At 46.5% G+C, this 121,896-nt stretch overlaps 3 protein-coding genes across 15 annotated transcripts; 2 read left to right on the top strand and 1 right to left on the bottom strand.

The window, feature by feature from the left end:
* Positions 1-50,524: 50,524 nt before the first annotated feature.
* On the top strand, positions 50,525-77,257 carry NFE2L3 (NFE2 like bZIP transcription factor 3). Its single transcript, XM_074268599.1, has 3 exons — positions 50,525-51,232; positions 68,776-68,859; positions 75,880-77,257. Exons 1-3 carry the CDS (start codon positions 50,657-50,659, stop codon positions 77,119-77,121), a joined length of 1,902 nt encoding a protein of 633 aa, XP_074124700.1. The 5' UTR covers positions 50,525-50,656; the 3' UTR covers positions 77,122-77,257.
* A 4,405-nt stretch (positions 77,258-81,662) lies between these two features.
* Positions 81,663-91,924, bottom strand: HNRNPA2B1 (heterogeneous nuclear ribonucleoprotein A2/B1). 8 transcript variants are annotated; one of them, XR_012482446.1, is made up of 12 exons: positions 91,423-91,924; positions 88,367-88,477; positions 88,101-88,247; positions 87,550-87,760; positions 87,284-87,385; positions 87,116-87,196; positions 86,468-86,530; positions 85,136-85,255; positions 84,783-84,905; positions 84,040-84,124; positions 82,558-82,638; positions 81,663-81,978 (listed from the first exon to the last, which is right to left on the bottom strand). XR_012482446.1 is itself a non-coding variant. In XM_074268604.1 (11 exons), exons 1-10 carry the CDS (start codon positions 91,426-91,428, stop codon positions 84,063-84,065), a joined length of 1,026 nt encoding a protein of 341 aa, XP_074124705.1. In that variant the 5' UTR covers positions 91,429-91,917; the 3' UTR covers positions 81,663-81,978; positions 84,040-84,062. The 8 variants fall into 8 exon arrangements, 6 of the variants coding, with proteins under 6 accessions (XP_074124705.1, XP_074124702.1, XP_074124704.1 ...); XR_012482445.1 differs by lacking the exon at positions 91,423-91,924 and adding an exon at positions 90,825-91,108; XM_074268604.1 differs by lacking the exon at positions 82,558-82,638 and having other exon boundaries at positions 91,423-91,917.
* A 5-nt stretch (positions 91,925-91,929) lies between these two features.
* Positions 91,930-104,232, top strand: CBX3 (chromobox 3). 6 transcript variants are annotated; one of them, XM_074268611.1, is made up of 6 exons: positions 91,930-92,388; positions 93,587-93,638; positions 96,738-96,880; positions 101,084-101,246; positions 102,216-102,310; positions 102,733-104,232. In XM_074268611.1, exons 2-6 carry the CDS (start codon positions 93,615-93,617, stop codon positions 102,857-102,859), a joined length of 552 nt encoding a protein of 183 aa, XP_074124712.1. In that variant the 5' UTR covers positions 91,930-92,388; positions 93,587-93,614; the 3' UTR covers positions 102,860-104,232. The 6 variants fall into 6 exon arrangements, with proteins under 6 accessions (XP_074124712.1, XP_074124709.1, XP_074124713.1 ...); XM_074268608.1 differs by having other exon boundaries at positions 91,932-92,388; positions 102,153-102,310; XM_074268610.1 differs by lacking the exon at positions 91,930-92,388 and adding an exon at positions 92,611-92,837.
* Positions 104,233-121,896: the final 17,664 nt, after the last annotated feature.

Genomic DNA, 121,896 nt, shown 5'->3' on the forward strand with positions numbered 1-121,896 from the left:
GAATTCACAGACAGATAGCGATAGATAGGTAAGTTAAATTTCTGTTAGATTGGATTGTATTATTTTCATATACTCAGACCCCCCACTGTACAAATAAGGAAACTGAGGCCAGGAACGTGAGATGTCTTGCCCAAGCAAGCCATTTAACTCTCCCCTCCCCCTTATTTCCTCATCTCTAAAATGGAGATGATAATTGCCTCTGCCTCCCAGAGTCATTGCAAGGATCGAATGAGATGATGTTTGTGAAATGCTTTAAACACTTTGTGCACTTTAGAAGGCTTTGTACACACTAGGTATCAGGATGAGCCACCTGGAGACGCCAGCTCTGTCATCATCATTCTCTTCTCATTTGGGGGAGAACATGATGGCTTTTCCAAGTGAGAACTTTCCTCCTTTGCTCTCAGACATCACCAGAGGGCCGCCGTTTATCCAGAAACAGATGGGAGCGACAGGATATGAAGCATGTTCCTTTCCCTACGACAGGACCTGGGGCCTTCGCAACAACAGCCAACTGTTGCCAGCTCCCTTTACTTTTTCTGGCAGGGAGTAAGCCCCGATATATAGGCTCATTTTCTCTTGGCAATGGAACTGGCGGCCCTGCCAGATTTGCCCTTAAAGGAAGCGGGCACGAGACAATGAGGTCTTTCACATGCCCTCCCGACTTCTTCCAGGAGGGCTTTTTCAATTTTCTGAACTGAGACACATTTGAACAACGGTTCATTTTTAGTGGGGCCCAATTAATTTTCCGAAAGAAGACGCTATAGGAAAATAGAGACTTGTATTCACCGATGGCTTTCTGGCCCAGCCCCTCCCCAACTGGACCTCAAGCCAAGGTGTCTTTTAAAAGGAGGAGGGAAGAGGGACCTGGGCCAAGGAGCCATTTCATCCTCAAGGGGAGGTACTCCCCCATCACCGGGATTGTTTGCCATCGGCCAATCAGCTCTTTGTTTTATTAGGCACTTAACAGAAGCTTACCTCACTGCCATTTACCTTTCTTCCGCAGTTTAGGGATGATTTCTTCCACACAAGGTAGCTTTGTCTTGAGAATGAAGGAATAGTTTCCAGATCTTGCCCCTCCCCTGGAAAAAACCCTCCCCAAAACATGAGGAGGACCCCCAGAAAGTGCCACTGATGTTCTAGTGCAAGACTCAATATTTACCCATCTCTCTATTAGATGGGGAAGGGAGGAAGAGAACATGTTCTGTTGGATGAGGGCCTCTCAGGGGAGCTGGAGACAGTGTGCTAGAACTGAGACAGACACACAGACAGAGACAGAGAGACAGAAACACAGAGACAGAAAACAGAGACACAGAGAAAGATAAACAGAGATTAGGGAGACAGAGGGAGAGACAGACACACAGACACACAGAGATAGAATCAGAGAGAAACAGAAACAGAGAGACAGACACAGAGAAACAGAGACAGAGACAAAGAGAGACAGAGACTGAAACAGAGAGACAGAGAAAAGGAAGTCAGATAGAGACAGAGAGACACACAGAGAAAGATAAAGAGAGAGATGAGACAGACAGAGAAAGCACCTCCTGCTGGCTAAAATCACACTACTCTTGTGTGACCCAGCGGCTCCCATTACTCCCCCTCTTTGCCCCAGTTCGATGGGAGAGATCTTTAGGGGAATGAGACACAATTACAGAGAATGGGAAATGCCTGACATGTTACAATCAGGGAAATAAGGAGAGAGATTATCTGCGTTTGCATGAAGGTGTACCCGTTGAGGACGATCACCAACATGGTGGAGAGGATCCTGGCAGGACCAGGAGACACGAGCTCAATTCCTACTCCTGCAGGCTCTCACTGCCTCTCACAAGACCTTGGGAAAGCCAACCAGCGTCTCAGCTTTGATTCCCTTAATTGTCCAATGGAAAGGCTCCTAATGTGCCCACAGTGTAGTAGATGGCAGAAAAGGTTAGATTTGGAACGAGACCACTTGGGGTCACCCCCTTCTCCTTATCATCTCTGCAGCCCTGAGTAAGTTACTCCTACCTGGGCTTGTTTCCCCAAGTATAACGAGAGGGTTGGACCCCCCAGGGGCCATAACAAAACCAAAAATTTCCATTCTTCTAGAGAGAAGGGAATCCATTTGTCATGGCTAAGTTAAAATTTAGTTGGCTGAACTAATTTCAAGAGGTGAAAATCACCAAAAAACTAGAGAGATCCAGAAAGGCCCCTGAGCAGCGTCTTCGGACTGTGAGAGGGATTCTGACCAGAGGAGAGTTTCCGGCACCGGCACACAAGAGCCCGAGGGAAATGGGCTGTTGTACTGCCAACAGCAAGGCAGACATTTTGCTGCAAGATAGTGTAAGGCAATGTGGGCAGCTAAGGGCGCCATGGTGTATGGAGTGTCAGCCCAGGAAGCCAGAGCTCAAATCCCGCCTCCGGCACTCACTAGCTGTGTGACTCTGGGCAAGTCCCTTCACCCTGTCTGCCTCAGTTTCCTCATCTGTAAAATGAGCTAAGAAGGAAATGGCAAACACTTCAGTATCTCTGCCAAGAACAGCCCAAATGGGGTCATGAAATCAGCCACAACTGAAAATGACTGAACAGCAACAACAAAAAGTGTGTGAGACAGGGAATAATGTTGGGTCAATCTGGAAAGTCGGGTCCATTTTCCATTTAAAGATGAGGAAGTCAGTAGAAACTAAGTGGTTTGTCCAGGGTCACCCTGCGGTGAGGAAAGACTCCAACAAAGAAGTCAGGGCTTCAGACTAGAGTCCTTTCGCCCATCCCAGCCGCTTCAGGAAAAGAGCATTGAATGCAAGCCCAAAGACTTGGACTTTATCCCATCCACAGTAGGGAGCCATGGAAAGTTTGCATGAGCAGGAGAGGGAAATAAAAGTGCACTGTTAGGAAGGTTAACAGAAGTTCCAAGTACATCAATGCTCAACTGACATCACAATTTCAAAATATTTGTTATCAATTTACTATAATTTCTCTGACCTGTGGAAATATACTTTAAATACTAACAATTGCAACAAGCCAATATTACAATATTTGAAACAAAAATTGTCAGCCTATTTCTAATATGTACAAATGTACTGTGCCCATTGCCACCGCCAGATCCTTTTGGTATAATCCAGGGAAGCACAAACAATAAACTGAAAAGGAGGCAGCCGGTGGCGCAGGGGAGAGAGCATCAGCCTTGAAGTCTGGAGGACCTGGATTCAAATTCTGCCTCAGTCATGTAGCGGCTATTTGACCCCAGGCAGGTAACCTCCCCCCTTCTCCTTATCCATAAAAGGGGGAGATCACAGAGTCGACCTCAAAGGCCATAATGAGCATCGGATTAAATCACACAATTCCTGCCATCCATAAATATGCTCTTGCCCTCTCGCCCCATCCAGAGCCCACAAAACAAACAGAACCTTCATCCTTCTTCCTCCTGCCAAAGTTCAGGGTCCTAGAAGCAGAGCTGGAAGATGCTCCCTGATCCAACTCCTCTCCCTCTCCATTTTACAGATGGGGAAACTGAGACCCACCCGATGATGACCTTCCTTTAAATGCACCAAAATCAGGGACTACTGATTTGTGTTAATGACCCCCTAAGTTTTCCGGGCCCTTTAAGTCTCAGGAAGAGATTAGCAAAGACCCCCCCCCCCAGCCAATCAGCTTCCCAAGGCCGGAGAGAAGATGGCACCATTTGCTCTGCTGACAATTCATAGTGCTCGATTTCGTAAACCAATTGAGGCGGCTGCCATCCATATGACCTGACAGTATCTTTTCCTCTCCCCAGTCTTGTCACTTTGAAGCTATCGGGAAGAAGATTAATTTAATTCGCCCTCCGGGGAGATTAATGCATCCAATTGGATTTCAGAGTTCACAAGGAGGATGCTATCTATCAGCCAACATCCAGGGTCAGCATCTGCCGGGAGGCTTTGCCACCTTTCATCCGAAGGCAGTGGGATGTCAGTGGCCTTACAAAGTCATCCCCACCTCCTGCCAAGGGGAGATGGGGGGGGGAAGGGTCAGGCTTGGGAGAGCCCCTCCCAAAAAAGTGTTAAGGGAGGGGGAGGGTCATTTCTCCCAAGATGCTCCTTCCTGGTATTTTGTCCTTCCCAGCCCCATGGACAGAAAGGGCTTTTCTCAAGCAAAACCACTGAAGAGTTTCCTGGCAACTGGTAATGGCAGAAAAGATATTTTAACACCTCTTCTCTAGCTCATGATGACCCTGAATGCTTTCTCCCACAGGGAAGAGACCCCAGAAAGGCCACAGTGATATTCTGGGAGCTCTGACCAGTCCTGAGCTAGTATCCACCTCCACCGTGTGACCTGGGGCCACTGAGTGCCTTCAATCCACTGGGCTCCTTGGCAGCCATCTACAGAAGTGGAGGGGAGGATCGGACTGTACAATCTCCTGGGTCCCTTTGCCCCTCCACACTCTCTAATTGTGATTATGCAAACATTTTAGAGAAGACCTACACCAAAAAAATAAAAAATAAAAAATAACGGAGGCCGATACAGAAGGATGGATTTTAAATAATAAAAGCAATAGCTAATATTTATAAAGCATCTCCAGGATTCATGTGGCAGGCATTCACAATCATTATCTCATTGGATCCACATAACAATCTTGCTAAATAGGTGCTGATATGAACCCATTTTACAGATGAGGAAACTGAGATAAATGGAAATTTAAATGACTTGTCCAGGATCACACAGCTAAGTGTCTGAGGCTAAATTTTAATTCAGGTCTTCCCAACTCCAGACCTATGTGCTATCTAAAGGAATAAAAATGAAAAGCAAGTAGGGATCCCCATCACAATGACCTGTGACCATCCTGAAACCTTTTGAATTGAAGACGTAAAAAAGTCAACATTAGCAGGATATTTCTGCTCGGTGTTTGCATCTTTTAGACATGTGAAGTACTTAAGAAACGCCAACACAGGGCAATGGATGAGTGGGTGGGTGTATATGGTGTAGGGAAGGAGGCATTCCCATCCTAGAAAAATGTAATATTTGTTGAAGAAATAAGAGACTGAGAAATGACACAATATTCCTTGTTTAGAGCACTCCAAACTACATGTGTCTCATTATGACCCTGGGTCTTTAGTGAATGTTAAAAATAAATAATTTTTAAGAGTTTAAAAAAAAAAAAAAGGCCTTGGGCCTTAGAGCTCACCATACTGACTAGGATGAATGGGCTTTGATTATCATTCCCTGAAACCCTGAACTTTTTCTTCGCTGGAACCAAACTTATCCTATTATCCTCCTCCCGACTGGGCTGTAAGTTGGTTGTCGAGATCCATACGCTTTCCATGAAAGAATATGTTGATAAGGTAGAAAAAAATCCAGTGTTCAAATGAATGATTTTTTCTTCACATGTCATGAATTTTAATTAAACAGTGGCCACTCAAGTCATTGTAGCATGGCTGGATAACAGATGTAAAGCTGGAAGGAGGAACCATAAGGCCTTTGGTCTGTTTCCCTTGAAGGCCAGAGAGAGCAGGTATCCCCCACCGGCTGAGGTCAAAGGTAGAATCCACGCTCAAGTCCTTGGAGGCCATAGTCATTGGTCTATCCACTGGGCCTTCTCTTTTTCCATAGGATTCAGTGACATACTGAATTTGTAGTCATCGAAAACCATGGACAACAGTGGGATTTGGGAGAGAGGCGTGCAATGGGACTAACTTCCCTGCTGCCATGGCTCCAGGTTCTTTCTCTGTCACTCCCAGAATCAATGATGTCATCGTCCCCCTGCCAAGCCATCATTACAAATGTCTACTGCCAGGATTGCATTACAGGTAGCTATCGCTGAATTTCCACCTCAAACAATAATGGGATTATTTATTTTGGGGTGGGGTTCAGAAGCTCTACCATAGATGCCTTTCTGGAAGGGAAGAAAGAGTGTGCACTTAAGAAGGCAGAACAAAAGTGATTTACATGCAGAATAACTCCTTAGCCTGTCAAAAGCCTGTCAGAAGCTTCCTTGGAGAACAGACTGAAGCCAGCTCCTTCACCTTTTCAGGGGTGAGTTATCCGGGCCCCTGGCAGCCGTCAGAGAATGTCAGGCTCGAGACAAGAAATAACCAGCAAAGGAACAAATGGAAAACTGGAGCAGCGGATGTGGTTTCAGGGAAGGGAGTAACTGTTCTGTAGCAGTGAAAGATGTGCCCATTAGCGCCCCTTTGAGAAGTTGGAGCACATCTCCTGGGCCTTGCTAACAAGTCTCAGGGCCTAGGAAACAAAAAAGGGCCTTTCTCAGGCCAACAGCACTAGTGCCCGTGTAGGGAACCAGCCGGAAAGGCTGGACAACCTTGGACACTTGTCAGTCACGTGTTTCTGGGAAGATCTCTTGGCTTCTCAACAGTGTCAGGTCGGAAGCAAACGGAGGCCTCCAAACTCATGCATGAGGAGTCCTACAGGCCCATATTGACTTAAAAAGCCTCATATTACCATTATCTATGTTCTACTGAATTTTTGTTTATTTTGTTCACTATCCCCCATTACATTTTAATCCGATTCTGTCAGCACTTAGTACTGGGGACAAAATACTGCCACAAGTTATGGATTTGACACCTCTGTCCTAGAAAAATGGGGCACGCTGAGGCTACATTTCGGAGAGAAGGGGCTGACCTACAGTGGCAGGGAGAATTTCTTTACCCAAGAATTTCCTACACTAATTTAAGCGGACCCTATCACTATCCTTAAAATATGCAGTAGCTCATTGAGATGTAAATATTCCATTTCTTTCATAAAGCTCCTCCCTCTTTTAATCATTGAAAATACTCTCTCAACTTTGGTAAAAGAGGTAATCCCGGGGCAGCTGGGTAGTGGTACAATAGATAGAGCACCAGAGCTGAAGTTCAAATCTGACTTAACACGTCCTAGCTGTGTGATCCTGGGCAAGTCACTTAACCCCAACTGCCTCTGTAAAAAAAAAAAAAATGTACCCATAAGACTTTTTATTATTATAAAGCATAAATGCAGGCCTATGAGATTATCAGATGACATACATGGTGGTAAAAAGATACTTATAAAGGGTATCGATTTTCTCAGGAGGGTTTCAAGGAATAGTGTATCTACCCATAGCACTGGCTTGAAAAAAGGTAAGTAAAAGAAGAATGGAAGCTCCTTGAGGGCAGGGAATCTTGCATTTTTGTCTTCATATTTCCAGTCTAGAATAGTGCCTGGTATATAATGGGAGTTTAATAAATGCTTATTGCTTGGTTGATTTTTTGAAAGGTTTCATATTTGGAAGATACCTCAAAGACCATCTAGCTCAGTTTTCAAGATTATGGAGAAGAGCCTCAAGGGGAAGTGACTTGCCTATAATTATGCAATTAAAGGAAAAAAAAAAAGGAGGGGGGAGAATTCAAACTCAGGACCCCATTCCAAATCAAATACTCTGTCCATGGTGCTACACTGCCTCCTCAGGCGGAGAAAAGCAAGACACCTCAATGTTGCTCCTACATTGTCCCAACAGTCGGCCTAAAAGTGGGATTTCCAATCCAAACCCACCCAGAATCCTGTGTACTCAGGTCTCCACTGCAGTCTGTGAATCTAAGCCTGGAGCCACATGGCTTGTCTGGTCCATTAGCCCCTGGCCATGAGAACAAGTCCAGCATCTCCCCTTTCAGGAGCTCTGCTGAAAGCCTCAGTTTCCCTGACTCAGCAGCTCCAGCTTGACTAATGCAATCCCATTCTTCCACATTTCTCCTAATGTTGTTTGAGTACTTTAATATAATTTGGTAAGCTATTAGAATTGTTACAGCTGCTTGTTTTGCCCTCACTGCTGATTTCACTTATGACCTCAGTCAGAATAAGATTTAAAAGTTTGAGATGATGTAAGTGAATAAGGATTATTAGATTTATTCATACCGCAATTTAAATAAGAAACTGCCTGGCCTAGAATAAGTGGTAAATGAAAAATGCCTGTGATTTATAGACCTGTCCATTCCAAAGATTTATACGCTGTGTAGGATGATTAAGTAAGAGACAGACCTGATTATATGAAATATGTAATTTTTGTAATGCGACTTTGGAAGCAAGCTGCTAAGCAGCCCTGGCATACCAAAACAACGGGAAAATCATCCCAGTGACCCTGGCCTTGGACCAGTCTTTGCAGTGGACTCGGGCTGGAAGGGGTGCAGAGTTTTCTCCCCATTTCCCATTGATTGAGATCAGTGCTAGTACATCTCCGGGCAATTATTTGAACCGGATTCATAGTAAATCAGTCGCCAGGATATGGGGGCAGACTTACAGTTGCAAAGGCAAATTGGGAGCCACACAGCCTCCATTCAATCCTTTTCCCAGAAACGATTTGAGTCCCCTCCCTTTGGGTCTCAATAGAGAAGGGTATCCATCCTTCTTTAATAGCACTATTTGAGGGGAGAAGGTCATCGGAAAGAAAAACGGGGAGATATGTGGACCAACTCACCTTCCCCAGTTTCTTCTCCATCCATGTCTCTGGAGACCCAGGAAGGCCTTGGCGATTTCTCATTTTCCCTTTATTTTTATAGGAACCCCAGAATTCTGTCAGCCATCCAAGCACTGGAGATTGAGTCCCCAGACTTTTACAAGGCTCTGACATCAGCTGAAAAGGTGGCTGTTTAGGGAAGAGGGATTTCAACTTAAGCATTTATTAAGTGCCCACTATGCACCAGGGATAGAGATGCAAAGACAAAATCCTGAAAATGGTCCCTGCCCCAGTTTCTTAATTTGTGAAAGAGAAATAAGAACCCTCACCAGCTTGTCTTCCAAGGCTGTGGGAGCAAATGTGCTCATCCAGTCCACTGACCAGAACCTGGGCCCATCTTTTCACCCCTGCTTTGCCCCAAAGCTGAGGAGCCTCTAAAAGCTCTGAGGAGCTTAGTGTTCTAGTAACCTAGACATGTTCTCTTAATAAGAAAATGACAGCAGCAGGGACAAAGATGAGAATGGTGATTTTAAAAAAAGGAATAAAATGCCTTTATTTAAATAAAAGGAAATACTCCCCCCAAACTTACACAACTGATCATTTTGTCAATTATTTGTGATAAGCTTTTATTGAAGTCTTTTGGGTTTTTCTTTACATCACCAAAATTTTTCCCAGTGTCCTTTTTGCTTTCCTCCCAGCTAGCCATTCCATAAAGAGAAAAAGCCAGTAAAACAGACCAGCACGTACAAAAAGTACATGAAATGTACCTTACTCATAGCCCTCCCATCTCTGCAAAGCAGCGGGGCTTTGAGGAGGGCATCCAGTTCATCCTTTGTAATTATTCAAAGAGAACACAACTGCTGTACTTTTCATTTTTGTGCGTATGGTTGTTCTTTCTGTTTATATAATTGAAGACAATTTGCTTACTCTTCCCTGGGCTCTGCTAAGTTCCTCTTGCATCCGTTGATCCAGGTCTTTTCCTGTTTCCCTGTTTTCATCATATTCATTGTTTCCTGAGGCACAGACTTAATCCATTCCACTCAGGTAAGTAGAATTTGTTTAACCATTCCCCAGTCCATGGACGTCTACTTTGGGCAATCCTTTTCCCAGTATCTGTCTGCATTTTTGTTCTTCCTTTCAAAGAGAGCTCACTTAGGGGTTTATCCTATATTTGACCCAATACAACATGTACTTTGAAAATTGTAGACTATTATATAATGATATAAATTATATATATATATATATATGAATATATAAATTATTATATTATATATTATTGTATAAATTATTGTTATTATTATATAAGATAATCATCAGAAAGAAAATAAGGAAAGAAATCCTAGATCTAGACCAATTAAGAGTAGGGATGAAACAGATGACTCTCTACGCCATGGAGGAGGAGGAAGGGGAAGTACAAATATTTATTATGTCCTTACTATGTCCTAGACTCGGAGCTAAGTACTTGACAAATATTCTCTCTCATCTGAGCCCACAACTGCACTAGAAGGGAGATGCTATTATGATGCCCATTTTACATTGAGGAAATCAAGGCAGCTAAAGGTAAAATGTCTTACCCAAAGTCACAAAGCTAATTAGATTTGAACCTTGACCTTCCTGACTCCAGATCCAGCGCTCTATCCATGGTGCAACTAGTTGCCTCCTGGGGCAGAGGAAGATGGCCTGCTGTCTAAGATACACAATCAGTCACTCGCTTTCTCATAGGACGAATATAAACTCAAAACTGACAAACTGGATCGGAATGGGGCTGTGATCGCAGACTAGACATAACACTGAACAGTGTTTACGAACACAAGGCCATCCCAGTGCCCGTAATCTCATAGCTGTGGGGGACAAAATCCTCTCAGATTAGAGAGATTATAGATATAATAATATATATATTATGATTATATATACATATAATTATTATATTACATATACTCTCTTCTAGAAGGGGATCAACAGAAGCTTGCATCCTCCCCATTCTCCTGTCTGCTGCAGGATGCCCGCAGTCAGCCTACAGAGGGAGAAGGGGCTCACATACCAGTTTTTATTCAGTTAGCAAAACCTCCTGGGCAACAGTCTGAAGAATAATATTTATATAAAGGGATGATAGAATGGGGGTCAGCTGCTTCAGGACCACTTCTGTATGATCTTCCCTGCACAAGATGAGAAAGATGCTTTCCAGTAATAATGATGGAAGAAATCAACACCTTCTGGAGCCAGGACAAGCTATTATGAGAATTATGAGAATTAAATTAAAATGTGTACAAAGGAAATACTACATAACTTGGAGGAGGGGAAAAGAGAGCCCTAAAAACCAAGGAGATGAGGAAAGGCTGAGAAGAGGAGATGACATGAGAGCTAAACCTTGGAAAAGGGAGAGACTGCAAGAAAAAGCTGCGAGGAGAAAAAAACACCAAGGTGGCTATGTAGTGCAGTGAGTGGAGTACCAGGCCTAGAGTAATGAAGACTCATCTTCATGAGGTGGAATCTGGCCCTAGACACTTACTAGCTGTATGGTCCTGGGCAAGTCATTTAACCCCATTTGCCTCAGTTTCCTCATCTGTAAAATGGAGATAATAATAGCACTATATCCCGGAGGTAGTATGAGGATCAAATGAGGTAATAATTGTAAAGCACCTGGCACGTAGTAAGCATGATATACATGTGTTGTTTAGTCATTTCAATGATAACCAATTCTCCATGACCCCATTTGGGATCTCCTTGGAAGAGAGACTGAAGCGGTTCGCCATTTCCTTTTCCAGCTCATTTTACAGATGAGGAAACAGTCAAAGAGGATGAAGTGACTTGCCCAGGGTCGTACAGCTAGTAAGGGTCTGAGGCTGGATTTGAACTCAGGCTTGGCACTCTCTCCACTGCAGTGCCACCTACCTGTGGATAACACATAACACATAACATATAAATGTTAACTATTATCATTGGCTATTTTTCCAAGCATGGAGAACATTCGTCTACAAAAGCATGGAAGGTGTGACATGTATAGGGAGATTAGTAACGAAGCCTGTTTGGCCAGAGTGGGAAGAAAGAGAATAATGTGAAGTCGTTCTGTAAGAACAGATCGGTGCTAGATTGGGACAGGTTTCGAACGCTGAAACAGCGATTCACCGGCGATCATGTCATTATCCTCTTCGAGGATGGACCGTGAGAGAGTTGGAAAAGGAGGGAGGGCTGTGCAAGGTCGCCACTTCCTTATTCTCTCCAAAGCCAGCTGAGTTCAGTGGCAAGACCCAGATCAGGACGGGAGTACGACAGAAGGACTCGAACCCACATCTCCCTGCCTCTGGGGTCGGGCTTCCACGTACAGTGTCTCGTTGCTCTTCAGGATCATGTGCTTTTGGAACTCCATCAATATTCTCACAAGCAGGATTTAATAAACTTGGTGCTTTTTTTTTCTTGTTCAGATATTAAATTCTCTCACTATCCTAGAGTCCTGGTTTACCGATCGTGGTTTCTATAACAATCTTATTGCCCATCTTGATTAATCTGACAGTTTAGAGTAATCCTGACAGACTCCCCCAACTTGTGATAAATGAGTAATATTTTTGGTAATGCTTAATCCTGGTTCCTTTTAATCACTTCCCAGCCCTGCCAAGAACAAAGACAGACCCGTGCCAGGATGGCCAGCGAGTTGTGGCTCTTTGCAGTCAGGGGATCTGCTTGCCACGGTGCTAAATGGCTGTTCAAGAGACAGAAGAGTAAATTAAATAACGTGATGAGCTCCCTGGCCAGAACGGGAACGCCTGCTGATATTTAAAACATGGACCCATCTGAGCAGGATTCCAATCCGCTGGCTAATTACCGCATTGTCAGCCACTGTAATTGGGTCAACATCCATTTTATGAATCGATTGACAAATGCATCAAGGCCCAGGGCAGCTTTTAGAAGCCATTTGATATTGATGCCTTCCATAAAAAGCTCTCTTGAGTGGACACCCGAAATCCTGTAATGAAAGCTCCAGAAATTGCCAGCTGAGAATCCTAATGGGATGACCATAACCTCCAGTACTTTGAGGCAAATGGCAACTGTCAACTCGTGCCAGCTCCGTTTGACCTCCTACCATAGGTGGCAGAGATCCCCTTGAAAGAGCCCCTCTCTCAAGCTCGGTTACTGATAATAAGGCGTGACAGAGAAATCATCCACCTGGATGTCACGTGGCCGGAAAGCCAGGATAGTTAATGACCTAGAAATAAGTTACATGGATTGGGAGGAAAGAATCAGACGGCAGCAAATTCTGGTTACCTCCTTATGATATAACACTTTTTCAGGCTGAGACTCAGAAAGGGCCATGGAAGCCAGCAAGCTTCACCTTCTTACTTCACAGATGAGGAAACTGAGGCAGACGTTAAGCGATTTCTATACTTCAGGGGCTCAGGATTGGGAAGCTGGGCTCTGGGAAGTGCTACTGCCAGAAACGCATGACTGGCTCAGGGCCACCAGGAGATGCAGGGAAGCGGGTCCGCCAACAAGGAGAGACAGCCCACCACGGACTGATTCCATGTCGGCAGGAAAGGGGACGGGCAGGGCTTCAGCCATGGACTGTCCCACGGGAAGCCGGGCTCACCTCTGTGCCTTGCTAAGGTTTGGGAGGAAGGAGATGTCGCTGGACAGGCCTGACTGGGACAGGGTAAAACAGCTGAGTCTAAAGTGATGTTGTGGAGATGTTGGTTTTATTTCAAAAATTACAAATAAAAATTTAAAAGCTATCCAAGCAAAAGAAATGCTCGTCTTACACACACACACACACACACACACACACACACACACACACACACACATACACACACACACACACTAATTCCAGAGCCTACATTTCAGTTTCCAAGGGCAGCAAGCAACTATTTCCCAGTTTCACAATAAGGATTGTGGAAAGGAGGCATCCTCTAATAATGAATGGAATTGATGTTAAAGACCTCTTAGTCCGGGCTGGAAAGAAGCTTGCCTGCCTCTCTGACTGGGAGAAGCCAGCAGGCTTGGATCTAGACACAGAATATCCAAACCCAAGGGACTGGAGGTTACAGTGTTTTGGAAACCTGTCCTAACTTTATTTCTTTATTAAAGCTTTTTATTTTTCAAAATTTTTATTGTCCAAAAATGGACAATTCTTTAACATTAGCCCTAATTTTCCCCTCCTTCCCCCACCCCTTCCCTTCAGTGGCAAGTTCTCCAATATAAACATGGTAGAAACATGTTAAATCCAATATATGCATACATATTTATAGAATTATCATGCCTCACAAAGAAAAATAAAATGAAAAAGGAAAAAAAAGAGAAGCAAAATGAAATGCAAGCAAACAACAAAAAGAGTGAGAATACTATGTTGTGATCCACACTCAGTCCCCATAATCCTCTCTCTGGGTGTAGACGGCTCTGTTTATCACAAGTCTACCGGAAATGGTCAGAATCACCTCACTGTTGAAGAGAGCCACGTCCCTCAGAATTGATCATCATATAGTCTTGTTCTTACCACGTACAACGATCTCCTGGTTCTGCTCATTTCTCTCAGCATCAGTTCATGCAAGGCTCTCCAGCCGGTCCTAGCTGAGACAAATTGGGTAGAGTTCTGGGCCTGAACTCAGGAAGATCTGAATTCAAATGCTGCTTGCTACTGGGCAAATCACTCAATCTCTGTCTGCCTCAGTTTCCTCTTCTGTAAAAATGAGGATAAAAACAGCACCTACTGCCCAGGATTGATCTTAGGATCCAATGAGATCAGTTTATAAAGTGTTTAGCACAGTTCTTGGCACATGACAAGTGGGTGATACATACTTGCTCTCTTCCCTTCCCCCTTCAGCAAGAAGCAGTTTAGGAAAAAGGAATCCCGAGTGTTTCCAAAGGCTGCCAAAATCTCAGGGTCCTTTAATTAAAGCTCCCTGCCGGGCTGGGGTAGCTGTGACTCGGACAAGAAGGATAATATTTTACTGATGTGAGGAAGTACTTCAGTATCTGAATTCACTCACTCAGAGCGCTTCCTCTGTCTGAAAGCATTTCTCCAGAGCCACAAGTAAGGCAGGGCTGCTGAACCATTCCGAAATGCAGAGGGGGCTGGCAGCTCTTGCCATCCTTCTGTAGGGTAGAAACAATGGAGCTTACTACTTAGCAAGAATAATTAATTAAAATAGGAAGCTCCCAGGTTGCTTTCTCCCCAATTGTCTCATCTCTAAATTTATGATCTTACAATTATGATGAAGCTTTAAAAAAAAAAAACCAGATCCTCTCTTCTTACCCAGAACTCCCTCTGAAAATCACTTCAAACCCACTAGGGATTTATGTGTAACTAAGACTATGAAAAGCAGTCTATAAACCCTGCACTTTCTCTAACCCCTGAACTACTCCGACATCATTTCCAACTCCCAGGATATACGACAGCTGAGATTTCAAAGTGCGTGTTTACCTACTTGGTGGTTTTAAAATTCCAATTATAATCAATTGTGTTCAACAGAAAATAACGTCTCAAAGGAAATGCCCTCAAAGTGATTACACTCTGCCGATAGAGACAGCATGTACACATGTAATAAGTACCAAGAAACACATACAAGGGAATCTTTTATAGGCTCTTAAAGAAAAGCTTTGTGGAGCAGATAATATGGCTTGATGAAACAGAGATTCTAAGAGGCAGCGAAGAGAAAGGGCACACAGGGAGTGTGTGCAAAGGCTCGGTGGTGGGAAATGAACTCTTGTGTGAAAGAAGTGCATGATGGGAACTTAGTGTGTTAAGTCTGGAAAGGCAGATCTTTGGCCCATCATGATACCTCCATTGCGTTCTCCTCCTCCTCTGCATAAGCAATTACAAGACTCTTTTTCCCAGTGCAGACATCTTGAATCGCATTGTGTCCTCCCTCCTGCTCTGAATCCCCTCCCTTCTCTCATTTGCGGGAGCCAGAAGATTTTAGAAGCAAATTCACCAAAGCCAAATTTCAGCTGCTGAGCCGATAGAACTGTAACCTCTCCTGAACTCATTGATCCAGCTTGCACATGGTGCCTCCTGCCAACCTTAACAGGCAGCTGGGGTCGGGAGAACATAAATAATGCAACAGATGGAAAGACCAGATAGTGGTGGCTCCAGACAGCCAGACCACAAGGTATGTCAGGCAGAGGACCGTGGGGAAGAATTCTCATCCTTGTTACGTGACTACTGCCACTGCACTCAACACCCACAACCACAACCAGCCCATCTGGCACCTGGCGGGGATGCAGCAAATCAGGACCAACTCAGCTGGGCAGAGGGTAAGGGAGAGACACCCTGGGAAACCACCAAGTCCCCTCTAAGGCTGCTGGGAGGAGGAGGAAAGGAGGACATAGCCAAATGGGGGATGCAGCCCTGCTGGACTTGGGGAAGGAGAGAAAAAACTTTCCATCTGGAAGAAATTAAAACATCTCTAGTCATATAAAAACTTGCTCTAAATCATTATTGATTAGAAAAATGGAAATTAAAACAATTTGGAGGTACCACTTCACACCTGTCAGATCAGCTCAGATGACAGGAAAAGATGATGACAAATGTTGGAGGGGATGTGGGAAAACTGAGACACTGATACATTGTTGGTGGAGTTGTGAATGGATCCATCCATTCTGGAGAGCTATTTGGAACTATGCCCAAAGAGCTGTCAAACTGTGCATACCTTTTGATCCAGTCTGTATCCCAAGGAAATCATAAAGAAGAGGAAAGGACCCAATCGTGCAAAAATGTTTGTAGCAGCTCTTTTTGTGGTAACAAGGAACTGGAAAGTGAGTGGCTGCCCATCAGTTGGGAAATGGCTGAATAAATTATGGAATATAAAAGTAATGGAATATTATTATTCTATAAAAAATGAGGAATAAGCTGATTTTAGAAAGGCCTGGAAAGATTTACAGGAACTGATGCTGAGAGAAACAAGCAGCACCAGTAGACACTATACATAGTAACAGCTAGATTATGTGATGATCAGTTATGAGTCTTGGTTCTTCTCAGTGTTTCAGTGATCCAAAGCAGTCCCATAAACTTTGGAAGGAAAATGCTATCTGTTCACGCAGAGAGAGAACTATGTGTTCACTTTTTTTTCTTTTCCTTCTGTTATTTTTTTCCCTCTCGTGGTTTTTCCATTTTGTTCTGATTTTTCTCTCCCAACGTGATTCATAAGGAAATGTGTTTTTTTTTTTTTAATGAATGTACTTATATAATCAGGAAAAAAAATGTTGTTTTTATGTGTAACTGAGGAAGAGGGAGGAAAAAGAAAACCTTCCATCTGCTTGTCTCCTTTTCAAGATTTCAGTGGTTGGTGATCCATCAATAATTGGCATTTGTACCCACAGTCTATGTTGCTTTCATCAGTAATAGAGAGGTCACTCAGATTACTGAGGGTCTTTTTGGAAAGAGAGGCAAGAGAAGCTCAGATCCACCATTTTAGACACTCTACATATATTAATTTAGTTGTGGGCGACTTCCTATTTTAACTCATTTTCTTATTCACTAAACTCAATTTTTAAACACTGTTTAAGGATCTCAGAGTCACAGATTAAGACCTGGAAGTGCACTAAGCGATCATTTAGTCCAATATCTCCCCCTCCTTTTACAGAAGAGGAAACTGAGACCCAAAAAGATTGGGGAAGTTCAAGTGCTATCAGCACCCGCTAACTATGAGTGCTCAGGGGCAAAGTGCCAGAAACCTTGGCTTAGTTATAGTTCTTAGCCAAAACTAGCCACCACCCTAAGTTAGGACTCTCAGACCCCTTGGAGAACACTAACTCCATTATCCAGAAAGCCAGTAGAGTTAAGTAGAAAATACTCCAAGTCAGCTGGGATTTAGATTCCAGGGACCTGATTCTAATCCTTCCCGTCATTACTACTTGTGTGTCGTTAGGTGAGTACTTTCTGTCTATAATTTATAATTCTGTGATCTAAAAACTGAATTTGACATCATGGAGGGAGAGGGGTTACTAATTAGAGCTAAAAGTACATAACGAAGACAACATAGATTCTCTTTCTAAGATTAAAGAAAAACCAGAAACATCCCAGCTTCACTGAATGTTCTTTTCTTATTTGAAGCCAATTTTATTTTTTCACATTAAAATATGCCATTTCTCCCTCCTACTTTCCCCCATCTTCACTGAAAAAGAAGAAAAAAATCCCTGTTATAAACCACATAACACAATATGCTTTAATTAAATGCCTTCCCTGCATCAGGTGCTGCTCCAGTATCTTTGCCAAGAAAGCCCCAAATGGGATCACAAACAGTCAGACACGGCTAAAAGCAACAGAACAACCACCTCAAAAATGTGCCAGATACATGCTAAACCCTGAGGATACAAATAAGAAAAAGAAAGCCAGTCCCTGCTTTCAAGGATCTTCCTATCTACTGGGAGGAAACAATATACAGAAGTTGAAAAGGTGGGAAGGAGAGGAGGGATCTTCCCCTTTTCCCAGAAAACAGATTCCAATATTAGTCATGTCCAAAACGTGTCTCAACCTGCACTCTGAATCCATCAGCTCTGTGCCAGGAGATGGAGCCTGTTTCACCAGGGATCCTCCGGAATTGTGGCTGTTTATCGAGTTGCTCAATGTTCCTAAGTCTTTCAAAACAGTTTGCCTTTTAATATTCTTGTTACTATGTAGGTTGCTAACCTCATTCTGCTCACTTCACATTGCATCAGTTCATACAAGTCTTTTCAGGTGACTCTGAAATCATCCCCTTCATCATATTCCATCACCTTTATATACCATAACTTGTTTAGCTAGTTCCCAATAGATAGGCATCTGCAACTCCTCAGTTTCCAATTTTTTGCAACCATAAAAAGAGCTATCACAAAAAAAAAAAAAAACCACCAATATTTGTATAAATAGGGTACTCCACTTCTTTTAAAAAATCGCTTTTGTCCAAAAGATATTGGTATCGATAGCAATATCAATATCTAATAGTGGAATTGTCCCATCAAAAATCTTTGCACATATGCACATGCACAGTTTAATAGCTTTTTGGAACAGTTCCAAATTGTTTTCCAGAAGGGCCGGATCGGTTCATGGTTCTCCTATCACTGTGCCTCCTTTCCCGTACCCCTCCATTCTTCATTTTCCTTTTTTTCGTCAGTTTTATCAATCTAGTGGGTATGAGGAGTTATTTCTCTAATCATAAATAATTTGGAGCATTTTTCATGTGTCTAAAATCCTTTGATCATTTATCAAGGAATTTATATTTATATATTATTACATTTAAATCTGTTTCATATAAACACATATACATTTATTTTGTCTAAGTCATATTCCCATTTGGAGTTTGTGTTGTACAGTGTGAGATACTAGTCAACGTCTAGTTTCTGCCAGACCACTTTCCCTTTTTTAAAATTGAATAACAAGTTCTTACCCCAACATCTGGGATCTTTGGACTTATCAAACACCAAGATGCTGGCAAAACCAAAAATTGTGTACCTAATCCATTCCGATGTTCAACCTCCCAATTTCTTAACCAATACCAGATTGTTCTGATGATCATTGTTGGTAGTATGGTTTCAGATCTGGTTCTGGTAGGCCCTCTCTCTGCCCTTTTAGCTAGCTTTTATTTTTATAGCTTAAAAAAAAAGGTCAAGGACTACAAGACCATAGCTATAGACTGGCCTGATTGGAAACAAGCCCAATATCTCCAAGAAAATAAAAAATATCCCAGTTCCTCAGTGCTGCATGATTCTCCCAAGATCACACACACAACCCACCCATTTATCTGTCCAAAAATAAGCCTATTGACTTCAGAAAGAATTTTCTCTGGGAAAATTCCAGAGAGCACCCGTGAATATGATTTGCCAGAATTCCAAACGTCTCTTGTTCATTTTAGTTCATTATTTCTTAAATGAACACCTGCCTAAGTTCTACCTCAGAAAACCACAGATGATGAAGCTTCCTTTTTGTGCCAAAAGATTTATAACTTTTTCTTTTGTTTTTTCCTCTGTAGTATTTTCAAAAAATATATTTCATTTATGCTTTTTTTTTATATTTTCCTAGTCCTTTTTTAAGAAATTTATTGAATTTTAAAGCAATTGCTATTTTTCTCATTGTTTCCTTAGCCAATTAAAGAAAAAGAAAAAAGAAAATGCTCATAGCAAAATTTCAGAGTACAGCAAAACCAATTTCTCATTAACCATACAACCATAGAAAGGTATATCTGACACATTTTAAGTCCCTCACCTCCCAGATGCTTCGCCTCAGTCTCATGGTTGATCATCACAGTCATTAGACTTCTAAAGTTTTCCAGAGTTCTTTTCCACTTATAAAAATCATTTTCTTGCTTTTTTCTGCTCACTTGTTCTCGCTCTGTATTAATTCATATGAGTCTTTGCAGTTTCCTCTGAAACTGTCCATTTCCTCATTTCTTCTGGCCCAGGGATCTTCCATGGCATTCGCCCACCATAATTTGCTTAGCCGTTCCCCACTTAGGTTTTGAGCTACCATGAAAAGAACTGCAATTTATATTTTGCTTAAAGGAGTCCTTTTCCCTTTCTTTAATCATTTTGGAAGAGGAGATTCTAGGCTCTTTTATTTGTAATCCCAAGTAATTTCTGCATAACTTCCTCCTTCAACTGTGAATTTAGGAATTCTTGGTCATTTTCTGTTTTTGTCAACCTCCCCAATCTGATAGTATGGGCTCAGATTCAAGGCCTTAGAATAAGTATAACAAATGAATAAAAACTATGACTATAACAAATAGAATATACAACCTATTGCCCCGTGGTCCCCCGCCTCTCTGCTAAGAGGCTGGAATGATATTTCATTATGTGGTCTCAGACCAAGACTGGCCATTATAATAATTTAATGGTTTGGCTGTCTTAGATGAGTCCTTGAGACCTGAAGTTAAGGAAAGAATTTAATATGATATGATTCTAAAAAGCAAAACAATGAAGAAAAGATAAAAAAAGAACAGTTCACAGGAGATCATCGTACACGGCAACAACAATATTAGAAGATGATCAGTCCTCGTGGATGTGGCTCTTTCCAACAATGAGATGATTCAGGCCAGTTTCAATGATCTTGTGATGGAGAGAGCCCTCTGCACCCAGAGAGAGGACTGGGGGAACTGAGTGTGGACCCCAACATGGCATTCTCACTCTTTTTGTTATTGTTCGCTTGCATTTTCTTTTCTTTCTCATTTACTTTTCTTTATGATCTGATTTTTCTTGTGCAGCAAGATAATTGTATAAATATGTTTACACATATTGGATTTAACATATATTTTAACATGTATAATGTATGTTGGATTGCTTGTCATCTAGGGGAAGGGGTGGGGGAAGGAGGGGAGAATCTGAAACACAAGGCTATGCAAGGGTCGATGTGGAAAAATTATCTGTGAGTATGTTTTGGAAATAAAAAGCTTTTAAAAAAAATTTAATGGCTGTTATCCAAAAAAAAAAAAAAAAGAATAGTTCAACAAATGAGGTGCAATGTGTTTAACCTATATTGGGTTACTTGGTGTCTGGGGGAAGGAGGTTGGGGGGAAGGGAGAGAGAAAAATTTGGAACACAAGCTCTTTCAAGAGAAAATGTTGAAAACGATCTCTGTGTGTATTAGCAAAATAAAAACAAAAGAAAAAACAAATGAGGAAGAAGTGACCCAGAGGAATTAGCTGGGGAGGAGGGCTGGCAGCTCTGGAACCCAACTCTCCCAGGAAACAGGTCAAAGAGGAAACAATACAAATCTCTCTAGAACAGCAAAGTCTTTTAAATTAAAAAAAAAAAAAAAAAAGGCCAAAGGGAAGGAAGAGGGGAGAAGATAAGGGAGGGATTCACATCTGATCTGGATTAAAGAGAAAGCAACATTTAGATTTAAAAGGGAATAAAAGTCTTCTAAATTTATAAAGGAACAACAGGGTGAGGAGGGAGCTATAGAAGGGTATGTAAATTAACAGGAATGAGATAAAAAGGGAACACACATACACACTCACACACACTCACACACACACATACACACAAAACACACACACATACACACAAAACACACACACATACACACTCACACACACTCACACACACAAAACATACACACACATACACACAAAACACACACACTCACACACACAAAATACACACTCACACACAACACACACAATACACACACAACACACACAAAACACACACACACATACACACTCACACACAAAATATACATGCACACACATCACTTATACACACACACAAAACACACTCACACACACACAAAATACACATACACACAATCACACACAAAATACACATGCACACACATCACTTATACACACACACAACACACACACTCACAAAATACACATACACACAATCACACACAAAATACACATACACACATCACTTACACACACTCACACTCACACACGTTTGAAAGGCTGCAAAAGACGGAGAGTCAGAGAAAACCCAGAGGGCAGGGGGAGTGATGGGGGAGAGAATAAGGGAGGGATCCTGGGGGAAGGAGGGGGGATGTTGAGTGGCAGAGGGCAGGGTGACGCAGAGGAGTCAGCAAGGACAAGTAAGATACAGACATAAAATACAGGTCAGAAAAAATTCAGACTAAAAAAAGCAGGGCGCCCCTTCTCGAATTAAAAGTAAAATAACAGCGGGGGAGCTACAGTCTGTCAGAGTCATCAGGAAACAGCCAAGACGGAGTCTCCCCTGAGGCTGGCCGTGTGACTCTGGTAAGTTTTTGCCTCAGTTTCCTCCTCCGCAGAACGGGCTGGAGAAGGAAACGGCGGCCGTCGCAGCATCTCTGTGAAGAAAACCCCATATTGGGGCGGAAGCTCCCGGCACTGCGCACACGTATTATTTCCCCTTCCCGGCAGAAGCGGAGCCCAGGCCGCCCCCCTTCTGCTCTCCGGGGGGCTTCCCTCCCCGGCCTTCCCCTCCACGCCGTGAGAGGCCCAAAAGGAGCGCCCGAAAGGGGCCCTGAGACCAGGCAGCCCCGCGCCCTCTATAAAGGGGGGGGGGGGCAGCCCGGGCCTTCCAAGCCCAGCAGCGTAAGCGCCCCGATCGGCCAGCAGGTGTCGCTGCCTCGTCCCAAATGCGCCGGCCTCGGGGCTCCGGATCTCGCTCCTCCCCGCCAGAAGCCTCGGGGAAACCCCGCAGTGCTCCCCCCCCCACGGGCCCCGCCATCTGCGCGGGCTGCCCCCCCCCCTTGGGGCTCTCCCGGGTCTGGGTGTAAAACAAGCGCCCTTTTGAAAGCGGCGCGGGGCGTTCTGGGCCGGGGCGCCCGGGGAATGGGTCTGAAGGTGAGCCCTTCCGGAGGGGCCTTTGTGAATGGCCAAGGCCGGATTCGCCGCCTGGGCCGAGCCCGCTAGTGCGGGGCGCTCGCGCGGCGTTCAGGGCTCTGCTCATCTGGGGCCAGAAGTCCCCCACCTGCCTCCTGGGGCCTCCTCATCTGCAGAGTCCCGGGTCTCCCTCCCGCCCAGAGCCGGAGTCCGAGCCCGCGCCGGAGGCCTCCCAGCTAGGCTAGAATCCCCGCCCAGGGAAGGGCCGCGGGCTCCGAGCCCCCCTGCCCCCCACCCCACCCCCCGCACGGGGCCCTCCCTGCTCAAAGCTGGGGCTGTTGTCAGGGAGGGAAATCTACTGTGCTGGGAGAACTGGGGGGGGGGGAGGGGCTCGGTGAAGACCCTCGTGCGCTCTGGGAAGCGTCCTTCTCACGGGTCAGGGGCGCCCTCCTGCCCTGCCTCCCCCTTCCAGGGCTCGGGGCCTGGCGTCCGAGCCCCTTCTCCAGGCGGGAGATGCGGAAAGTCCCAAACTGGGCCTTCCCTCAGCCGCGGGCCGCCGGCGTTTGTGCGGGGGCCGGTGTTCCGGGACAAGAAGTGGCCATTTTCCCACCCTCGGCCAAGGCAGTTCTTAGAAATTAAGTGCCGGGCGGCCGGGTGGTGCAGTGGGTAGAGCACCGGCCCTGAAGTCCGGAGGACCCGGGTTCAAATCCTGCCTCAGACACTTCACACAGCCCGGCTGTGACCCTGACCAAGTCATTTACCTCAGCAACCACAAGTTACATGCCTGCTCCGCGCCAGGCCCGGCGCTCAAATTAGAGACACAGCGAAGGACAAAACCCAGTCCGCACCCAGACACCAGACGGAGAGTAGTCTGAGAGGGCCCGGACACCCGGGCCAGGTGGGCAGAGCCTGAGGCCTGGAGCCCCCCTCCAGCTTCTCAGGGAGCCCCGAAACTGGCTCCCCTCCCCCAAAACCGTGGTCCAGACTCTCTCAGCCGGCGTTTCACTTAACCCTTTTGCCTCAGTTTCCTCATCTGTAAAAGGGCCGGCGCCCCGGCTGCGCCGGAGCAAGTGCTCATGGAGGCCTCTGCCCGCCCTCCCCCTTGGGCTGCGCTTTGGGAGAAGCCGCGGGTGGGAAGAGGGAGATGGGACTGATGACGCGTCACATCTGAAGGGGTTTCCCCCTGGGGAGGGTCATGCTCTACAAAGGGACACAGTGTTGAGGGAAAATGTATTTCTTACTTTGTATTTTTTCCGATTTCATGTAATTTAACATTCGTTTAGAACGTTTCCCCCTCCCGAGAAGTGGAGCAGTTTGACTTCGCCCACACGAGAGCCCTCCTGCTCCTTTCAGCCAGGGGTCAGACTCCCCCAGGACGGGCAGGGCGCCATCTTTGGAGCCCCCGCTGTGGGCGGACGGCAGACCCCTCCCGGCGGGGAGCAGCTGCCGGCCCCTCCCAGCCGCCCCGGGAGTGGTCCAGCCCAGCCAGGGCCTGTCAATCAGCCAGCAGCTTGCCCCCGAGGGGATCTTGCTCCATTCCTCCCTTCTTTATTTCTAGCTGGGGCGGGTGACGGGGGATAGCAGCCTCTCCTCAGACTCCCTTGTGTGAGCTTCGTGCGGACAAAGGGCATCCGAGTGGGGAGAGCCGCATCCTCCCCCCCCCCCAGAACTGCGGGAGCCGCCCCGGCCTCCACGCCCCGCGGGCTCTGCCAGGCCGACAAGGTCCGAGGGGGCCTTTGTCCGGCCCAGAGGGAAGGGGAGAAATGGAGCTTCAGGTACCAGGCCAAAAAGGAGTCGTTTTAACGACTCACCGGGGCGCCTGCGCACAGATAAATGAGGACGGATTGTCAGGGCCTAAGCAGAGCCGCCCGGTGCAGGGCCTTCCCTCAGCAGTGGGCACACAAGGCAGGCCCTGCCCGGGCGCTCCACCCGCCGAGCCTGTGGGAACGTCCGAGGGCAAAGCTGCGGGCAAGGGGAGCGGGCCTTGTTGTCAAAAGCCTAAGGCTCGGTGATTTATTTAATGGCTAAAAAGCGGGACCGGGTTAGGGCTGGGCCTGAACGGCCCTTCGGCCGAGCTGCCTCTCCCTTTGTTCTTGTGGGGGGGGAAGGCCCGTGAGGCAGAGAGTGTGACTGCAAAGCGAGGGATCCAAGTGCAGCGGTTATGTCTGAAAGGAAAGGAAGGGAGGGAAGGAAAGAGGGAAGGGGAGATGGGGGAAAGGAGGGGGGGGAAGAGAAAGAAGGAGATGGGGAAGGGAAAAAGAGCAGAAGAGGAGAGAGGGAAGGGAAGAAAGGAGGAGGGGGGAAGAGAAAGAAGGAGATGGGGAAGGGAAAAAGAGAAGAGAGGGAAGGGAAGAAAGGAGGAGGGGGAAGAGAAAGAAGGAGATGGGGAAGGGAAAAAGAGCAGAAGAGGAGAGAGGGAAGGGAAGAAAGGAGGAGGGGGGAGAGAAAGAAGGAGATGGGGAAGGGAAAAAGAGAAGAGGAGAGAGGGAAGGGAAGAAAGGAGGAGAGGAGGGGAAGAGAAAGAAGGAGATGGGGAAGGGAAAAAGAGAAGAGAGAGGGAAGGGAAGAAAGGAGGAGAGGGGGGAAGAGAAAGAAGGAGATGGGGAAGGGAAAAAGAGAAGAGAGAGGGAAGGGAAGAAAGGAGGATGGGGGGAAGAGAAAGAAGGAGATGGGGAAGGGAAAAAGAGAAGAGGAGAGAGGGAAGGGAAGAAAGGAGGAGAGGAGGGGAAGAGAAAGAAGGAGATGGGGAAGGGAAAAAGAGAAGAGAGAGGGAAGGGAAGAAAGGAGGAGAGGGGGAAGGGAAAAAGAGAAGAGAGAGGGAAGGGAAGAAAGGAGGAGGGGGGAAGAGAAAGAAGGAGATGGGGAAGGGAAAAAGAGAAGAGGAGAGAGGGAAGGGAAGAAAGGAGGAGAGGAGGGGAAGAGAAAGAAGGAGATGGGGAAGGAAAAAAGAGAAGAGAGAGGGAAGGGAAGAAAGGAGGAGAGGGGGAAGGGAAAAAGAGAAGAGAGAGGGAAGGGAAGAAAGGAGGAGGGGGGAAGAGAAAGAAGGAGATGGGGAAGGGAAAAAGAGCAGGAGAGAGTGGGAAGGGAAGAAAGGAGGAGGGGGGAAGAGAAAGAAGGAGATGGGGAAGGGAAAAAGAACAGGAGAGAGAGGGAAGGGAAGAAAGGAGGAGGGGGGGAGAGAAAGAAGGAGATGGGGAAGGAAAAAAGAGAGGAGAGAGGGAAGGGAAGAAAGGAGGAGAGGGGGGAAGAGAAAGAAGGAGATGGGGAAGGGAAAAAGAGAAGAGGAGAGAGGGAAGGGAAGAAAGGAGGAGGGGGGAAGAGAAAGAAGGAGATGGGGAAGGGAAAAAGAGAAGAGGAGAGAGGGAAGGGAAGAAAGGAGGAGGGGGGAAGAGAAAGAAGGAGATGGGGAAGGGAAAAAGAGCAGAAGAGAGAGGGAAGGGAAGAAAGGAGGAGAGGGGGAAGGGGAAAGGGGGAAAAGAGGAGGGGGGAAAGGAGGAGGAGGTAAAGGAAGATGGGGACAGGAGGAGAGGGGGAGGAAGACTCGGGCAGCAGATGGGCAGAAAGCAACCTTGTGGCAGGAGAGCCGCTCCGCAGGTCACTGCAGGGCCGGGCTCTTTATGCCTGCCTACACTTACTCTCCCTAATGGAGCAATTAAGTTCAACTGAGCTCATCTTACCACTGCCCCCAGCCCCAATTACCCCTGAGCCTCTGGCCCAAGATGCTGCTAAGCCGCCCTCCTGGGACCCGGGCTGGGCTCAGCTGCTGCTCCCGGCTCAATTAAAGAGAGAAATCAGAAACCCCAGAAAGGAGGGGGGAGGGGAGGGAATGGATAAATGTGTTTTGTTCTCCCCAAATCCGGGAAGTGGGAGGGAAGGCTGAGTAGCTGCTGTTTGTGCAGTGCTGGAAATAAGGTTTGTAAAGCTGTTTGTGTCTTGTTTTACTTGATTCTCTTGCCACCGCCCTGTGAGCTAGCTGCTACTTTTGTCCCCATTCTGCAAACGTGGAAACTGAGGCACAGAGCAGAAGTGATTCCCTATTTTTCCCTGTTCATCAGTCACGATGTTGTCGCGGTTCCATGGGTCCAGTCGTGTCCACTCTGGGATCCACTTGGAGCTTTCTTGGCAAAGACTGGAATTTGCGTTTCCTTCTCCAGCTCATTTTACAGATGGGGAAACCGAGGCCAGCAAGATCAGGGCACTTGCCCAGAGGGAACATAAATGAATCTGGGCCAAACATAGAGTCTTAGTCACCCCTCAAGTCATTATTAGGCACCTACTACATGCCCGGTCCGTGCTTGGTACTGGATTTTCAAATTCAAAACCAAAACAGCCCCAGCCCTGCAGGAGTTTGGCTAATGTCTGTTAGCTCTATTAAGTCCCCACCCTTTCCCCTCGCCCTTGCCCCCATCTCACAGCCGACTATTCGGCTCCCCTCTCCCCGAGCCAGCCAGGCCAGAGCCAGCTCCCTCTTTGGGGTCCAGGGAGTCACTTTTACCCAACACCCGGGCTCGAGCCCCCATTGGCTGGGTCTTCCCGTTGTTCCGAGCCAGTGCCTGACCAGCGCACAGGTTCACCTGTTTAACATCCGTTTACAAAGAGCCAACTACTTCCAAGGAACAGGAGCAATGAGAGGACCTCCTTTCCCCCAGCGTCTCGGGACATTCTGCCCATCCCCCCCAGTCTCTGGGAGAGGGGGCCCAGTCCCTCCCTCACGGCGTTCCCACCACGTTCACAGGGCCCGGAACGCCGGCTTCCCCGGCTGGGCCCTGCCTGTCCGAGTCTCAGCCATGTCAGTCACTCCTGATGATGACCCTCGATCTTCTGGCACTAACATGCAACTGGCTGTAAGATCTGGACTCTGGGAAGCCCACATCCCCCTCCTGACCCTTCAAAACTCACCAGAACAGACGCTCTAGTCCTTTCCCCTGCAATGGAAAAGCTCGAACCCAGGGCCACAGACTGAGAAGGGCCCAAGTCCTCTCCCCTCCCACCCTGGTTCCTTAAGGAAGTCAAACTAAAGGCAGAAGACGCCCTTCACTGGCCCAATTCTGTCGATACAGAAACCAGGAGCTTCTCCTGCCCACACCTGGGGTACTTCATGCTCCAAGGCCCTGCCCATCATCAGGGCTCGCCTGGAGGCCAGCTGCCCCTCCTCTGCACCCTCTGCACACCCCAGTAACATCATCCGTCAACAAACTGCCCTTTGGAGTCTGCCCCTAAAAGTCACAGCTTCTCTCCTTATCCCGCTCTGCTCCCATCTTCCCTCCTGCAATGCTGTTGCCTAGAAATCACAGGACCTTAAACATCCCCATGGCCCATCTAATGAATAATTGGGAATAACAAAATTAGAGCTCAAAAACCAATGTGGGGGACAGTGTGGAAAGGGCCCTCACATCTCCCTGAGCCTGGGCAGGGTGGCCTTGTGGAAAGAGCACTGCAGTGGGAGTCATAAAGGCTGGAATTCCTTCCTGAAGTCACTGGGCCTCAGGTTCCTAACCTGTAAAATTAGGAGGCTAAACAAGATTTCCCCAAGATCACCCCCCCTTTCTAAATCTATGAGCTTTTCTAGCTTCTCCGATAAAGTATCAGCCAATCTGGTCAAATATAAGTACTTACAGTCTGTGTCCCCCACGGCCCCCAACTCAAACCCCACATCCTTTCCTTTTCTCCATCCCTTCCAAATAAAATAACGGACTAGAGTGCCTATCCCATGCTGCCTTGGGAGGGAGAATGCTGGGCAGAGAAGACCAGAACCTCTGAGGATCAGGGGCCTGCCTGAAGGATCCAGCGATCAACCAGCAATCAGGGTATCTGTCAGACACCTGAACTGCCCAGCTGCCAGAAAGGAAGAGGGGGCGTGCACGTCCCTCCAGTTAGCCCCAGAGTGCCCCTCCCTGTGGGAACTTCCAACAAGCCATTTAAGCTCATTCTGCCTCCATTTCCTCCTCTGCTCAATGGAGTCAAGGAGGGGATTGTGAATAATAATTACTGTTTTCGGTGATCTCAGATGAAAGGCTTTGGAGCTTTGCTGAGTGAAGTTCACATCGTGATTAGTGGGTCCTGGAGAAGAAAAACTCGTCCTGAGCCACAGAGGAGTCCTGGTTCCCCCTCACATGGCAGCCTTCAAGGCCCTCCTTCACCTGCTTCCTTTCTGGTTTTGAGGTTAGAGGAAACACCTACACTGAAAAAAAATCTTTTGTCTCCAGCATGACCCCCATCCTTATTAAGGCATGAAGCCAGACCAGAGACAGTGGGCCACAGAACAAAGGGAAAGAAGGAAGAGATGATAGATAGATAAAGCAAGAGATGGGAGATATGTAGAATATAGGAAGGAAGGAAGAAAATAGAGGGAAAGAAAGATAAATAGAAAAGAGGAAAAGAAAGGAGGAAAGGAAAGAATTTGGAAAGATAGAAAATTAAATAGAAAATAAATAGAAAGATAAATAGAAATGATATAAAGTAGGTAGATAGATGGAAAGAAAAAATATGATACAAAGATGAGAGATAAAAATATAGATAGAAAGGTGGAAAGATAATAGAAATGTAGATATAGATGGACGGATAGATATAGAGATAAATATGTAATTAGATGAGAGATATAGGCAGATGAGAGACAAAGACAGAGTCAGAGGGAGAATTTCAAATAATTGGTGACCAGAACATTTCACTAGGGATTTTCCCTCCATCAAAGAACAGGAATCCAGAAGTAGACTTGCCTGCTGCTTGGATGTCTCTATATAACACTTGCTTCTTTGACATTCTCACAGACTCGGGTATTTTCACCAAGAACCAAAGGAAAAAAAACTGGCCTCAATCATGTGTATTACTAAGTGCTATTTGTATAGAAGTTACAACTATTGTTGAGGTAACAGTCTTTAAACAGCCAAAGGCAAAAGAGTAAGCCCCCAAATATTCCTCAAACAGTTTCCAGGATCACAGCAGCACAGAAAGCCAGGGTGAGTCGCTGGAAAGTCTTTCTGTGGACATCTAAGAGCCAAAATTTGGGAGGAGAGCCAAGCATATGAAAACTGGAAAGATAGGAAAGATCCAGGTCACAAAGAACTTTAAACTGATTTTGTATTGGATCCTGGAAGCAAAAGGGAGCCAGAGAATGTCCTTTTTCTCTTAGGTGGAGTACAGGTGTTCTTGGTGGGTCTGCAAGCTCCATTCAAGTCATAAGAAGCTGCTTGGATTCATTATTTCCTTGCAGCTCATCACTTCAGACCCTCCAGAGCAGCCAGTATTAATTGCATTGTAGTAGAGTAAGGCCAAAAAAAGATTAAGTCAGGACATAAGGTGAGTATTAAGAAACCTGGACAAGCGGCACGTACTGATCCTCCATTTTGAAAAGCTAGCTTTGTCTGCCCCACCTGCCAGGGACTAAAGGGATCCTGTGCACCTCCCATCCAAAGCTTTGAAACCTGGAGAATGGCCGTCCCCTCTCAGCGCGGGGCTGGGGTACCCCCAGATCTGAAAAGTCCCTCACTGTCCCAGAATGGTTTTGATGTCACTGCTGGATCAGCTGCCTGTTCTGGCTGCGGATCCCCACGGGCTGCATCACCCACACTTACATATGCCACAATTCATCCATAGCCAGTATCCAACAATAATTGAGTGAATACATGAAGAATAAGATCAAATGGACACGACCCTGCCAAGAGTCTGGTCCTCAGCAATCATTTCCTTGAAACTGCTAAAGAAAAGGAAGAGAAATATAATTTTCTGAATTGCAGTTTTAGAATAACAGGGTATGCAAAGCCATCAGGAATCACAATCAGGCAGCCCTTTTGTTCTCTTCCTCGGGAGAAAAATAAAAGTTTTGCGCATCTGCTTTGAATCAGTCCCTCAGACCCAAGTTTTGGAATATCGAAATAGAAATGTTATAGCCTTTTAAAATGGATTCCTTCCAAGCACATGACGCCACTTATCTGGGCAAAGAATGAAAATGAAAGCGGCGATATTTATAGCTCCTTTTCTTTAAGAAAGAGAAAGATGAAGAGTCTTTGACAAAGGACAAGGAACAATCAGAATAGAAAATTGAGTGCTTTGTGACCAGACCAAAGTATCGGCATGTATAATTCCAGTTCAATCTAACCCAACAAAGATGGCGGCTCTCTTGGGCCTGGAATATGTTTACTCCTTACTTTCCAAATCAATTCAAGCTCTTTCTTCCCCAGGAGCCGTTCCTGCTCCCCTGGGTAACTGGTGGCCCCTCCCCCTACCCCCAATCATTTTGATTTTCTGTACCTTCCTGTGACCACAATGTCTAGGATCCTCTGGATAGCTTTTCTCCTCTGCTGGAATGGGAGACAAGCATTCACAAAGTGCCTACTATGTGCCAGTCATGGCGCTAGGTTCTGGGGAGACAAAGACAAAAGTCCCACAGTGCCTGCCTTTACTCCCTTTTCGTTTGTTCCCATTCCCAAATGTCTGCTAGGAAATTTGGGGTATTCTCATCTATTTCATTAAGTTATTTTTTTTTAATTCAAATGAGTCTGGGAGTGGATAGGAAATGTTTTATGGGAAACCCACAAAGAGACAAGCCCAGAGAACAGAGAACATGAACTACAAAATGGCACCTTTCTCAGTCACGCTCACAAGCAGCCCCCTAAAGACCTGGTGAATGAGCCCAGAGGAACAGCTGGAGGGATGGTCAAGGGGATCAGACCTGGAGTCTCAGAGCCTGGGCTCAAATGTACACTGTGATCTTGGAGAAGTGTCACTAGACCTCAGTTTCCCCCTCTGTAAAATGGTCCAGGAGGCCTCTGAGGTCCTGTGGGTAGTTGGAACGATGTTTCCCTGCTCCTATGACGAGTTCAAGCTCCCAACCCCGCTGCACTGAGGACCCAGGTGCCTGGGGGTCTAGGAGCAGCTCTGAGGGGCTAGTGAGTCTTTTTCTAAGGCTACAGGGCCCAAGTCCTCACTGATGTGCTGGGGGGGGGGACAGGGTTCATGGGGATACCAATTTCTCCCACTTGTCTCTTGTGCTCTGGAGGGGAGATCTGGCTAACCAGCGCACTGCGGTCCCCATTGTGGGTTAGAGCAGGAGTCTCCATAATGACCCTCGGACACCACGGACAGCGCTACCAGGCAAGAGAGCTCCCCGTCTTCTTGGCTAGGTTTGGGAGAGGAGGGCAAAAGACTGCCAGGCCTTCATCTGCCCCCAGGGCCCGGCTCCTGAGTACATGGCCCTACTACAGGAGACGGCTCTGGCCTTGGGAGCTTCAAAGGGTCAGCAGAAACTATACCAAACAGAAGCCGAGTCCACCCAGGAGCAGGAAGGAAGAAAGCTCGAGTTATTTAAGGCCTTCTAAGTGCCAGGAACCACATTAATGTGAACACCTTCAAATAACAGACCCCCACGACGGCTCTCGTGGGGTGGGCACTATTGTTAGGATGGGAGGACCTGAAACAACCTGAGGGAGGGGACCTGCTCAGAGCCACAGAGCTAGTAAGCATCTGAGTCTCCAGGGACTGACCTAACTCCCTCCAGGTAGCCAAGCCCCCCCGGGGGGGGTGGGGGGAAGCAGGCAGTCAACCCATACCGGGAGCACCTTGTCTAGGGTCACACTGAATTTCAAAGCACATTTGGAAGGCCTGGGTCCCTTGTCCCAGAGACTAAGGCAGCATAGGGGAAGGCTGCCCTGCTTTATTCACATTGATTCAATTCTGGAGAAAGTACATCAGAATGAAGGCCCCCACCCCAGACCCTCCGGGATAGCCCTAGAATCCTGAGGGGAGACACAGCTGGGGCCTGCTGGGAACCTGCACTGCTGGTGGGGGCAGGAGCCTGGAGAAGGATTCCTGGCATCTCTCTGGGTTTCCTATCCAAGGGGGTTTGAGGCAGTGAGCCTTAGCAGAGGGAACCATAGGAAAGGCTTCAAATAGAATTGGTATCTGAGCTTAGATTTGAAGGGATTTTTTATTATTTAAATAATAGTAATTATTCATTATAATTCTATTTTCTGTAATTATAATAGTATCATTGATAATTATTAATGTATTTGTTGTTAATAATGATATATAATAAATAATATGATTATTAAATAAAAAGTATTTAGAACTTGAAGGAAAACAGACATTCTGAGAGGCAGAAGTGAGGAGGAAGACCACTGAGGATGGCTGTGGGGGCACTCACTTATACCAAGGCCCAGAGACCGAAGATTAAATGGTGGGTGTGAAAAATAGCACATGGATGCGCCTAGCTGGACCCTGTGGTGCATGGAGGAGACATATGCCCCTCGAAGGGGAGAAAGGCATCTTGGGAACTGGGAGCTGAGTCACTTCTTTGCCGTGGGAGCACCAGATTCTGTGTGCCCTGATGGGAGAAGGAGCCATAGACTTTTGGGGGGGATGTTTGGACCAACTGCTCTGACTGTTAACTACCTTTCCAGAAGCAGGCTAATTAAGGGTGTATAGCCAGCTCAATGATAGCACACATCATTTTATCGTGTTTACCTCAGTTTCCTCACCTGTAAAATGAGTTGGAGAAGAAAATGGCACACAGGATCTCTGCCAAAAAAAACAAAAAATGGGTCATAATCACACATTCCTAAAATGTAACAAGCAATGGGGGAAGTAGTTGAGGTTAGCTCATCAGCTCCCTGCAGTCCCCCCTCAGGGGCCCCGCATCCTCCAGGGGAGCAGCATCTGGCACTTGGGAACCCAACTCTGCCACCACAAGTGGGGAGTCCAGAGAGCAGCCGCAGAACGGGGCTCCAAAGAGACAGCCTTATCTGGGGGGGGGGGGGGAGTTCCAGCCCAAGCGAGGCAGTCATGGGTTAAGATGAGAGGAAGAGGGGAGACAGAGGCAGCGGGTGCAGGACGTGCCGAGGAGTCTGGCTGAGAAAGCAGGAGAGAGAGAGGACGGTCGCTGGGGGCCACGGCCACGATCCCAGGAGGGCCTGTAAAGGCAGCAAGAAGAAGGCCACCATAGAGAAAGGGGAAACAAATTGGGGGAGATCCAGGGGAGGGAATGGGTGAAAGAGGCTTGGTGAAAGGCAGTTGAAGGAAATAGCTGGGGGAGATACCACAAGGAAAAGGGGCGAAGAAGGAATTCTCAGTGATTTCTTTTTTTTATCAGCTCCAAATTGAGAGCCTCACCCGGTGGGAGGAACAGGTGCTCCTGGGAAGGAGTTTCACACAGCTAGAGGGCACAATGGGCAGGAGGACCTGACTTCAAATTCAGCTTCAGACTCTCACTGGCTGGCAAGCCACTTAACCCTGATTTTTTCCAAAAAGAAAAAGACAGTTTGGAGCGGCCGCCATAGTCAGAGGGACAGAGAATCACACAGTTAGGAAGGAGTAAAGCGCCCTTAGGACCCAGTGGAGACGGGTAAGATTCTTGCTACTCAGCGGTTTTAAAACAGGTGGATGGGAGTAGAAATGGAGAAAGGGGGCGTCTCTTAGGGGTGGGGGCTGGCAAGGTATGAGCCTTCTAAAGGTCACATTATAAAATTCAGTGTATCCTGCTTGTGGTTCCCCTACACAATGTGGCTTCCTATGGCCCCAAGGATGAACAAGAACGAGCTCTGTCTGACATTTCAAGCTCTTCCTTCTGGCATTTCATCTTCTGAGCTGTTCCTCCCATGGGATTGGATCCAGTTTCACTAGTGTTCTTGCTGTTCCTCCCATGTAATGCTCCATCTCCAGACTCTGCACCTTTATACTGGCAGTACCCCCTGCCAGAACACCTTCCTTCCTCCCCTCTGTCTCCTGGCTTCCATCAAGACCCCATTCCAAGCTCAGTTTCTGCCCAAACCTTCCCCGTGTCCTGCTTCTCCTACCCCTCCTGCTGGTCCTCCAAGATGGCCTTCCTTTTACTGTGTAAATACCTTGTACTTCCCTAGTCTACCCCATCAGACTGTGAGCACCTTAAAAACAGGGGCTGGTTTTGACTCTGTATCCCCAGAGCTCACGCATTGCCTGTTATTCAGTAGGCGCCTAATAAAAGCTTGTGGCCCGAAAGGGTGGTTTAATCTCTTAGTTATCAGTTTCCTCATTTATTAAATGAAGAGCCTAAAATAAAACTTTTTCCCAACCCCAAATCTACACCCCCAGAACAGACATCATCCTCCGACATCGTCCTCTTCAAGAACAGGGGACCGTCAACAATAGGACGCGGGATATTCTTCTCTCTCCCAAAACAAGAAAGAAAAGCATTAACAGCCCCAAATGGGCGATTAGCGGGAGGATGGAACCTGTGGGGCCTGCTCAGACGTATTCCATGATGGGGAACCTCCAGAGACAGTCACACATCACTGGGGTTTCCTCCTCCATAACTCCTCGGGACCCAGTGGAGAATTTGCAGGGACAGGTTCATTGTGTAGTTAAGAGTTTATTGGGAAAAACTCGTCCTTGTAGATCCGGTCACGTCTGAGTTTCTTGCACAGGGCCGGACTTTTCAAACATCTCCTTCCCTTCCTCCGTCTTTTCCCTGAGCCCGGCCAAAGGGAAATGGGGCTTGGGCTCCGGGTTCTGCCTGTGGGCCTTGGATGAGAGCCCTCCCATGACCCCTGGCCTGAGGGCAGCCAAGTCAACGTTGAGGATCAGTCATCAGTCCTGGGGGCCATGGCCCAGTCACTGGACGAAGGGTCGTCTTATGTAACAGGTGTAACAGGTGTAAAAGAGGGAGAGGGGACACGGGAGAGCCATGGTTTGTAGATATCGATTTTGTTCTGTCCGGCGGGACCGAGGCAGGCCCAGATTTGTACTTGGCAGGACTGTGAACATCGGGCTCCCGAACCCGGGCCTTCACTAGGGGACAGTAGGTCAAGATTATGAGCGAGCTGGGGAATAAGAGAAAGCAGGCGGGGAGGAGTCACCTGCGGCCTGTTTGGGCCTGGTCCGGAGGAGTCACCTTCCTCATGACACATCCCTTAAGCGGAAGATTGGATCTTTGTAGGTCAAGAGCACTTTGACCCTGCCCGGTTCTTCCACAAGTCACAGGAAGAGGTTTTGGCTTGCCCAACTCGAGAGGGAAAGGCAGGCTTTTTCCAGAAGGAAATGGAGAGCCACGGAAAGGCTTCTCTGCTGGAGAGCGGCTCTACTGGAACTTTAGTTAGCAATCACCTGGGCCACCTGGGGTGACTGGGGAGAGAGGCAGGTGTAGACAGCTTATCTCAGGGCCTGGGGTCAGGAACACTGCCTGGGACTCTGTGTGACCCTGTCTGCCTCCGTTAACTCATCCGAAAAATGAAGGGTTTGGACCAATGACCTCTGAAGTCCCCTCCAGACCAAAATCCATGATCCTGGGGTCCCACATGGCAAGGAGAGTCATCTTATACCTATCATGGTATCACTCTTAGGCACATACATGTGCTCATACATGGATGTATACATGTATATATAAAGTTTACAAATGCTTTACCTATACCAACTTTGAGGTGAGTGCTATATTATTTTTAAATATTGATTTGAAATAATCACTTTAATAATGGCTTCCAAAATACATACAAAGATAGTTTTCAACATTCACTCTTGCAAAATCTTGTGTTCCAAATTGTTCTCCCTCCCTTCCCCCACTGCCTCCCCCAGAGGTAAGCAATCCAATATAGGTTAAACACATGCAATTCTCTGTACGTATTTCCACAGTTATCCTGCTACATAAGAAAAACCAGATCAAAAAGGAAAAAATGAGAAAAGAAAAAAAAAAGCAAGCAAACAAAAAACAAAAAGAGTGAAAATACTAGTTGTGATCCACACTCAGTTCCCACAGTGCTCCTTCTGGATACAAATGGCTCTCTCCATCACAAGTAGGTGCTATTATTGTTTTGATTTTACAAATGGGGAAACAGAGGCAAACATGGTGAAGTCGGTTTGCCCACGGTCACACGATGTGTAAATGTATTGGAATTCAGGTCTTCCTGACTGCAGACCTGGCACTCTATCCACTACACTACTCTAGCTGCCCCCAAAAACAGAAAAAAAAAAAAAAAAAAAAAGAATTTAAAAGAAAAAGAGAGGTTGAAAAAAGAAAAAAGAAAAAAAAATAAGAGAAAAGGGGATACACGAGTAAATGGAATATTTTTGTTACTTCTCACTGAAGTTAAGATTTAAAAAAAAAATCATTGTATATAACAAGTTTTCCATTTAATTATCAATTCAAATTTTTAAATTTACTTTAGTTATACCTCAAGTCCACACGCATTTGTTAAGTGCTTACTGTATACCAGATATGTTGCAAAGTAGAAGGAAAGAGGGGGAGGACCAGCTATAAGGAAAAAGAAAGATGGGTCCTGCCCTCAAGAAGCTTATGATCCAATGGGGGAAGATCGGACACAAAAGGGAGCTGGGAGAGGACAGAGTGAGTCGTTCAGAGAGTCAGAAGTGGAGCCTCAAGAAGAGCTGGCGGGCCCCGGCACTGGGAACTTCTGAGAGAGAGAGACCCATCAGTCAGAGAAAGAGGCTGCAGGGTGGAGGGTCCTTCCAGTGTGAGAAGTCCAGGCAGCCAGTGGCAAGGCACATTATTGAGCCATTCCTTTGGAGTGTCAGAAAAGCAGCCTGGAAAGGAGCGTGAATTTCTCGTTTTAAAACAAAACAGAGTTCTTCGAGACTTTTCTGAAAAGAGGCATGTTGTGAGCAGAGGATGAAACACCCCCCTTAGTTCTGGTTAGAGAGGTGGGGGGCTTTGGGGGCAGAATGCTGGACACACTCTCAGCCACCTTTTTGTCATTTTCCTTAACTGTTTGAAAGGAAAACTTCATTAAGTTTATTCCACAAAAAATAAACCAAGAAGTATATCTATTTTCCAAATAAAAAAAGAATGAATCACTGAAAAAAAGAAAAAAAGGAAGAAAGGAAGGAAGGAAGGAAGCTTTGATGAAGAGTGGATACAAAGAAAGGCAACATTAAAACTGAAAAATAAATTAGAATAGAATAAAAATGGAGGAGTAGATGCTCAGATGCATATATGCTCAAATGGAAGGGGGAGAAAGATGGCTTGATCTTTTCCCAGACAGTTTCAATGAACTGTGTTTCTGTTTAGGGCTGGAGATAAAGGGATTTTGTTATGGGGGGGGGGGGGGGAAAGTTCCCTCAAGCTCAAACTTCTTCCAAACAAAAGTAACACAAAAACTTTGCTCTGTTTCTAAAATCTGCTCAGTCAGTCATAGCAAGCAGCAGAGCAACAAGGTCCCCGGGCCAAGGAGTAGCTGCCGGTTCTGAGTTCAAGCCTTCCTCCCTCTGCCGGTCCATGCGCCTTCTGCCGGCTGAAGACTCCCAGATGGGTCACTCGCTGATCAGGAGGGGAAGGCCTGAGCTTCGGACCCTGGTTGAGACCAGAAATGGCAGAGCAGGTGCCCAAGCCCGCAACTCACTGTGCAATGGGAATAATCCCAGAGGCCCAGGAAGGGAGAGCGCTCTCCTCCTCTCCCCATCATTTCTGCCCCAAAGCCCTGCTCTGACATCTCATCCCGGATGCTGGGCGAGGCCCTTGAAGGGCAGCCAGGGGAGCTCAGGCCCTGACAAGTCCGGCCAAGTAGGAGAAGGCCTGCCAGGGACAGCCCTGGGGAGCGCACCAACCCAGTGTGGACAAGCCCATTTTACAGATGCACAACACCGAGGTGCAGGGGATTTGCCCAAGCTAAGAGTCTGAGGCAAGAATTCAGAAATGAAATCTCCATCTGGGCTGGACCTTGGGGTACATGAATAATATCTGATGGCATTCTGCTTTCAGAAAACTGATGCATAAAACCAGAAATCCACAAAGCAGAGAAACTGTGGATGAGGCAGTTATACATATTTTTTATTTTATTTTATTTTATTTTGCTGAGGCTTGCCCAGGGTCACACAGCTAGGAAGTAATGAGTGTATGAGGCTGGATTTGAACTCAGGGCCGGTACTCTATCCACCGTGCTATCTAGCTGCCCCTATTCACATTTTTAAAAGGCTGCCTTTACTTTACAGAAGTTTCTTTAAAAACTAGGCAGTTCATGTGCTCAAGAAGTTATCAAACTGTGCACACCCTTTGACCCAGCAGCGTTACTGCTGGGCTTGTGTCCCAAAGAGATCTTAAAGAAGGGAAAGGGACCTGCATGTGCAAGAATGTTTGTGGCAGCCCTTTTGTGGTGGCCAGAAACTGGAAACTGAGTGGATGCCCATCAGCTGGGGAATGGCTGAAGAAATTATAGTTTGTGAATGTTATGGGATATTATTGTTCCGTAAGAAACGACCACAGGATGATTCCAGAAAGGCCTGGGGAGACTGACAGGAACTGATGCCGAGGGAAGTGAGCAGGACCAGGAGATCATTGCACACGGCAACAACAAGACTATACAACGATCAGTTCTGATGGACGTGGCTCTTCAACAATGAGATCATTCAAACCAGTTCCAATTGCTCAGTGATAAAGAGAGCCAGCTACACCCAGAGAGACTGTGGGAAGTGAGCGTGGAGCACAACACAGCATTGTCACTCTCTCTGCTGGTATTTGTTTGCATTGTGTTTTCTTTCCCACTTTTTCTTTTTCCCCTTCTTGAGTCGATTTTTCTTATGCAGCAAGATAACTGTACAAATATGTACACAAATATTGCATTGAACATATACTTTAACATATTTAACATGTAGGGGACTACCTGCCATCTGGGGGAGAGAGTGGGAGGAGGGAGGGGGAAGGTTGGAACAGAAGGTTTTGCAAGGGTCAGTGCTGAAAAATTACCCAGGCATATATATGTTCTATAAATAAAAAGCTTTAATAATAAAAAAAAAAATCAGGCAGTTCATTTTCTATCTTCATGCCTGAAAAGTCTCCCTCTTTAGCCCTTCCCCCTTAGAAGGCCCAGTTCTTTTCAAGGCTCTGCTTGGACACTGCCCCCCTTCTGAGACCTCCCTGCTCCAGCTGCTCCTGGTCGCCCCAAAGTGTGTAGCCTCTCCCCATCTTCACAAAATGGAAGCTTCCTGAGGTCAGCCAGGACCCAGCACTAGGACCCAGCGGGCACCCAGCACTAGAGGCATTTAACACAGGTGTGTCATCACCCTGACCTTGGACAGCTGCCCACAAGAAAAGGGACATCTGCGGCGGTGCCTTTGCCAGAGCAGATGGGCCCTGGGCTTCCCACAGGCCAGATGGGAGGGGACCCGACCAATCCTGAGGTGACCTAGAACTGACCTCCCAAGGGAAGGATGGTTTAGAACAGGTAGAAACTGCTCCATTTTACAGCCTAGAAAACTGAGTCCCAGAAGAGGTGAAGGGATGGGCAAAGCCCCATGAAAGGGCTCCAGAACTATGAATCCCTTGGCGCACGGAGGGCCTGGTTTGGGGGTCAGAGAACGCACTTGTTGCGCCCGGGTCCCCTGGCTCCAAGTCCAGAGTCTTTCAGCCCTTCCATATTGGATCTGTCTGCAGGAACTCACCCTTCCTGGAGCCCATAAGCCTCCTGAGGACAGGGACGGTCTCACTTTTTCATGCCCAAGACCTAGCACAGCTCCTGGCACATAGGAGGAGAATAACGCTGTGCCCAGAACCACTCTAAAATAATGCTGACCGATCCTTATGTGTCCCTTGGGTCCTCATGGACAGTAAATGTCCATTGGCTGGGACCGGGTTGGAGCGGGGTGGTATCCGCCATCTTGTCTGGATTTTTCCCAGCTCTCGAAAGCTGGTCCGATGGGCTTTCAGACCAGCACCGACTCTTCCTGGCTCTGTGACCATGAGAAGTCAGGTGCTTCTGAGCCTCAGTTTCTCCGCCTGTAAAATGGGGGTAATGATGCCCGTGGGAGGGACCTAGCAGGGTGGCCGGGAGGGTCAGATGAGGCCGTGCCCATAAACGGCGCTGCAGCTCTTAAAACGGAGCCCTTGTAAACGCGGCTGTGATTATCTTTGTGTGTCATCTCTGGACCCGGCAGGCTGAGGGGGGAGACGGGGCTTTGATGTGGAGGCATCGACCCTTCTTGCTTTTAAGAGGGACTTCAAACAGACTGGGGGCGGGCTCCCTTCTCCCGGCCGAGGGCTCGGCAGAGACGGGCCTTGGGGAGTGAGGAAGGAGGATCTGGAGCACATCCGCGAGGCGGCTGGGCTGGGCACTGAGGAAGGCCCTGCCTTGGCGAAAGGAGGGCCAGCGCCTGGGCCAACTGGCCAGGGGCCCCTGAACTGTGCCGGGGTGGGGGTGGGGGGCACCGGCCTTCCCAGCGCCTGCACCTGCTTCCTGGCCAAGGCGGCCGCCCGGGGACCTCAGCCACCAGCCAAGGCCCCGGCCTGATGCCCTTCCTCTCCCTTTCAGGCTCCAGGGGACAGTCTGCCAAGAAAGAGACACTGGCGGGATGCTAACAAGCGGCTCACTGGGGATTTACACGCTGCCTGTGCCAGTGGGATCATAGTGGAGGTTAAAGGAGGCCCCTATGAGCCCAGTGACCCAGTAGCCAAGCGCTTGAATCCTCAGTTTCCTCATCTGTAAAATGGAAATAACGGTTGCTGGGCCGTTTATCCTCCCGGGATTGCTGTGAAATTCCAGTGCAGAGCTCCTCACAAACCTCATTCTCTCTGCACTGAAGAGTCAGTCAGAGTGAGGATTCTCACTTTCCCCTCCCAGACCCCCGGCTGAAAGCCGGCACAGGCCAGCTCCCCCCAAGCTCCAGCCCCCGGGGCCCCGGCCCTCCTGAGAGGGAGCTTGCCAGCTCTGTCCAAACAACTGTTGACACTTGGGTAGGAAAACGTCCCCGTCCTTCCTGTTCCTCCCTCCGGCTGGTGACCCAGCTGGCTTGGGAACAGGTCGTGTAGTGGAAAGGGCCCCCGGGAAACAGGGCAGGCGTGGGACTGCCAGGACAGCCGGGAGGATCTTGGGTCACTGCTGCTCCGGTCAGTCACAAACCAAGGAAAGGGCCCAGACTGGAGCTGGAAGGAAGCCCGCTCTATAGAGGAGAAAACTGAGGGCTGAGGCCAGGTCCCTGAGTCCAGCACCCTCCCCCCTCCCCCCCAAGGTCTGGGGATTCAGCTGGAATCCTCGAACCCAAAGCCTCTTCAGTCAGAATCGCAGCCGGCCAGAGGAGGACAGGTTTTAGCCACTTGGGCGGCTCCCACGGCTCACTTCCTGACAAAGAAACCGAAGCCCAGAGGCCTTAGGGCCCCAAGGGTCATCTCTGAACCGTGTCCCTCCCACTCGGCCCTCCTGGACTTCACACCGCTTTCGTCGGGCGTGACCCGGGGAGGTCCCCAGGCTCTGGGTGGGCCTCGGTTTCCCTGTCTGCAATGGACGGGTTAGGCTAAAGAGCCTCCAAGCTTCTGGCTCCAGCTCCAGCGCTGAGTGATCAGGCTTTTTAGAACCGAAGCGCCAGGCTCTGTCAGAAGCAGCTAGAACCACTTTGGGGAACCAGCTCTGGCGAGGGCCCAGGAACACACTTACATAGGCAGGAAAGGCCTCTCCATGCAAATATAGGTTTGGCAACAGTCTCCTGTGTAGGAGGACGGGAAGGGCGGCCCAACCCTTCCCAGACTCCCGGGGGAAGACCCGGCTCAGCCTTCGCCCTTCCTGGGTGGGCGGAAGAAGCCGGGGAGGCTTATCCTGGAGAAGAGAAGAGAAGACTCAGAGGGACAGGGGAGCCAGCCCCCAGTACCTGAGGGCTGTTCCATGAACAAGGCAGGAGGTCTCTGGACTCAAAATAACATTGAGGTCGTTGTGCATAAAAACAAAGGAGAATTGTCAACACGTAGGGCGGCAGAGCTGGTCCAGTCAGTGGCCCCTCGCTGTGGCTCCGGACCTGGGGTCGGGAAGACCCAAGAGTGAGATGAGCCAGATCAGGAAGAGGGGCAGTCTGGGAAAGCAGGAAAGGAGCCCAGAGGAAGGGCTGGAATCCCAGAGGCGTTCGTTCTATGAGGGTAAGGGGCCGGGCGTCCCAGGGGCCACATTCACCTCGCACCCAGGAAGAAGGAGCCAAGAGAGAGCAGGCCGGCGGGCAAGTGCAGTAGCCCAGAGGCCTAGGCTTTGGCTCCCACAACAAGGATGGGAGCTTTGGGTGGAGAGAAGGGACCGTGGAGGGGACATGAGGAAGGGAGTGAGGAAGGGGAGCATCATGGGGGGGAGGGGGATAGGGCATCTTCACAGAAGGGACTTTGGCTGGAACAGAGTGCGGGGTGGAGTAAGGTATAACCACTAAGATGGGAGGGATGGAGACCAGAGCAAGGAGAAGCACTCTGCCCACTTTGAGGGAACCACAGCGCACGCTGCTACAGAACTTTTTCAAATCCCTGGAGCTGAGAAGGAACTGGCCGCCCGGTCCTGACCCAGCCCTCCCCAGCCATTCCCCAATCCGGAACCATTGCTGGATAAATAATATGATAAGTTTGCACTGCAGTGGCAAGATCAAAGTTAATTCTAGTTACTGTTTCCAGTTGGCATAAAACAGAATGGAACCAACTTTATGAAAATGCAGGCCTTGAGTGACATAAGGTTGGAGTTCATCTGGAAAACCCAGGTTCTCCCAGAGATTCTACTAAAAAGCTACTAGAAATAATCCACCCCTTTAGCAAAGTTGCAGGATACAAAATAAACCCACATAAGTCATCCGCATTCTTATATGTCACTAATAAAATCCAACAATTAAAAGTTACAAAGTAAAATTCCATTTAAAGTAACTACTGATAGTATAAAATATTTGGGAATCTATCTGCCAGGGGAAAATCAGAAACTATGTGAGCAAAACTACAAAACACTTTCCACATAAATTAAGTCCGATCTAACCAATTGGAAAAATATTAAATGCTCTTGGATAGGGCGAGCAAATATAATAAAGATGACAATACTCCCTAAACTAATCTATTTATTTAGCGCTATACCAATCAGACTCCCAAGAAACTATTTTAATAACCTAGAAAAAATAACAACAAAGTTCATACGAAAAACAAAAGGTCAAGAACTTAAAGGGAATTAATGAAAAAAAAATCAAATGAAGGTGGCCTGATCTAAAATTATATTATAAAGCAGCAGTCACCATTTGGTATTGGCTAAGAAATAGACAACTTGATCAGTGGAATAGGTTAGGTTCAAAGGACAAAACAGTCAATAACCTTAATAATCTAGTGTTTGACAAACCCAAAGACCCCAGAGCTTGGGATAAGAACTCACTGTTTGACAAAAACTGCTGGTAAAATTGGAAATTAGTATGGCAGAAACTAGGCATTAACTCACACTTAGCACTGTACACCAAGGTCAGGTCAAAACGAGTTCATGACTTAGGCATAAAAAATGAGATTATAAACAAATTAGAGGAACATAGGATAGTTTATCCCACAGACCTGTGGAATAGGAAGGAATTTATGACCAAAGAAGAACTAGAGATCGTTATTGATCACAAAGTAGAAAACTTTGATTATATCAAATTGAAAAGTTTTTGTACAAACAAAACGAATGCAGACAAGATTAGAAGAGAAGCAATAAACTGGAAAAACAGTTTTACAGTCAAAGGTTCCGATAAAGGCCTCATTTCCAAAATATATAGACAATTGACTCTAATTTATAAGACATCAAGCCATTCTCCAATTGATAAATGGTCAAAGGATATGAACAGACAATTCTCAGATGAAGAAATTGAAACTATTTCTAGCCATATGAAAATAATGAACTGAACCAGCTACACCCAGTGAAAGAACTCTGGGAGAAGACTAAGAACCACCACATAGAATTCCCAATCCCTCTATTTTTGTCTGCCTGCATTTCTGATTTCCTTTACAGCTAATTGTACACTATTACAAAGTCCGATTCTTTTTGTACAGCAAAATAACTGTTTAGACATGTATACATATATTGTATTTAATATATACTTTAACATATAACATAACCTAGGTTCTGATCTTACTTCTCCCAGGTAAGTCGCTTGCGCAGGGGACTCCTTATTTGTAAAATGAAGTGAATTAGACTTAACTTTGTGACTCAACGTCATGTACACACTCAGTCATACGCACCTTAAACAGGCTGGATTTTGTTAGGAATCCAGGCTCCATCTTTGTGACCTTGGACAAACGACTGAAGCTTTCTGAGCAAGGTCCCTCTCAAGCTCTGAATCTCCTATCTCAACATCATTCAGCACATATTAAGCACTTAAGGATGTAAAGAGCCAGAAAGGCGTCCATGCTCAGCCAGTCTGACAGTCTGGGACGCAGTGGGGGGGCAGACTCCAAGCCTGTATGTTCCCAGGGCCCCCAGACTCAATCAGCTTTTACCTTCAATGATGCTACAGAGAAATGTCATCATAACTGACATCCCAAGTCTTTCCAGCTCAGGCCCCCACTGGCTGAGCCAAGATTCAATTCCAACCTTGCTCCCTGCTTCCTGCTCCATGATTAGGCTGGTCCCTTGATCCAATGAACACTCCCTGGGAGGCTCTGGAGGCCTGTTTCCTCTTCCCTCATAGAACCAACTTGGTCTAGAACCTAGGGGATCCCTGCAGTTCCTTCTGGCTCTAGGTCCTGAGAAATCCAGAGAAATATAACCTCTGACTTAAGTTGGGTGAAGAGCGTTCTTGGCCATCAAGCTTCTAGCAAATTAAGCCATTTAAAAACTTTCTCCTAACAGTGTACACAGCAACAAGATTATGCGATCATCAATTCTGAAGGATGTGGCTCTTGTTAACAGCTAGGTGATTCCAGTCAATTCCAGTGGTCTTGTGATGGAGAGAGTCATCTGCACCCAGAGAGAGACTGAGGGGGCTGAGTGTGGACCACAATAGAGTATTTTCCCTTTTTTGTTGGTGTTTTCTTGCATTTTGTTTTCTTTCTCATTTTTTTCCCTTTTTGATTTGTTTTTTCTTGTGCAGCACGATAATTGTGGAAATATGTGGAGGAGAATTGCATGTCTAACCCATATTGATAAAAAATAGTAAAAAAAATTAAAATAAAATAAAAACTTTCTCCTTTCACAGCTCGGTGGACAAATGTCCCATCCACTGAAGCTCTGAATGCATAACTGTAGTCATTTACATTCCAGATTTGACACAGGCTGCATGCACTCCCTAGACCAAACAGACTTGTTTTCTAATTTACAGGCCTAGTAACTATGTCTTGGACCTTTAAAAGTGTTCCTTGGTCTTTTCATTAAGCTGTGGACTCCATGCCTCAGTGCTTTCATTGGGAGAATGAATTTGGAAGAGAGGGTGGAGAGTGGGGATGGAGGAATCCAGACCTCCCAGCAGTGGGAGGAATTCCTGGTGTGGAAATCCCTTTAACCAGGCAGCTCCTTTGCAACTAACACTTAAAAGCTGCTGGAACACCAAGCAGTAAAGTGAATTGTTAGTGATTATCCCATCAAGCAAGCCACAAACATTTATTAAGTGTTCACTTGTCAGGGACTGGGCCGGATGTTTGGAGTACAAAGGCAAAGACAAGAAAATCTCTGTCCACAAGAAGCTTACAACCTAGCATGTATCAAAAAGCAAGACCTGACCCCTCCTCAAGGAGAGTCCATAATAGTCAATAAACATTTATTAAGCACCTACTGTATGCCAGGCACTGTGCCTAGCAGTAGGGATACAAAAAAACTTAAAAAAACAAAGTCCCTGCCCTCAAGGAGCTTCCAGTCCAATGGATACCCAAAGAAAGCAGAAGAGGCAGATGGACCTGATTCAGGAGTGATTTTATACCCATGTACACATGTAAATATGTATCAATAAATACATACATGTATATGGACGTAGATTTGGGGGCAGCTAGATTTGGCAACACAGTATCTGAAGTGCAGGGTCTAAAGTCAGGAACACTCATCGTCCCAAGTTCAAATCTGGCCTCAGATACTCCCTCACTGTGTAACCCTGGGCCAGTCACTTTATCCTGATTGCCTCAGTTTCCTCAAGTATAAAATGAGCTGGAGAAGAAAATGACAAATTACATGTTGATGATACATATTTTAAAATAATCTATATTTGATAAAATATATAATTGATATCTTTGATAATAACATCTAATGTTTACATGGTACATTTATGACATATTATTTCATCTGGCCTCCACAACAACCCCATGAGGTAGATCCTATTATTATCCACTTTAAGATGTGAAATTTGAGACAAACAGACTTTTCCAAGGTCCCTCTGAATCAGCATTTGAATTCAGCCTCCAAAGATAGAACTCTCTCCTCTGGGTCTCCTTCCTTTGATCAAAGAATTCTGGGCATAAATATTTTCAGTGGCTAGTGTCCCAGTGGAGTAGAAGTCTTTTAAAAGAGCCGTGCCGAGGGGTTGGCCCCTTGGGAGAGCAGGTTGGGGGAGGGCCACTGTCCCCAGCTCTTGGCAGCTCTCCAGAGTCAGCCGTGGCACAGGCTACAGACCTGCAAGCCAGGACTTGATATCCAAAGGGTTAAGACAGATAATGGCTTCTAGGGTAACAAACACTCTCCTCCACTGTCTCCTTTAGGTGGACAAACTAGTCATTAGCCTGTCATAACCGCATATTCATGATAAAAATAGCTGGCCTTTATTAGCCCTTGCACATAATAGAGAGAGAGATTGGACCCATGACTTTACCGGCATAGGAAACTCCCAGGTGAAGAAATTTGGTCCACCGATATAGGTCAGCTGTCCCTTCTCTGAAGTTTAAAGTCTTTTTTTTTTAATAATAGCTTTTTATTTTTCAAAATACCTGCAAAAATAATTGTCAAGAATGATCCTGATAAAACTTTGTGTTGCTGATTTTTCTCCCTCCCTGCTCCACATTCTCCTAGAACACAAGAAATCCAATCTAGGTTAAACAAGGGTGATTCTTCTAAACATATTTCCACATCTATCATGCTGCACAAGAAAAATAAGATCAAAAAGGAAAAAAAAAAGAGAAAGAAAATAAAAAACAAGGGGGAAGGAGGAGAAAATCTGAAACACAAGGCTGTGCAAGGGTCAATGTTGTCAAATTATCCCGTGCATATGTTTTGAAAATAAAAAGTGAAAGAAAGAAAGCGAGAAAGAAAGCGAAAGAAAGAAAGCGAGAGAGAAAGAGAGAAAGAGAGAGAGAGAGAGAAAGAGAGAGAGAGAAAGAGAGAGTGAGAGAAAGAGAGAGAGAGAGAGAAAGAGAGAGAGAGAGAAAGAGAGAGAGAGAGAGACAGAGAGAGAGAGAGAGAGAGAAAGAGAGAAAGAGAGAGAGAGAGAGAAAGAGAGAGAGAGAGAGAAAGAGAGAGAGAGAGAGAAAGAGAGAGAGAGAGAGAAAGAGAGAGAGAAAGAGAGAGAGAGAGAAAGAGAAAGAGAGAAAGAGAGAAAGAAAGAAAAGGAAAGGAAGAAAACAAAAAGCAAGCAAACAACAAAAAAAAAAAAGGTGAAAATTCTGTTATGATCCACACTCAGTTCCCACAATCCTCTCTCCAGGTGCAGTTAGCTCTCTCCATCACAAAACCATGGGAACTGGCCTGAATCAGCTCGTTGCTGAAAAGAGCCACGTCCCATATCTTCAACATAGAGAAGATCCAACTCACTTCCAGCTGATCAATGATGGACAGAAACAACTACACCCAGAGAAGGAACACTGGGAAGTGAATGTAAATTGTTAGCACTACTGTCTCTCTACCCAGGTTACTTACACCTTCGGAATCTAATACTTAATGTGCAACAAGAAAATGGTATTTACACACATATATTGTATCTAGGTTATATTGTAACACATGTAAAATGACAGATTGCCTGTCATCAAGGGGAGGGAGTAGAGGGAGGGAGGGGATAATTTGGAAAAATGAATACAAGGGATAATGTTATAAAAAAAATTTACTCATGCATATATACTGTCAAAAAATTATAAATAAAATTAAAAAAAAAAAAGAAAAAGAAAAGAGCCACGTCCCTCTGAGTTGATCATCGTGTAATCTTCTTGTTACTGTGTACAATGACCTGGTCCTGCTCATTTCACTCAGCATCAGTTCCTGTCAGTTCTCCGGCCTCTCTGAAATCATCCTGCTGGTCGTTTCTTACAGAACAATAATATTCCATAACATTCATAAGAAGTTTAAAGTCTTAAGAGAGTTGTCAAGGGTAACCTGAGCCAGGTTAAGACAAAATCAGGATACATTTGACAAAATAAATACACTTAGGCATAGATGATATTAAGTTTTTAAAATAAGTCAATATACGACCCACAATTCTTTATGAATTGATTCTGATTTCTATTGAAGTTTGACCTCCCTGGTCTGGAACAAAGAATTTAGACTCACTCGGGCAGGATTTGAACTGAGAACTTCCTGGCTTCAAGACCAGTGTTCTCCCTCGATGCTGCCTCTAAACCCCAGCAACCCCCAAAACATCTAGTCTTATAATATTCCAGTCTCTGTGGGCTTGTTTGGCAGAGGGGGAAGGGAAGGGCAGCCACCAAGATCAGGGAAATCTTTCTGGAAGGAAGGTCCCCTAAAAGGCATTGAAGTCAAATGGCTGAAAAAGTTACGGTATATGAACGTAGGGGAATATTACTGCTCTACAAAAAATGAAGAACAAGCTGATTTCAGAAAGGCCTGGGAAGATCTACCTGCGCTGACGCTGAGCGAAACCAGCAACACCAGGAATACATTGTATACAGTAACAGCAAGAATGGGCAATGATCCACAATGAAACCCTGGGTTCTTCTCAGTGGCTCAGTGATCCAAGGCCATCCCAACAAATTTGAGACAGAAAACGCCACCTGCATCCAGAGAGAGAACTATGGAGAATGAATATTGTTATTTTATATTCACTTTTTTTTCCTCTTGTGGTTTTTCCCTTTTTGTTTTGATTTTTCTCTTCCAACAGGATTGATAAAGAAATGTGGATTTTTTAAAATTAATGTTCATTTATAATCAGAAAAAAAGAAAACAATAATAGTTAAAATTAAAAAAAAAAAAGGTTTGTTTTGTTTGTTTGTTTTTTTAAGAGCCTTGAAGGAAGAGCTTTCAAAAAGGCAGAGAGACCAAAGGGACCTGTTCACCTGCATGGAGGCAGGAGATGAGCACAACATAGAGCTGCCCGAGGACAACACAGAGCTGTCAGAGTACAAGATGGAGCTGTCTCCCTGCCAGCGAGAGTGCAGGAGTCGGACTGCGGGGAAATACGGCTGGAGGCGCGCTCGGGATCTGTGTGTGGTCAGCTCCAACCGGTCTGACCGCCCAGTGGGCAAGAAGCCCTCTGGGCCAGTCGCAGCTCTCCTTCAATCCCTCCCATTCCACCTGTGCTGAGAGCAGTGAGAGCTTTGCGGGAAGCCAGCATTTCAGGGCCAGCTGCCCCTTACCGGTGCTTTAAGGGTTTCAAACTCCCAAGAATCCTGCAAATGGGGAATTATGGGCGGGATCAACTCCATTTTACAGATGAGGAAACTGAGGCTCAGAGATGATTTGTCCAAGGACTCGCAGAGCCAGGATTCTGGGGCTCTCTCCCCTTTCTGGCTCCAAACCCAGCGTTTGCCCCCACCCCGCCCCAGGGAGCCTCCAGAGTGGCAGCAAGGGGAATGGGGGAAATTCTCGACTGGTCTCGGGCCGATCTCCCAGTCTCCCCTCTCCCATCACCCCCCACGCCCCGCCCCAGTTCGGACACCCCAGTCCAGGTCAGCCCGGGTTTTCCTAGACTCAAACCAACACAACCTCCTCCCGGCACTCCGGGCAGGCCCCCCTTTCCAAGAGAGTCTGGGGTCCCGGGCCCAGAGTGCGCTCTCCGGCTGGGAGCAGAAGTAGGGAGGGGGCTGGCGGCGCCAGACTGCCGGCTCCGTCCATGTCCGCGGGGGCGCGGGGCTCTCCGGCTGTGGTCAGACGGGGCGGGGCCGCTCTGTCTCCCAGGGTGGAAGCTAGAGTCGGACGGGGCGGGGCCTCCCGGGGCCCGGGGGTGGAGAGAAACTGGACGGGGCGGGGCCTCCCGGGGCCCGGGGGTGGAGAAAAGCCGGACGGGGCGGGGCGGGCTGGCGCTGAGGCTGGCGGCCCCTCCTCCGGCTCCAGCTCGGGCTCCGGCTCCTGCCCCTTCTCCCCCATCCTCGTCTTCTCCTTGTCCTCCTCCTCTCGCCCCTCCAGCCCCAGGCGTGCCCTGACCCTCCTCCCCGCGTGGCCGGCCGCTGGACGCGCCCACTCCCCTCCGGCTTCGTCGTGGGCTCTTTCTTTCCCGTCGCTTCCTGCGCGGGGAGGCGGCGGCGGGCGCGGCTCGGCCCCGGAGCCGTCGGGGAGCCCAGATGAAGTACCTGAAGCCGTCCTGGGCGCAAGGCTGCGGCGGCCTCCTGCCCCTGGCCGTGCTGCTCAGCCTGGCGGGGCTCCGCGTGGACCTGGAGCTCTCCCTGCTGCTCCCCCCGCCGCCGCCGCTGCTCCGGGACCCCTGGGCGCTGCTGGGGAGCCCCAGCGGCGCCGCCTACGCGCTGCCGCCCTTCCGAGGGGGAGCCGTCGGGGGCTGGGGCCAGCTGCCCCCCAAGTGCTGGGACTCGGACGGAGCCTCGCCGCCCGAGGGGCGGCTGCTGCGGGAGGTGCGCGCGCTGGGGGCCCCCTTCGTCCCGCGCACGCACGCGGACACCTGGCTGGTGCACTGCGTGGCTGCGGCCGGGGGCGCCGACGGGCCCCCGAGATTCCTGGGGAACGCCTCCGCCGCCGAGGCGAGCGGGGACGCGGACCCCGGGGACCCGGGCGGCAGCGGCAGCGCGGGCGGCAGCGGGCCGGCCCGAGGGGAAGACAAGGACGCGGAGCCGGAGGCCGAGGAGTCCCCGACGGCTGCCCCGGCCTCGGGAGGCGGCGAGACCGGCCGCTGCGCCGTCGAGCAGGTAAGGACCGCGGAGGCCCGGAGCCCTGCACTGCTGGGACCCGAGAGCATCTTAAGCCAAGCTCTTCCTTTCTAAGAGAGGGGGAGGGGAGGGGACTGCGGCGAGGTGAGGGCACTGGGAGCCCGGACTCCAAGGGAGAGGCGGCCCCCCACCCCACCCCCCGGGGTCTCTTTCCACTTCCTCACTCACCCTGGCGGCCAGACCGAGTCCGCGTAGACGAGATTGGAAAGCTTAGTCCTGCCTCTGTCCCAGCTCTGACCGGGGATGGAAAAGGGAAATTAGAATGGATTTCAGGGGGCTATCTGCGCTGACAGAGAAGGAACGGGGAGGGCTCGTTCCCTCGGATTCTGGACCTCCTGGGATCCAGCGGGTGCTTCTCTGCTCGGGCCCCAGGAGCCTTGAGATCCAGGCTCCCCCGAGGCTTTGGGGGATAAGTGAAGGACCCTTAAATCTGACGTTCTGAGGAAGATGGCACCGTCCCCTCTCCTCCCCACTCTGAACTGCGGGATACCTTTGCCCCCAGTGTGGGGAAGGAGCTCTCTGATGTTGGGGAGGGGCTAGGTGACAACCCCCCCCCCCCACTAGCTTCCTGATTTGGACTTTCTAAAGAGGCTTCCGGTGTGTGCTTTAGCCTGCCGGACTTGTCTTGTTGTAAACACCCTGGCTGCTAGGCAGTTTACAGATGGGGAAACTGAGGCACAGGAAGGTTGTGACTTGTCAAAGTCATAAGCCTCCAGGACTGAAAGCCAGGCCTTGGGGACTCCACTCCCTCCACGCTCTTGGGGGAACGGAAGCAGGTTGGGTTCAAGTGCAACCTGTAGGTTTGAGCCCAGCCCCTCAGCAACCCCTGCCTCTGACAGGTTCTGCCTGTGGGAACTGCCAGACTTTCTCTGGCCTCCTTTTCCAGCAGTATCAATGAGGAGTCCCAAGTTCCCGTCCCAATCCTGGAGCTCCGAGCTTGTGGGAAAAAGGAAATCTTGGGGGGGGTTTCCCTTCTCATTAACCTTCCAGCAGACCCTGGGCAAGTCAGACCGGGCTGGAGCACCTAGGCCGGGGGAGCCTCCGGTTGTTGGCTGTTTGTCAGGGTGTGCTCTGGAACAGTAGGAACAATCATTCCCCAAGAGCCCTGACCATAGCCTCCCCTCCTCAGGGTGGGAGGCCCCGACTTGGGCAGATAGGTCTCCTTTGTCCGGGAGCTTTTGCCAACCGGTTTCCTCCCATCCTTCAGTGCTCCCAGGTTTTCTGTACAGAAGTGGACTCGACCTTGGGAAACAGGGCCCCAGACGGGCACGGGCCCCTCCACGGCCGGGGCTGGCGCAGGGCCTGATTCCCATCCACCTTTAAGTGATTCCTTTCCCCAACAGCCGGAGGTCAGAGATGGGGATCTGTCTCCTCCCTGGATCTTGTTTTGGTTGAGATGTGAGCTTATGCAAATGAGAGGCAAAGTTCTGGGCCTCCTTCACACCCCTGGGCCGGACTGGCTTCTCCAGCCTCACCTACACAGAGTTGGTCATGATTCACCCCTATGCTAATCTAACCCCGACCTGCTCCGGGGGACTCCAGTCATCCCGGCCCCTCCCCCAGTCTGCCCACACAGACTCCATGGAAGTCCCCTCCTCTCTCTTTGCCACCCTCGCTCCCTCTCCTCACCTCTCACCTACACTGTTTTCTCCCCGTGAGCCTCCCTCCTCCGCACAGCTGCTGAAATTAGTCAGACCTTGGAACACTGTTACTGCTCTGCTCAAAAAACTCCCAGGGCTCCCTGGGCCCTCCGCCGGACATTCAGGCCTTTGGCCCAGTTTCAGCGGGGCCAGGCCAGCGGTGGCTGCGTCTGCGAGCCCCAGGGTCTGCTCAAATCCCGTCTCTAAACTGGTCAGTGAAAAAGGTGGGCCCGGTGGCCCCTGGGGTTCCTTCCAGCTCAGCTCTCCATCTGAGGACTTATTTAACCGCAGCCCTACTGTGCTGCTGGTACAGCCAGAAACTCCAAGAGGGGAGGGGGCGCCCTGAGAGAATCTGACAATAATAACTAGCCAGTGTTTATGGTGTTGTAAGGGATGTGATGTACCTCGAATGTACTTTAGTCCAATAGATAGTCCCGGGCTGGCGTCAAAAAGTGCAGGTCCTGGAATCAGTTCAAATCCACTCTCAGACACTTAACTTCTACTAGCTGTGTGACCCTGGGCAAGTCACAACCCCAACTGCCTCAGAAGAACCAAGCACAAAGGCAGCCTGAGATCAGTCCAAGCTGTGAGACTCTGGGCAAGTCCGTTCCCCTTGTTTGCCACAGTTTCCTTATCTGCAAAACAAATCGGAGAAGGAAATGGCAAACCAGGGCAGGAACCGGGCCAAGAAAACCCCAAGGCAGGGCGCAGAGAGTTCAAGAAGGCTGGCAGGATTAGGCAACAAGTGTCTTTTGCATATGTGATCTCATCTGGTTTTCACAACCATCCTGGGAGACAGTGCTGCGGTTATCCCCATTTTGTGGATGAAGAAACTGAGGCAAACAGGATGAAGGGACTTGCCCGGTCTCCCAGCTAGGAAGTGTCTGCCAAGGGCAGCTCTCACACAGATGGAGGATGACGAGTGAGGAGTGATGGAGACAAGTGAGAAATCACTGAGCTGCAGTTGGGTTGGAGGAATCAGGGAAAGCTCCTGGAGGAGGTGGCTTTAAAGGGAAGAAGCCCACAGGGGGCAGTGAGAAAGGCCCACAGGTGGAAGGCCTGCCCACGCCCACCCCCAGTGGGGAGAATGAAGGAGGGATTGTGTAACAGCTGAAGGCCCCACTGTGGATGGTGGCCTCTCCCTTCGCTGAATTGGCGGCCTTTCCCCGAGAATAGTCCTGGGTTAGCACCATATCCCTCAGCCCTGTGGGCCCAGAAGGGGCTCGAGAAGGTCAGAGGGGTTGGCCCCAGGCTCTTAGGAGGTATACATGTTTCCATGCTAGCTCGGCCTCAGAAAATCAAGGCCTCCTCCAGCTGTGCTCTCTGTGTGACCTCTGGCAAGGCCCAGATCTCCCAGTGAGGGAGCCCGATGCAAAATGGCAGAAAAAGGCCCTGAAGTTCCCTTTTGAAATAAAATAACGGGCCCTGCCCCCATCCTACCTATCTCCAGTGCCTGACACGTAGCAGGTGCTTCCCAAGTGCTCAGTCCCCAACCTGTCTCTCTGCAGTGCCTGCCACGTAGTAGGTGTTCCATAAATGCTCAGCCCTCTCCCCAGTGCCTGGTGCATAGTAGGTATGCGATGCTTCAGAAATGCCATGATTTGCCTCGTGCTGCTGGTTAAGCCCTATGGTCTTCCAGGTGTAGGACAGGGAGCCCAGAAAGCCTTCAGTGGCTCAGGATGCCCTCAGAGAGTAGCGTTCACTGACAAAGTCCCATACACTGGGGCAGGGCCGCCCTTCACCACAGGGGTGAGATAGGGTGGGCCTTCTTGGGCAGGACCTGGTACAAGATTAGCCAGTCCTGGGCTTGAGGCCCGTCCGGAGTTAAATAAGCTTCAGAATGCACTTGGGTGGGAAGAACTGCCTGAGTGTCTGGGAGCCTCGGGACCCTGGGGACCCTTAAGGAAGAGGAGTGATGGGGGAGGGAGGCGCCCTGGGAAGGAAAGCCCAGATCCAACAATGTTTATTTTTTCAGTCCTTTGCGTCTAAGGGTTGAAAGGTAAAGTGAAGTCAGCCTTTCCCAGGGAGCAGTTTGTGGCTGACACTCCCTAACAAGGACTTCTAGAGCCCCTTGAAATGTTCAAAGCCAGGAAGCCTGGGTATTTCACAGCTGGGGAAACTGAGGCCCGGGTGTGCCTTACCTCTGGGGCTGCACAGTTCTTGTCAGAGACAGGACTGGAACCAGGGCTCCCGGGTCTAGCAGCGAGGGAATTCTGGGGAGGGAGGACGTGTGTGCGATGACCAGGGGAGAGAGAGGCCCCGGGTGGGAATCTGCTTTCTCAGCCTGTTCCCATCCACCCATGTCACATGGCAGGAGCCTGAGAGAGAGTCTCACCGCCCCCCAGCCTAGACACTAACTCCTCAAAGGGATCCAGCGGTCCCATAAGCTTCTGTAGTGAGGGACCCACTTCTTTCCCATCTCCAGCCAGGCACACAGTAGGCCCGTTGTTATGCTCATTGAGCCGCAGTGGGAGGATCCTGGCTCTAAGGGGAAATCTCCCTGCCTCTCAACTTTTGTTCCCAGGAAGTGTTTTGGTGCGGGGGAAGTTTCCAAGTACTGGCACATAGTAGGTGCTTCATGGTAGCTGCAAAACTTCAGCTTTAGTTTGTGTTCTGGGAAGAATCTAAAATGGCCTCAGGGTCCTCGCCAGCCCAGCTGCCCCTCAGCCCACACCATGACCAGCCGGCTGTGGACCCCTCAGTGCCAGCAGGTCAGAATCGGCCCCAAGCCCTGGCTCCACCTGGGCACCTGCCTGCCTTGCTTGGTCTCAGGAGCCTGTGGGACCTTCCAGTATGGAAGCCCCCTCCCCCAGACATCATCATCTCTAGCCTCAGAACAGGAGTTCCGCCTGATTGGCCACTTTCAAATGCCAGATGTGGGGCATAGACCTCAGGTGCTAAGTTGGTGATTCTCATTGTACCGCAGAAGAAAACATGTGAAAGGTCATAGCATCCTAAGCCATAGGTCAGATGCCATCTGGTTCAAGCTACCCATTTTTCAGATGAGGAGAATTGAGGTTCCCAGTAGATAAGAAACCTGTTCAGTTGCCCAGGGAGGGAGGCAGGGCCAGGTTTCTGCGCCCTTGGGCCCCACGGCCTCCCTGGCACACAGCCAGCCCCCAGCTGTTTCTGGAGGTCTCCCCAAGTGGTTGGAGACAGAGGGACTTCCAGGGCTGGGCGTGCGGCCTCCTTGGGCACTGGGGATGATCTCCACCCCCTTTCCTGGGTCCAGGTAGATGAGTTTCTCAGGTGGGCCCGTCCACAGCCCCCCTTCCCCCGGAGTGACCCCACATGAGAGGCCGGCCTGCGGTGACTCAGCACATTCGCTCACAACAATTTAAAGCAAGTTGTTGCAGATGGATCTAGAGCCTGTGGGTGAGAAAGGGTCTGAGGGTCCCAGGACCGCTGGTCGGGACAGAGGCGCGGGGGCCTCGTGGCAATTAAAGGCCGAGGGACGTGTGGAGATTAGTGATAACCCTCAGTCCGCCTGCGGAGCCGGGAAACCGAGGAGGGCCGACTCGCCTGGTGAGGGTCTCGGCCGGGATCGGCATTCAGCTCTTTGCTCTTCCCTGGGCAGCACAGGGACACCTTCCTCTGCCCCCCCCCCTGCAACTCCCCCTTTTTTTACTGAGGAGGAAAGCAAGACCAGAAGTGATCTGGTCCCGGGGAAAAAGGGCTGTTCCTCTGGGGGGGAGGGCGAGGGTGGGCACTGGTGGGCTCATGCCTGTCTCCCCAGGGTGGGGGGGGGGCTCTGCTCACGGGCTAGGAGGGGCTTAGATAAGAACTGGCTTTAGGGAGGAGCAGGAAGGGAGACATCTGCCCGAGGTATTCCAAGGACTCCTCTGAGAGGAGGAGGGAGCAGACTCTTCTGGGGTCAGAGCGGGCTCCTCCCTGGAGGGCCCCACAGGGGGCGGAGGAGTCCCCTTGTCCAAGTCTGGCTCAGGTCCACAGCTCAGAGAACCCACAGCTGGACACAGCTGGCAGGACCCTGGGCCCGTTCCAGAGGAGGGTCCACCCCCCCCATCCTAATAGAGGGTCAGATGGCCGGGAATCAGCAAGTCAAGGTTTAGAGCCGCTGTCCCTGGGGCTGAGGGTCTGCCATCAGCTTGTGGCAGACTTGCAGACCCCTCAGGATTGCCTCATGCCGTGGCGGGTTCGAGACCCTCGCCGTTCTCAGGCTGCCTCCTCCCTCCCACCCACAGTGCAAATGGGCCTCTCCCAGAAATGCTGCCCGACTGTGTGGGGCCGGCCAGCGGAGCCCCTGAAATTACCTGTGGGGCATTCGTCCCCCTCCTCGCCTGGGACAGGAACGCAGAGCTGCTGCTCAGATCTCCCGAGAGCCCCCGGCCAGTCCCCCCCGAGAGCCCCCAGTAAGTCAGCCAAGGGAATCCCGGGGGCCCAGGAGGGAAAGCCATTGCCAGAAGCTCCGGCCTCGGTGGGGACGGCTCTGCCCGGGCCTGTGCTCAGCCTCAAAAGGCAGAAAGCAGGGCCTCTGTCCGGGCTCCCTCGGGTCCCGCCTCCAGCCAGACTGGGCCATCTGTGCTTCCAAGCCCAGCCTTTGACTCCCTGCTTCAGCGATAAATGGTCAATAATGGCAAAGGCCCACCGATTCTCCCCATTCCCAGAATCCTGCCCGAGCTCTCGCTCCATCAGAGCGGGCGCTGCCTCCCCGTCACAGCAGCCACCATTACTGATTCCGCTCAGCGAACACGTGCTGAGTGCGGGCCGTGTGCGCCGTAGGCCCTGGGTCTGGAGGTGGACGGACGGAAGTGACCCTTCCCGCTTTCGAGGACCTTGTGTTCTGTGGAAGGAGCCTCCCCAGGAGGCATTTGTGGGGCGTTGGCCATGAGAACCAGGCCAGAGATTGAAGGAGGCTGAGGAAGAACGGGAATAACTTTCAACATGGACGGGGAGTACATGGCAGTTCCTGCCTCCCTGCCTTTGTCCATGCTGTCCCTTACGCCAGGTTTGCCTTCCTTTATCATTTCAGCTTTTTAAATTCAAGGCTTAATCTGAGTACCGCAAGGGCCAGTTCCCAGTCTCTCCCCCCCAAAATATCATCCCTCCCTCCAATGACCTTGGATTTATTTTGCTTGTACTTTGCCCCAGCAGAATGAACCTCAGATACTTTTCTGTTAGCCAGCACTTATTAAACACCAATTGTGTACAGACTTGTGCTTTGGATGCACACAGAAGTGGGTAGAAAGCAGCAGCCTGCTGTAACCCCGTCCTCTCCGGGGAGCCCGAGGCTGGCTCATGAGCTGCAGGAGCAGGGGAGGGGCTGCAGACTCCCTGCCTGGTTTGGGGAAAGCGGGACCCCAAACTTTCAGCCCAGACTTGGGTCCTCTTGGCTGCTACATAAAGGGAGCTCGGGGGGCAGTGCCGGGCATGGGACAGAAGGCAGGGTGGGTACGGGATGGCAGCAGAGGTCCCAGATGCTCCTAACCCATTTGCACCAGGAAAAGCAAGATGGTTTCTCCCAGCAATCCTCATTCCACCGTCTTAGAGAAGACCATAACCACCGACCATTTCTCCCGTGTTTTGGTGGATGGAGGGAGGGATCTCCCGGAGAAGAAATCCCTCCATCACTGCAGGTCAGGAGCTGCCCTGGAGCTAGTCAGCTTAGAAAGCTGCCCCCAGCCCCGAGGGGCTTCCAGCCTTGTAACCAAGGGTTCAGAGACATCTCTCCCCATTGGGCTACCCTGCTTTGTTCATTCCTATGGTTTTCCCTATGGAAAATCCTAAAAACCCCATATGACCTCAAGGCTGGTTGTTCTGAAATAGGACCGTGACATCATGGCAGTGATGCCATGACTTGCAAGTGAATTACGGTGGGAACCAGAGAGCATGAGTTCAAATCCTGATGCCGGGGCTCTCGCCCTGTGCATTCACACTGCTCATTCCTCCCTCCCTATTGCTGTGAGGGTCTACATCCCGCCCCCAGGGCTTCCCCATTCAAGTCCGGCCTTCCTGCTTCCTGCCAGAGAGGAGTGGACACACCCAAAGACCTGGATTCAAACCCCATTTCAGAGTCTTGTGAGTCATGTGGCCCTGCTGGTTGACAGACAGCTGGTTTTGCAACATTTCAGATCGGAGTTAGCCTGTGGCCCACTATCCCAAGACTAGCTCCTGTGGACACTGTTTGGGGCCTTGCCCCATTCCTCCTCCTGGGCCAGTCTGAGGGCAGGGATTGGTTTTGTTTTTGTATCCGAGGGCCAGGTGCTTAACAGGGGACTGAATTGTCATTTTTATTAGCTTCAGGTGTGGACCAGCAGGTTTGAACAAAGTTTTAACTCCTGTTTTTGATCTTCAAAGAAGAGGGTTCTGGGAGTGAGGGCCTCCCTGTAATCCGGGCTCAGCAGCTCTGAATGCCTCAGGCTGAGCCAATCAGGAGCCTGGCACCTTGTGGTGGTGGTGGGGTGCAGTACCGGCATTTTTTATTTTTCAAAACACATTCAAAGATAGTCTTCAGTCTTTTCCCTCACAAAACCTTGTGTTCTAGATTTTTTCCTCTCCCTTCCCTTCCCCCCTCTCCCCTAGACAGCAAATAATCCAATCTAGGTTAAACACGGGCAATTCTCCTAAACATATGTCCACATTTATCGGACTGAGCAAGAAAAACAAAACGACAAAAGGTGAAAATACAATACTGTGATCCACACTCGGTTCCCACAGTCTCTCTCTGGATGCAGGTGGCTCTCTCCATCACAAGTCTATTGGACTTGGCCTGAATGACCTCTCAGCAAGGTAGAGCTGTTCAGCGTGGCTGGCCCCCGGCAGACAGACACAGCCCATCCATTCCTGGGCCTCAGCTGGAGGCCTTCTTGGGTTGTGAGGACATATGTACCGTCCATCAGAGCCCCCTCCATCAGATTAATATCTTTAATATAGTAGGAGGAGGTCGATTAAGGTAATCAACAGTCAACACGCACTTATTAAGCACCTACTATATTCTTTACACTGTGCTAACACAAAGAAAGACAAAAGATAGGCCCTGTTCTCTTGGAGCTTATAGTCTAATAGAAGGCAGGAGAGAGACAACAGGCAAGCTAGTAGGTACAAAGAAAGCAGATTACAGGATAGATAGAAAATCACTAACAGAGGGAAGGCACGAGAGGGGGTGGGAAAGACTTATAGAAGGTGGGATTTTAACTGGACTTAGGGTTTCAGCAAGGTTTCCTCTGGGCCATCTGATGACATTATACAAGATAAGAGAAGGATATTTGTCAACGTTATTATAATTTATGTAATGTTATTACAGTTATGCAAGAATAATTATAATGGAGTGAAATGTGTTCCTAATTAATCCAATCCCTAATTTCCTAAAAGGAAATGTTTGAAAATCACCAGCAACTTTTGAGAGAGCAGTTTAGTCAAGTGATGATGATGATGAACTGTTACTTGAGAGTTGATTAAACACATTATAAAATTCAGTGTAGTTCTGCTTGTGTGATTTTGGCCTCCTCTTCCCATAATGCTTTGTGTATTTGCAGGAGAGGGAGGCGCAGGTTCAGGATGTTTTATAGTTACTGTTCTTATGAGACCATCTCAGTAAATGCCTTTACTTTGAGCTCATCGTGTCCTCTGGCTGACTACTGAAGGGAGCCTTTCATAGTGGGGGCCTCTGAGCCATAGTTTTAGGAATGTGGACCCAAATGTACCTTGAACCCAGGATGCTCAACTTTCATGTTTGAGTCAAAAGGGTACAAGGGAAGGGGCAGGAGGACCTGAGTTCAAATTTGATCTGACACTTAACACTTCACGGCTGTGTGACCCTGGGCAAGTCACTTAACCCCAGCCTCAGAAAAAGGGGGGGAAGGGTACGAGGGGGACCCAACGTGAGATTATATCTTCTGTTTCTAAAACCTTCGTTCCCTAACGGCAGCTCACTGTTCACATTGCTTGTTTTTGTACACAAGGCCCTCTTGCCAGCCTCTGTCCAGCTTCCTCTCCTATCCACCTATTCCTCCCCTGTGTGTGCAATTACATCATTGTAAACCTGTTCTCTTACCATTTCTTCAGTCGCGGGTGCAGTCCCACCCTATAATTCCTGGCCCCTCCAGCCCCTGGCTGTTTTTCCATATTAACTACCTTGGTGGATCTTTAATCTCATTGGGGTGGATGCTCCCTCCATTGGGGCAGATTACAGCCCCTCCTTGAGACCTCCTGACATAATGAGCCCTTTCTTCCTTCCGAGAGAGAAAGTTTCCTGGGCAAATCACTTCCTCTCTCAAGGTTCTAAGCCCTCCGAGACTCTTGTCTTTCAAAAAAGTGACCGGACTGCATTGGTAAAAGGACGTTTCTCAGCTACAAGTTCCAGCCGCATCCTGTCCATCTCAGTGATCCTGAACTCTTCCATATCTCACCATTACATAGAATGCTGGGAACGATGCAGTTTCCAGAAGGAAATCCAGCCCACTCTCCTCTTACTCAGATCTGGGATCAACCCATCCAAAGTCATCAACTGCTCAGAAAACACTTTTCATCCAATTGGCCTTCCTTGTATAGATGATTCAGATAGATGGACCTTTCAATCCCCTGAAGCAAACAGGATATTGGAAACCATCTTGGGGTGTTCCCCTGCCTCATCAGTCGGAGTGAGGAGCACAGTTATCTGCACACAATTCTTTTGGCCGACCTCCCCTTTCCTCCCCTCAATCTCTGCTTCCAGCACTTAAAAATAGACCTTCTCAAAATGCAGGAAAAGTTGGAGAGGAAGAGAAGTCCATGTTTTAATTCCCAAATTTTAAGTTCTCTTTGGCATGTTAAAATGCTCAATTATGTTGAGTTCAGAATTTTTAAAAAGAAAAATTTAAACCCCAGCACGTTAACTTTTGAAGAACTACCACTGGAATGGATTTATCTTCAGCTAGTTCTAAAGAGCTCCCCTGCTGACTTCAGAGACACTTCCACCTTGCATTTATTCAGCTGGAGGTTGTTTTCCTTCCTTCCTCCTTCTCTTTGCCCCCCACCCCACTTGTGTTCTTCCTATTATTGCCTCCCTTTGTTTTTACATGGCTGGCCTGTACCTCCACTTCTCTCTGACAGGTATTGCCTTCAGTGATCAGTGTGGGTCCGTTAGCCAGTCTATTGTCCCACTTCCTGGACACCTCAGCTCTGGTCCCATCTCCCTTCCTTTGAAAATCACTTTCCTAAATTAGTATGGCAGAAATTAGATATGAATCCACACTTAACACCATATACCAAGATAAGATTAAAATGGGTCCATGATTTAGGCATAAAGAATGAGACCATAAATAGATTAGAGGAACAGAGAATAGTCTACCTCTCAGACCTGTGGAGGAGGAAGGAATTTATGACCAGAGGAGAACTAGAGATCATTATTGATCACAAAATAGAAGATTTTGATTACATCAAACTAAAACTATTGTTTCTGTACAAACAATACTAATGCAAACAAGATTAGAAGGGAAGTAACAAATTGGGAAAATATTTTTACAGTTAAAAGTTCTGACAAAGGTCTCATTTCCAAAATATATAGAGAACTGACCCTAATTTATAAGAAATCAAACCATTCTCCAATTGATAAATGGTCAAAGGATATGAACAGACAATTCTCAGATGATGAAATTGAAATTATATCCACTCATATGAAAGAGTGTTCCAAATCACTACTGATCAGAGAAATGCAAATCAAGACAACTCTGAGATACCACTACACACCTGTCAGATTGGCTAAGATGACAGGAACAAATAATGATGAATATTGGAGGGGATGTGGGAAAACTGGGACACTGATGCATTGTTGGTGGAGTTGTGAAAGAATCCAGCCATTCTGGAGAGCAATTTGGAATTATGCCCAAAAAGCTATCAAACTGTGCCTACCCTTTGACCCAGCATTGCTACTACTGGGCTTATACCCTAAAGAAATACTGAGGAGGGGAAAGGGACCTGTATGTGCCAAAATGTGGCAGCCCTTTTCGTAGTGGCTAGAAACTGGAAAATGAATGGATGCCCATCCATTGGAGAATGGTTGGGTAAATTATGGCATATGAATGTTATGGAATATTATTGTTCTGTAAGAAATGACCAACACGAGGAATATAGAGAGGCTTGGAGAGACTTACATCAACTGATGCTAAGTGAAATGAGCAGAACTAGGAGATCATTATACACTTCAACAATGATACTGTATGAGGATGTATTCTGATGGAAGTGGAAATCTTCAACATAAAGAAGAGCCAACTCACTTCCAGTTGATCAATGATGGACAGAAATAACTACAGCCAGAGAAGGAACACTGGGAAGTGAATGTAAATTGTTAGCACTACTGTCTATCTACTCAGGTTACTTATACCTTCGGAATCTAATACTTAATGTGCAACAAGAAAATGGGATTTACACACATATATTGTATCTAGGCTATACTGTAACACATGTAAAATGTATGGGACTGCCTGTCATCTAAGGGAGGAAGTAGAGGGAGGGAGGGGAAAATTTGGAAAAATGAATAAAAGGGACAATGTTATAAAAAAAAATTACTCATGCATATATATTGTCAAAAAAATTTATAATTATAAAATTAATTTAAAAAAAAGAAAGAAAGAAAGAAAATCACTGTGTTCCCAAGGACCTGGTGGTCAAAAGTCTTTGCACTGATGTTGAGCAAAATCCCAGAATGCACATGTGAAGCCTCCTGAAGGGGATCCCTGCTCCATCAGATAGTCACTTTCTCCAACACCCTACCCAGCCATGCTTTCTCATCCTGGAGTTTCTGGTCCACAAAAGATCTCCCCATGTATCTTCAGCCTTCCTTAAACACTTTCTTTTTTAATTTTAATTTTATTGTTTCATACTTAATAGCTAACATTTATTATGTACCAGACACTGCGCTAAGTAATTGTTATTTTATTCGATAATCACAACTACCCTGAGAGAGAATCGCTGTGGTCATTCACTCATTTCCTTCATGGCCAGCTCTTCGTGACCCCTTTTGGGGCTGCCTTGGAGAAGTTTGCCGTTTCCTTCTCCAGCTCATTTTACAGATGAGGAAACCACAGAAACCAGAAATTAATTAATTGTCTAGAGTCCCCAAACTAGTAAATGTCTGAGGCAGGATTTGAACTCTAGGGCCAGCATTCTGAGACTAGAAAAAGAAGCTTGTAAATGAAACTTCAGCTGTATTCTGTAGCATAAAATCAACCTATTAGTCTTTGAAAGCCGTTCTGCTTATTTCTGTCTGCTTCTGAACCTTCTTTTGTTCTATGCATAAAAAAAAAAAAAAAAATACAAAGGCCCATTTTTCTTCTCTACTCCCACAACTTAAAAACAAAAACAAAACATACCCTTAGCCAAGTAAAACAAACCCTCCACGTCCAACAGCGCGTCTCACCCTGGTCTTTGAGCTCCCCATTCCTCTGATGGGTTGATGAGCTCCACCTCTAAACCTGGCGCCATGCTTTATCATTGGTTCTCTGTGGCGATGGTTGGTCACTATCTCGACAAGAGTTCTTAACTCTTCTTTTTTATTAAAGCTTTTTATTTTCAAAATATATGCATGGGTAAATTTCAACATTAACCCTGCAAAACCTTGTGTTCCAGATTTTTTCCTTCCCTTCCCCCCCAGAGGGCACTTTCCCCTAGACGGCAAGTGATCCAAAATATGTTAAACGTGCAGCTCTTCTATACATATTTCCACAATTATTGGGCTGAATGAGAAAAATCAGATCAAAAAGGAAAAGGGGAGTTCCTAAACCTTCAAAATAATTTTAAATAGCAACGGGAGCAGGCATTTATGTTTTTGTTTGCTATGTTGTAGTTATCATCATGTCCCTCTGCATCCATCCATATAGATCTTCCCAGGTTTCTCCAAACCATTCAATATGATGCAATAATATTCCATTACATTAACAGCCTATAATTTGTTCCGACACCTCTTAGGTGACAAGCACCCCCTTAGCTCCCAGATCTTTGCTACAATGAAACATTTGATCCCAGGACTTTGTAAAAGAGTGTTCAGTTTTGTTACTTTGGGGGCAGAGTTCCAAAATCACTTTCTGGAACGCCAGCTCTGATTCACAGCTTTACCCACAACATCCTCCCTCCATCCCTGCAACAGTTTTCATTATCTCAGCTGATCTGTGGGCGGTAGAACCTCAAGAGTTATTTTAATTTGTTGTTCTTTCTATTATTCGTCATTTGAACTAATGTTAAGTTAACATGCAACTGTTAAAAGGTTGCCTGTTCATATTCTTTTGCCATTTATTGGAGAATGGCTCTGGTTCTTATATATTCCTTATATATTTTAGATATCAAATCTTTATTAGAGATACTTGCTGCAAAAATGTTTCTAGTCAACTGTTCCTCTTCTGATTTTAGCTATATTGGTTTTGTTTGTGCAAAAGCTCTTCAAGTAATTAAAACTGTGCCACTGTATCTTCTCGTGATCTTCCTTGACTTCTTCACCCAGAGCCCTACTTTGCTGCTCTCTGCATTCAGGGCGTGTCCATTTGGAGCTTTTTGTAGTAGTTATCCCTTTCACATCTTGGGGGTTGGGAGTGCAGCACTCCCATGACCTGAAAAATCTGAGCACATTTTTTGGCCCTCCCTTTGTACCAGAGAAATCTGAATTTTTCATTTTCTTTTGCGAGGTGTTATCAGCATTAAAAGCTATGTTGATATTATATAATACTGCACATATATTTAATGCATTTCTGAGTTTCTAAACTTTTTCTCCTGGCCCTCACGTGCCATCTGTGACTACTACAAAAGTCCCCTCAGATTCATTTTAGTTTTTTATGCGATGTTTCAAAATGACAATTAGGAAAGTCACCATGGAGAAGGGATAACTGTATATGGTGGGAGATGGTCTAAATCTGGGGGCAAACCCCTAGGAGATCCATAAATAGAGTTAGGAAATCAATGAACTTGGTTGGGGAAGAAAATTACATCTTTATTTCAGCATAATCGGCTTCCTTTTTAATCCTCTGTATTTTATTTTTTTGTATTTAAAAACCTGATTCTGAGAAGGAGCCAATGGGCTTCTTCAGAGCACTGCCAAAGGGATCAATGACACAAGAATAGTAAAGGACTACCCCTGGCCCCGGCCTGGGATTTCTGCCTGACATCGCTTCGGTTTTCCCAGCAGTTTTTGTCACATTAATATTCCATGGAAGGCAGCAGCATCCACAAGCTGCCCCATCCAACCATCTCTTATTCCTGCTTCCTGACCCCTCTCCCTTTTCAGTCCCACTTGGCTTTGACAAAGCATTTCACCATACTTATTGCTTGTGATTCAATTAAAAAATATTGTCCACCCCTTAACCCATTTGCCTGGCAAAAAGAAACAAAAACAAAAACAAAATAAATATTGTTGACTTACACCTGGAAAATTCTTAAGGGTCATAGGAGTGCCATCTTGGAGTGTTTGCTGTTGGAAGTCTAACTCAGAGCTGTAGGAGGGATCTCCTCGTGTGAGAGGATGACAATGACACAAGGAGACTGAGAAGTCATTGCTGTCCTCTGACCTTCCCACTGAGAGGCCGTTGTGTTCTCTGACCCCTTCTCTTCCCTCTGCCTCCAATTTATTTCATTCCCAGTGCAAGAGCAACACCTGTGTCAGTAAAGGCTGACCCGCTACTCCTTCAGATGTTGATTCACAGCTGGGGAGGATCTTGGAAAACTGACCTGACCTTAACAATTGGCCTTTGAAGGCCAGACCTGACTCTCCCAAACGTTACAAAAAAGGCGAGATCTCGTCTGCTTTATAGGATCAGTAAAAGACCGTCTCGTGTAGTTCACTTTCCCTAGTGTGTTCCTCTTTCCTCTCTGAGCCAGTTTGGAGTCCTTATCCATCCCACCCCCTCAAGCCCTGGCTCCCTCCCCCACTCCCTCTGATCCAGCTCCAAGGCCTTTGTCCATCTTTCCTGGCCCACGGTCACAGTCTGGAGCCCTAGAGTGCCCCCGGTGCCAGCCGGGAGAGCCCGGCTGCCCTGCCCTCCTTTGCCCAGGGATCCTCATTCATCAGAGTCTTGCCCTTTGGAACCAAATAGAGCAAGCCTAGTGCCTCATCAGGCTGCTCATTAAATATTGAAAAAGAGCTGTCTCGTCCAAAAAGCTTTGGCTTTTCTGCCTTCTTACTTTAATCATTGAGTTATCAAATTATTTTTAGAGATTATTTTAGGTCACTTAACTATCATTATGTAATTATCATAAGGCATTATTTCAATACTTTAATTCTTAATTGTTTAACTATTTTAAAGTTTATTTTTAATAATTTAGTTATTCATTCTTTTTTCTGCTCATCACCTTTTCAATGCCTTCCCCAAAAAGTGACTCCAGAACCGAACAGGAGTTAGCAGGAAGGAGGCTGGAGCTGGCTTGAAAGTCTGGCTCGATCATACTTTTATTATCTTAATATTGTTATCATTACCTTGGTGACCTTGGCTCAGTCAATGAACCTCTGCTTGCCTCACTTTCCTTATCTGTAAAATGGAGATCATAACAATACCTGCTTCCTAGGGTTGTTGTGAGGATCAAATGAGCTGATAATTACAAAGCATTTAGCGCGGTAACTGATACCTAAGAAGCACTATATAAATGTTAGCTACCATTATTATTAATGATATTAAGTATTATAGTAATCATTACATTATTTATTATTATATATAATTGGGTATCAATATAGATATATAAATATATTGTTTTATGTAATAATTATGTTATATATTAATAACAGCTAGAATTTGTATCATTAAGATGGCGAAGTACTTTATATTTGCCCTACAGATGAGGAAACTGAGGCACAAAAAGACCCAAGTGCTTCATTGCCTAACAGGTCACTAGCAGATTCAGGGGCAGAATCTTTGTGCGGTGGGTGGAGGGTGGGGAACCTTCTCTAGATTGTTTCTGGAACAATCCTCTATTTTCACTCTGAGGGCAGCTCCCTCGCCAGAATGTATGCCATCAAGCATGATGAAAGGCACGTTGCGTCCAAGTGCTCGGGCCAGTGGCCGTCCTGCAGCGGGAAGTCACTCAGGCTGCACAACACGGAACTTGTTCTTCTGCTCAGAAGAACTCACCTTTGGCCTAGGGGCAGCCTTTGTTCCGTGGAGCACACCGAGTTCTCTGAACACTTCCAATGGGCCTTAAGGGGCTCAGAAAATGGCACAGGAAGGCCCTTAGCAGGAGCATCCTTCAGAGGCTGCTCCATTCCTAAGAAAGAGCTGGTCTTTGGTGGAAGAGAGGGAACCAAATTTGGGTCACACAGGCCAGAACCTAGTGGGACAGAGATGTAAGACCTCGTGCATTATGGGAAGATCTCTTTAAGGGGAAGAACTTCAGGTAGAGCCCTGCAAAGATTTTTAAATTTGAAGAAAGAGGACCAAATTTTAAATCTGGGGTGACCTTGGCAAAAGTCAATCCACTTGAGCTGCCAAGTACCAGGCTTTGGGCTGAGGACTCGAGGTTCCTACCTTCAAGAGGCTTATGTCCCATCGGGGGGAGAACCATCTCAGCAATAACGATGTAGAAGGCACATAATCTGCCAGGTCACTTAGGACTCGGTCCCTCATGTAGAACATAAAAGCGAAGCCTGTGGATTCCTTCTTATCATGAATCAAATAAATTACAGAGCATGACAAATGGAGATTGCTATCAGAGTGCTCATGGAGCTCCACATCAAGGGCCCTGTTCTGGATGACCTCCAAGGTCAGTGCCAAGCACTCTGCGGGAGGAACACTTTCTCCCATGGCCTGAGAGATTTCCCCAATGCAGCTTCCTGGAAAAGGGCCCCCGGCCAGAAGGGAAGGTTAGGGGGGCTCGGAAGAGGGGAGCTGCTGGCCTGAGCTCTTTCCCCCATCAGGGCGGCTGCTTTGAACCAGCAGCTTTCAGAAACCATCCGTCTTCTTGTATCTTTCACAGGGCGATGGGGACGACCCGGATGTGGGCTGGTTTCTGGAGGACATCTTCCATTTGATGGCACCCCCGATGGAGAATTCCCTGGAGGTAACCCTGCAGGGCCAGGGGAGGGAGCCCCGGGCTCAGCCTTGTGTCCAAGCTCCTAAGGAAGTGGGCAGGCTGCCCCACCCTGATGTCACTCGGGACCTCTGTGACCTGAGCAGATCACCTCCATCTCCTCCGTAAAATGAGGGGGTCAGACACAGAGGCCCCTCCCGGTTCTATCTCTGTGACCCAAGTTCGGACGTGGCCAGTGTGGCTATGAGCACATCATCAGCCCCTGGAAGCCTCGGTTTCCTCATCTGTAATGAATGACCCAGCTCTAAGAACCATAAGTTCCTCCACCCCGAGAGCTGCCATTGGTGGGGTGATTTCAAAGCACTTACGGTGGTGAGCTCCCGCCACTTTCCTGGTGAGGGGGTAATTTCTAGGAAATGAGGTGAAGGAAATAATTTCTGCTCCCCGGTCCTCATGCCAAATATAACCTCTCTGCCACATTTTCGTATAATCCTACCGGCTCAATACATCTGTCCCTTTAAGGTCAACAAAGCATCTTACAGATACCTCATTTGTCCTTCACAGCAATCCTTCAAAGTAGGTGCTCAGATCAGCCCATTTTCAGATGAGAAGACTGAGCCTTACTTGTTATATGTCTGAGGCGAGATTGCCGCCCCCCCTTAAGTGCAGTGCGCTGCCCACTCCCCCATCTGGCCACCTCTGGATGCAGAGATCACTGCGCTTCTCCCACTCCTCCACCCACTGACTCATGCACTCTTCCAGACACACTTTCTCACACTCGCCTCAGACTCTCTGGAGCCTCACCCTCCAGCTCCCCCAGCCGTCACCTGTCACACAGCCCCTTGTGCACTTCCCCCTTAAAATGTTATCATTGAAGGGCAGCCAGGTAGTGCAGTGGATAGGGCACCAGCCTGAAGTCAGGAGGACCTGACACTTACCACTTAACACTTTCTAACTGTGTGACCCTGGGCAAGTCACTTAACCCCAACTGCCTCAGGGGGAAAAAAAATTCTCATTGAACGTCCTCACTCGCACTCGTCCCAGTGTCGTGCCATCCTTTTTTACGAGTCACATCCTGTCCAAACCTTGACTCTGCCTTTCAGCAAAAAGGGACCTCACGAGTCATCCGGTTGACCCCTCCTCTTTCAAGTGAGCAAATTAAGGCCCAGGGAAAGGAAGGGACCGATGAGGTTCCATGGTCAGTAAATCATTGGGTCTTAGCCTGAAGCTCGGCTTCTAGATCAAGGTTCTCAGCCTCTTCTGGGTCCTAGACCCTCCTGGGGGGATGATGAAACCAAAGGAGCCTCCTCAGAGCAATGACTTAAATGCTAACATAAAATACCCGGAATTAGTGCGGAAACCAGTTATGTTAAAGTATAGTTTGCAGAAACAGCACCTGAGAGCTGAAGTGACTTAGCCATAGTCACACGGCTGTCCCCGTCAATAGTTCACTGTTGTGAACCCAAGCCCATTTGCCTATGCTGACATTTGGGGCCTTAGATAACATAACACTGAAAATTCCATCGCTGCGACAATGTCACCAGCACCTCCTCGCTTATGTATCCTGGGCAGTGACATTCACACCAAACTCCCAGAATTCAGTTCTCCCTTTCCTACCCTATTTGCTAAAAAAAAAAAATTCTCATTTGTCATTTACACTATCTACTGTATCCTTCCCCTCCCCATGTCCAGGGAGCCGTCCATAATTTTTTTAGAATGTATTTAAAAAGGGGGAGCCCTGAAAAGTTGATCAGTTCCTTGGCCAACAGCTGACAATATTTGCCAGATTCCCTAGTCCAGGACCTTCTCTCTCCCCTGTCACTTCTTCAGAGGAAAGGCAGCTTGCTGGGGCCCAGAAGCCCTCAGTCTTCTTTACGACTCTCTCCCCCTCTGCCCTTCCTTCCTGAAGAAGTTTCACCCCGAATCATACAGCAGTCAGTGGAAAGTGAGAGCTCTTTATCCTAGCCCCTTTACATAGGAACAACAGTTCCTGTCTCTGAGGATTGTGGTGATGAGCAAATGAAATGCTAATCAAATAACCAACCAAGCAAATAAAATAAGATTTGTAAAGCACTTAGTGCCTGGCACATAGTGGGCTTCATAAATGTTGTCTCCAGCCAGGTTCTTCTGTGAATCAAGGAGTTTGTGCTTAAAAGGGAAATAAAAATTATTCACTGAACAATTGGAAAGTGAGAGGAGGATTTCCTTCCAAGCTTCCCACTTTAGGCCCGAGAGGAGGAGGAAGAGGCCCACTTTGCCTGTCTCTTGCTATGTGGGGGGTCCCCTTTCCCCACCCTGAGGCACAGCCCCCAGGAAAGACCCCAGAGAAGAGCTCTGCAGTCCCATGCAGCCATTTGTCTGCCCTGAACAGGTCAGGAGCCACAACTGCCCCGTCCCCACCTCGTGTCAGGCGCAGGAAATGGGCAGGATCCCTCCAGTGTAGCAGAGAGGAGGCACTTTGGAGAGAACGCACAGTAGGGGAAAACCTTTATCAGGCGCCTACTATGTGCGGGCAGAGTACAAAGAGAAGCACAAAGTGTCCTTGCCATTTGTAACACAGGGAGAGAACGTGCAGATATCCTCAGAGAGACCTGAGAGGGGCACTGGGAAAGGCTTCCTACAGAAGGGGCAACGGGAGGAAAGGGAAAGGGCACCAGTCGTGGGGAGGGCCATTGAGAAGCCCAGGAGCTGCAGAGGCTGGCCTCTCTGCTTATAAGAGGACTGGAAAGAGAAGAAGAGAAGTGCTGGGAGGAAGGGGGAGCTCTGGGCAGCGGAATGGTGAGGTGGGGCCTGCTGAGCGAGGGTCTTGGGGCAGCCTGCCCCTCCCCCATACACATACATGAAGGCTATAGGAACAGACGGGGGGGGGGGGGATGAGGAGGGTTTGCAGCAGCTGTGGGGTGGTCTGTGAATGGAACCAGAGATGTCCCTGAGGGGTGTCACAAAGGGAGAAATGAGATGTAAATGGATCCATGGACTAAGTGCAGGGGAGGGCCCGAAGATGCCATCCAGAGTGGTCCCTGAGTCTGGGAGGAAGGAAAGATGGGAGGGTTTTGAGGGAAAGAGCTTGGCAGCTTCCACTGTGGACTTAGTGAGTTTGGAATCCCCAGGTCGAGCGATCTAAGGATGAGCGATGATATTGAGATACGGGATAGTGTTTCTGAGAGAGGTCAGGGCTGGACATTCAGACACGACCATCAGACCAAATTCACCGCTTGTCAAGGTTCCTCAAGTCTTCGGGTCCGTGGCCACGAGTTCTTAGACTCAGAAAACAGTCTTTGAAATAAGTGGTCTTGTGACCACTGCACCTGCCACGGCAGGTGTAAGACCCCAAAAAAGGGACATGAAGAAGGTTTTGAATCCCCTTAAAGGAATCAGGTTTTGAGCAAAAACCACTGAAGTGCAGACAGGTAATGGGCTAAGTCCAAAGGGTTCAGATCTGCCCGAAAGTGGACTCAGACCACAAGGAAAAGAAGTTTTCACTTTAGTTTTGAGGACATAGTGTTTTTATGACTCAGAATTGTAACCAGTTTAGAGCTATGGCCAAGTGAGGTAGCATGTGAGAGTGTGTGTGTGTGTGTGTGTGTGTGTGTGTGTGTGTGTGTGTGTGTGTGAATGGTACACTGGAAAATCTGCTGCTTTAGGACATGAGCCCTTTGGCAAAGCTGATAGAACCTTTTCAGAATCACAAATCTGAAAGCACCAAAACGTACAAAGGCCCCAGCTCAAGGAGAAAGCGTCGGAAGCAGCCAGAAAGAAATGATTCATTCAGCCACAGTCAGGAGAAAGGAAAATTTAGCAGCTTCTACATTAAGGGACCAGAGCATTTGGAGTGTGCTATATTCCAGAGGCAAAAAGAGTTTGGATTATAACTGAGAACCACCCAGAAAAACGGACCATAATCCTTCAGCTGAAAAAATGGATATTCGATAAATAGAGGACCTTTAAGCATTCTTGATGTAAAGGAAGAGCTAAAGAGAACATTTGACTTTCAGATACAAGACAAGACTAGCATAAAAAGGTAAACAGGAAAGGGAAATCCTAAGGGATTTAAGATTAAACTATTTACAGTTCTGCTTGGGAAATGATCCCTGTGACTCATAAAAACTTTCCTATTATTCTGCCCAAATGATTAGTATATTTATATACTATATAGTTAGGAGTATTTATAGACAAAGGGCACAGGTGTGAATTGAATACAAAGGGACAATATCTTTTTAAAAATAAAATTAAGGAATGAAAAAGAAGAATGCATTGAAAGTGACAGGGTGAGGTGGAATGGAGTAAATTATCTCACATAAAAAAGGCAAGATAAAGTTTTTATGGTGGAGAGAAGAGGGGAGAGAGAGGGGAGTGAAGGGACCTTACTCTCATGAGAATTGACTCGAAGGGAATATAACATGTACATGCAATCACATATTAAAATCCACGTTACCCTACATGATGGTAGGAGAGGAAGGGGATAAGAAAAGGTGTGGAGGGGATACCGGGATAGAAGAGAGCAAATCGGGGGAGGGGGTAGTCAGAAGCAAAACACCTTTGAGAAGGGACAGAGTGAAAGAAGAAAGAACAGACTAAATGGGTGGGGGTAAGAAATAGGATGGAGAGAGATATATTTAGCAATCATAACTGAAAAAAATTGAAACAAATTTCTCTCATAAAGACTTCATTTCTCAAATAACTAAGTCAAATTTATAACAATAAGAGCCATTCCACAATTGATAAATGATTAAAAGATAGGAAGAGTTTTTAGATGAAGTCATTAAAGCCATCTATAGCCATATTTTTAAAAAATGCTCAAAATCACTATTTATTATAGAAATATAAATTAAAACAACTCTGAGGTATTATTATCTTATACTTATTTGATTGGCTGATGGGACAAAAAAAGGAAAATGGCCATGGGGTGGGGGAGATATGGAGAAAAAAGACATTAATGCACTGTTGGTGGAACTGTGAACTGATTCAGCCATTCTGTGGAACTATGCACAATGGGTTATAAAATCATGTATGCCCTTTGATCTAGCAGTACAATTACTAGCTTGGGTATCCCAAAAGAGATTAAAAGAAAAAAGGAAAAGAACCAATATGTATAAAAATGGCTTAGCAGCTCTTTTCTGGTGGCAAAGAACTGGAAACTGAGGGGATGCCCAGTCGGGAAATGGTAAAAAAAACAGGATTATGGGATTACGATAGAATACTATTTGTACTACCAAAAAATGATGAGCTGGACGCTCTCAGAAAAACCTGAAAGGGCTTTCATGAGCCTATGTTAAGTGCCGTGCTCTGTGTACAAAGTAATAGCATTATTTGATGCAAGAGGGTCAGCTGGGAATGACTTTGCTACTCTGAGCAATGCAGTGATCCAGGACCACTCCGAAGGACGTAGTTTGAAAACTTCTGTCCATCCTCAGGCAAAGAGCTGACAGTGTCTGAAGGCTGATTGAAGCAGATTTTTTTTTTTAACTTTATTTTCCTTGAAGTTGTCTTTTGTTGTCGTTGAGTTTGTTGTTTTGGTTTTTGTTTTGGTCTATGTTTTTCTTTTACAACATGACTATTATGGAAATATGTTTTGCATGAGTACACATCTTCAATCTATATCAAATTGCTTGCCTTCTCAGTCAGGAAGTGTGGAAAGGGAAGAAAGGAGAGATTTAGAACTCCAATTTTTAAAAACAAATGCTAAAAAATGTTTTTTACATATAATTGGGAGGAAAAGATGTAAATTTTTAAAAGAAAGACAGTTATCACAGGGTTAGTTGTTTTGTTTTTAATTCACAAAACTTGGTTTAAGAAACTCAGATCTGCTAGAGTTGGATTCAGATTCTAGCTTTGAATGTATGAAAACCAAAGCAAATCATATCTCTCTTCAATGGACCTCAGTTTCCTCATCTGTAAAATGGGAGGATTGGCCTACCTGACCCACAATTCTCTCCCAACTTTAGAGCTGCATGTGATCCCATGATGAAATCACCTGTACTCTGTGGTCCTCAGCTGTAAAGGGCTAGAACTGAACAATGCACTTGGATAATGAAGCACTTGAGACTAATTGCCAGTTGCACAGTTCCCTATTAACTTGTTTGAAGGTTGACCCTCCCCAGCTGTTTTGTGCTGACTTGATTGGTGGGACAAAGAGGGGGGAGTGACGTGTGTGGGAGAAGTAGGAGAAGGAAGAGGAATTGAGAGCAGAAGCTGACTCAGTCTCTCCTGGTGTTTGAGGGAGGAAGGTGTGTGTGAGGTTGCTAGGCCTAAGCCCCTGACCTTGACTGTAAAAGATCAAGAATAAAGACGTTTAGTGATCCTGACTCTGGCTGATTTCTGGGAAGACAGAGTTCCAGCACTCCGCTTCCCCGGAAGCTGATGTAAAATGCTTATCCAGTGGCAAAGTGATATAGGAATAGCCCGTCCGAGCTGTGTTCCTAAATAGGTGTCGGTAACACTGGATTAATTTGTTTTAAGTTCAGTTCTTGCTTTGTGCCAGGGCTGAGCTAGGCCGCCAGCCCTTGCCCACAAAGAGCTTAGGTTCTACAGGAAGGAAAGGTGGGGAGAGAAAGGGGCAGGGAAGGACAGAGACCCTATCTCTGACTAACCAATCAGGCAGGAGCCCTTTGGGTGGGACATCGGTGGGCAAAGGCAAAGGAGGACGGCAGTTCCACAAGGACAGTGTGAGGTAGAACAGCTCAGTGCCTGGTGAGCTGTTGGCGCTTAATAAAGGCTTGCTGGCCAGTGTGATGTGTTGGCAATCAGCAGCCCTGGAGGGGACACTCAAGTCTACTTGGTGAATGCCTGAAAAAAAAAGCATTTATAAAGCCCTAAGAAAGCACTGGGAGTGCAGGTGGTTTTTGACCAGATAGTCGCTGGCCGTGAAGGGCTTGCATTCTGGGGGGAGACCACGAATGCCCTTCAGATTGGTGTCCATTGGCTGAATGGCTCCAGCCCCCTGTTTCTGATAGAACCTCCCGTTTCCGTGTTGTTGCACCCCAATGTCCAAACCCTCCCTCCCAATATGAAGGGGATGTCGGCGGTCTAACGCTCTGTCCTTCCTTGCAGGGTGTCCTGTCTCGGCCCCTACCGCCCCTCTGTAACGGCAGCAGTGATGGCGTGGATGCTCCCGGCCAGTACAGCAGGAACTTCAGCCAGGCAATCAGCCACGATGTCAGCCTCCACGAGGCCATGTTGTTGGGCCCCGAAGGATCCAGGAGAGATCCCCGGGCCACCCAACCTCAGGAAGCCTTCTCCCCGCTGAATTCCAGCAGCGCCCCTCCTCTCCCAGGGATGGACTGGGTAGGACTTGTTCCTTCTGCTGAGACCAGGACCAGGAGCCTGACAGCTCAAGATCTTCTCTTGGACTTTGATGAAAATATCTTTGACGAGATCAATCTCCTGTCTCTGGCGATGGAGGAGGGCTTTGACCCAATGGAAGTCTCCCAGCTTTTTGAAGAGCCCGATTACGATTCTGGGCTCTCCTTAAACTCCAGCCACAGCAGCACCCCCGTGCCCAATCCTGACTCGTCGGCTTCCCCGCGTGATGACGAAGGGGCTGTGGGTTACAGCGGAGAAGCTCGGTCTCTCTCCCACCAGGAACTAGAGGGAGCTGTGGGGGGTCACTGGCCAGAGACCAGGGAGCTGGGCCCACATGGTCAGAAGGGCTCTGAGCCTCCCGGGGAGCCCACACTGGAGCGTGTTCTTCACAACCATACTTACTCCCTCGTGCCGAGTCCGCCGGCACCCGAAGCTCTTCTTACGTGGCCCCAGAAGTCCCAGAATGTCAAGGGGAGTGGCTGCCTCCGTGACCGGGATGGCACCCTGAGCCAGGACGAGCGTCACGCCAAAACGCTGCGGCTTCCCTTCTCTGTGGAGGAAATCGTCAGCATGCCCGTGGACTCCTTCAACAGCATCTTAGCCCAGAGCTTCCTGACGGACACGCAGGTGTCCCTGCTCCGCGACATCCGAAGGAGGGGCAAAAACAAAGTGGCGGCTCAGAACTGCCGCAAACGCAAACTGGACGTGATCCTGAGCCTGGAGGAGGAGGTGTGCAGCCTGCAAGCCAGGAGGGAGAGCCTGGCCCTGGAGAGGGCCCAGTGCCGGAAGTCCCTTCACCTCATGAAGCAGAAGCTCCACCACCTTTACCAGGAGGTTTTCAGTAGGTTAAGAGATGATGAGGGCCGGCCCGTCAACCCCAACCTGTACGCTCTCCATTGTGGCCAGGACGGCAGTGTTTTGATTGTGCCCAAAGAGCTGATAACTTCTGGTCTTAAAAAAGACACTCAGAAAGAAAAGGAGAGGAAATGAGGGGGCAATCCTAGACACGAACTTCTCCGGAGGAAAGGTTCCCCATCGGGGAAAGACTGGGAAAAGCGGGTTCACATAACAGCCAAAATGGAATTGTGGAGACGTTCAGTCTTAGGGCATAGTCTGGCCCGTAGCAGCCGGCTGCTGCTGTCCAAATGTATCCTGCTGGAATGAACAGGTTCACTCGAGAGATTAACAGCTGACTGACTGAAAGCTCCCCTTCCCCTTTAGTTCCCGTTGCTAGAGGGGGCAGCCGTATTTTTCAGCAGATCCTTTTATGGTCGGTACCACCACCAACCTCCCCTTCCCTTTTCCAAACAGGTGACAGAGCAGAATTTCTGAGTCAAATAAGAGGCTGTGAAAACTCCCGAGGCTTTTTGGGAAGGTATCACTTCCAAGCAAAAAACAAATCCCTCTTTTCATATGGAGGAGCCTCTTGAAATTGTCCTTGTTACTTAGTCCTGATCCTTTGCGACCCCATTTGGACATTTGGGCAAAGATACTGGAGGGATTTGCCATTTCCTTCTTCAGCCTATTTTGCAGATAAGGAAACTGAGGCAAACATGGTAAAGTGACAGAGGCCAGATCTCAACTCGGGTCTTCCTGGCTGCCCCAAAGTGACCTTTTTTTTTGTTTTTTTTTGTTTGTTTTTCCCTTTAGTCTGATAGCACTGGAGCCCAACAGCTTTTCCAAAGCAACTTTTACTTAAAATTTTTGTGAATAACTAATTTATGTATTTCTCTTGCTATGAAAATAAATTATGTATTTGTAGAAAACTAGGTTTTCTTTTTTTTTTTTTCTCTCTCTCTGAAGATGTCCTGGCGACTATTCAGACTTTTAATCTAGATAGCTATACCTAAATCTTAAGCAAACTGGGGTTGCTATTTCTTTTGTTGCTTTTATTTCCTGCAACTTCTTTCAGGCCTGCCCTAGAAATAGGCAGAATCTTCACAGCTCTCTGGAAGGTGCTGAATTATAAAGCAATGGCTTTTTTTTTTTTTTCTGAACATCTGATCGGGTTTTTTTTTGCTGCTCTAAGAAAAAGTATTCCATCGTTACAAGTGGTCTTTGGTATATATAGCGCTTTATTTGGAAACTCCTTTTTAAAGGCTGAATTTTCCAGTGAAACAGACTTCGAAACCAAAAGAATTTGCTTCTGCAATTGAATTTGGGTGACGTGGACGGCTCCACACTAGATGGTGTTTTTTAGATAATGGTAGAGACAATCCTTATTTCCAAAGTTTGGCCGTATCCCTGCCAATTTCAAAACTTTTTGCCATGTGCCTATTTCTTTAAACTGTTTTGTTGTGAATTAAGTGATCTCTTCATAAGTATGTTTTGCTTCCAGAAGACATTGAAAATGTTTTTAAGGGCAGCCAGGTGGTGCAGTGGATAGAGCACAGCCCTGAAGTCAGGAGGACCTGAGTATAAATGCCACTGAAAACTTCCCAGCTGTGTGACCCTGGGCAAATCACTTAACCTCAATTGCCTCAACAAAAAAAAAAAAAAAAAAAAAAAAAAAAAAAAAAAAAAAAAAAATTTTAAATTGAAATGGGTACTTTTTAGATATATTCAGGGGGGGGCCACTATAAGGACAGAGCTCAAGGCCACCCTGAAACTGTGCCAAATGAGTAGTTTAGGACTGTACCCAATGACACATGAAGTGTACTTTTCTTAATGGAATAAATAGAGTGATTTGTGTTTTCTGTCCTTTCCATTGGTGTTGATGGAATTGTCAGAGCCCAGACTGTCCAGCCTTGCACTGGGCCTTAAAGGCCGTCCAGGCCTCCCTGTGGAGAGCAAGACCCACCTTTATACCCAATATCCCGACTCTGCAGGGGTCCCTGTGCAGGGTCACCTCCCTTCCCCTGCTCCAGTCCATCTCAGACACATCTCTCCTTGACCAGGGATTCTATCCAGAAATGTTCTGAAGTTGTTAAACCGGCTTTTCTTCCTTCAGAGAGCCCCCTCTGCCCCCTCATAAACTCAAGATTTTGGCTGGTTTTCCTTCCCTTCTTTGACAAAGGAAGCATCAGGCTTAGTGTTTGTCCCTCAATTATCTCCAGGTCCTTGATCACAAGTGTGGACTAGAGATTTAGAATAAGTGACAACAACCAGGAGACCAAGCTTCTTGAATAAAGCCTTATAAAAAAAACCGTGTTTGATGGGAAATTTTGCCCCTTGCAGTGAACACCAACTAGCAGATGGTGCTCGTGCATCAGTCACTGCTCACATCGGAGCCAGTACCTTGGGAGTCAGGAATAAGCTCCCTCAGGGTCCAACCCTGCCTGAAGGGTCTCACAGCATCCTCCATGAAGACCCAATCTAGTGAGAGGCCTCCCCTCCTGCCTTTTGGAATTGATTCCTTTAGGAGTTTTCCCCTCCTCACCCACAAATCCAGCATTCTAAAACTCTTAAAGGAGCCAAGTGGATCTAATCTCCTGCCTTGTGGATTTGCAGCCCTTCTTCCCCTAACAGCCAGGGGAGCTAAAGCTTTCATGACTGGAGATGACTAGGAGCCCATCCTCGTGCCTCATTGCTCCCACTCATCATCCTGCCTGGTCTCGCCTGGGTGTTCCCCTGTGTAAATCAAGGGTGACCTCTGCAGGCCCCTTTGTCGCCACTGAAAGGTGTTCTGGAAAAATGTTCCAAATGTGGCTGGGACCTTTAACTTGAATGATGGTAGCCTTAAGTTGTACATTCCATTTCTCTTGCTTGAGCTCCAAGGACAGTTGTCCAGTCACACTGGGACATTGGAGTGGTTTGTTACAGGTCTCACCTAGGGTCACACAGCCAAGTTCCTTCCTCCAAGGCCCTGCGCCCCATCCACCCTTCCACCTAACCATCCATCACTGCAGATGTTAAGGTGTTTGATTAAAAGGGGCTCTTCTTGGCTCTATTTTAGCACAAATCCATCAGTAGAAAAGGTTTGGGTCATTAAAATGAACAGTTCTGGGAAAAGGTAGTAAATGATGACTTGGAAACTCTTGAAACACTAAGTTATTTCTCAGAAATATTCCTCTTTACCCAGACTCTGGCCAAGTTCAGCATCAACCAAGTTTCCTAAAAGGCTAACTTCACTAGCACTCCCTTATCTTGTCCTTTAAAATACTATTTCTGATGATCCAGGACAAACCCTCTTTTCAATGTTCTTGACTTAATAGCAATACCTGGGATTGTTGTTTTTTTTTTTTTGGGGGGGGGAAACCACAGGTCTTATTCCCCACGTACCCTCCATGGCAACATCTTCATTGCTCCAATGTTTGCTCAGAACCCTGTGTTCCACAGACATTAAGGGAGGACCAAGGGGAGAGTGGCAAACCAAAGGTAGTGAGGCTAGAAGCAGGAAGCCGGATTCCAGTGTAAACAGCAACTACAACTAGGAGTCTTCAGGAAGCAGGTTCCCCTTGGAGTTGGCCTTCTCACATTCAATATTAAAAACCCAACTGCTTCTGAAGCCCAATAGCAAGCTGTCACCTTGTCCAATGCCCTGGCCTGATTCCCAGAGCAACTGCTGACTAAATTGTGTCAGCGTATCACCAAGATTGTCTGCTCATACCTGGAATGCTAATAATTATGTGAGTGGCTTTTAAAACACTTGGTAACACTTTTAATAGAAAACCCCAGAATACTCTTAATGTTGTGACTGTTGAGTTCCCAAAACAAAAAGCACACAAAGAAAATTCTGCTTTTGAATGATCACGAAATACAAATAAAATTCAAACCACCTGAGCATGTGTTAAGATCCACACTTGAAATGTTTTCCACTTTGAGCCAAAGTTTTATAACATCAATCCATTGACACAATTACCTCAGAAGTCCTCTTGTGTAGCAATTTCCCTTTTTTCTTAAACCTTTTAAATGGGTCACTTTTATTAAATCCCAACAGATTATCATACACCCAGTCCTACATGTGACGCCCCTCCCAACCATACTTTGCAGGGCACTGCTTTCTGCAAACCTTTGGAGAACCCTACCACCAATCTCCAAATTTTCCATGTTTTGAACCTAAGACCATCCCCACATGTGATTCACTGGACTTGTGCATGGACCCTGCCTTCCAAATGTCATTTTTGGTTATGACAAACCCAGCCAAGCAGTCATCTGTGCAACACCTTATTTCCACTTAAACAATGCACGCTTTGCACTCATTTATAGTTGACTTAAAAAAAAAAAAACTGCAGGGGGAGGAGGTTTAAGAGCATTTTTTTCCAAGCAAATGTAACATTTGGCAATTGATATCCAGGTATTTTAACTTGAAGTGATTAACAATGTCAATGTTGTGAAGGTTTTAAAGGAGAAATTTTTCTGTTAAAATTCAGAGAATTTGTTGAGAGCCAAGTAAACAGGAAAACTCATGATTTTATAAAAATATAGTGTAAAAAAATACAAGGGCAGTTATCCAGGCAAGTAAGAATCCACATTCTTGTTAAATGTGCAATTTTTAAAGGAGTAGCAGTGTTATTTTTAGACAGCTACAAGCCTATGAAATAAAAAAATGCACACATTGTGTGTGTAAGCATCACACAAAATAAAAGTACTTCAATATAAAAATGTTTATTTTTAAAAACGTTTAAAAAAGTTGTGTCTGTTCCACAAAACCTGTTTTTAAAAACACCATACAATTTTAATGCTGGCTAGGAAAGCTGAATTTTTGATATACAAACAATTCTCATCACGGTAATTTGAACTGAGAGTTTTGTTATCATCCAAATACATTTCCCTTTCAACTAAAAGTGCTTTTAAAAATGAAGGCACCAACAAGAAATATATTCAGATGGTACAGAATTTCTTATTTCTTGAAGACATTCTGTGGTTGACCACTTCTTCATTAGTTACCTGCAGCAAGACACATTCCTGCCAAAGAAAAAAGAAGTATCTGAAGAGGTTTATCAATGTGTGCTCCAAAGTAGCTACCAATCATTTCAGTGGTGGTCTTAAAGATTTTAGATTGACTGGTAAGAAACTAGCAACAATCTCTTGATGGTCATATCCCAATCCCAGGCAATAAAGCCTAGTGTTGAATCACACAGACCAAACTTAGTTTTCACAAGTAATCACCTTAGAAGTCCTGTAGGCTTACAAATGAACAATGCCCTCCACTGTCTTTATGTTTAGCAGTGCTACTGGAGAAGAGTGAAATGTCTGCCATGGGTTAATGCAACTGAATTTTGCTGCCTGGGATATAGAGGGAGAAGATATGGTTTATGTATGATACATACACATGTACTAAGACATTATATGTAACTGGAAAACTTTTATGCATTTTGATTATTGGGAAAGGAAAAAAAGGCTGCTCTAATATGTCCTCAGAAATGTTTTCTCCATTGTGACTTGAGAATCAGTGTCAAGATGGGATATCATTTGGTTCATTGGACTTTTTTTTGAAGTCAACACCACTGAAGGAACCCCAAGAAAAGCTTTTTTAATGATCACCTGCTTGCCTCAGTTGTTGAGAGGTAGCACTTTACAGTCCCTGTGGCAGCAGATTATGCTTGTCCTTGGTTCATATCAATGCTAAATTCCAGCAGGGAAAAAAATGATATGTTAAAGTACCAGAGTCTTCATTACGAAGAGAAAAAAAAAAAAAAGAAAAAAAAAGAAAATAAACACCCCCCCAAAAAAAGCCAGAAAGCCCCCAAATGTCAATTTAAATTTTGGAAAACAGGATTCACAAAATTATTTTGAGTTGATATGGTTAACTCAAATTTATTGCTATGTTAAACTACATATGAATAATCACTATACTGACATAGTAGACTGTCATATAGTATTAGTTTATCTTTTTGGGGGGGAACAATTAAGAAAGGAAAAGTAAATAAGATCTTACCTAAAGCAGTTTAACTGAAGCTTAGAACTATTTTTCTCTACACACCCTCAGCTTTCGATGACATCCTTCTAAAAACTATGGCAGTTTAAAGTTTTGTAGAAACACAGCCCAGTTTTAAGACCGGCTGATTTAGTAGCCGTCAAGAGTTCTCTTGTACTAGACCTGTGTCCCTGGAAGAGTACCTCGCTGGGGATATCTCCTTGCATTGAAGAAGCAGCATCTAAAAGATCTAAAAAGGTGTTTCTCTTTGCAGAGATATCCCTTCAGTTAACTAGATACTTTTATCCTGATGAATTGCAGACAACACACTTTTCTGATCAGCATTTAAATTTACATATGTAACAATAACTTAGCAATGGACTTAATTATATACTACCCCCTCCTTAACTTTAAAATAAAAAGTCTATAATTACACAATTTCCTTTAGAATTATTTTATTAAATCATAAATGTACAACAGCTTCTTAACTCTACACACGCACTTAAATTTTTTAAAGGAAAACGTTATGTCTTATTACACCATGATCCTGGCTAATAGCTTTTCAAAACTTTGAGAAAAATCTTAAAAAAGAAGGTTTCACATGTCACCTGAAACTTACAAATTTAACATTATCAAAGAAGGAATGCTTCTACACTCTTACAAAGACCACTAGAAAGAAACAACAATTAAAAAGCTAAGAAACTGTCTCAAAGGCATTTTTTTGTGTTTTTTGTGTTTTTTACAATCCTTCCTCCACAGTAAGGTAATGTTATTAAATAATCCAATCCATTCACAAAATGGCTCTCTGCATCTGCTCTGGTGTCTTCTGCCATATCACTGCATATTTATGCATGACTGAGATAAGAGTTTCCTTAACATTGTTATTTCGATAACCTGAAGCTGTTCTGTTACCTCTGGGCTCTCATCCTCTCCTATTTATACAGTGAAGCCTGTTTCAACAGAAGTAAAGAGTAAAAAAAAAATAGGTTATGAAATTATCCATCTAACCAGTTTTTAAAGGAAAGATAATATGAGCCTAAAAAGCTTTTACTCCTGCAGCTAGGTCTCCCAAGAGAAATAGCAATTGTAAAACTCAAAAATCCACTTACCCATGGCAAACAGGCAGAAGAGCTTAATAGCGGCTCCTCCCTCCATAACCCCCACTTCCTCCACTGCCTCCTGGACCATAGTTTCCTAAAATTTTAAAATGGAAAAATCTGTTTATTATTCAAACACTTAGCAAGATGTATAGGACATAAATTAACATTGTAACAATACTTGGGAGAAAAATCTCAAATAAAAAGCGACTTCCAAACAACTAATTATATTTAAAGCATGAAAATTCCCAGATAGCCTTGGTCTATCCATCATCGGGGTTTTCAGGTTTTTTTTTTTTAATTTGATGGTCACTTGAGTGCTACTGTTTAGATCATCCCAACTATAAGACTAAAATGAGAAAGAAATCCCTAAGAAATTACCTCAGCTAGAACTATGGAGCAGGATTAATCTTACTAAACACCCAGGATTCTATCTGCTATGCCGTGCTATTCTAACATTGAGCTTGTTTTCATGTTAAATCTCCACTACAGTGAACTTTTCACATAATTCCTTGTCAGTGAACTCAATTCAGTTCTTTCATCTAATTAGAAACACTCATAAGACAGTGACTTTCATGTTTTCTTTAACAATTTAGAAAATGGCAGTAGTGAGAATAAACAATGTGTAGCTGAATTAATAATACTATTACTTCATCTTAAAGGATGAACACAATTCACATCATTTCATGCCACAAATTCGTGGTTACAAGAACCAGTGAGATCCTAATAAGAGAGGTTAAGGGTATATTCAGTACCTCCACCATATGGTCCCCCCATGTTCCTGCTACCACCAAAGTTTCCACTCTTCATTGGACCATAGTTTGAAGGTTGCTGATTATAGTTTCCAAAATCATTGTAGTTCCCACTTCCATAATTGCCTGTTAATCAGAGATGATTAATAGTATAGCAACTGTGTACAATGAATGAATTTTAACATTAAAATATACTACACAACTTTAATATTTACAAGACAAACCTCAAATAACTATAACAAATAGTAATACCTCTCTACACTTTTAAAATGACAATGTTAAACTCAAGTATTAAAGTCATTTTAAATTCAAAATTCATACTTTCCCCACATAAAGTTTTCACATGAATTTATTACCTCCTCCATAGTTGTCATAACCACCTCCGTAGCCCCCACCCTGGTTGCCATAGCCAGGTCCTCCACCACCATATCCTCCTCTTCCTCCTCCATAACCAGGACTACCTCCAAAATTGCCACCTATTATAAAATAAGCCTTTCAGTAATTGCTTAATATCTTCAAAAGTCAGAACTGTTCAATCTGAGGAAGCATACCAATCTACAACAAGTGCTTTTTGAGAGTGTTCTAGTTTAACTTTTGCAAATCAGAAAATGTTACTATATAATTCTGTTATCTATGCTCTTGTGCATAATAAGCACCTAAGAAAAATTTTTCTTGCCCTCCAAATAAAACATCTTCTCGTTTTTGGACAGCAACTGCAGCTACCAGAAATTTTCCTAAAAGGTTTAAAAAAAAAAAAAAAAAAGGATCCAAGTGGAGTGGTAGAAGTCCCTGGTTTCAAAAAATTCTTTTAAATCAGCTCTATTTCTGCCTACATTTTCTTGCTAGATATTGTCCACATTGAGTAGAATTCAAATATCCAGATTCTAACTAAATCATTACTTAGTCTTTTCAAATCATGGTTTGTCCTAATGTGGACTCTACTTCTATTAATAGTAAGGACAAAATATTCTAAAGCAAGGTGATACTAAAGTTTCTTTAAAAATTTTTGTAAAAAAGCTCAAAATCTGATTTTCAAAGATATATTGTGTAAAAAAAGTCAAGATTTTAAGATTAAAGACTCTTATCAGGACTGTTCATTTACCTTGAAAGAGCCTACAGTTTAAAAAAAGCCTAAAATGCTAAAGACTTTCTATCAGAAATCTGACAAATGTAAATTGGGCAGTAACTATCTTAGCCCCTCCCTTATCTTTGATTTCTGGGTGGGACACTAATTCCAAGACATCCTTAAAGAAAGGAACTGTTCTAATACAAGTGCTCTTCTCAAAAGCTGTTTTATTACCTTTTTATTCCTCTTTAAAATGTTAAATATGAACATGCAAATTCTTCTAAGAACTTGAGTTCTACCAAAGCTATTCTGCTTAAGATTTCCTGTTCTATTTACACTTAATAAAACTGCCAGTAGAGCAAATACTGAGTATAGGAATACAAAATGTCCAACCTTCCTCAATCGCAATTCTATCTCAATTTATATTGATTTATATTGATGGGTTTGTTTTTTAAAAACAATACACTCCTTACAACAGAATACTTACTTAGAAAAAAGGAGAATGGGAAAACCTGGTCAGATCATAGTCTACTTATAACCAGTATCACTTAAAATCCATATACTAAACAAGCCAAGCCTGAGTATCCCCAGCCCACCCCCAAACCACCATCTTAGAACTAACCTCCTGGTCCTCCTCCATATCCATTGTAACCATCTCCAAAACCACGACCACTTCCATATCCATCTGTTGAAAAGGAAAAAAAAGACAAAAGTGTTAAATATTTTAGCTGCTACCAAATATATGGGCTTATCTCATCTGCTAAACTTCTCTGCCTTCTTGCCTTCTAAGTGCTATTTTTACACCCATTTCAGTTAAACTATGGAACCTACGGTTAAGAACATGAAAATTTTTGCAAATTTAATGAATTTAAAAATGTTCTCAATACTTATAAGTAGAGATTTCTTAAGGATTTAAATTCTTTAGAAGTTTTAGCTACTTGTTTTTAGATATCAATGTATCCAATTCATTCCAATAGCTAGTGGGCTGAAGGGTCTTTGCAGGTACAGATAAAAAAAGACCAGGTAATAGGCCATTCCTTGACCCCCCCCCATGGGGTTAATAAACAGTTGAAGCCATTTATTTCAAATCCTTAGTATGCATAGTTACAGCACACCCATTTAAGAGGATTTTTCTTTTCAACCAAAGTACTAAGAATGAGATGGGAAATTCCTATCATTTAGACTGGCACCAAAAGAGTTAAGCCAAAGAAAAAAATATTCTGTTTATTTAATAGTTTACTTGTACCTTAAGTATTACATTTGGACTTACCGGATCCCCCTCTAAAATTGCTTCCTGGGCCTGGTCCAAAATTTCCACCACCACCACGGGAATCCCCAAAACCAAAGTTTCCTGCAAAGAATTGCTCACCGTTAGAGCCAGTTTAACATATCCAGTATGGCAGTTAATCTGATGAAATGAAAAAGAGAGCCACACTACCTCCTCTTCCGCTCCTAGAACTCTGAACTTCCTGCATCTCTTGTCTAGATAAAGCTTTTCTTACTTCTGCATTATGGCCATTGATGGTGTGGTATTTTTGCACTGAAATACAAATTTCAATATTTGAGAATAGACCAGCATTCCTGCATTCTTTTAAATCTTTTTTTTTTTAATTTGGAGAAAAGTTCAATGCTTTAAAAGGTAATGGGCACAAAGCAAACTTTCCAAAGACACTACATAGAAAACAAAAGATGTAATTTACTTACATACAATTTTATCCACAGGATCATGGTCATCAAATGTAACAAAACCAAAGCCCCTTTTTTTACCAGACTGTCTATCTGTAATTATTTCAATAGTATCAATTTTCCCGTATTCCTCAAAGTAATCTCTAAGGTGATGTTCCTCAGTGTCTTCTTTAATTCCACCAACAAACAGTTTCTTCACAGTAACGTGAGCACCAGGTTTTCCAGATTCCTAAAATATAAACGTTTTACAGAAGGCATTATTTGTAAAAGCTAGACACTGCATCTGCCTTTTGTGTTTCTTGCTATACAAAGTAGGCCTATAACCTGTAACCCCAGACTATTTGAAAGCAAGTATATCTTAAGTTATGTGTGCATATACACATCTACTTATACTTGTACATACACATACCTACCAGAAGGGGAGTTGAAAACTATCTTGCAAAATCTTTCAAAATCCCAAGAGTTTAGTGTTAAGAGTACATAAAGTCAAAAGTACACCAAAAAACATGGCTGGGAAATAAAAACTGGTGAAATCAATTAGATATTCAGTCAAGTCAGATTCTGCTCACCTCTCTGGCTACCGCTCTTTTGGGCTCAACCACTCTTCCGTCAATTGAATGAGGTCTTGCAGACATGGCTGCATCCACTTCAGCCATAGATGAAAATGTTACAAAACCAAATCCCCTTGATCTTTTGCTTGCAGGATCCCTCATGACCTATTAAAGAGAAATCTAAATTATCCAATATTATCCAATAACATTTAAATATTAGGAGAGCACATTTTTAATAAGACGAAAATTAAGGTTTGGCAAGAAGGAATTCAAAGACAATTTACCACGCAGTCTGTGAGTTTCCCCCATTGTTCATAGTAGTTTCTCAAACTTTCTTCTGTGGTTTCAAAGCTTAGGCCTCCAATAAACAGTTTGCGGAACTGTTCCTTTTCTCTCTGAACAAAAAGAGATAATTGTATTCAGGTTCACATGCACTTAATACATGGCCTCTAAATGCTTAATTTCTACTTAAATATTTAATTTTATATGAAAGATATTTAAAGTTATAGGTACTATCAAAAGGTTTTTTATGTTTCTGGAGTGTTCAAAATAACAGTAAGGCAACTTTAAGAGCTTAGTATTACCATCTCCTGTCTGCCCCCTAGTGCTGGTTCCAAGAATACAAGATGGGACAAATAGACGCCATAAATGAACTATCAAGGCCACTTTCCATTACTCAAAAGTGGCAAACCAATTTATAGTAGGGAAAAGTAACCTTAAAAATTTTTTCACATTTCTTTAACAGTAGCACTGTAACAGGCCCAGTTGCTCTTAACTAGCTTATCCGCTTCATCTGTGTAATTAAAAAGCTTACTGGCTGAAGTTTCAACAAACCACTGGTGGCTAGCACCTTCAAATTTCATAGTTAATATCACTCCTAGAAAATTAAGTATAGGAGCTCTAAACCATGTTTGCCACCTTAAATATAGAGCTCTTTACAGCTCTCCAAAACCTAGCATACTCTCATTTGACCCTAATTAAACCACAAAGCAAAATGCATGTTATTAACACTATTACAGATTCAGAAATTGAGGCAGAATAACGAGTATATAATATGGGATTGAAAACAGTTTTAGTTGGCTACTGGAAGTTACATGTAGCAGAATTCTGCTCTAATAAAAAAGATCACCTAAAGACTTAAAATAACTGGCTCACATGTATGCACCCAAAATAGGTTAACATAAGTAGGCACTGTTTACAGACATGCCCTTTATAATAACATGCTCCCAATTACAATCTCAAAGACAAACAGATCATAGGGAATTAAGTGCTTCCAAAATCTCAAAAGTTCAGATCTGGGGCTTTTAAAGCATTGAAATTTTTAATCCAAATTTAAAATTTTAAAAATTTGCTTAAAAAATGGAATATCAATTATTTGTGCAAAAATTCATTTCTGACAGAAAATTTAATAGAAACTATGTAGATGTTTTCCTCATGTCGGGTCTAATAATCCAAAGCAGTATAGTAAATTTGAAAGTGAAGAGCAATTTTAAATAAGCTGTTGAGATCTTATGGTCACATAAATGGGGGAAGTAATTTTTTAAAATTCATCTAGGCTTATTTTGAAAAATGCACAAATATCAGTATCTAGCTTTTGAACTTCCTTTCCAATTTCTTAAGATTCCAAGCATGTTAACTTCCATTTTGTTCTCATTCAAAATTTCTACTTTTGAAGACAAAGGTTCTTAAAATTATGTTTTTAATGTCCAACAAGATTTAGTCTTTTCTGATACTTAAATTCATTCTTAATGGCTTGAGACGGAAAGAACTAAACCCGCCATGATTAGAGAGTATGGCCACGTGGTATATAATAAAGAACGGGAAGATGGAGAGGCCAGTTTCAACCTCCTTTTCTGGCGTGACCTTGGCCAAGAAGTTCTCTGGATTGTAGAAGTAAAGCTCTCTTGAATTTCAATGGCTTTACAGGATTACACTGCGTGATCCCAGATTGTAGAATGACTAAACGCCACAGACTTGCAGGTAATCTTGCAGCAAGTGACACCACAGACTAATTTATTAAAACTAATTACGGGCCGTTAGGTGGCACACGGTAGTTAAAAATTCTGCCTCATTTTGTAACAAGCAGCATAAAGGGGGTTTTATCCTGGTGGCGCATAACTTCAGTCTAAAAATAAGCGGCCTCTACTGCCCTGCTAGCTCAGCGTTCTTTTAAAGGCTACTCGTCGGGTGGTTACACTTTGCCCCTTAGAGCTAAAGATTAAAGGGATTTGTGCTATATTTTTCCTGAGTTTTGCAGAAAAATGTAATTCTTTAAGCATCCGATCAAGAATTTGGGAGAAAAGGATGCGATCGAGTAAGATTAGGTACCGCAGGGCAGAGGCTCGGACTTTGCCTTGGAAGCGTTCGAGGAGCCGCCTCCGGGCTGGGCCGGCCAGGCCTTCATTTAGTTATCCCCTCTTAAGGCCACTGATGCGGCTCCGCAGGCCCTTCCCCTTCTCCCTGGGCTCCTGGCCCTTCGCAGGGGGCCCGCGGGCTAACAGCTCAGTCCCACGGGGACTGGATGCGGGTCCCCGGGGCCCGGATCCTGCGGGTGCAGCAAGAGACTACGAAGCGGCCCAGCCCGAGCCGCCCCACCCCCCCTTTGTACATTACCGACCACGTGGTCCCGCGCGGGAGGGAGCAGGAGAGCGGGGGATGGGCCCGGATGGCGCAGCAGCTTTTCCAGGGCACCCCCCCACCCTAACCCCTCCCCCCAAGCCCTGCCCGCACCCCCCCACTCACGCCAGGGTCCCTGGCGGCCGCCCTCCCCCCGCGCTCCGAGGGTAACGGCGCCATTTCGCGGGAAGGTCGCGGCAGCCGCAGAGCCGGACAAGAAGATGGGGGGGGAAGCGGGCCCGGGTCGGGGACAGCGAAGAGCGCGCGCACGAAGCCGGTCCCAAACCCCACGGCCGGACCGAGCCCAAGGCAACAACTGCGGCCGGAGCAGCGGCGGCAGTGCGGGCGACAGAGCTCGGGAAAATGGCGGCGTTGGAGCTGGGCGCGGCGTCGGGAGCGCGCCGCGGGGCCGCGCCTTCTTCCCCCCCACCCCACCCCCCGCTCCCGGCCGCCGCCGCCCAAACGGCCAGGCCTAGCGCGGCAAGCCGGCGGGTCGAGCCGGACCAAGGGGCCACAGCAGCCGCGAGAGACCTTTCCGAAGGCAGGGGTCTGTAGGAACCACTCTCTCACGGAGCCCAGCCGCCCCTCCCCCACTCTCGCCGCGCGGAGACAAATGGCGCCTGCGGCTGGATGGGGGGAGGCGGGGGCCGCCCCTGTCTTCAAGCCGGGCCCTCAAAGAGCCCCAGTTCCAAGCACCCCACCCCCCGTCCCCTCCCGGGCTCACCTCCATGGCGGAGTCGGTCGCCTCAGGCCGGGGCCCCGCAGCCGAGCGAGATGAGAGGGATCTCCGCGGACGGGCGCGAACCGGACTCGTCCTGACGCCGGTGAGGGGCTGCCGTGCCGCGGCCCGGGAAACCACACCGCCGCCGGCCGCTGGGCGCTGGGTCTGAAGCGCGGAGCGAGGGCGAAGAGCGAGAGGTGCAGGCGGAGGCGGCGACTCCAGCGGCGGCTACTGCTGCGACTGCTGCTGTCGCTCGCGCGGCTGCCGCTTTTCTAGAACCTTCCCTCCGACCAACGCGTCTTCCCCCTCCGCCTACGTCAGTGCGGCTGCGCAGACGCACTAACGGCCGCCAACGGCGCGGAGGGGCTACGCTCGCCTTACGCCAACGGCGTACCCCGCCCCCGCAGGGCGGTGCCAGGCGCCATTGGCGTCCACGCGGCCTGGGGCCGGGCGCAGAGCGCGAGGCGGCGTAAAGGGCGTCTCAGAATTGCGCACGGCCCCCGCCTCGGCGCAGGGCGGGGGAGAAACGGTCGCGCAGTTTGAAATTAACACAGCCCCCGCCCCCGCCCCGGGGCCCCGACGGGCTCTCTCCGCGCCGCCAGAGTCCGGGAGCCTCCCGCCCCCCCCCCGGCTCCGCCCCCCCACGCCCCCACCCTTGTTCCGGGGACACGACTCGGCTCCGGCCCGCCTAAAGGGCCCCGACTCGGCCGCCCCATTCTTCCCGGGGCCCCCTCCCCCACCCGCGGTCAACCCCGCCCCCACTCCCGCCTCCCACCCGTGGGGAGGAAGTCCTTGGGGCCCGCGTTTTGGCGCCAGCGCTGACGCCGGCGCGGCGGAGCCCCAGTTTAGTCCCGTCCAGCCCGACCCTACGCGGCCCCGGGCTTTCGGCAGCTGCAGCCGCGGCCGCCCTCCGCCCCCCTCGCCCCAGTCCCATCCTCCTCTCCAGTGACCGCACCGCGGCCCGCGACGGTAAGTGGAGCCGCCGCCCCCCACGCCCTCGGCGCGGCGCGGCCCGGAGGCGGGGGCCGGACGGCCCTGCCGCCCCTCCCCCGCCCGTTCCCGCCGCCCGGAGCCCCGCCCCTGACGTCATCGCTCCGCCCCGGCCTGCCTCGGCTCCGCCCCGGCGCTCCCCCTCCCTGCTCGGCAGCGGCGGCCCCGGCAGCAGCACCAGCGGCGGCGGCGGCGGTGGCAGTGGCAGCAGCGGCAGTAGCAGCAGAGGCAGCGGCGGCCCCGCGCAGCCCAGCCCGGCTCGGCCCAGCCCCGCGCAGCCGCCGCGCCCGCCCGGTCCCTTGCTCCCGCTCGGAGGCAGCAGCAGCAACAGCAGCGGAGGCGGCGGCGGCCCGGGCAGGGCCCGCACGCACGCAGCAGGCAGGCGGGCAGCGGCAGCAGCAGCGGCCCGGACCCGGAGCGGCGGTGAAGTCGGTGCCTTTCTTGCTCTCCCTTTCCCTTCTCCCGGGGCCCCGGGGCCGGGCGGGGGGCGCCCATGGCGAAATGGGCTGTGACTGAGCTAGACAAGGGCGCCTGGCGGGGACTCCCTCCCCCCGCGGCCCGTCCCGTTAGCCGGGGGGCTAAGCCCCGGGCCCCCGCGCGGCCGCGGGCCTTTGTTCCCGCCCCCGCCGGGGTCCTCTAGGCGGGAGTGGGGGGAGCCCGCCGGGGGTGGGGGGTGAGGTACTGGGGGCGGCCCACCGTGCGCCCAGCGGCGCGGCCTGGCCTTGGACGGCGGCCTCCCTTTGGCCTTGGCCTCGGGAGCGTGGGCAGGGGGCGGCCGGGCGGCCACGTGAAGCCTGAGGAGCCGCGGGGGTCGGCTCTTTCCCGGCCCGATGTCCAGTTCGGGGCCCCGGAGGTTTAATTGGCAGCGCTCCTGCCCACCCTCCTCGCCCTCGGGGTCGGAGCAGCAGCAGGCTTTGTGTCTGACCCCTCCCCACGAAGGTTGGAGAAGGCTAGGGCTTAGGTGAGCATGCTGATGGAGACCTAGCCGTGTGCCACTAGTCACCTGCGCAGGAGCTCCGAGGGGGCTGCTCCCCTGCATTTTGTCCAAACTAGCTGTGTCTGGATAGACCTGTATGCTGCCTCCATGGGGGTTGGAATCAGGACCGAACTTGTATTCAACTAGCTTTTTTTTTTTCTCTCGTGTAAACTTCCTTTTAACTGTCATGCATTTTTCTAGTAAAAGCTCTTCAAGTCTGCAATAAAAAATGGCCTCCAATAAAACTACATTGGTAAGTTAATAAGCACCTAAAATATGTAAGGAATAATCCAAGTCTTCCCCCCACCCCCCAGAAAATAACTTTGCATCTCTGTGGTTCATAAATTTCACATCCAGTTTGACCCCAGTATTACAATTCGAGCCATACCCAAAGACCTTGAAGACATTAAAATGACTTTGTAACAAGTCACTAGATCTAGTGAGAAATTAATCCCAACCACATTGGGGTTTTTGTAGGACAGGAAAGGGAGCTTCACTAGAGCTCTATTGAGCAACAGTTACATAGTATCTTCAGAGAAGATAACAGGGTGTCTTTAGCATCCTTCCTTGCTGTATCCATCACATAGGATGCAGCCAGCTCTAGAGGGCCTGTGGAATTCCTTGGAGCCTTCTGATTGGCTTCTCTAGAATAGCCCCAGTTGAAACTAGGGTGAGTGGGTTTGGGGGTTTTTGTTTATGTCTTCAGTTAATCTGGAGTACAAATTATTCTTTGAATCACTTTCTTTTTAAGGTTTTGAGAGCTAGAGAGATTTCTAAACTGCTTTCTCCCTCCCCAGATTGTAACTTTTGGGGGGGACAGGGAAGGATGGAGCTCCATTCCTAGTGCATATTTCAGAGCAGCCTTTTCTACCAACTGGAATTTTACTGGCTATTTCATGATGCCTCATTGATTTCTATGGCTCCCCTCCCCACCAAGCATAAACATGCATCTGCTTAGACCCATCAAATTTATCATTTGCCAAAAACAAATTTCCATTAAGAACATTCTTTGAAAATCACCCAAAAATCACGAAATTCAAAGTTATGGTTCCCAGTCTATCAAATTCTGTATTGTATTAGCTATTATATTAGGCCTGAAAGGTGAGTGTCCACATAGCTGAATTCATGTGTGTGTTTTTGCTTTTTGCTTTGTGTACAATCTTTGGCCTTCACACTAAAGAAAGAAAATTGGTAATGAGTTGATTGATCTGTTAGATTGTGCCAAGTAAGGAGCCAAATGCATCGATGGCTGGACTACTGAGGCTGTCTGAGATTCCCAAGCCCTTGGGAGGCCCTGGAAAGAAGCCTTTAGGATAACCCTAGATTCTTTCCTTTGTTTTTTGTTTTTTTTTCCCCTAAGTTTCAAAAACTTCCATTATTTTATTACTTTGAATTGACTGCAGTCTGTGGTCAAATCATCACAAATGAGGGGAAGAGTTAACTGTGTACAAGGCGACAGGTGAAGGTTCTGATGCCAAATAGACTGGCAGAAAGAACTTGTGGAGCAGTTGAGTTGCTGCCATGGCTGTTAGCTCTCCAGCTAGCAAAGTCTCCCGGACACTGGTTTCTAGAGCTCTGGGCCATCTCACCTTGCCTGCTTTGGATATAATTAAGCAAAGATCTTCTCCAGACGATCATGAAATGGCAGCTTCTGATCATAAGAAACCCCCAAACCCTACAGGGGTTCCTCCCTTTCTGAGGACCCAGGTTTTTTATACCTGTGTTAGGAAATGGGGTTGGCTTTGCTTTCCCCCGGGGTAAAGAAGGAGATGCCTTAAGCTTTCCCAGAAGAGAACATTGTGAGCAGGAAAAGGGCTCTCCCAGGCAGCCTCTCCCCCCAGGCCTCTGCCTGGCCTATCTCCTGCTTTGCTCTTCCCCTATCTCCTTCCTCTTGGTTTCTGCATCTGTTGTGATCATCTCCTTGAACTCCACTCTCTTTGCTCTTTATCTTCATGGACAGCAGCTGTTTTGTGTTTTGCCGAGTCGGGTCGTGCTTCATTCTGAGCTGCTTTTTGTCTTTTCCCAATTTCTCTATTTGACGCCCCCTTCCTCCTTTCTACCATCTACTGTTCAAAAGCAGAAAGCTCTTGGACTGTACTCGGTACTGCCGAAAGATTTATATCCTCCTGGTACTGATGAGTTTATATCCTGGGCATCTTGGAAGTTCTAGCAAAACAGAATCATAAGTTTGGCGGATTTACAATGGAGCCAAAATGTCTTCCATTTTGCACATGGGTAAAAAAATATGTGTGTGTCTCAATATGTAAAACTTAGCTTCTTAGAAGCTTGAGATGCTCACTTTTTTGTGCATTTATGCTATATTTGGGATGTTGCCTTAAGCTAAAAGCAATTAGGATTTCCTTGTGTTTTTTAAAAAACACAGAAGCCATTGTCTTCCAAGAAAACATACAAGCATAAATGCTTAACCAGAAATCCAGAGGAATTGTTTGAATGGCTTAAAAAAAATGTCACTTGAGGAAATAAGTGCTGTCCCTTTAATGTGTAGGCCTTTTAAGGGCCTACTGAAGCCATCAGAGAGTGAGCTGGTGGCCAGTATTTTAGAACTTGTTCTTTCAAGGGACTGGAATAGGAACCTATTTTTTTTCCAACTCCAGAACATCAAAATCATTTTGTCTTAAGAGCCACTTTATTCTGAGTGTTCAGGAAGAGACTGAGAGTTTTGCGAATACCTTGTCTGTCCATCACCTTTTTTTATTTCATTATTTGAGCTGAGAGAGGGGGGAAAAGGAGGCGCCATTGAGTGTCTGGGGCAGGTTCTAACCCAAGCTCTACCCACTTTTTTTCCTCTTGGAGATTTTTGGGGTGTATTAGACTTTTTAATCGTGTGTGGCTCTGGTTCTTTCTGCTGAGCTGCAGTCCTTGTTAACACAGTTGATTGAGTTACAAGCCATGTGACTGGCCACGTATATGCATGTCCCTGGCTAACATTTGGTTTCTGAAGAAGGGGCATCTGCTTGGTCAGTGTGCACCCCACTATAGCATTTTATTTGTTCTTGCTCCCTTTTGGAGCTCTGTACCTGGAAATGTGCCTGCAGTCCTAGGAAGCCTTGCATTGCAGCAAAGGGTCAGGCTAGCTGGGGAGTGGTTTCTGGGATTGGTGTGAGTAGAAGGATTAGGGTGGGTTAGTCTGGGCAGGTGGGCTCTTGTGGGCCCTCTGTCCTGCCAAGCCGTCTCTGCTGGGGCAAAGAGTAGCAAGTGGGGCCTGGGACAGCCACCACATGTTAGAAGTTAAACCCATGACAGTTAATTGAGAAAGCAAAGAAGCCAGAAGGCTTGACATGGTTCTCTCTCTCTCTCTTTTTTTTTTTTTTTTTTTTTCCCTTTTCTTTAGCAAAAGATGGGCAAGAAACAGAATGGGAAGAGTAAGAAAGTGGAGGAAGCAGAACCGGAGGAGTTTGTGGTAGAGAAGGTGTTGGACCGGCGAGTGGTGAACGGGAAGGTGGAATACTTCTTGAAATGGAAAGGCTTTACAGAGTAAGCAGCTCCCCATCTCTTGAGCCCTGTCCCTGATTTCAGGGTAGATGCTTTGGGGTAAATTAAGCTTTGTAATCTACCTCAGAGTACACATAGAAGCCATATATCCACGGCCAAGGTAATGGGAGGTTGGGGGGGTAGGAGATTGTGGTCTCTGAGGAGCGGAGGAGGGCTTCCTGTAGCGGCTGACCTGTGAGTCCTGTTGTAGACCCCAATAGTTCAGATCAGAAGGAAGGCTCAGTGTCCAGTCTGGTACAAAAATGTGACTCGACATCCTGTGCCCTGCCATCGCCCCTGCTGGTGGTGTTTGGGCCCAGGATAAAGCCAGTGCTTTACACCAACACGGAGTGACTCCCGTCAGGCTTGTTGCCATAGCTAGCAGTCACTATTACCAGCCTCTGGGTGAGGAACGCACCACGGTTTACAACCACCTTACAAAGAGCCTCTGGAGACAGACCCTGCCAAGGGCCCCGTTGGTGTTCCAAGGCTGACATGACTGGGGCCCTGACTGCAGGCCCCCTGGGCTCTGCTCTTGGTCCTATATCCACTCTGGTGATCTCAACTTCCTTGCTCTCAGCCCAGTGTCTCCTTGAGAGCAAGGATTTGACATCTCTCCTAAGGCCTTGTACACAAGAGATGAGATGAGGAGGTGGGTGAGTTGGTATTCGACACTTCTTTCTGGTGTGGAAGTGACTTTGTAGCTACCCAAGTTTGAGCAGGTCCCCTGAGCCAGGAGGAGGTCTGGTAGCTGAGGAATTCAGAGCAGACACATGAGCGTCAACAGCAAAAAGGAAACCTAGCAGGCAGCCCAGAGTCAACTGTAACACTGGCGGTTAACGTTGTAGCTCTGTGGGCAACAGGTGTGCCCTTGCAGCCCTTGTGTGGGGGGGGTCTCTTTTAACACAGCCTTACTCTGCATTCCAAAAGGATTGGGCATTCCTTCTCTCTCTCTCTCTCTCTCTCTCCCCCCCCCCCCATTTACATTGATGCCAGCAATGGCCAAGGAGCTTCTGGGGGGCAGAGCACACTTAGCTGGAACCTGTGTTTATCCAGCATTATCTCCACCGGATTGAAGGGGAAATCTTGGCACAGAAACTAAAGCTGCTTCCTCTCCTTGCCCCTTGACTTCCTCTACCAAACTATTCCCCATCAATGAACATTAAGTGCCTGCTTTCAATCAAGCATAAGACTGGTTACATGGAGCCTGTCTGCATTTAAGACTGAGAAATTCAACTGGTGGGAGAGCCAGCAGCCTCCAAATGGCAGCTTTGCAAAGACTGCCCGGGCCTGGGGATTCGGGCCCTGGCTAAGGACGGGAGATCTGGAATTGAGTTTCTTTACTCCCAGACTCCTGGGCATATTTCTGTATTTCAGCCACCGTTGATTCTTGTTATACTTGATTATACACAGTCTGACCCTGCTAATGATTAGAAAAGGAGACTGGAATTCGGGAACTCAGACTCCTCTGCATAACTAACCTCAGATATTAATTAGGTGAAATTGTGGTAATGGGGGTTCCAGCAATCTCTACTAGCGTGGCAAAGACTTGGCAAAGTTGGCATGGAGGGCCCTGATCTGCATCCTTGATGCTGGCGGCTTTCCCACAGTTTAATTTCTCTGTGTCACATGCAGGTAGAAGAGCTACCTTTAATCAGCTTTATGCAAATGATTCTTCCATAAAAGGAGCATTTCAGGAGGTGGGCCGGGCAGGGTTAACCTAAGTCCCGCCCTTCCTACAGGAGCTGAGCACTGGTTTCTTGTTTCATGTGGAAGGGAAAGGGAGGGGAGCCAGGGGCCTTTGAGAGCCAAAGATTTAGCTGGGCCTAAATAAGAATAGGAACTTATAGGTCACTTAAGGGTTTCCAGAACACTACCTATTGGGTCACTCACTTTAGACCATGAAAATGAAGTCCAGAGTTACCTTTTGGATCGAAGAAAAGCTACTCTTAGCACTGAGCGTCGGGAGCAGATTGTTCTAATTGTTCCAAGACTGAGATGAGTTGTGCACAATACAGATACTTCCTGCAGAGCTTCTCGGGTGTGTCCAGCAGGCAAAATTGGGGAATCCGTTCCTTTGAGAGAGAGCTGCTAGGGAGTCAGGAGGGGGGACTGGCAGACAGGTTGGAGAAAGTAAAGGCTGGACTCTGCCGCACTTGCTGGGGTGCTGGGAAAGAGCAGCATGTTGCTCTGCCTTGAGGACATCGAGCAGAGAGCCCAGCAGGAGTGTCCCCGGTGCCTGTTGTCACAGTGCAGGTGCTTAAGTCACCTGAAGAGCCAGAGCATTTCCTTTTCTGCATCATTGAAAAAGGCAGATAACCTTTTAGTCCCCAGGGCTTTGGGAGAAGCCAGCATCAGTGAGAAGGAGGTTCCTTGTAGAGCTGGCAGGTGCTGTTGGTGAGCAGGGGGGGATACCTCCTGGGCATCCTGTGGTTCTCAGAGGATCCGAAGGGAACAGGAAGGGCAGTGGAACTCCGGGGACTGAGAAGCTCCCAATATTAGACCCAGGGGGCCTAAATTTCATTCTTTGTAGGAACCGATACTGAAGGAAGACAGGGCCAGAATTCCTCTACTGAGGAACCAAGTCAGTGATGGAGTCTTAATGATTCTTGTGCTCTGCCTGCCTCACAAAGGGCCAGTGAAGGGGAAGCTGCCCTCAGTTTCTTTTCCCTCTCAAAGTGTGAAGGGATGAAACATGTGACAGGTTATTTGAGAAGTCTGGCTCTTTTCCCTGATTCTGGACCCAGACTCTGTTCTCCAGATAAACCTGGCTGCCCCAGGGAGCTCAGGGGTCTGTGTCTCTTAAAAATGGGAACCATACTGTGAGCAGATTGCTTTGTGTCTGCTTTCCGGGGCCACGCTTGTCTCCTCCAGGATCCCCGGCAACCTTGTGGGGCCTCCGTCAGCCTCAGTGGCCCTCATGCTCCCAAGCTCTCTGCTCTGTCCTTGTTGTTCCTTGGTCCAGCTCCTCTTCCCCATTCCTTCATGGCCTTGGAGCCCAAGAATCCTGTCCCCTTCCTCCAGTTACCAAGTCTCATCATTGTGCTCTAGCTTCTTTCTTGGTTGGTCCTTTGTGATCACATTTGCTGAGCACTTAGCCCAGTGCCTGGTGCACCGTCCCCTATCTGCAGGGGGAGAGGGGGGAGGTGCTTCCCATTCTGCCTGGACCTTCCATATAAAGAGCGCTCCTGGATCCATTTGGACCTCCCCCCACATGCGCCTCTGGGAACAGTGTCCATTGGCACCTTAGCAGTTCCTTCTCACAATCCTACAAGCTCCTAGGACCTCTGCTTAGATCCTCTAGTGTCCTTGGTGCCTCTCTGTTCCCCATGTTCTGATTCTTCACCTCCTGCTTGTCTAGTGGCTGCAGAGCTCCCAGAATCCTGCAGGTTTCACTGACTATACATTCCCAGAGCCTACCTTGAGCCGGTCCCTTGTATGGCCCCCCTACCCAGGGCTTGCCTTCCTCTCCCCACTCTTCTGCACTTGGGTCCAACCTCTTGGACTACCTTGGGGTGGCCCTTAGCCTTCTGTTCCCTACATTAGTGACTCTTCGATTGTTCCTCTGGTGCCTCACGCTCAGCACAGAGCTAGGGAACTCCAGAATAGTGTATGGCAGGGGCTCTGGAAAGAAACAGGACGGCTTGAGCTCCATTGAGCAAAGGCCAGGGTGGAATCTGGTCCACATGACTCTCTAGACTCCCTCAAAGCCTCCCCAACTTGTGACTCTGAAATGGATCCCTTAAAAGCGTGTGTGCCTCTGTATAGCAAAGGGATCTGCTTCCTCCAAAGGCACCTTTGAGCACATGTGGTAAGGAGGGGGAAGGCCTGAGGCCCTGGGCTCAGAGCCCGCCCCTGAAGTGGTCAGGAAGTGTCACCAAGGATGTTGCTTGTGCCCCTGGTCCCATCTCCTGTTGTATTCACCTGGAGGGTGCCTGGCTGAGCTCTCTAGCTATCTGACAAGTAGGGAAAGGGGGGGTTGCGGAACAGGCTGGTATCCAGACAAGTTCTCTCTGGGACAACCCTGTGCTCGCCCGCTCTCATATGCTCCATAGCTCACTTGTCCCAGCCTGCTCATTGGCCCTCTGTTGGCACTGGAGCCTTCCCAGGGGAAGCCCTGGCCATTGCAAGGGGCAGGGCTGGGCAGAAATGGCCACCAAGTGCTGACCGTCACTGAAGGCTGTAACTTTGGACTCTCCTACACAGTGCCGACAACACATGGGAGCCTGAGGAAAACCTCGATTGTCCAGAGTTAATTGAAGCATTTCTGAACTCTCAGAAGGCTGGTAAAGAAAAAGATGGAGCTAAGAGAAAGTCATTGTCAGACAGCGAGTCGGACGACAGCAAGTCGAAGAAGAAGCGCGAGTCTGTAAGTGGGAGAGGGTCCGGGGCTGTGCTTGTGGGGGTCACTTTCTGGAAAGGCATTTATGGGCATTTTTTTCCTAACAAGGGCCACCGAGTGGCCTGCAGCCCTCTGGAGTAGTGGCTAATACTCAGAAACAGATTATTCCACTTGATGGTTCTGAGTCAGTGACCCTGATGCCCCTTTTCTCTGACTCAGGCGCCCTCCCCCCCTCTCAGAGGCCAAGGGTGATCTTGCTTTCAGAAATATACACCCCCACCAACCTCCAAACCCTCCTGTGCCTGGGCCAGCTGAGTCCTTGATAATCTGGGGAGAGGCCATCCAAGTCTGTTCCCTAAGCCTCTTGGTTCAGGGCCTCGTTCTCCTGCGAGTCCTGGCCCTTTACAAAGGATGTGTTAGGAGAAGAGGCCATCCATCTAAGTTGGCATCCCAAAGACTTGAGTGTCTTGGATTCATTTTCCTAATTGTTCATCTTCCAAGCAGGAAATTGAGAGTTTTATGTCACAGGTGGTGAACCCCACAGCATTTGGGGTTGTAAGGCCCTGATGGGTCCCCCTAAGTTAAGCAGTATCTCTGCTCTGGATTCACTTTACAGGGTAAAAAGAGTGGTTTTTAATTGGCGGCCATTCTTTTTGGCTTCTCAGAAAAATCTCAAAAGTCTTCCCTCCTATGTGGGGACATTTAATGCCCTTAATTGAATTAGAGGGAAAACCAACCTGAACCCTGCTGGTATACTTGAGGCTTTTTTAAATGACAGTTGAAGCCCCAGCTTGGGTCTTTCCCCACCCTGTTGGATATAAATTCCCACGTGGGCCACTTAGATTTTTCTGTCCCAGCTCCTGGGCTCTATTCTCAACATCTGTAGAATGGAGAGTTTGGAGCGGGTATTCTAATATCACCCCCTCTTTAAAGCTGGTAGAGGCAGAAGTTCCAGGACAGAACGAGAGCTTGATGGAGTCTTGTCTCTTACGACAGGCTGACAAGCCTCGGGGCTTCGCACGGGGCCTGGATCCAGAGCGAATCATTGGTGCTACAGACAGCAGTGGAGAGCTAATGTTTCTCATGAAGTGGTAAGGAGCAGAGTGAGAGTGGGTAAAAAGCCATGTTTGCTCAGTTCTTGGGGGTGCCACAGGACAGCACCTGCAGAACTGCAGCTTAAGGGGGCATCTATAAGCTGTCACAGATCTAATTGGGGAGTGGGGGTGTTGTATATTTTAAAGTAGTCTAGTCATCTCTAGGGGGTGGTCAGGATCATTCATTTAATACCCCAAAGTTGTCCCAGGACAACTGGGGCAAAAGGTGGAGATGGGAGCCAAGGGCCTGACTCTGCAAGTCTCTGCAGAAGGTCCCACATCATCTCCAAGACACTGATGAGTCTTAACACTTATCCTAATTTAAATAGAAGCCGAATGTTCTTTTAAAGCAGCAATTTTAAGTTAGGTAAATATTTTGGTTGTTTTTTGAGCCAGTTTTTTTCCCCATCTCTACACAGGAAAGACTCCGATGAGGCTGACTTGGTGCTGGCCAAAGAAGCAAATATGAAATGTCCTCAGATAGTCATCGCCTTCTATGAGGAGCGACTGACCTGGCACTCTTGTCCTGAAGACGAAGCACAATAATCATTTGTGTTGCTTTTTAAATATAGATATACGCATATACAGTGCATGTATATGTGTATATCTATTTTAAAATCTGGATCTCAGTTGCATTCTTTGATTTGTTAGCAGTGTGAGCGCCATCTACATCTAATGAGAACTGAGTTGGGTAGGTTTTAAAGTAGGTTTTTGTTTTTGTTTGGTTTGTTTTTTGTTTGGGCTGGTTTTTATTTTGCATCAACAGCACTGGTAACTGAACAAGTAAATACAAGCTTTCTGCATTTACTTAACATTTATCACAGAAGAGAGCATTTGATACTATGGAATTATTAACTTCCTCCACAGTAGAGAAAAACTTTTATAAATACTGATTAATAACTTCTGTAGTCACTACTCTGAATCCTAAGAAATGTTTAGCCCCCATGTATGCCTAAGGTTAGCTGTCCGAGAAAATATTGTGTCCGTGTAGATTTGACATTCACTCGAAACCCGACTTCTTAAAAGTTACATTTTACACCTAGAGGTAAATCCATTGAAAGGTTGCTTCCGGCAGCCATTCCCCATGATTGCTTGGTTCTGAGGAGTCTGAGAACTGGGCTGCCTTTGCTTTTCCAAACACTAACTTTTTGAACAGGAGAGAATGATTTTGTATCACTTGCAGCCTTGCTGGAGTGTTCGTGGTGGTGCTCGATGTCTGGGCCCCATTAAGGTGGCCATGTGAGCATCTTCCCTGGGGACACAGAGGCAGCCCCAAACAGACAGGGGGTGACAACTCCACGTCCACCCAAATCCTTCTTGGTCATTTCTGGGTGGGCGAGAGCCCTGGTTGCCAGAACTTGGCAGGGGGCACGTGCTGGGGGGTGGTCTGATATTTCGCTTGTTGATGCTGCCCAGTCTCAGTTAAGGAACATGCCCGGGTAAATGCTGCCGGAACTTGTTTGAACATTTACCTACAATGTTGGAGTAGAACCATTTTGGCCTTGATTTTCAGAGAAAAACTTCTTGCTTCAGAAAGTTGGGGTGCCCCATCTTGTTTTACTAACCAAAAGGTCCTCTTAATCATGTAGTAACATCCCCATCTGCTGGAACTGAAATATTCTGCCCAAAGGGCAGGCATTTGGGGGGGGTTGTGTTTTTCTAACTATGGGCATAAATGGGGAAGCGAACATACCCATGTTATGTAGTCTTCTATCCTTGACGTGCATGTTTTTCCTTCTTTATCCCAACCATCCCTTCAAAGTAGGACCAGCCTTTTGAGCATTTGGGTCACTTGGCTCCAAGGAGCCAGGGAAAAAATAACTTTGTAGTCATTGGAATGTTATACAACTGTATATTGTTTACTTTATTGTAAATACTGGTGAACAGTGGTCAATAAATAGTTTTATATTCTTCCTTTACATGCGATGACTTTTTTTTTCCCTGCATGAGTGGGAGCAGTAAGCGACAGCAACTTCTGTCCAGTGTTGCCAAATCATTCCCTGAAGAACCAGTGAACATCATTCACCATTTGTGTATTTAATGCTTTTCCCCAGTTATATTCAAAACAAAGTTTTTTGCATTTATTTTAAAACTTTTCTGAGTTCTTAGATTTCTCTTCCTTATCTCCACCATAATTAAGAAACTATATATGAAGTTAGGCAAAACATCTATAATAAAAGTCAGTGAAGGAAAATGGAGATCACCCACCCTGATGAGAATAAAGACCGTCAAGAAAATGTTGAGACTTAGTTTGCTGTTCTTTAGGAACAAGATTGGATTCTCTAACCCTATATAGTGATCTTGGAAATTAAATGACACTTTTACAATATCTTTTTGATCGTTCTGCTCACCTAAATATAGCTTAGGTTTAAAACCTATAAAATACCATCGACTCAAGACCCCTACAAATTGGAGTTGAAATTTCTTGGGGGAGGAGCTTGAAAATGACAGCATCAGGGATGATGGAGGATCTACCCTAAAAAACCTATTCCAATACAGCTCAGTATTTCCTCTCCCATCATACAACAGGCATCTGGCAGCTACCACATTCTCAGTGAGCTAGTGATGCATATAGAACTTGAAAACTGGTCAAGCCACCCTTTAATTCTGCCCTAAGTGAAGACCTTGTAAAAATGATTCTAATTAAGCCAGTAACAGGAAATGGAGGAAATACTCACTTAGGTCTCCCAGTAGCACCAGGAACGTGTTCCACTTGAGTTCCTATGAAATGAGAACAAAAAGGGAAGCTCTCCCAACCAAGTTGGGGAAGACTTGGAGCTCAGATGATTTAATCTCCCAAGGAAAGTTGGCTGCTTGGATAGAGTACTTGCCCTGAAGGGGGAGAACCCTGGTTCCACCATCGGGAAGCTGTGTAGTACTGGGCACTCACTCCATCCTGATTGCCCATACACACATTGGCTCTTGTTAACTGGGGATCTGTGATAGTTTTCACCCACGCTAGCCACAAGGTGCAGGGGCCACCCTGGAGGTCAGCAGTGTCCCTTATCTGGAGAGGAGGAAGGTGGTGAAAAGGGAGATTCTGGGGAGACCAAAAGCCCGTTGCAATGGCTCTTTAGTGTGGCCTGCCGCATGCTCTCCAAAGGCCTCTCCAGCAAGGTCATACTTTAGCTGCAAGGCCATGTGGCCCCCAAGGTCGATGTTGTCCCTCTCTTCACAAGGAAGGACCTCAGCTTGAGGGGGTTTTTAGCTCTCAGTCTGATTCTTACACGGCCCCCTTCTGAGAATGAAAGCTCTTTGAGGAAAGGACAGTGATTTTCTCAAAAGTCCGCTTCCACCCCTTTGTACCTGGCACTTAGTGGATGCTGGACTCAGCCAGCCCATCCCACTTTGGGATACCCCTTTTTAAATATTTCATTTTTTCCCCAATTATATGAAAAGCACAACCAGGATGTTTCAAAGGAAATTTCAACTCCAGTCTCCCTAATGTCAAGGCCAGCTCTCTCAGCAATAATAATAATGAAAAGAGAAAAACTGAGCTTCCAAGTTTTCAGTTCTGTTTCCCCACACAGGTAAGTGATTGCCCTTGCTGGAGCATGTTTCATATTTCTTCTGGTTATCAGACTTTTTCAAATAACAGAGCAATTAATCATAGATTTAAGACCTAGAGGGCACTTTGGGGGTCATCCGATCTAATCTTAACCCCATTTCTCTTTCAAAAGGCACAAATATTAGCTAACCATGTGCCACCAAGTTTGGTTGGTAACTCATATATGTAGTTTTTATATTTAATCCATGGATTGGATCCAACAGACTGAAGAGATCTGATTTATCAAAACATAATAAATTAAGAAAATAAAGGAAGATTTTTAAACTATGTTCTAGGGAGCTTGGAGGACATATCTCTAACTTAGAAGAGACTCTAAATGATAAGACAATTTATAGGCAACTCCTGCTGAGACTTTTATGAATTATAACTTAAGGAGTATCACTTGACCCAGTAAAAGCCTCCTTTTCCTCATCTTTGAGCTAAGAAGATACTAGAAGAGGGAGTGGTTCACTCTTTTTTGTGTCATGGATTCTTCCTCTCTACCTTCCATCTTTATGGTTTCAAATCATTTAAAGGAATCTTAAATTTCAGTTAGAGATGAATTAATGTAAAGATGTCATTTTCTCCCCCATGGAAGTTCTTGAAGTCTGTCTACGAATCCTTTGGGGATTTTTGAACCTTGTGAAAGTAATCTTTAAAATCCCATGTTTTCAGAAATGAAAAAAATGGTACATTGGGATTAAATGGGCCTGCATTCAAATCCAACCTCTTCTACTTACTCTAGGTAGGACTATGGGCCTGTTCTCTGCAAAGTGAGGGGAGTAAGACCTGCTCTGAAAGCCCCTTCCTGCCTGACACCTAAGATCTGATAGTGACCAAAATGGGCAGAGTCAGAAACCCCACCTTGCTGTTACAGGCTCTCCAGGTAGGGAGATAAAGCAGTACCTTCAGAGGATAGACCCACACCTGTCTCTTTGGCCAGTGTTCAACAAGCACTCTAATAATCATTTATTCAGTGGGGGCTGAATTAATGTGTGCCCACAGATTGCTAAGCAACGCTTGGTGCTACTTGTGGAAAGTGGCATCTTGATGGATGCTGGGTTGAAGGGCCAGGTTCTGGGTATGTGAGCTCTTGGGCACTGGACCTCGGCCATACCCCGGCCACGAGGCTCCTTTTGCTTTTGGTCAGGGAACCTGGACTTCGCCTTTGACTGGGGTTTGTGGTTTGGACTGAGGTCTCTTCGATCTAGGTGGTGCAGTGGATGGAGCACCAGGGCTGAAGTTAGGAACCTGAGTTCAAATCCAGCCTCAGACACTTGACTAGCTGAGTAGCCATTTCACCCTGTTTAACTCAGTTTCTTCATCTGTAAAATGGGCTGGAGAAAGAAATGGTGAAATCACTCCAGTACCTTTCCCAAGAAACTCCCAGCTCTATGATCTGGGACTAAATGGCTGGTCCTATTAATACAAATTAAAAGGAAAATAAGAAGGCTCTTCAGCTGGAGTAGAATTGTGTAGGAGGGAAAGGGGTTCATCATCAGAGAGCACTTGCAAGCAAATGGCTTCTTAAATAATTTCTGCTGTCAAAAAAAAAAAAAAAAAAAAAATCAGGCAGAGCAGGGATTCCTCCCTGAGAAGAAATGCCTTCCCCTGCTGCAGATTTGCACCTGTTCCAGGCTAACTGCCCTGGCCTGCAGAGAATGGGGGCCCCTCCCACCCGCACACCAAGGGGGAACATTCCCTTCAAGGCTCGTCATCATGCAAGGTCTTCAAAGGAGGCTGGCCAGAGTCTGGGACACTGAACTTTATTGCTTTGCCCAGGATCTCAAAGGAAGGTCTGGAACTCCGGGCTCTGCAGGTCCTGGCCAGAAGATGGGCCAAAAGCCCCCTACATGTTTCCCAGCCCCTTCCTCTATTTCATTGCTCCTCCATAATTCCTGTACTTTAGGGACTTTTGTTCCCTTCTCCCCCCCAATCTGTAAAGTTCTCCCTCTCCACCTCCACTTCCAGGAAGTTCCTTCTAGGTTCTAGGTTCCACTGAAAAACCACCTAGAGGTGCTAGCCATGGCCAAGAACAAGAGATTGGACTCCTTGGTAACTAATGCCTCTGGGAGTCGCTCTCGACCCTCTCAGATCAAACTGGATTCAGTTTTGTAAAAATACTAACTAGCATTTATTTATATGGCACTTTACATACATGTCAGCTCATTTGATCCTTACAGAAGGATGAGACATATGTGTTATTATTATTATTTTGTGTAACTTCACATGGCTTTTGTTAACAGGGCTGGTGGTGGGAATAAGGAAATGAGCCTGGAACTCAAAAGTTTTAAAAGCAAATGTACAAAAAATGTTTTAAATTTAATTGGGCAAAATACTGAATAAATAAATTAAGAAATGATAAAGTTAAGGAAACTGAGACAAAGTTAAGGTACTTGTCCAGAGTGTCTGACAGCAGCAGTGTCACCTGACTGCTGCTGTATTCCACTCTGTTCAATTCAATGCCACAAAGTTTTATTATCCTATGGAAGGCACTGAGGAAAGACAGAGTGGACGTTCTCGTGGAGGAAATTCTATATGCTAAAAGGCCAGAAAACTTAGACTCTAGTCCAAGTCAGTCCTTTGGTGGGTAGAGCCTGAATCAGCAGGAAAATCAGGCATGAACAGTCTCTCGCTTTCCTGATGGTGGTCCCCGAGCTGAGCCTTGGAGGTAGTGAGGGATTTCAGTGACAGAGGTGGAAGGAGCCTTCCACACAAGGAGGGCACCTTGGACAAAGTCATGGTGTCTGGAGATGGATGATTTTATACTAGTTTGTTACATGGGCTAGAATATAGAGCTCAGGAGAGGAATCTGTTCTTGCCTTTGAGGCAATAGGAAGCTACTGAATCTTTTTGGAGGGGAAGGGGGATTCCTGCTCTAGAAAAGTGTCAGTGAGGTGACCATTTTGATATCTGGTTTATTTTTTGGGAAATTTAATTGGTTTCTTTGACTGGTTTATTTTTAATTGGAAATTTAACCCTTTCCATCCCAATTACCCCATGGGTGACATTTCCCTTATAACCTGCACAAAAGGATTGGGGTATTTGCAGAGTAAAAGATGGTTAAGATTTCATAGTTTCCTGTCAGTTAATTATAAAAGCAAGCTAGTTTCTTCTTCTTTTTTTTTTTTTAATAGCTTTTTGTTTACAAAACATATGCATGGGTAATTTTTCAACATTGACCCTTGCAAAACCTTGTGTTCCAAATTTTCCCCTCCTTCCCCCCATCCCCTCTCCTAGATGGCAGGTAGTCCTAATATATATATATATAGATAGTCCTATATTTAATGCATTCATGTTAAATATGTTAAAATGTATGTTAAATCCAATATATGTATATATATTTATAAAGTTATCTTGCTGCACAAGATAAATGAGATCTAGAAAGAAAAAAACCTGAGAAGGAAAACAAAAATGCAAACAAACAGTAACATAAAGAGTAGAAATGCTAGGTTGTGATCCACACTCTATTCCCACAGTCCTCTCTCTGGGTGCAGATGGCTCTCTTCATCACTGTACAAGTGGAACTGGTTTGAATCATCTCATCGTTAAAGAGCCCCGTCCATCAGAATGATCGTCTTATAGTCTTCTTGTTTCCATATACAATGATTTCCTGGTTCTGCTCATTTCACTTAACCTCAATTCATGTAAGTCTCTAAAATCCTCCTGTTGGTCATTTCTTAACAGAACAATAATATCCCATAACATTCATATCCCATAACTTCTTCAGCCATTCCCCCACTGATGGGCAGCCACTCAGTTTCCAGTTTCTAGCCACCACAAAAAGGGCTGCCACAAACATTCTTTTTTTTTTTTTTTTGAGGCTGGGGTTAAGTGACTTGCCCAGGGTCACACAGCTAGTAAGTCTTAAGTGTCTGAGACCAGATTTGAACTCGGGTCCTCCTGAATTCAAAGCTGGTGCTCTATCCACTGCGCCACCTAGCTGCCCCCTGCCACAAACATTCTTGCACATACAGGTCCCTTTCCCTTCTTTAAGATCGGGATATAGGCCCAGTAGAGACACTGCTGGAGCAAAGGAGAAATACCAATTTTCATTATGAAATCTTAGGAATATTCTTCTTTGGGAAGCCACATCTGGCCCCAGAATACACAGGAGTCCTGGATATTCGTGCAGGAATGTCTGAGGCTGCTGAGCTGGGCATTATATCTCGGGGCCCTTCCAGCTGGGGACATTAGGCCCCAAGCACAGAAAGAAAAGCTTCTGGCTCTGATTACGCCACTGGCCTATCCCTGCAGCCCCTTTTCAGATCCCTTCATGTCTGCACATATTAATCAATGCTTGCTGATTTGGTGGGGATGGACTGTTTAGGCCAAAGTAAAAGTCCTTTATCCCCAACAGCTGGCTTGCTGCCTACACTTGCTGATAGCACAGCCCCAACCCTGCAAAACTGAGTTTGGAAGTGGGAAAATTCATGTCTACAGTTGGATTGGATGGATGGATGGATAGACGAATGGACAGACAGATGGATGGATGGATGGAAGGACAGACAGACACATGGATTGGATGGATGGATGGATGGACGAATGGACGGATTGGATAGATGGATGGATGGATGGAAGGACAGACAGACACATGGATTGGATGGATGGATGGATGGACGAATGGACGGATTGGATAGATGAATGGATGGATGGAAGGACGGACAGACACATGGATTGGATGGATGGATGGATAGACGAATGGACAGACAGATGGATGGATGGATGGAAGGACAGACAGACACATGGATTGGATGGATGGATGGATGGATGGATGGATGGATGGATGGACGGATTGGATAGATGGATGGATGGATGGATGGATGGATGGATGGATGGATGGACGGATTGGATAGATGGATGGATGGATGGAAGGACGGACAGACATATGGATTGGATGGATGGATGGATAGACGAATGGACAGACAGATGGATGGATGGATGGAAGGACAGACAGACACATGGATTGGATGGATGGATGGATGGATGGATGGATGGATGGATGGATGGACGGATTGGATAGATGGATGGATGGATGGAAGGACGGACAGACATATGGATTGGATGGATGGATGGATAGACGAATGGACAGACACATGGATTGGATGGATGGATGGATGGATGGACAGCATGCACAATAAAACACTCAGATGCTAGACAATATTTGGACATTCCTGTGCAGACTGTGGATTCCTCACTGAAGGCCCCCGTGCTTCCAGAGGTCTGGCTTTGTAGTTATGAAATCTGGCATCAAACCCCAGCAATGTTCCTCAGTGAATATTCAGCGACCTTGTATCTCTTCTCCAATTTAAGTCCTAGTATCCCCATCTATAAGTTGAGCAGGTTTGAACTCCGTGAAGGCTTAAGTCCCTTGCACATGGAAATTTGTGACCCAGTGAATCTGGCCTCTCATACTTGCTAGCCGTGTGGCTGTGGACAAGTGACTTCCCCTCCCAGAAGCTCAGTGTCTTTATCTATAAAATGAAGATAATTGTTCCCGGAGCCCTCCCTCGCCTCCTGGGATAGCCTCCAAGGAGATCCTGGACGTGAAGCATTTTGCAGAACTTGAAGCTTTATAACGCTGTGGAGGAAAGGGGAGAGGAAAACAGACAGTTCCTGCTTTAGTCTGTCTCCAACCTATCTTTTTGAAGGAATTCAGACAAAAACAGGGATGAAACACGTTCCTTTCCGCCCTTATTTGGGATTCTTAGGCTCAGATCCGTGAGTTTTCACCTCACCTGGCCTAGAAAAAGTCTCAAAGTCACAGCCATTTCCAGATAGTTAACATAAGCACTGAAAGCTCTGGGCCAGGCCAGGTGTTAAGCACTGGTAATATAAATACTAAAAGGAAGCACCAGCCCTGCCCCCAGAAGCAGGCCATCTAATGAGAAATAATACAAGGAAGCTGAGGAGTGGGGGATGGGCAGGGGAGGGTACCTGGCTTTGGGGAAATCTAAGAAATCCAAAATGAATTCTTCTGGGTGGGAAATGAGATGGCTGCTCCAGCCCACTTCCTGAAAAGGAGACTTGTTGGCTCCGCCCCCATCGGAGGGGTAGAGGATACTGGTGAGGGAGCAAGGTTGATGGGATGAGGGGGTGGGGGAGGACCCCAGAGATTCCCGGGCCATACTAGGCTGGGGCTGGGCCTGAGCACGGCTCGGCCTGCCTCCCTGCATGCATCGTTCTCTCCTCTCACTAGAATGTTTTTCCCTCGGTATCCCCGATGATCACAACGCCTTAGCGGTCTTTCCTTCATAGGTAACGTTCTGTAGTCTATGGAAGATAAACCAGCTGGTTTGTTGTCATTGGATAGAAGTATCACCTGTCTGCCTCCTCTCGGAAGGCATCTTGGGCACAAGATTATCATGATTAAAATGATTATTGCTCCCTCCACTGTTTGCAGTAGGAAGCCACCATGGGTCCAGGTGCTGTGACCAGGGCTTGCCACTGTACCTTCCTCGGCCCACATCTGGGCCACGTGGGCTACAGGTCCCCCAGTGACCGGACCACTCTAGCGCCTACTGGGAGTCCCAGCTTCTCCTGGAACGGAGGTTCTCCACAAGCTGTGAAGTGGACTTCTGCTCAAGGAGAAAGAAATAAGGCTCCCATTGATTTCTTGAATGATCCCTAAAGTTTGGCAGACTTCCCAGGCTGACGGGGCTGTCAGACCCCCCAACTAATGCTCTTTGCTTATTGATTTATGTTACAGGCTTGCAGATTACCAATGGGAATGCAAGCTTTGTGGTGGGGGGGAAGAGGGCAAACTCAGAGCTGAGCTGCATCAAAAGCAGCAAATTCACCTGACTTGAAACCACCACAGTCAGCTGCCCCCTCAGCCTTCGGCAGCCTCGCCCCCTTCTTGCACTGGGGAGTCCGGTCAGGGCCTCCATTTTGGAAATGGGCCCAAGCTTCATGCCCCTCTCAGCTGTGCTGCCCTTGCTCTACCTCTTCCCTTTTCAGCTGGCTTCCTCTCCTGGGTTATCTTCCCTGTAAACTAGGGTTAAGTGACTCGGCCAAAGCCACACAACTACTGGGCTGGGGTTGGATTTGAACTCATGAAGATTGGAGTTCCTGATTCCAAGCCCTGGGCTCCGTGCATTAAGTTGTGAAAACTAGCTAACTACATTTGGCAAGACCCAGACATGAGCTCTGCAGGCAGCACACACTGAAGAAATAGTCCTAGATTTCTGGCCTGAGAGGTGGGTGCAAATCCCCACTCTACTACCCAGGTGTCTTAGATCCAGTTCTAAAGCTATAGGCTCAGAGATAGCCCAGAGTAAACTCTGACTTGGAGGAACAAGTCAAAATTCGCCATAAACCTTTAGGATTAAATCCAGCCCTACAGGAACTCCAAGTGTAGTGGGACTCCGGCCACAGGTTATATATATACTAATTCCTTCCCAGGTTCTCTCCACTGCCTTTCACACACCCTCTGGGTCATTCTGCATATGAATTTTCTTGTCCCAGTGACTCATTTCTCTCTATCTTACAAGGAACAAAAGAAAACTCAATCAGATTGACAGTTAGGGAAGCATATTAAATCCCTTCTCTTTTTTTTTTTTTTTTTTTTTAGAATTAAGAAATATTACTTCTCTGATCTAAAAACCCTTTCCAGGTTTTTCCCAGTTTGAAAATATATAAAAATATTGGATTTAACATAACATGTTTAACCTATATTGAATTGCTTGCCATCTAGGGGAGGGGATGAGGGAAGGAGGAGAAAATCTGAAACACAAGGCTATGCAAGAATCAATGTTGTCAAATTATCTGTGCATGTGTTTTGAAAATAAAAGGCTTTATTTAAAAAAATAATAATATTATTATTATCTAGAACAACTCCTATATTCCAGTGTCTAACACAGAGACTTGCATGAAATAAGTGTTTACTTAGTACATGTTTATTAAAAGCTGAAAGATTCTTAAAAAATATATTAAAAGTAAAGACTAGGGGCAGCAAGGTGATTCAGTGGATAGACCACTAGCCCTGAATTCAGGAGGACCTGAATTCAAATCTGGTCTCAGACACTGAACACTTCCTACCTGTGTTACCCTGGGCAAGTCACTTATCCCCAGCCTCAGAAAAAAAAAAAAAAAGTAAAGACTAACCATAAAATCCCAGAGAATGGTTAAAGAGTGAGGATAATGATTACTGGAAAGGAGATGATTTCAGGCCTTGACTAAGTGATCCAGGAAGAACTGAAGGGAGAGTATGGTGGAAGGGAGAGTTTTTAACCCCAAACTGTGCTTAATCTATTATGATCTTTTCCCCATTCTATATATGTTAGCTACATTGTCTTGGGACAGAGAGAATGGGTGATTCTGTCCACTCAAACATGTGTCTCTGCAAGCTAGAAGTGTTTGGGTTTAAAATTAAGTTCAATGAAATAGAGTCATCTCAGGCAACCTTGTACCCACATTGCACAGTATTAATATTTTTCTTCAATACTACTGACCTCAATAAGTTTACCTCCAGTGAGTGAAATCACAAAAATCCAAGTCACAAATATTTATTCCATTCACATTATGGTGTAGGAGTTAGGGTCAGAGAGACAAAAATCCTCCTGAGGAGATTAGAGTCTTCTGGGAGCAGAGGACATGTATTCTGATAAAGAAACAGACTAATTCTAAGTAATTCCAAGTTCATTAAGGATGGGGGGAGAGGCATTAGGAGGGCACTTAGTAATAGCTTCTAGTAGTAAGTAGAACCTGAGCTAGCCTCTCAGGGGAATTAGAGATTTCTGACTTGAGGGACATGTTGTCTATTCCAAATGACTACAGGCAACAGAAGGGATGTCATGTGTGACCAAGAGCTAGCACGAAGGCTTTTTAATTGTTTGCTTGCATTTTATTTTCTTTTTCATTTTTTCCCTTTTTGATCTGAGTTTCCTTATGCACCATGATAATTGTGGAGATCGGAGGTGAACAGAGAGATTGGGGCAGGAAAGGTAGATTTAAGAGATGGTTATTAAACCCCTGGGAATTAATGAATCACCAGGTGAAGTAACTTAAAGGAAGACGGGCAGAGGGCCCGGGATAGAACCCTGAGGGGCCCCTAAGATTAGAGGGTGTTATCTGAAGGAGAATCCAGTAAAGGAGACAAAAAAGGAGGGGAGAAAGAGATAGGAGATACAGGAGAGGGAAGAGTTCCCCCAATCTAGAGAAAATAGAGTATCTGGGGCCAGTGTCCCAAACTGCTTCAAAAGGATTTGTAGATTTAGATCATCTCTGAATCAAGAAGCAAAGATTTTATGATTATGCCATTGACTAGCCGGCTAAATTCAAAAAGGGAGTTATTGATTAACAAGGACAAAGACTCGGGCTAAGTTCCCTATTGGAACTCACCATTAACAAAGAGGAAGCCGACAGAAGGCAAGTTCTTAATGAACTTGCTATTGTGGGGCTGAGAAGGGCCAAAGTTCCTAAAAGGAGTTCGTACAGAAGTCTGTTCTTTTATAGGTTGACAACTCTAGCCCTTTGGATTGTATACAGTAACCATGAGGTCCTGATAATTTTGTCAATGCACTTAAGGACAACAAAAAGGCCCAAGATAAATTAAATCAGGGCCCTTCCCAGCTAGTCTCAGGGAGTAGCTTGACTTCCCGATGGTTTGCAATAATTCAGGCCCTCTCCTAGTTAATGCATCTCCCTGCGGCCCACTTAGCTACCTAGCACCTGGGGTCTTTTTGCTGGGGTTTTATTTATCCCATCAGTTTCAAGGAGGAAAGAGAGACCAACTGTCCAAGGCTGCAGAGCTCAAGGAGCCCGAGGATGAGCAAAGACCACTGGATGTGGGGACGGGTCACTTTTTGGAGAGAGCAGTTTCAGTGGAGTTAGGCCTCTGAGAGGAGATGAGGAAGAACAAATGATCTCAATATTTTCTATAAATATGAGCTCTCTCTTGAGGTGGGGGGAGGAGAGTCATGAGAGGCTTAAGGAGGAATCAGAAGGTTTGGAGGAGCCATTGTGGGGGGCTTAGTAAAGAGAGTAGTAAGATTGCCTAGCCACGGTGAAGGCCCAGTTGAGGTTATGAAATAAATTTGTAGTGAAATCAATCAGAATGATTGCATGATTTTAGCTGCTTTCGTCAGCAGCATATGGTAGGAATGAAGACCCTAAATGATGGAAATGATTCAAATCTGGCTGGGAGTCATTGGCAGTATTAGGGATTTAGGGATTCAAGAGAGGAAGACAGTAGAGTTGGTTTGTGTGGTACGAAAATGGTGAGGGGTCACCATTTATATAAAAAAGCTGGAGAGAGCTCTAGAGAAAAGCAAAGTTTATTGTACATTCTCGCGAGAAGGGCGTCCCACTCTTCGAGTAGACTATGGAAGAGAGGAAGCGCCTCCTGTGGGCAGGACAGCACCTTTAATCCCTAACGCAAAACGCCCCCTCCCACCACTGACCCTCATCCTCATTGGCTGAGAGTCTTACATTCTAAACGCGAGATCTACCCATGAAATTGAACTTGACCAATAAGTACATAGTTGCCCATATTTGGATGAAATAGGGAGATGTCATAGGAGGGGAAGGCAATGCCCTTCAGAGTCCTTCAGGCCTACTCGAACTCTGAAGTAGATGAAGCCTTACTGTCTTGAAAGATCTCACCTCATCAGATGGGGAGAAAAGGAGAGAGTCCTTAGTGCTGAGAAGATGGCCTGGGAGACATCTTAAACCCAACATAAAATGAAACTCCTCTGAAGAAGGGAGGAAAATTTGGAACTCAAATTTTTTGTTAAAATGCCAACTGTTGTTAAGACCTACTTATTTAAGGGCAGCGAGGTGGTACAGTGGATAGAGCACTAGCCCTGAATTCAGGAGGACCTGAGTTTAAATGTGGCCTCAGACACTTAACACTTCCTAGCTGTGTGACCCTGGGCAAGTCACTTAACCCCAGCCTCAGGGGAAAAAAATTAAAAAAGACCTATCTATTTAACCCTTGTTAAAACTCTCCTTGTGTACCCCCTTTTTTCTTCTGACACTGCCCCCACCCTGATGCAGGCCTTCATCACTTATATTTTTGCAACAGCCCCTGGTGGGTGGTCTGCCTGTCTCAAACCCCTCCCCTCCAGTCACTTCTCTATTAAGCCACCAATGTAATTTCCCTAAAACACAGGTTCAATCATGTTGGCTCCTTACTCAATAAATCCCAGTGACTCCTCTTTGCTTCTAGGATCAATAGGAAACACTCTATTTGGCATTCAGAGCCCTTCATAACCTAGCCCCATTCTGCAGAGGAGGTCCTGGGCTTTTGCTGAGAGGGACTGAAGCCCAGATAAGATAATACTCCCAGAGGCAAGCGGGGAAGGACAAAGGTGGGATCAGCTGGGACTTAGGTGAGCCTTTTGTTTTTAAGTAGGTCTTTTGTTCCAGTGGAGTTTCATTACCGTCCAGCCTTGGAAACCCCACCCTACTATATCCAATCAAAAAAACTAGTTAGGACATCAACTCCCCTCCCCCAGGTTAAATTTCCCCATAAGATAAACCTGCCCTTGGCCTCTGCCACCTTTGCTGAAGTCCCTTTTTAGCCCTCAATGGGGTACTCTGCCTCGTGGGGTCTTTCTCCTTGTTATAGCTAACTCTAAAAGTGCTAAGGTTAACCCCCCAGTCAATGGTGTAAGCCCCTTCCCTTGGTAACCCTTTTTGGAGTTAGCCTGCCAATCAAAGATGTACTTCCACCTCATGGCATATTTCCTTTCTTTTGGTTACTTGTGAGAACTCTGTTAAAAACCCCTTTCACTGCTAACATATTGTTTCTCTCAAACTCATTTCATATTTACCACTCAGATGTCTGTTTTTCTCCTCATTTTGTCCATTATCTCCTCTTGTAAAAAATAAAGGTACCTTTTGGCAAAGAGAATGCTGTTGTGGATTCTTCACCTGTTCCCTGTGCTTCCTGTTTCAAACTAGGAATTGCTACCCTGATCCCATCACTACCTTTCCATTATCACCTAAATACCGGCTATATATTCTTTGGTCCAGAGATACTGGCCTCCTGGCTCTTCCATGAACAAGACCCTCCTCCATCTCTCTGCTTTGGACATTTTTTCTCCCGTCTCCCACACCACAAAGACCTTCTCCCACTGTTGTGCCATAGTTCTCTTTTAATATCGTGACTCAGTTTCCCCAATTGTCCTATTCAGTTACTCTGCCACAGGTTGTAACCATTCCCTCCTAATGTTTGATAGGATAAAGGTCTTATATCTTAGACTTTAGGCTATACTTGTTCCCTCTTAATGTTTGATGGGATAAATGTCTTTGTCCATTTTAGACATCATTAGACTATCAGGAGCCTCTCCAGTACCTCCCATTATGTCATCCTAGGTGCCTCTCCCCATCAGGTCAGCTCCATCCAGGTACCTCCCCCATTATGTCATTGTTCTTGTTACCCTATAAGAGAATCTTGTATAGGACCTTCACTGCTGGATTCTTTGAGACCACACTCTCCTTCAGCCCTGGGACCAAACCATGGATCCATTTGGTCCCAGTAATTCTCTCCATTAAATTAATTATTAAATTGTTCTCTAATCTCTATCTTGCTCAGTTTCCCCAGCATTACACCACCCACCACTCTCTCTGGCTTCCTTTAAATCTCAGCTAAGCCCAGAAAGAACACTGTGGGGCCTGTGGGGAGCACCACACAGTATTTTCACCTTTTTAATTGTTTGCTTGCATTTAATTTTCTTTCTCCTTTTTTTTCCCTTTTTAATCTGATTTTTGTTGTGCACCAGGATAATTGTAGAAATACATATAGAAGAATTGCACATGTTTAACATTGGATTACTTGCCATCTAGGGAAGAGAGTGGGAGGAAGCGAGGGAAAAAAATTGAACACAAGGTTTTGCAAAGGTTAATGTTGAAAAAGCTTTAATAAAAAACATCTCAGCTAAAATCCCATTTTCTAGAGGGAGCCTTTCCCCAACCCCCCTAATTATAATGGCTTCTTTCTGTTCATTACTTCTCATATATCCTATATATAGCTTATTTTAACCTATGTTTGCTTGCTGGCTTCCCCAGGATTGTAAACTCCTTCAGCGCACAAAAGGTCTTTTGTATCCTTAGCACTTAACACTGTGCTTGGCAAATAGAAGCTTAATAAATGTTTATTCATTCTGACTAATAAATGTGGATTGGTGGATTGATAGGAAATAAGTAAATCTATGGGGGTAAATCAGATCACCAAGAAAGAAGGTTGATAATAGCCTCATTCAGTGGAAAGGGAGCTTGGGTCCTTTTCTTTGCAATGAGGAGGCCATGCAGTAAGCCTCTGGGTAGGGAGAAGCCTCAGACATTTCCCATCTGGGCCAACACATAAACCATGACTATTTTTTTGCTTTTAGATGAAACAGCAGCTGACTCGGCTGGGACCTTCGGAGCTTTAAAAGGTCAGTGAGATCCCAGATACTGGATTGTATACTCCACTGTGGAAGGAAGGGCCTGCAATCGGCCAGCAATGGATTGAGGGCAGCCAGGAAGGAGAACTTGACCCATTTATTGGTTCTGCCTCTTTCAGATGTGCAGGGAATTGGAAAAGGGGCAGCAAATACATTACAGTAAAGGTTCTAAGGCTGAGCTCACTCTATTCTGGTCCAAAGGCGAGTATGGCTTCAGGGATGGGGAAATGTTGGGTAAATTCTGTTCTTGCTATAACCTTTCAGTAAATGTCTGTAAAAAGCTAAAGAAATATGGCTTAGCTGTTGGATACCTGTGACCTTAAATTCCCGATCCCTCCGTGGTTCAATTTCATCATCTATAAAAGGGTGGGTTTGAATTAAATGACCTCTGAGCTCCCTTCTCACTTTAGAACATTGGGCCTAATTTTTTTTTTTTTTTTTTAAGAATTACTTCCAAAAATTAAATGGAATCCAAGAAACGTAGAACATCTGACTCATTGTCTAAAAGGCACATTTGGAAGCAGGACAAATTATGTAAATCTCTTCTTTTTTACTTTCCGGCTAAAAGCTTCAAATGATTTATTGTCACCTCCCTTGGCAGTTCTGGGACATTTTAACTGGATGCTGAAGACTGCAGTCAAGAGTAGGGATCAATGTTTATAATATCCCTCTCATCTACTTTCCATCCCTCATGGTTCATTAGCTATGTGGGCTGCATTTTACTTTTCTCAACTTCGCTGCTGACTTTTTTGTGCATTATTATTCATTTCCACCTTTTCTGTGAATCTGGACCGTTAGAAAAAGATTTGTAATGGGATGTTAACTGGAATGTGGAGGCAAAGAGATGACACCTGAGTTGTCGAGGGCCAGAACTCTGGAGAAGTCTACTGGAAACAAAGTGTTAACTCAGAGGAATTGATGGGATGATGGTTCTCTAGTTTACATATACTTAGTACTTAGTGTGGTGATGTAATGTTCTTTAAGTTCACTCATATTCAGTATGCTGCAATGATGTAATTGTAATCGAGTGTGTAAGGAGCAACAAGGACTGGCAGAGAGACATTCCATCTCCCACCATGCCGGTTGTTCTCCTGCCTCCTGCATTCCTCCACCGAGACCAAGGCCCATCAGAAGGTCCCCCAGAAAGTTAGCCCGGCCCCAGGAGAAGGAGACAGACTGTGAAGGAGATAGTAAAGACTTTGAACTTTATTCCTGACCATTCTTGTGGTGATTATTCTGCTGAAACCAAGGCCCATTTGGACCTCCAGAGAGCTAGCCGGGACATTACGCTGGTCCCATCAAACACCATTCCACTCTTGCATGCGGGTACATAACTGGCCCAGCTTCCCTCAGGGGGAGCATTTTCTTCAGATCACACTGTATCTTAGCTACCAAAGAGACTTGATTAAAGTCAGTCTTATCAGCATCAACAGGATCCGGCAGCTAGGTTCCAGCCACACAGGGATAATTTAATAACCCTCACTCCCATCTCTGTGGCTTTTCACAAACGGCTTTGTTTGATCAAAAAGCTGAGTCCTCCTCATATCTACTTAGAATACATCACTTTTTTACCGGCTCTCATATCACATTCAAGAGGCCTACCTGGATCATCGCCCCTTTCCATTTGCTAGTGCTTTCCAACCAATAATTGCTTTTTTAAAAAGATTTTTTTTCAGTGATCAAACATTTATTTTTCTCTCTCTCACTGAAAAGAAAAAGAGACAAAGAGATGGGAAGAGAGAGATTTGTTTTCATTTTAATTCTTAATTTAGAGCATATAAAAAATAAAGGTAGAGATAGCTTGAGTTTCTTTTGCTGGAAACTGCCTATTAATATTCATAAACCAGTGGTTCTCAAACTATTTGGTCTCAGGACCCCTTTACCCTCTTAAAAATGATTAAGGAGCCCCTCTTGCCAAGAGCTCTTGTTTATGTGAAAGGTAGTTATAAGTATCTTATTAGGAATTAAAATATCTCAGTGTTATTATAAAAATAGTTTTTAGCCTATTGGTTGCCTAAAAGGGTATTTGGGTCTTCCCAGAGTCATTAGACCACACTTTGAGAACCCCTTCCTCTGACCATTTGTCAGATAGGGAATGATTCTTGTTTTCATAGATTTGAATCAATTTCTAATATATTTTGGAAAAAAAGATTTTTATCAGAGAAACTTGCTGCAAAGATATTTTCCCCTAATTAACTGATTCTCTTTTAATCTTGGCTGTTTGGGATTTCCTTGTAGAAAACCTTTTTGATTTTATGCAATCAAAATTGTCCATTTTATCTTCTGTGATCTTTGTTCCTCATTTGGTCATGAGCTCTTCGATTTGCATAGATTCAGAAGGTAATTTCTTTGTTCCTCTGATTTGTTTATGAAGTGACCCTTTAAAAGTAGGTTATCTATCCATTTGTAGCTCAGCTTGACACAAGCGATGTAGGGCTAAACCTAATTTTGCCAGACTGCTTCCCAATTTTCCTAAAGCCCCACCCCCTTCCCCTTTTTAACTGAATAATGAGCCCTTTCTCCAGGAGCTTCAGTTTTTGAATTTATATCCAACCCCATTGTGACCCCATTTGGGATTTTCTTGGTAAAACTCCTGGAGTAGTTGACCATTTCTTTCTCCAGCTCATTTTACAACTGAGGAAACC

Source organism: Sminthopsis crassicaudata, chromosome 5 (assembly GCF_048593235.1).
Source record: "Sminthopsis crassicaudata isolate SCR6 chromosome 5, ASM4859323v1, whole genome shotgun sequence".
NCBI classification, from domain to species: Eukaryota; Metazoa; Chordata; class Mammalia; order Dasyuromorphia; family Dasyuridae; genus Sminthopsis; species Sminthopsis crassicaudata.

Coding starts and splice junctions, on each gene's coding strand:
- NFE2L3 (XM_074268599.1), top strand. CDS start 50,657: ATGAAGTACCTGAAGCCGTCCTGGGCGCAAGGCTGCGGCGGCCTCCTG. Junction 51,233..68,775: donor GCCGCTGCGCCGTCGAGCAG/GTAAGGACCGCG, acceptor TATCTTTCACAG/GGCGATGGGGACGACCCGGA. Junction 68,860..75,879: donor CGATGGAGAATTCCCTGGAG/GTAACCCTGCAG, acceptor CCTTCCTTGCAG/GGTGTCCTGTCTCGGCCCCT.
- HNRNPA2B1 (XM_074268601.1), bottom strand. CDS start 90,878: ATGGCGCCGTTACCCTCGGAGCGCGGGGGGAGGGCGGCCGCCAGGGAC. Junction 87,386..87,549: donor TCCTGTGGATAAAATTGTAT/GTAAGTAAATTA, acceptor TTTGTATTTCAG/TGCAAAAATACCACACCATC. Junction 86,531..87,115: donor CAATTTTAGAGGGGGATCCG/GTAAGTCCAAAT, acceptor CCTTTTCAACAG/ATGGATATGGAAGTGGTCGT.
- CBX3 (XM_074268608.1), top strand. CDS start 93,615: ATGGCCTCCAATAAAACTACATTG. Junction 93,639..96,737: donor CCTCCAATAAAACTACATTG/GTAAGTTAATAA, acceptor CCTTTTCTTTAG/CAAAAGATGGGCAAGAAACA. Junction 96,881..101,083: donor AAATGGAAAGGCTTTACAGA/GTAAGCAGCTCC, acceptor TCTCCTACACAG/TGCCGACAACACATGGGAGC.